Source organism: Gadus macrocephalus, chromosome 1, assembly GCF_031168955.1.
Source record: "Gadus macrocephalus chromosome 1, ASM3116895v1".
NCBI lineage: Eukaryota > Metazoa > Chordata > Actinopteri > Gadiformes > Gadidae > Gadus > Gadus macrocephalus.
The window spans coordinates 16,191,986-16,309,485 of NC_082382.1; the positions used below are offsets into that span (position 1 = coordinate 16,191,986).

The following is a 117,500-nucleotide window of genomic DNA, read 5'->3' on the forward strand; positions in this document are numbered from 1 at the left end:
AGAGAGTGAGAGAGAGAGTGAGAGAGAGAGAGAGAGAGAGAGAGAGAGAGAGAGAGAGAGAGAGAGAGAGAGAGAGATGGTTGTTGAGCAATGAAGGGCAGTAAGCAGAGGTGCTAATGCAGGTCACAGAGAGGCAGCCCTGCAAAGCTTTTTATTAAGTTGTTATTACATTTTATCGCTTTGGACTGAACAATTGAACCTCTGGGTTAGTTATACACTGCAGACTGAATAATCATTCTGTTCTCCTTCATGTCTGCTGGACCAACCCAGTCTCACGGAAATACGTGACACTGTCACGAATGAATGGATTAAATGACGTGACGTGACAGTGTCACGTCACGTCATTTAATCCATTCATTCGTGATCTGGGACACTTAATTCCAAAAATTTCGTGCCAAAAAGCACAAATTTCAAACTCATTCTAAAAAGAAGAGATGAAGCAGCTACCTATTTTTCAGTCGCGGATTGCCTACAGAGCAGCGCACCTGCATTAAATATATCTGACAATTGTCACAATTTCTCAGAATCAAAGGTGAAAGTAGAAACTGGTGGTCAAAAGCTGTCATATTGTTAGAAATTTGTGCTTTTTGGCACGATTTTTTTTTAATTACGTGTCCCAAATCACGAATGAATAGATTAAATGACGTGACAGTATCACGTATTTCCGTTAGACACTGTTGGCTTGGCTGATGCTCGACGATATATCAACCTTAATATATTCTGTAATTTATAAGCGCATTTGAAGGTTATTAGAAAGTTATGAAGATATGTCATTAATTTAGGCAAATAATATTTATTTAGACAATCTTTCTATGTCTCATCGATTAGTTTAATATCAACACTTTTCCTGGTGGAAACAGGCTGATGCTGTCTTATTCGGCAACTATGTTTCATACTCAATTTAGTTTGGTAGATTACGGCGGTCAGCGGTCTGTTATTTCCACCTAGCAGCGAATATCAGACGGATATTCCTTCTCGTCGTTCCCTTTCTCAATGATGGACTTTGCATGTTACTAATTTGGTGCACTTTATATATGTTAAGTCGCATGACGCTACAAATGGCTTTAATTCACAAGAGCAGCCTCCGAGCAGTCGGGAAGCAGATCGTCTCAACAACAGATCTCCAGGTTGGAACAGCTGTAACCATCAGCCCTGGGCCCGGGAGCTGGTGCCGGAGCAGGGGTAAGGATGTGCCGGAACAGGGGTGAGGATGTGCCGGAGCAGGGGTAAGGATGTGCCGGAGCAGGGGTAAGGATGTGCCGGAACAGGGGTAAGGATGTGCCGGAGCAGGGGGAAGGATGTGCCGGAGCAGGGGTAAGGATGTGCCGGAGCAGGGGTGAGGATGTGCCGGAGCAGGGGGAAGGATGTGCCGGAGCAGGGGTAAGGATGTGCCGGAGCAGGGCTAAGGATGTGCCGGAGCAGGGGTAAGGATGTGCCGGAGCAGGGGGAAGGATGTGCCGGAGCAGGGGGAAGGATGTGCCGGAGCAGGGGTAAGGATGTGCCGGAGCAGGGCTAAGGATGTGCCGGAGCAGGGGTAAGGATGTGCCGGAGCAGGGGTGAGGATGTGCCGGAGCAGGGCTAAGGATGTGCCGGAGCAGGGGTGAGGATGTGCCGGAGCAGGGGTGAGGATGTGCCGGAGCAGGGGTGAGGATGTGCCGGAGCAGGGGTGAGGATGTGCCGGAGCAGGGGTGAGGATGTGCCGGAACAGGGGTGAGGATGTGCCGGAACAGGGGTGAGGATGTGCCGGAACAGGGGTAAGGATGTGCCGGAACAGGGGTGAGGATGTGCCAGTTCCTCTGGTGTACTGTGCTGAAACAAAAGTGGGGCTCTTACTATGTTGCAGTGCTGTGGTATGATGCGTCATATGCGTGACACAAAAGGGAATCAATTTCAAGCTGCAAAAGCCCCTACCTGCAACGCCGTGAAGCCACGCAATTCGCTCTCCTTCAGAGAGTCGCACACGCACGTATTCATGCAAGTACACTTACAAACACACACACACACACACACAAACACACACACAGACACACACACACACACACACACACACACACACACACACACACACACACGCACGTACACACGCATACACAAGTACTCAGGCACATACACTAACACACACACACACACACACACACACACACACACACGCACACACACACACACACACACACACACACACACACACACACACACACACACACACACACACACACACACACAAGCAAACACTCACACTCAATGCTCTGATACCGTTTATTTGCATTTCAACCATAAAAAATAAGGACAATTTGCTCGACCAGCTGTGCAATAGCTCATGTAACAATAATTGAAATTTAGGCTTTCCATGCTGGTGTAATTAATTTTCCATTTCAACACCTAGAATTTCACTGACAATTCAGTATGAGATAATTAATCAGCGTTTGTCATAATTAATCTGAAGGCATTTTCAGAGGGAAAATAAAAGTACATCAATTATAAAAATAAAAACTCTTTCTCCTCCAGCACATTAATAATGTACTCCATAAGGACTCAGCGAAGATGAGGTCAATGCCCTCTTCATTCATCTCTGCGTAAACCGTCAGAAGCGCACATGTGCTAGTATGTGAGCCATTGGGAAAGAAATGCAAGACGTAGAGAAACAAATTTTCACAGGTCAGCGGAGCACAATTTTTTTTTACACCGATTCAAAACAAAACAGCAGTGGCAGCAGCAGTGTCTTGAGACTAACTAATGTTACCTGTGATGCTAACCTTCCCGTCTCACCCTCCTAGTTCAGAGGGCTGGGGTGTACTTCAGCCCCTTGGTATCCCTGGCTAATTGGGAACTGAGTTGCCCACTTCCACAGACACATCATCAAATAGCATGGTACGTCCCATAGTGTTGTGTGTGTGGCTGTGTGTGTGTGTGTGTGTGTGTGTGTGTGTGTGTGTGTGTGTGTGTGTGTGTGTGTGTGTGTGTGTGTGTGTGTGTGTGTGTGTGTGTGTGTGTGTGTGTGTGTATGTGTGTGTGTGTGTGTGTGTGTGTGTGTGTGTGTGTGTGTGTGTGTGTGTGTGTGTTTGTGTGCCGCTGCCTCTGGCCAAACACCTCCAGAATGTCAAAGTACTACGGGCTGCTGGGCACACTAAGTAAGCAATGGCACCTTACTATTAAGAAAGGTGCACAATCTTTATTCTCTCTCACACCCACAGACGCACACACACGCACGTACATGAAATAGACGCGAAAACAAATGAATGTAATGCTAAGGGATTTATCTTGCCTACATACACACTTGCACGCACACGTACACATACACACACCAACACAATCAAGGGAGTCTATTTTTGAGATGCACATACATGTGCACATGCATGCACACACACATTCTCACAATCGACTTCCCACAAGGAACTCCTGATAGGCGCAGACAGTAAGCGAGTGCTCTGGCCTCTTTTGTTCTTTTTAAAGCCTCTCTCATTGCACTCGGTCCCTCAGGTCGAAAGAGGCTCCAATACTGTTGTTTCGCCAACAGCTGCTGTGCAGAATATTAACAACAGCTCCTCTTTAGGACAGATGCGTTGACCAAAAGGGAATATCTAAGCAAAGCCAAATAACAGAGCATTAAATAAATGTTGAATACTCATTTATGCTTCCTAATTGTCTCTTTTCATCCGATGATCAAAAGCAACTCGCTACAATGAATGAAAATTGAGAAACTGCACAACAAGATAGCAACACGTGTTTTACAAAGTCAGCCTAATACGATCAATTAAGAAAATAAATTATCCATCCCCTCGGCTCAGACAGGATTCCAGGATTAATAAATTGATCCTAAACTCAACATGTGACTCTTTATCAACTCAGCTCCATTATCAACTCCAGGGAATATGTCCATAATAAAGTGGAGGATCCTGTGGGTTAAATTTAACAAACACTGACAAGACCCGGTGCACGAGAGAGAGAGAGAGAGAGAGAGAGAGAGAGAGAGAGAGAGAGAGAGAGAGAGAGAGAGAGAGAGAGAGAGAGAGAGAGAGAGAGAGAGAGAGAGAGAGAGAGAGAGAGAGAGAGAGAGAGAGGGAGAGAGAGAGATCGTTTCGGAAAGCCACGGTTCAGATTTCATATGGGCTTCGGTGTCTATATTTGTAAATCATTTGATTATGACACACACACACACACACACACACACACACACACACACACACACACACACACACACACACACACACACACACACACACACACACACACACACACACATGACTTTTGTGATGGTGACCAAATGAAACGATTTTAATAGAGCTTGCATTGCTCAGTCAAGTGCGAGTCAAAAATAGGAGGAGCCAGTTTACTACCTCGGGGTAACCACTGGAGTAGCAGTAGGCCTAGGTTGACAACAATAATTATTCATGTGCACGGCACCATTAACAAAAGGGTGTACTACAGCCGCTGTTCTTTGCTTTAGTACAAGTCAAATGAAAAAAAAAAGAATATTAGTGTGCGGAGAAATTAGTGTGTACTGTAAGTAACAGAATAAAATGCGGTCAAAGTCTCTGCGCCTTACGTCAATGTTTAATCTAATACTCAAATTGGATTGCAACTGATAGTACACAACTAAGCATACAGTACGTTCTTGTAAAAGATATGTGACAGTGTTCAGTCCACTGAATAGCAACTTTCCAATACTGTTTAAAAAACGTAATAAATATGTTTCCATTCATCATGCCGGCGGACACATCAATGGCAAATAAATCATAAAGAAACTTAACATGACAGTGACTGGCTTTGAGATTGAGACAAGGGACAGTTTAAGGCAACGAAAATACAATAATAGTCATCAAAACAGAAAACTTGCCACAATCAGCACGCTCCGGATATTTACTACAGCTGTCAAACCCTCTTAAAATCCACCACGTGGAACATACCTAAAGACGATCCCGTTTGCTTTGTTAACCTTTGCTCTGTTCTTCATGGACACAATAATAGAAAACACAATATTCAGAAAAAAATACTTTTCAGATATTCAAGGAGATGAAGTGAATCAAACAAAGATAGGAGGGAGAGAGAGCGCCAGTCGTCTTACCTTGCTGGGAGGTTGCGCCAAAGTCGTCCTGAAAGTGTCTCTCTAGGTTCCGCTCCGGAGCACGACAGCTAGGCATCCTCTCCATAACCACGGCTGGCTGTGCGATCACCAGCGCGGCACCAAAGCATGGCACAGCGCATGCTGCAGAGCAGAGTGTGGTGGTGGCTGTTGTGTTCGTGAAGCCGTCAGCAACTCAGGGTCTCTCTCCTAAACAGTCCCTCCCTCTCTCTCTCTCACACATTCTCTACCTCTCTCCCTCTCAATCTCCAAAACAGTCCCTCCCGCTCTCTCTCACACATACATTCTCTCCCTCTCTCTCTCTCTCCCAAACAGTCCCTCCCTCTCTCTCTCACACACAGTCTCTCCCTCTCTCCCTCTCAATCTCCAAAACAGTCCCTCCCGCTCTCTCTCACACATACATTCTCTCCCTCTCTCTCCCAAACAGTCCCTCCTTCTCTCTCTCATGCACATACAGTCTCTTCCTCTCCCTCTCACACACACATACAGTCCCTCCCTCTCTCCATCTCCTCTGATATACAGTGCGGCTCCAGGAGAGGCAGTGGATGGTGGGCTTGAAGCAGGGCAGAGACCCAGACAGACAAGCCGCTACCTTGTGTTCATAAACTGCTCTATCTCTCTCTCACTCCCTTCTCTCCGTTACCGTTATTCCCATCCCTCTCTGCCACTCTCTCTCCACAGCCCCTCTCACTCATCATCCCTAGTGGTGCCTCTCCTCTCTTCCACACACACACACACACACACACACACACACACACACACACACACACACACACACACACACACACACACACACACTCACAAACATATATAGTAGGGTTCAGTGTGTCCCCTCCTTAAATGCAACATTTATATATTTACGGGCATATCATCATCACCATGGAAGGCACATAATAATAGCCTTTCATGAGGTCTAATTATCCTCGATCACTAAATCATATTACGTAACATTATAAGAGGATCACAAGATAGTTGGAACATCCCCTCAGTAATGTCAATGCTTCTTTGTCTCACTCACACCACCCAACCATCCAATGGATGGCCAATTCAAAAATTAAATTGGCCATCAATTTTTGAATTGACGGGGGGGTGGGGGGGGGGGGGGGGTTGCTGGGGAAGTGTTCTGTCCTGTTAATGTGAGAGAAAGCTAAATGTCAATGCTAATCTTTGAATTTGATACAAACAGTAAATGGCCGGAATTCTATTTCTTGATATATTCACCCTCTGCCTTTGTCATTTTCTAAACCAACAGAGAGGGACCATTTTTGTTTTAAAATCGATGCGTATACATAGACACAAGGTTGTGGGAACAAATTAACAATACTGTAATCAAGAAGTCAGCACCTTAGTCATCTCATCCCCCACACCTTTCTATAATTTCGGCATTCCTTTCCCTTACTGACGCAATGTCTACTATGTGGTACAATGTCTCTCTCTCTAACATCGAGGACAGACAGACAGAGAGGCACGCAGTACTGTAGCGGGCTTCGGTCAGAAGGAAGAACAGCAGAACAGGGGAACCATGATGGAGATCTTATTGAGATGAGAGGGTCAAATGCTAATTCTAGCAAAAAAATTGTAATGCACACCGGAGGGCATATGTTAAATGACTCCTGAAGTACCTTCAGATGTTCATCTCTATCTATCATAGGGATTCTTCAACATGTCTGTCTGGGCAGATGATGTTGGATAAGGGCTGGCGTTCCACGACCAAATGCTACAGAGTGGTAATTCATTGGAAAACGGACTGTCACTTCTGACTTACTTCCACACCATATTTCACAGGAGATAAAACAAACTATCATTACGGCTGTAAACCCATAGCCAAAAGAGTGCATCGCTCAGAGCTGTGAGAACCAGGACCTTTGAACCACAGAGGTTCGAGACATTCAGTCGGGCAGTGGACGAGGCCTGTCTACGTTACCTGATGGTTTGAAGTCATCACCCAGTGGCGGCCTCTGTGGCTCTGCCGTGGATCAGTGTGGGAGGCGCAGTGTGTTCTATGCCACAGGAAGGTGAGGAAAATGCTCTGTTGTTGCGCGAATGGTGGGCGTGGATTACATTGAGGGGACTTCATTATCCAACACATGTATCGACGCGTGACCTTGAAGTTAGATGGAACAGTACATATTGTGTCTTGCATATGCATATAACTTCAAGATTTATGATTTATTTTCATCATTCTCTGCATTCTCAGGCTTCTCCTATGCATTTGTTGGCCCTGGTGGTCCTAGATTGGAAATAAACGGGAGCTGGTGACACTGCCTTACCACCATGCTGCAACACTAATCTGGCTAATTCTAAAGAGATGGACGAGGGTTTTAGCATTGGGTATTGTGTGTGTGTGTGTGTGTGTGTGTGTGTGTATGTGTGCGTGCGTGTGTGTGTGCCTTGGTGTGTGTGTGGGGGTTGTACACTGGGTTTAAAGGGATAAGCATGCCTGACCATAAATGTTCAAAACGATCACTAATAATCTCGAACATCAACACTAACTAATCTAACAGAGAGCCAATGAATGAGTGTGGCACCCTAAATCGTTTAGGGGAGAGATTGACCTTTGGCATATAGAGTGGCAGTGACAGTGATCAAGTCATGCAGAGATAAGGGCATTGGTAAAGAGTACATTGTCTAGGTTGCTGTCGGAGCCACATGCTGAGATGTTTAGTTCGGGCTCCATGTGGAACGCACTGGACGCCATGATGTTCGAAGTTCTGAGTCAAAAGCAACGTGATAAGAAATTGCATAATATCAATAATAACTAGGACTGCAAACGGTTCCCTGAGGTTTCACAGCCTACGCATCGCCTTTCCCAGCGGCCTACCTTTTCAAGTGAATCACAGGTGACGTCAAAATCCCAGACGCATCTATGCCTTCGTCGGGGGCGGGTCTTCGCTCTTCAACTCTTGAGTTTTTTTTCACTCCCAAAAACACACACGAGCACATATGACATACCACATTTGTGCATTACACTTAAGATCAATTACTGAAATTGACACTGTGCCGTTAAGGAATGAGATATCAACAGAAGACCTTTAACAAACGATGAGCTTAGCATTTATTACATTTTTCACTGTGACGTCATTTTCTAAGCTATCGACACACCATTTTTGCACAGGTGTTAAGGAGGGTTACCTCTATCTGCCCCAGTAGTCCAGTCCCTGATCACCTGACCACACAACTTTAATTGTGATTGATTGAATATTATTTTCAATAAATTACGTATTATCACAGATTTTTAGACTCTTTAAAGAATCCATTATAATTCTGAGTACGGCATGTCCATAGAGCATCCGTAACGACATTTAAGCTAATTTAGATTTTTTGTTGATTCTGTGAAAATGTTTTTCCCAAAATATCACTGCACCAAAAAATACCCAGACAGACATTACGGGTGCAAGAGGCAAAAATGTTAAGCTTGCAAAATAATGCATGTAAGTTTCAGCATTTTAAATCCATTGAGGCGGACGTGACGATCGTTTAACTTCGAATGATAGCGCCCATGGGGATTTCGGCACCAACTCATTGGAGACCTGCTCTTCCGGGATGCAGATGCCGGGATATTTTAAAACTTCTTAACATTTCAACCCTGAGATATATATATATATATATACCTAAACCAAATACACTGTGAATACTTAATTATAATGATAATAACAATTTAATGCATTTTTTAAAGTGGCTTCAAGAGAACCAAATTGCTTGTGAGTATGTTTGGTGTTTGTGTGTGTTTGTGTCTGTGTGGGCCTGATACGTCAGTAGACGCAAGACCTTGGACAATCTCTTATGAGAAAATTGAAACTTGGGGGGAGCGGGGTGGACTCGTCATCTTAACAATCTGTGGCATACAAGCCAGAATGGCTGGCTTACCTATTTGCCTGTAAGGAATATTGACCCATTTTCGGGCTACAATCACAGCAAACAATAGAGTGTAAGGTTAATCTACATTGATTGGTCACTATCACCACAATATCTTCTTGACAGAACATTCTAAACACAGTTGTCTATTGATCTACACCCATTGTTAGTGTACGACGCTGGCTGAATTCAACTTTTGACAAACGTCACTTACTTTTTTCTTTTGTCTCTTCCATTTTCCTTCCCACAATGGGACTAATGTAATGTGACGGTGCGATGTAATGGTTGGTTGAGGAATGCAAATCAATATTTTCATATTTCTTAAGCAATTATCTTCCTTATTTCTGTGCAGTGGCGGACTCAGAGTGTTTGAAGGGCAGGGGCGAAAAAATGAAAAGGGCACATTCTGGACAACATGGGGCCCCACCAGCGGACACAGTGGCTTTTCTATCTTGATGGTGTTTTGTTCCCCCAACGGAGCCTTAAAAGCAGCGCTGCCTGGAAGGTCCTATCCCTTGACCTTAGCAAGCGCTGCCTTGAAGGTCCCATTCGGGGCACTTGTTACATCTCCATGTAGCACTTAAAAGAATAGTTGGGCTCATAATTTAAAGGGGGGGTCTGGGGGTCCTCCCCCAGAAAAAATGTTACTTCAAAGACACTGTTTCCCCTTATTCTAGCGACTTTATAAACACCAAAATGAGTTGTTCACATCATTGTGCACTTTCACATTTTAGCCAAAGAAAGGAGGATGCCTTACTGCTTTCATCTTTACTAACATTGAAGTAAAAATTAGACTGGAGACAATTCAATGTGCCGCTACCATACAGCCTTTGACCGCTGACAGCCAGCTACGGAAAAATTTAAGGACGTTTTCCTTCATGTTGAGGTGATAGCTGACCATTATCGTCTCTCTTGCATGAAATGACCTACACTTGAATGATCTTGAACGCTCAAAAAATGTATATACATTTTAAACGGATTATGCAAACTGAAAATATTAAGTTTTTCTAACTTGGCCTCTAATTGCGCTTTTCCACTATGGGTACTGACATACTCTTAATCCGCTTTTTGCTTCGTTATCCAGTGGAGATTTAAGTACCACTCGATGTACCTGTTTGTCATGGCGACGCCACATGAAAGCAAAGCCTCGCATTCCCCGTTCGTCAGCTACCAAAGAGAGGAAAGTCTGTACCTCAATAGCTAACCACCAACATATTTTTTTCGGTTTGCCATATTCTTGCTCCAGAAGGCACATCATCATCATCAGGGGCTACCTAGGGCACTCATTAAATTTTGTTCACGTGTAAAGGGCAGCCAATAAGGCACTTTCTCTAATTTTCACAACCATAGAGGGCACTTTTTCAACCATGCACACTTTTTCAACCATGGGGGCACCAGACGGGCAGAAGGGCACTAGAAGGGCACTATAAGGACCAGACGAGCAGAAGAGCACTATCAGGGCACTAGAAGGGCACTAGAAGGGCATTGGAAGGGCACTGGAAGGGCACTAGAAGGACCAGACGGGCAGAAGGGCACTATCAGGGTACTAGAAGGGCACTAGAAGGGCACTAGAAGGGCACTAGAAGGACCAGACGGGCAGAAGGGCACTATCAGGGTACTAGAAGGGCACTAGAAGGGCACTGGAAGGGCACTAGAAGGACCAGACGGGCAGAAGGTCACTATCAGGGTACTAGAGGGGCACCAGATGGGCAGAAGAGGACTATCAGGGCACTAGAAGGGCTCTAGACGGGCAGAAGGGCACTATCAGGGTACTAAAGGGGGCACTAAAAGGGCACCAGGCGGGCAGAAGGGGACTATAATGGCACTCATTAAGGCACGTCATTGAATTTTCTTGTTCTAGAGGGCACATCATCATAATTTATTGTATGAAGGAGCACCCTAGAGGGCACCTAATCATGTTTTGCACGTGAAAAGGGCAGCCAATAAGGCATTTCCTCTAGTTTTTCGACACTCGGGATGGGAATTGATAAGAATTTCACGATTCCGATTCCGATTCTCTTATCGATTCTCATTGGGTGAGAAAATAAGTATAAATGTGTTTGTTTGCATTACATCTCTTTAATATCTGATCAGAAGTGCTTCTAGCATTAGGAAATTGTACATTTTCAAATCAATTGGTCTAGACGAAAAAATATATGTTTCGCTTTTTAAGCCCAAATGCCATCATTATGTGCCATACAACTAAAAACACAGACTGAAAACAGCCAAGTAAGAGCTTGTGCCTTTTGGAATTCTAACAGTGCTCATTTGCATTCAACTTGTAACAAAATTAAACTGACATAAACAAAATGAAGCATTGATTAGACAGAGATTTATTAGATGGGCCTACCTAATAAACCGTTGGAACACACAAGACCGGAAACCATAGCAATGCCGGTAAACAAACCCAGAGAAGCCCAATCCCTATGAGAGCTCCCCACGCTACGGCCATCCGGAGGCGACAGAGCTGTTGGCCGTGATATTATATATACAATTATAATATAGTATACAATATATTATATACTATTATATATAGAGCTCCGGGAGTCGCAAACTGCAACAATCACTTTCTCCTCCATTCCGCGGTTCACCCGGACTGCACTGCACTGAGTTTGACGGCTGAACGCTGATTGGCTGTTACGTTACACATGTCACTCAGTTATCACGCTGTTGAACGCTGATTGGCTGTCATCACGACAAAAACTCGCCCTTATACGCGTCTCTACGTTCACTTTGTATGGGATCTTGTCGCCCCGTCGCGTTTGGTGTGAACGCACAATGCGATTCTTCCTCGGCGGCGACATGTTTGCTGCGTTCTGAACCAAATCAAAGCAGCGTGTGTGTGACGTCATGACGCATTTGCCGCGACCGGAACCGATAAGCGGAATCGTTAAGCAGGCTTGCTAACGATTCCAAGGAATCGGTTGAATCGGAACCGGTTCTGAACAAGAACCGGTTCTCGATTCCCATCCCTACTCTTGAAGGGCACTTTGGCGCGCTTTTTCAACCATTGAGCCACGAGGGGGAGCGGTCGCCCCCCCTGCCCCCCCCCCCCCTGAGTCCGCCACTGTTTCTGTGTAATAGTGACTCTGACAGACATTGGCTACAGCCAGCCGATACTAATGAAGATACTGAATTTATGCACCAGATAATTGATTACGTTACAGAGCACTTCATTAGAGAGAGCTGTAAAAATGACAAAGAGCAGATATTTATCACAATAGGAATATATTAAAGCTACTTTTTATGGCTGTATTTTAACCTGCACTATATACGATTTAACATTAGCAATCTCTAGTGGTATGACTTGCAGAGTCTTCATTTAGAGGCGTCGATATTTTCAGACGACAGCAACTGTTGTCAAACTGCCAACCATGGACCAGAGTAAAATGATTTATTGGCAAATTCCCTGGATGGATTCACTCGTGAATAGCCTCGTTTTATCCCTGAAAAACTTTCTAGTTCAGATATTTTTTATGGAATAATGGGCTGCAGTAGAAAAGTTACAAAGGGAAAGTTTAGAATCTGTAGATATAGAGTACAGTAGGCATACAAATGTCCGTTAACCATGGCCGTATTCCGTAAAAAGATTTTCCTACTGTGTACTCAAATACAGACTACTTTCAGCCTTTTGGCCCCTGGAGCCTAAGCCTTATCTGTAGTTTGTAATAAAGATAACACAGTACAGAGGGCCCGGTCAGCGCCAGCCCCCAGGGGCTTCCACTCATGCAGGAGGCTTGGCCCTTCCAGCCTGTCATGTGTCATGCAATGAGGGCATGACACAAACTAAACATTTGTGGACCGCTGACAGCTGGATATGATATTATCCTGTCAGTGGTTGAATTGTTGTCACCATTTAAAACAATGATGTGACATTTCTTTGAAGTGGAGTTGAAATACAACTGATACACATAATTTTGTCCCTTGATGGCATATTTTGCTATGATTTAGCTGTGGTGAAAATAAGAAACTCGGTAATGCTCCTGCCAATCACCAATGACATTATGACTCATGTTAAGCAGCCATTTTGTGCATGGGCTAGGATGAGCTTTTGCCTCGACCCCGGGTCAAGACCAGACTGGTCCCATAGGCCGAGTTGCTATCAAGGAGGCTTGATAAGCTGTGTGTGTCGGTTTGAATCAAATCCCTCGGAAACTGGCCTTATCAATTCAGCACTACTGAAACAAATTATTCAAGACTAATTAAGCTCAACAAGTTAGCACAACAAGGACACGTAATGACCTTCAGCTTGAGTAAACAGCTGCAGTACTATATGCAGAGGAGTGGCAAATCTGCTCACAGATTCTATTCCATGAATCTGACATTGTGTGTGTTTTGCGAATGCTTTCATCTATATCAGGCTAATATCTGCTGATTGACTCGTGTTACTCAGAATATCTCCCTTGGGCCTAAGTTAATTCAACCACATGCATCCTACACAGAAAGGAAACAGTTGACATGAGACGATTAACGCAAACTCAAAACAACTAATGAAAGATTATTACATCAAGTGGCCAACCTGCTCATGTCATTCTTCAAGCACTTTATGCGATTCTTACTCAACAAATGAGAAGCAGATGCAGCACCGATGACATGAAGCAATCGAATTTACATTTAATTCAGTTAGAACCAAAGCATAAAGTTAGCTCAAATACACCATCGAATAATACTCATACTACAAAAGAGGAATGGACATATGTTTAGAGAAGAAAGGAAGGAATTTAGTCATTGTGTGTGTGTGTGTGTGTGTGTGTGTGTGTGTGTGTGTGTGTGTGTGTGTGTACATTAATGTGTGTGTGCATGTGCATATGTGTGTTGATTTGTGCAATCAAAGTGGGAGAAACTAAATAGCCAGAAGGCCTCCATTATGATGAACATGATGAACACTTATCTGCCGGATCCGTGATTATCTTTGAAAATGCATTTGAAGCTTTTTATGTCAATGGGTTTTGGTGCAGGAGGCGTGTGAAAGGAGACCGTATCATTCAAATTAGGATGGTTAAACAAGGGACTCAAGATCACTGTTGGTGACATCCGGCATATCTGGGACACTTTATTCCATTGTTTCTGTGGTTGTTACAAATGCAAAAATATGTCCTGGAGATTCACATTGTGCATTTCCTTCTCGATTTCTCTCAAACTGATCTAGATGTGTGTCTGACATAAATGCTGACAGGGACACGTCTTTGTTAAGTGATTCTATTATAATGTCATGGTAGATTCCCATCCCGTCACTAAAACGATTTTTTTGGCCGTTTTGTGGTTCTGTAGAGAAACTGAGAGAACTGTATAAACTGTCCCATTGGCACAATGCATACATCTGTACTCGAGTTTCGATCAAAGGTTGAGGAAGGAACACAATCTAGAAGTAGCACATCATTTAAACTCTGAAACCAAATAGTGAACTAATGGAGAACAACGTCATTGATACAAACATTTGGATACCAACTCATCCAAATGCAGTTTGTTCCATCACAATTTTTAATAGTTAGAATATCCATTTACATAACATTATTGGATTTATATCCTGTATTCATTCATGAACAATGAGTTGCAATAAGTGAATAATATCCACATGCTCTTGCTTAAGTTCGTCTGAGATATATTAAAGAGATACTTTTTTACAGCCAACAATATTCACCCCATGATCTGTGCTATGAGGTGTGTTATGTTACTGAACACAGAAAGTGAAAGTTCATCCATTTACTTGGTCCCATGTGATCATTAGGAACCCTAGGTTCTCCCCTGTGGTAATCCCCTGCGCTTTAGTATGAATAATCCCAACATTGTTTTTATAAATTCAATTCAATTCAATTCAATTCAATTCAATTGTATTTGTATAGCCCTTACTCACCATTACAGTTCAAGCATTATCTCATTATCTCGACCGGTGGGGTTCACACTACATACCTACATGGACGTTGCATGGGCAGACTGTTGTGCTTCAGGACAGAGTTTGAATCCTTCACAGCATAAGTCAATTTCAGTACGAAATTGTACCCAACGCGTCGGTTTCCCCCTCTTCTTTATGGAATCATGGACTTTCACGCTGGAGATTTGGAGGGAATAGACGGATTTACTACATCTGCGGTGGGGTTTCACCAACCACCGCCCCAGCCTCCACCTCCAATATTGATATAGTTTATTGTTATTGAATATGGTAACTAAAATAGAAACCCACATGAATATAATTAAGTTTAGGTTAATAAAAGGTAGAAGTGGTCAGAGTTCACCTAGAATCTGCATAGCGATAAATTCTGCCAAATGTACTTATTGTAAGTCGCTTTGGATAAAAGCGTCTACCCGAAATGTAAACATAAACGCACGCACGCACGCACGCACGCACGCACGCACGCGCACACACACACACACACACACACACACACACACACACACACACACACACACACACACACACACACACACACACACACACACACACACACACACACACACCAGAGAAATGTGATGATAGAGACATTAATAGAGCATTTCTTCACATTAACATAAAGTACTATTATCTACTACTATTATCATGCATTCATTTTTTCTATTCTTTTAAAAAGGGATAATTCAACACTTAGAACAATTACAGACTGGGCTGAATACAGATCATACAATTACAACCAACCTGCACGTGTTTAAGTGCAGTGGGCTTGAGCTGTTCAAAGAAATCTATCGTTAATATTATGCCTTTGGTTGAAACCACTTGTGTGTTATGCTTATAAACAAACCTGAAATTAAATACATTCTCAATCACTTGTTTCTAAAACCTAGCACTGTCTCAGTTTTCTTATTTGATAAAAGTTATGTACTCTGAGGATTCTTGCAATTTCTGGGTTGTATCTTCATGGTGGAATGCATTTCTTGTAATTCGCTTAAGATAAAACTGTAGGCTTAATATGTGTAATGTAGTGAACAAAATAAAGTGATAACTGTAAATAGACATCCGAGTGTTGATTGGAAGACCACTAGCCTACTTTATTATATCAAGGCATAGGACCACCATTTGTTGGTAAGTCGACAGAAAATCAGTGCATATTCCTTACGATTGTGGCTGTCATTTGACAAATCCTGGGTTTGTTCACTGTGCACCGAATGTTCAGTTCCAGTGAAACCCCCCAGGGCTTACGTGGAAGCAAGGCCCCTGCTCAACCCCCCCGTACAGTGTGTGACAACCACGGGCATTCATAACCCTCTCGTAAATGTATGAACTGGGATAATGTGCTTTCAGGCCCTGCACTATTTCCATCCCGATGAAAGCAGCCTGTCTGTTCTACTGTCACTGTTTGTGGCCGCTGATGTGGAAAGAGGTGACAGGGAGCAAAACGGCGGTGTTGGGTAGCGATTTATGTTCTGTTAGCTCATGGCCTGTTTCCCCTCGTGGGATTGTGAGTGGTTATAGGGTTGGGGAAGCACATCCCAGCAGCCAGAGGATTTGGTTGTCAGCTGTGCAAAGTATTATTATTTTTTTTAATAAAATGTAAAAATTGTATTACAGTTTTTTTCAATTGCTTGAACACTATAGACACATGCTTAGACCAAAGCAACACAACTTGAAGTTTTTGTTTCTATACCTTAAACACATGTAACCATTCCTTAAACAAAAGCGCTGCTTTGCACTTTGGTTGCAATTGTGCAACACACTTGCTCCTTTCTGCAACACACTTGCTCCTGCACACTACACAGTATTTCATACATAAAACACTTAATTAAAAAATGACGTCTCATTGTACCATTGGGAAAACACATCTATTCAAAATCCTAAACACAGAATACTTACTTACACACCTTAAAACACTTTCTTCCAAAACTGAACACCAATCAGCCAGCTGCAAAAAGGCCTCAGTTAAGCCATTTTGAGAACTTTGCAAGCATGGATGCAGCAAGAGCAAGAGGCAGAGGTAGAGGAGGAAGAGGAGGAAAGAGACATAGATGAGGACGTGGTGGAAGAGGCCATGCACTGAACATTATTTCCGATGACATAAGAGCAACTTTGGTGGACCATGTCATAAACCATGGCCTGACTATGAGGGAAGCTGGGCAGAGAGTCCACCCTAATCTAAGCCGTTTCACAGTTTAATCCATAATAAGGACATTCCGACTGGAAAACAGGTATGTCTTCAACTCTCTACTTTCTACTCTACTCAGACTGTATCTAGACTATTTGCAGTCCTGTACCATATCACATGAACTGTATTGCAGGGTGGCTAATGCTCCTTTTTGAACGAAAGTGGTAGTTTTGTGATTACCTACATTGAGATGTTTCAGTACTTTCTATGGTATATACAGTAAAGTACAGTATATACAGTACTGTAAAAAAAGAAGCAAACCAATGCAGTAACATTTCGTGATTGCTTTTTTCTATAGAATGACTAGAAGACCTTCTGGGGGCGGACACCAACGCCTGTTCACCCAACAGCAGTGTCATCCATTGGTGTCATTGGTGTCATCCAGTTACAGCTGAATATGTGCCATTGTATCAGTACCACATAGATACATTCAGAGAGGTACCAGGTACCTGTTCGATGGGTGCTGTAGTTGAGTGTTTTGAGTAATGCCATCTAAACTATGTATTGCATGTATTTCGTTTTGTTACAGCGTTTTGTCCATCCATCTTGGAGATGGATGGAGCTACACAGCCTCATGAATTTATTTACATTGATGAGGCTGGATTCAACCTCAGCAAAACAAGACGACGGGGTCGTAACATAATTGGCCAAAGGGCAATTGTGCAAGTCCCGGGGAAGCGGGGGAAATATCTCATTGTGTGCTGCCATAAGCCTTCAAGGGCTACTGCACCATCAAACAAAACTAGGTCCCTTCAATACCGAACATATAATACAATTTCTGGATGCACTTCACGATGCAGCTGTACAGGACAGACCAGAGCAGCCCAGGTTTGTTGTTGTCTGGGATAATGTTAGTTTCCATCGGGCTGCTCTGGTACGAAACTAGTTCACCAACCATCATCAATTTGAAGTCCTACACTTGCCCACTTACACTCCATTTCTGAACCCCATAGAAGAATTATTTTCGGCTTGGAGATGGTGCGTATATGACCGCCAACCTCATGCTCGCATGCCTCTTCTGCAGGCAATGGAACAGGCCTGCGGAGACATCAACATAGGGTCAATCCATGGATGGATTAGGCACACAAGGCAATATTTTCCCCGATGCTTAGCGGAAGAAAATATTGCTTGTGATGTTGATGAGATCCTATGGCAAGACCCCAACAGACGGCAGGATCCATAAGCCCACCCATGCACAATTGCCATGTTTTTCTGTGTTCACAGTACAGGGTTTATTTATTTATTTATTTTTGCTCAAACTGTATTTACTGCACTGTAATGTACAGTACTGCAATGTACAGTATTTAGTATTTATTTTGGTTGCGGTGAAAACGTGCCCTCTGTGGAACTGAATAAAAACAGTAAACATGAAAGACAGCAGTGTTTTATATAAAGTAGACCAGTGTGTTGCTGCTGATCTAAAAGTGTATTCATATGATGCAAGGGTGTTTCATTTTGACATCAGAGTGCCCTTTTTACAAAGAATTGTTAGGTTTCGATAGCCGAGTTTCAATTTGACATAGATGTGAATGGTTTATTTCCCAGTGTTGTTGTCTTATTTGCTTGTGTGTTGAGTTTTGACAAAACGAGCCAAATTTTGCAAAACGTGTTCAAGCACTTGAAAAAAACTGTAAGATAAGATAAGATAAGATAGTCCTTTATTAATCCCCCTTGGGAGAAATTCACAGGTGACCAGCAGTACAGTGGGAAAAGAGAAGTGCGAAAAACAGTATATATACAAAAATTTCAGGCCTGAAAGAAGGGTTCCCCATTAAGGGAAACTTTTCTTTCCCTTCATGTTGTCTGTTATTGAAGGTTTTTTTTCATTATCTGCACTGTATTATTTGTTTAAAAAAAAGAAAAGTGTTTGTGATAAAAATAGAGGCCATGAGCTGATCCGATTATCTGCCATCTGTCTGAATATGTGACTCTCAAGGTGAGGGTAACCAAGATTATTTTGTTCGAATTGCATGTAAGCTTTACAGCAATGATCGGGTTTGGAGCAGGCTGGTTTTCGTTGCTAGTAGCAACAAGGGAAGCATTGAAACGTTTTCTTTTTTTTTGTTGTCCGATATATTTATGATCTATGAAAATAGATAATGAAAATAGATGGTGTACCATCAGTCATGTATCATAATATAGGCTAGTCTTAACCCAATTGATTATTCACGATGTTAGAGTTCATAAATAGCACAGACTGAGTAGCATTCATTAAATGTAAAACTTAGCTCATTCCATTGGATGTCAGTATCCCGACAGCATACCGTGTCTCCACATTTACATCCATCCCATTTTTGGCATTATTACCCAAACAACAATAAATGATTGCCTGCCATAAAATGGAGTTATGAGGGAACAACCTACAACCATATCCTCTTTTGGGAGGAACTGAGAAATCAATCCTGCAGCTACGACCACCCCAGGTGCACCGACCCCTGCCCCACTCTGACTATGAAGGCTTAAAGTTCTTCACTACCTCTGAGAGCAGGGGAGAGAAGAGACAACAGAGGAAATTCCATTGGCGTTCATCCTTATACGTTGCACCTATGAATCTAACCTTGGGTTCTTTTGCAGTGTAAATGTCAAGCAACTGTGAATAAACCTTTGGGAGGCATGGCTTTTAAGCCGATACTTTAAGCGCCACTCGCACAGAGACAGCGGTGTGAACAAACTGCTCTTTATTTCCTTTCCCAACAATCAATCTGGCGAAACAGCCCAGCATGAAATTTGATTCTGAAATCAATATGTCTCGCTCAAGCAAATACATCAAAACAAGACAAATGCCCTCGCTCGGCATAGAGGAGTTACAGGGACTTGCAAAGTGGAAGAGAGCATTTCCTTCTCATCAGAAGAACGTCAGTCAATGCCAACCATCCCCCAATACCATCAATCCCCCTCCCCCCACCTCATCTGCTACATTATTTCCTTAAAGGGGAAATCTTTTAACAGTCTGACATCTCCAGAATTCACTCAATGTGTGTGGTCCCTCATCTCCCTTTATTTGATCATTTAAAAGCGAGGTAGTGTCTGTCAGTGTGTGTGTGTGTGTGTGTGTGTGTGTGTGTGTGTGTGTGTGTGTGTGTGTGTGTGTGTGTGTGTGTGTGTGTGTGTGTGTGTCTGTGTCTGTATCTTTGTCTGTTAACCATTTCTGGGAGTTGTTTATTGTTTCAACTTCTGACTAGGCAATGCCTTAAATAGACTTCAATCCAACCCAAATTGATTTGGCTAAAGGGAGGACTTCATAAACAGACAATTTTTTGTCATATAATTATAACCGTCCCATGTGGTCGATAGACTGGTTTGAGATGCAATCTCAACTAACATTACAAAAAGGTTGTAACTTACAGATGGGGGACCACTAATGATCACATGTGCTTATATTAGCACATATAAAGCACACACATCAAAGCACAACAGTACTTTCACTCTTTCTGCCAATATATTATGAGGATAAAGTTGCCAAGAGCAAAACCTTGCAGATTAAGTGAATAGTAGTTGAACATGCATCGCACCTGGACGACAGAAGAGGGCATTTTAAGGCTGCACTATCAAAGTGCTTCCTTCTCACTGTTGAGTTACAGCAGAAGCTGGTGATGAAATCAAAGGACTAGGATTCAACTGAATGTCCAGTTTGTGTGTGGCTTTGTGTGTGAGAGATAATGTGACAGAGGGAGAGACAGAGAGGGGGGGTTCTGTCTATGTTCTCTCAGTTTGGCTTGAGAAAAACATCTTGAGAGGGCACTCCAAAGCCTATCAATGGATTATATGTTCACAATAGAAAGATGATGGTGTATTACGTTCAATTGTGAAATGACATTCAAATAAAATCCTGGAGTAATCAACATCATTTGATGACACATTTTAAACACATATGAAACGAGTTAGAATATCACAGAAGACGTAAGGCAATTATTATGGTTAAATAATTGTTTTACCATGTCATTTTATCAAATCAATCTCGATTATGTTTTTATCCAAAGCAACTCACAATAAATGCATTCAACCATTAAGATACTACCAATAAATTAAAGGATCATGCAGGTAAAGTAAGTTGATAAAATGATTGTGATTATGTTTTAGAGTTACATGTTTTCAATTTGATTCTTTATGCTGAACCAACCAAATCAATTCAGCAGCAATGCCTCCCAAGTTAAATTATTAGTTTCATTGCCAAAATGTTTCATGCAAAAAATAAAATATTGGGAATATACAAGGCGTGAACAGGTCCAAAAGGGACACCTATAGTACAGCCACACTATTTATTATGTCTGACTTAACTTGAACTTAGATTGACTTGCAACAATAAAAAACACAAATAAAAAATGTAATTGAACATGGGGAGACATTCTTATCAGATATTTCAAACGCTTCTCTGAGGGAACACTCACACTAGGCCATCTGTACCGTGCCCAAGTCCGTTTCACACCCGTGCTCAAGTACGATTGCCCCATAAAGAATATGTTGGCGTTTTGGCACTTGTAATTATTTAGTCGCGTTTGTAGCCTACACTCAGACGTGAACTTATTCTTGCATGAGGGAGTCTTCATTCATAAAAAAATTAAAACATTCAGGAGTGTGCAAATTATTAGGTCTAGACTCCGTGCGCAGCCCCGCCTTCTCCAGTGAACCAAGAAAGCCCGCGCCGTGATGAACGGGGTATTTCTGATCAAAAACTCAACTTTACTATCGCACCAACGTGAACCGTTTGCCGTCATGTTTATTGTTTAATGGGAGAGAAGGGTCGCATGGACTATACGCCATCCAGCTCAGGTTGCGTAGCCGTGCATGTGCGTGTGTTGGCTCATTAGCATCTGTACCGGGGCCTGAGCACACCTCTCCGAAGTGTGCTCAGGCCACTGATTTGAACTGTACTTGAGTGCGGTTGGCGTGCTCAGCCAAACACTAGCCAAACAATCTAGACTTGAGCACAGTACAGGTGTGAAACGGACTTGGGCACGGTACAGATGGACTCGTGTGATTTCGCCCTGACACAGGCTGTTGTCCCATCGTGCTTCAAAGACACCACCATCATACCTGTTGCAGAGAAGCCATCACCATCCACTTTCAATGACTAATGTCCCGTTGCACTGACCCCCATAATCATGAAGTGCTTTGGAAGGCTAGTCATGGCTCACATTAAATCCACCCTCCACGTCACCTTGGACCCCTATCAGTTTGCATACCGAGGTAACAGATCCACCAAGGATGCTATCTCTTCTGCTCTCATGCAGCCCTTGTCCATCTGGACACCAAAAAGGCTTTAGTTCAGCATTCAACACCATCATCCCTCAGCAGCTGATTGACAAACCTGACAAGCCTGTGCAACTGGCCGCCAGACTTCCTCAGCGCGAGGCCTCAGGCTGTGCGGGTCAGCAGCAACACATCCAGAACCACCGTTCTGAGCACGGGGGTCCCCCAATGCTGTGTGCTCAGCCCCCTGATCTTCACGCTGCTGACCCACGACTTCTCTCCTTCCTTCAGTGGCAACTATATTGTGATGTTGGCGGAAGACACAACCGTGGTTGGTCTCAACTACAACAACAAAGAGACCCACATCAGGTAGGAGGTCAGCCAACCGGTCACATAGTGTAGAGACAACAACATCTTCCTGAACATCGAGAAGTTTTTCCGGAGAGCCCCCTCTCCTCAAGAAATATTTGATGGCAGCAAAAAAACACATCTATCAGGAAAGACTGCTTAGTGGGCTAGCTTCATTCTTCGTTTTGTGGCATAACCTTACCTTGACCTTTTGGACATGAAATAACCAGCATCACCAGCTGTGTTCATGGCAATGTCAGGTAATCTTCTTTCAGGGAATGCGTTATTGTGAAATCGTTGTGTGCCACGATGCAACGTTGTGAGGGCAGTTATTATCAACCAATAGGCCAGTTGAATGCCATGGCCCATAATGACCTCGAAGAGTAAAGTTCAAGAGATTTCACAGTATCTATGCTGTCGGTTCCCATAGGATGATGTCCAAGGTGGCTTTTATTAGAGCATCGTTAAACGTCGCCTAGCAATTGGGGTACTTGTACGCCATGAATAGGGAGCGTGGAGCGATCCGATCAATACATTCTGGTGGCAGCCAAGTCATTGGCTGGTCGTGTTACATATAGAGCAGAAGAGCCAGCCGCGGAGGTTGATGTGGAGCAGTGACTTTTACATTGACCTAGGGGGGTAGACAGAAGATGTCACCTGCGTGGACGCACCATATCCACACACCTCAATCATGTACATCAGGTGACTTGTTGATGGCTGACTGACGATTGCCATTATTATAAAAATGTCTGGTAGTACGATGATGCAATGACAACATAGGACGATGATGCAATGACAACATTGTATCATCGTACTAGGAGAGACCACGAAATACCTCATCACGACTAAGCAAAATACTTTTATCCTCACTTGATGGCAATGAAAGTCCTTGAGATGATCTCAGCGATGAATCCAAAGAGAGACACGGAAATTGAGAGAAGCGGCTTGGATTTAGAGTTAATTTTATAGGGCGTTATTTATACATCATTACAAACCAAATGAGATAAAGTACAATTCTTTGGTTTCCATTTGCACTCTCAATTCATGATGTCAACGAATGTCAAGTCTATAATTATACTGAGTGTGAGTGATGCTTTGCAAGCATCACATTTATACTGGAGTTAATTCTCTTTATGTAATACATTCAAAATCCACATACAAATTCCAACGATTAACACCAAGACTTTGCATATGACATACTCACACTTTACTGTCATAAATCATATATGCCTTTTTGGTGCCTTCATGAAAACATTTTTGACCACCAAATGTATGATAATACTATAAGTAAAATAAGGGTATTAGTTAATGCATTAATAAGCCTTTACTAACAATTAACTTAGTTAATTAACAGTTAACTAAGGGCCAATGTCCACATAGCAGGGGGTTTTAGTGCCAGTCTCTTTCCAAGGAAGAGAGAGCATAAATCTAAAGCATGCGACCACCTTGAGAAAAAAAACATGAGTGCCCTGCTTATTCTAAAAAGCGATTCCTGGGCTTTTTGCCATGGAAATATGTATGTTTTTCATGTTTATTTTTAAGCAGAGGTGAAGAAACTGCATCACCTTCCTCCCATGACGCCATGACATCGTTATGGGAAGGGGAGAACCTGAGTTCACAGGCTCTTGGAGACAGTGAATTGGGGCGCACGGTGGTTCACCGGGTAGAGTACCGTTAAGGCTCAGTCCTTTCCGCAGTGACCCAGGTTTTATTCCTGCCCATGGTCCTTTATATTGTATGTCCTCCCCTCTCTCTCTCATACCTTCCTGTCTAACTCTCCATGAATAAGCATAAAATAAATGCAAAAGTAAATCTTAAAAAAATAAATGAACAGTTATTGGTCGCACTCTGCTAGAGAGGAGACTGGTGCGTGCTTACATTAAATCATTATTTTCTTCAACTATTGTGTGCTTGATTTGCATTTAGACGTCTCATCCCTCTAAGACGCAATATCTCATATAGGAATTGCCAGGAGAGCTTCTGGTGGAAAATATAGGAACCTTCCAGAGAGGCGCTGGTGATGTCAATGCCGCTCCTTTCCATGCATCCATGCATAAATCTGACGTGGAGGGACTTGACCCCCTTATGAAAAAGAAAATGGACGAGAAACTGTTGCTTGCCGTGTCAGCCTATTGCCATGTACAGACTTCAGCATAGCATGTAACAATACCACATACTTCTGGCTCTGTGGCTGTCATAGTTATGGTGGACAGCACCATTATTAAGCTCATCCATACAAAGGACTGCTAGAATCCTCTGTTTGCTGCTCACAGTTTAAAAAAACAGCAAATAAAAGTGAACTATGTGACCCTTTATCATACAAAGGTGGTCGGAGCGATGCTATGTTGTCGTAGAAACCAAACCCAGCGGCAGCTTTTTTTTCCCCTCACCGCACAAGATCTTCATCCCAGCACTCCCAGCGCCCTGTCAGTGCTGTTCTACCAGAGAAAAACACTATGTGGACATTGGCCCTTATGGCCTGGTAGTCATTTACTAGGGGTAAATAAGGTTATGGTAATGTTAACTAAGGTTTTCATTCATACATTATTGAGAAAAACCTCTCTCTCCATCGTAACAGTTTTATTTACCAGTCAATAATTCATCTGTCCATTCTGCCATCTTCTATTTCGCCTGGCAGATTGAGTGTCGTAAAGGAAGGAAGATGGGCAGACCCCCTATCGACTGGTGCTTAAGCTTCTCCCAGATCAATGAACTGTGTCACAGGGTAAATCTGTGACACAGAACCGTTTTGCCCCTCCAAAATTGGATGATATTTGGATGTCCACACCACAGCACGGCCTCGAGGGAAATCTTTGAGCATGTGGGAGTGATCCTTGACCGTCTCCAGTCAGCAGGTGTGGTGATCAACCCTTCAAAGTGGGCCTTTTCCAAACAGAGATAGGAACAAGGATCCACAAACAGCATCAGTGGACGGAGGAGGGGGAACTGGCTGTTCATGAAATCAAACAAGAGCTCAGCAGGAACCCTGTCCTGCAAAACCCCAGATTTGAGCAGGGCTTTACAGTGTGTTCTGGTTGATGTTCTCCTCCGGGACGGGTTGTACAGATGACTTTTGTCCGGTCAGCCTGAGGCTTTTCCCTGGGCGGCTCTATATCCCACTGTGGAGAAGCAGTGCCTGGCTAGACTGTGGGTAAATACCACTTCCATTGGAAGGCAGCTCACACTCGAAACAGAACACAAGGCCCTGATGTGGAGGGAACAGATGAAGGAAACCACAGCAGGATTACTCACTGGTACCTCACTGGTACCTTCACAGTGGTATAATGAGCACATGCCACTGACTGAAGTGATCTATTGCTTTTATACAACGGTTACTGTTATGGCGAAACGAAAGTCATAGACACACTACATTTAAAAAGAAACAAAGAAAGTCAAAGTAGCCGTTTTGTTAAAGAATACAAAAAAGTAGTCCCTCCTGGCTGCCGCTATGCATCGACGGTCGCTATGCAACACACTTTAGCGTCCCTCCGAGAGAAGGCTCCGATAGAGCGGTTCGCTGGCAATTTATCCTATGGAGCAGTTCACTCGCTGTGTGCCGAAGCTTTCGTTAGTCTCTCCATCGCCTCTCCATCATCCAACACATGTTTTACTTTGTAACTGTTTCTACTTCCAGGCACGGAGTGATATGCAAACTTTCACAAAATGATCGGGCGTCATAGCAGTTATGTATATGCTCATTATACAACAGTTGGGAACCAATCAGATCGCTGGATTTAGGTCCCCCGTTGTATAAATATATTTATACAACGGGGGACCTAAATCCTTAAATATGTAATACACACAAATCTGGGTCTGTTTCTTTCTGCAAGAAGCTGAATAATGCATGAATGGAAATACGGGGTTACCCTCCTCCCCCCCTATTTATTCATTATTTAGGTAATCCCGAAGCGATGACCTGTTTCTATGCTATGCGGTGCTAAGTGAGGAAGAGACAGATAACAGGCACACATCCCCCGAGTGATATACTCAGGCTTCCAGAAAAGAAGGCAATACGGAGAAGAGGAGCAGGCAACAGAGAGGAGAGAGAGACAAAGATAAAAATACACACACACACACAAAATACACACACGTGTGCGTGTGTGTGTGTGTGTGTGTGTGTGTGTGTGTGTGTGTGTGATGCATCAGGGGGGGGGGGGGGGGGGGGGGGGTGGCTGTGTGGAGGCAATGAGATGAGACAATGTGAACACACATTGACGGGCTGCAGGGTCAAGAACTGTGTAACCTCTCTTTGTGACACCCTGACACCAACGGTGGCTTGTCATCTGCAATGTTCTGGCCGTGCGCTGAATCGCCTCAGCACCTCAGCGCCTTTCTCCGTCTCAACACCTTGAAGATCACGACCAGGCATGGGGTCTGTCCCTTTAGTGTAACTCTGTGATTCCAGACACTATTAACTATGGTTGGTGTTGTTGATGGATGAATCACAATAACCCCTCCGAACACAGACACTAGCGTGTCTACTCTTAACGAGACATCCGGAAATTAACTTAGCGTTTGAACCCGTGTCGGGACTTTTGTCTGAACTAGAATGTGCGTCACTTTGCCAGTGGATCAAATTTGCAGGCGGCAGCAACAGTTCCAGTCAATCAATCAATTATTCTGCCTCCGTTATCCCAGATAATCCCTCTTCTGCAAATTAACTGGGAGATCAAGCACCCTGCATCAGTACTGGACGTTTGAAGTGCAGACCAAGGAGTGCGCTGCCCATCCCCCCCACCCCTGTTTTCCACTGCAGGGGTAAATCTGAAAGACTAATTAAGAAAAGACGAAAAAAATATTTATAATTCATTCTATCTGGTCCCTGCCTAAGAAATGTGTTGCAGTGAAACGGCCCTGTGATATGGGATCTGCTTAGAAAGTTTGCCTCATTGACTGTGGTGTGGTGAGGTTAAAAGTAGTAATAAGCTTAATAGAAGGAGTAGTAGTAGTCAGAATAATATTTGATTAGTCACTAATAGCCTAGAAAGATTTAGCTGCTGTGAGACTAACGGTGATTAATGGCTATACCAATATGAAGTTCACTTGATGTTCAGAGAAAAAAAAGAAAAACACACTAAATAATTAGAATGTTTTATATGTGTCACTTACTGATAATGAATACAAATAAAGCATGAAGCAATTGAGCTAGCTGAGCTCAGGGTTGATGGACGATGCGTGTGCGTGTCATTTTGTGGAAGATGTGTCAGTGTGTGAACAAGACATCCAAAGACCTCATTAGCTCATTTTCACTTTGAATATATGTTTTCTTACAAAAGACACAAATATATACAAGGTTTGTGTTGTATTCATCTTATCTGATATATGTATAGTGTACATATTGATGTATGTGCATTCATGTACATACAGGCATACAGTCCCTGTATGCATAAATACATATAAGATAAGGCTGTGATTGGGGGAGAAGAAGATGGAAAACGGGCTCCCTAGGGCGGTCAGGGGACCATGCACCATCTTCCCGGCCCTGTCCTACTGCTGTCTGATGCAGGCTGCCCTGGGGTGAGGAGGAGCAGAGAGGCTGGCTGCTGCCGGGGCCAAAGGACCCGGATGGCCTCCCTGACACTGATTAACACTGAGAGAGACACAGCCATGCGTCAACACCGCCACAGAGGGAGAATAAGCTGCCGCCCCAGAAGCTGGTTATGTCATTCTAAGGGATGAGAGCTCTTCTTGTACCGCCTCCACTGAAACAGGCAGCAAGCTATTCTTTTTCACACGCAGGCAGGTGCATGTCAACGCACACACTCACACAAACACCCACACATGCGCGCGCGCACGCGCACACACACACACACACACACACACACACACACACACACACACACACACACACACACACACACACACACACACACACACACACACACACACACACACACACACACACACACCCTCCTTTCGGCTTTTATTACCCTTCTCTCCATGTCTCACGGGGGTTTACTTCCACATAATCACCTGCCATCAAATAGATTTATAGGCAATTTATCATCAATATGCATGTGTCTTGACAGACACTTTATATCATCAATATAATATCTGCATCATGTGATTATATATGTGTTCAGTATTTATTGATGTTTTTCCTAATCCTACATTGTCCATTTCCTTGCCATCGTCAGCTGCTGTCTGTGTAAGGCACTCTCGTATCACTGTTAACTCAACCAGAACACGTCTGCAGATATTGGTAAGCTCAGGTTTCTTTGCTTGACAATTACTTCACTTGACATGTTCCCCTGACTCTCTCCTTCCCCTGACTCTCTCCTTCCCATCAGAAGAAGATGTGAACAAAAAAGAAAATACAAAGAAAAATGGGAAATTAGGGAGGAGACCAGAATATGGAGGACGGAGGATTTCCTCTCTCGCACCCTCCAAAAACAGTGGAAGCAACAGCAATAGCTGAAACCGCTAAAGCTATTCACTTTCAACACACTCTCATCATACATCCACCAGCATACTAGGGTATCCAACCTTCCCGATTTGACCGGGAGTCTCCCGGGTATCCAAGCACATGTATCTTTATTTCTAGGTATTACTGAGCAAGAGTATTATCATGCAATGTATTTCCAAAAACGCACGTGTTGGCATTGGTTGAGATGTAATTAGGTGATTTCCACACTGGACACCGCTACAAAGGCCCAGACAACTCAGGGGGAGCAAACCTTCTGCGAACGCCAGTGTTTTGATGAAGAAGAGAACACAAATCTTGAGCTCAATCAAAGCATGAAAGGCTCATAATCCTGAACATAATCAAGGCAGGGAATCATAAATTATGATTAAATTACTTAAGACTGTTGCATCTGTAAAATAATTTATTGGGCAAACTAGGCCTACATGACTGCTATTGCTTGCTTTGCAAGAAACACCCGCCAGCCCCCCGGCGCCCCAAAAAAATAAAAACGCTTGGAATGGAATGATGTCGAGTTAGCAGCCCTCTACACCCGGAGCAGGGCACTTGCCCTCCTCATCAATGTCACTCATTTCCCTGAACTGTCGTACAGTTGAGGCATTTTTTGTTGATATTGTTGTTGATGCTCTCACGCAATGCACACAAGCTAGGCTATAGGTGACCTTGTGTGCAGGCCAGTTGCCACATGTGTGCATGTGCATGTCAGATCTGGTTCCCATGTCAGCAACAGGACCGGGAAGCATTGAGGCAGAAGATAGGATCTGAGCCAGCATGACACTGAATTCTCATGCCCTTCATGCCCATCATTCAGCACTCCCTGTATTGTTCGTCACAATATTCTGTAAGAGTAATAGAAAATACGCTATGGCCAGATATACTATATTTCTGCATTCCTAAATTCCGATAATGCATGTTTTGACGTTCATCAGTTTACTGGTACAAAGTAAACTGAATAGGAATAGAAAAAATTACTAACAAGGAAACAACATCCAAGAATTCTCTCAGCAGATGGGCTTCAGTGTCGTCAAGCAGACCCAGCACCTCTGTGGGGGCATTCGTTCCACACCGCTCATCCATCATAGAAGCTTGGACACACAAACAGGGTTATCTCTGCAACTGCTTGCTCCGGACTGGGGACAGTGTGGAGATGGGTCCTCCCATCTCGGTCAGAGCAATAGGGAGCACTGAAAGAGCAGTGGTGGTGGTGGTGGGAGTTGATGAGGATGGAAGAGCGAATCGGCGACAATGACAGATGTGTTGAGTCCTGTTGCATTGGATTTGTTCCAAGTCGCTCATCAGCATCTCTGAGCAGATGCTGACAGCATCCTGCCAGCGGTTCCCTGCTTGTGCCAAATATTAGTGGTTTGTAAGTTAATACAAAATAAACAATAACCCAGAAGAAAAGAAAAAAAGCACATTTCCAGTGGCAGAATGAGCCGAAAATGCTGCACATCTCCACCGTAAACAAAACAATCTGAACGTCTGTGGCTGGCACTGGCAGTGCAATAACGATTTTGTTATGCCATTTTTGCCACTTGTGGTTGAGGACAAGGCCACATATATGCATCCCATTTAAATACACACCAACATAAAAAGAAAAATAATATGAAAATACTGGTCCAAGTGTTGACAGTCTGTTGAACAAACCCTGGCTTCAAACCTTAACATCAGGGAGTGAGTCACACGCGCATCGCTCCGGACCCATTGTGAGCCTGACAGCGGCGGAGGCTTGGAGGTCCTTGGGCTCAGCTAGACAACAGGCTTTGTCACCAAGCGGAAACGCTCCTGGAGGTCAAGCCGTGCCTTCTCTTCTCCATGATGACTTTTCTCCAGGCAAGAGGCTTTAATGTCTATGAGGGCGCTTGTTTGACCTTGATGCATGCTTTGGACCGCTAAAACCGACCCACTGAAAGAAGACTAGGACAAGGAACCCCCCCACACGGGCCCAGTCAGCCCTTAAGATGGGGTGGTAGCATCGTTCATTAGGCATATGCTGTGGGTGTTACAGATCTGAAGCCTTGCTGAAGAGGACAGCCGCCGACTGTTTATTGTATTCGTAAGATTAATCTGCCTGCCACCGTGGCCAATGAATGAAAACCAAACCGTGGACAACACATTTGAAACAAACAATTGATTTGTTTTGACAGCCGTGTTAAAACTCTGCAGCTGAGCCCTGTGGGGTCTGCTGGTGGATGCTGGGAGAAGTAGCACTAGTCCCCATGGGATGGGGAAGCTGAATGCCGAAGTCCCGGGCCAATTCCAGATCCCGCCAGAGAAGTTGAACTCATTCATTAGAATGATGATACTTTTTCAACACCTTCGACCTAACAATCTGCCCTTCTCCTCCCCCCGACAGGGCCGTGAACTGACTGATGTTCACGAGGGCCTGTGGTACATTGGCTCTCTCCGTAACCCTGCTCCCAGTGTCTGACCATCACTTTGATGCTTTCTCTCTCCCCTTGAAGTCCTCCCCCTCCCTCCTCCGTACTCCTCACACTCAGAATCCATGCAGGCTTGTAGAGCGGTGTTCAGGCAGCCGACGGAAAAAAACGGAAAACATCAGAATTTCCTCATGATCTCTCACTACCTTCACCTCCTCTCAGACTTCACCTGACTGTGTGAGCAGCCTTCTGCCAGAGCAAATTCACCTCTACTGCCTCCTACCCCAGGAAACTGTCTTCCACGTTCTCTTCCCTCCCCCCCCTGCGCCCCTCCCCTTCCCAGCTCCCTCACAGATGACGACTTTGTTGCCTACTTTACCAAGAAGGTGAAGGACATCAGCTCCTCTTTTATCCACACCTCTTTTTATACCCACTTTATCCTCTGAATTTGAACAGAAAAGTCATGTCACACACACACACACACGATGTAACTCCTCACCCCCAGGTCAACTTGACTAAAGCTTACACATATCAATTTAAATGGTTTTGCAAAATGTGTACGGATGCGCATTGCTGTTATTTTTAGCCATCCAACTGTATGGTAATGTATGCATTACCATACAGTTGGTGGGAGGGCAAATGTATGGTAATGAAGGTTAAAAGCTCACACTATGCATGTAAATCTTTTGTTTACATTATAATTAGACCAGACTGGTCTACCAGCACTATCGTGCGAATCGAGACGTATTTGAGGTGACGTGTCTTCCAATGGCTTCCGAAATTGATGTCAAGGAAAAAAAATGCATTCAAAACATAACACTGTTGTCTGAAGAGCAAACAGACGATGTTAAATAATAAAGAAACACGTGTATTTGACATTTGACGGCTCAAAAATGATAAAAGACACAGGGTCACGGCACCAATTCAGTTTTGTGAACCTTTCTTGCACATAAAGAAATGCTAAGTGTGATCTGATATATTGTTCTGAAGTAGCTCTTCGTTATTCACGTCTCCATTCGTCTCTGCTAATCTCCTTTGGCATCCTGACTAAAGCTCCACACCGCTGCCTGGGATGCTGCAGCCGCGGTGCAGGGCTGTATCAAAGCGTTGCATAATGCTAATCTTTTGATTTGCCAAGTCGAAGGTTAGCCATGCCGCTCTCGCTGGTTCTCAGCGTGTTTCCGTATCCCGACTGTTCAGAAATAATCATAATAACAGAGACTGAAAAATCACACACAACTGCCAATTTATTCTTTCGCAGTAATTTAATCATATGCCGCCCCGGGCCAGGAGTTTAAAGCAAACACTCCGAGTGCTGAAACTATTCTATTTGACGGCGTTTGATTGTTTGCAAAGCTGTGTGCAGTATGTTTGCAGTGTGTGTTTGTGTGCTCGCAGTCTGTGTGTGTGTGTGTGTGTGTGTGTGTGTGTTTCCTTTTGGTAGTGGAAAGTTTGTATGTATCTCGTGCTTGGCAACAAACATTTAATTTAAGAGGGACGTGAAGACAATCATGGATTAAATGAGGCCAGAAATCAACCGGTGTCCTTGTCTCATTAAACGCACACCATGCCCGCCACCTCATGAATACGGCCGTCGCACAGCCGTGTCCTGTGTCAGCCGTTACCACACGGACGACAAAACAGCTCTTTCAAGTCTCTGCACGTGGTTTTATATAGATAAGTGTTTATACGTGAAAACTATTCCCATGAGCGCCAATGTTTGCCTCTGGGGTCAGATGGTACCATCATTTCCTCTTTGTCATTCATGTTGAGCGAACAATAGGGTTATTATTCGCTCAGTTTGCCAAGGCAATAGCACATGAGCTTTGAGCGTTGAGCCCAGGAAGACTAGCGAACTGCTATTGCATAAGCTAATGGTGATCCTTTAATAAAACTAAATTAAACAAAACAATCTACATCAGGACCGCTTTTTACATATTGAAACCCTGTGATTTTTTTGGCTCGAATTTGAACCATTAACTTCCCCAGTTTTGTCAGCTGGAAAAAAACATTTTAAGAAATATAAGTTGATATTTTGGGTGTATGATGTAAAACCCCTCTAAGAGCAATATTTCAATGATATGGAGACATAAAAAAAAAAAAAATTAGTGCTGTCAAGCTATTAAAATATTTAATCGCGATTAAAATATTTAATCGCGATTAATCACATTAATGTCATAGCTAACTCACGATTAATCACACATTTTTTTCTATGCTAAATATCCCCTGATTTCTTTGTCCCATTAATTGTTCTCATTTTAATGCTCTTATCAACATGGAGAAGTGCATCGGCTTGCCTTGTGCAAATGTTTTTTTATTGATAACAACATTGGCAGATACTGATCAAAACAGGACGATACAAAAAAAAAAGCCTATAGTGCAATTAAACGATGAACATACAAACATACTGCCTTGAACATAAAAGAAAATAATAATAAATTTGCGTCAATCGCGCGATAAAAAAATTAACGCCGTTAAAATTGGTTTGCGGTAACGCCGCTAATAACGCGTTTAACTGACAGCACTAAAAATAATACAAGAAAAAACCACGCAACGGGTGTTCATCATAACAGAGGCTGTTACTCACATAAGCTCTAGCCTTGCAAGCTTAGAGCGCTCAAAGCGGAATTCTGCTGAGCAACAGGCCATGGCAGTTTGATTTAGTAAGCAACGCATCTGTTACAATTAATCTCAAATCAGCCTGAAGTTGCTGCCTGACAGCTCCGTCAACACCACCTCCGACTGCATTAAATCAAGGTGTAAATCCTTCTGCTGATCACTTTGAAGCCTGACAGTCAGTCTCCCTGCCTCTGGCCACGCACATGACATTATCTGATCTGCCGAGCATGACAGGCAGCAGAAGTAAGTGAAAAGGCTTCTCGCGTGCACTCAAGGCTACGATGCGAAAACATCCTCAAAAGGACATTAAAAATAACCTTTCCTATGCCCTCTCGACAACAGCTAATGTTGCCGAGGCCACTTGTGTTCTTTAAATCCATGCAGAGTTCAAGGCTGAAGTTCCTGTGGCCCGTAGCATGTTTGGCTAACTTCATTACTGCTGGTCTGCCAAATAATAGCCTGTCTCTCCCCTCCAGTCAGAGCCAATGCTATTGCGTTTCGTTTGCCTTTGAATGCACTTGCATTGGTAAGCATGGCGGTGGGGTTAGGGTGTTAGACTGCCAGGCTAAGTAGTGGGATTGATCCGAACTCCCCGCATTTTGCCCTGCAGGTAGACTGCAGGGCAAAATGCATAACTCCGTCCTGATTGACATGTATCTGAATTCAGTGGAAGTCGCTTTGGATTAAACCAGCTGCTAAATTATTCCGTCCCTCAATGTAGGCTGTAGTGGCTGGACGGCAGCGTGAATGTATAAGGGTTTTTTATACAATAGCACCAAATAAATCTCATTAGAATAAACGGTCAGTTGATATGAATCATTTTGTAGCACCACAAACACTTCAACCATAACAATAAGGGCCAATTATTCATGGTGCTCATCTATCAACCTGAACATCATGGTTCCAACAACCCTTCCCTTCACAAACACACACACACACACTCTAATGGTACACATTGCGAGCAGCACACACTCACTTACGCACAATCTCATGCTGTCAAGTGTCATTTGTGCTTTACAAAAGTTAGTACTCCACTCACTGCTCCCTGCCTGTTTCCACTGGCAGCTCCACCAGCATCGCTCTACCCACTAAACAGACCCGGCCAGCCGCTTAGACCGAGGGAGGGAATTCTTGGAAACTGAGGAACTATTATAAGAAATATAATGGATAGAAATGTGTGCCTTGTTGTATTGATAGGCCACTTTTGCATTCCTATCTTCAACTATTGACTATAATAATCCAACCAAACCATGCAATCTATGCCAATGGTATTCACTGTATTCAGAGAATTATAAAGAAAAAGTGATTTCAATGGAGATTCTGCTCCATCAAAACTTAATGGGCAGTCCACCGTATAAAGGATTAAATATGTAACAGTGTCCTGAAGTCAATTCCTAACATGTATTTGACTTCAATCTTTATTTCGGAGCGCAGACCAGAGCTTGCCAGCGACCCTGCTGGAATCTCCTCAGAATTCACTCAGGCAATCAGAGAGAAATCCTTTGATATATCTAAGTATTGTCTCCTCACCTAAGCAGTACATAGATCATTAGAGTCATGTCCGGAAAGTCTGCCATAACAGGATTAAGAATATGTGGGTTTAAGGAATACTTTTATTCCCCGGTTGAGTGATTACGAGACAGAGAGCAAATTAGGGAGAGTCAAAGCTCGGAACATGTGATCCCTTTCCCCAGAACGCAAATCAAAGGCCAACATGCTGTAGGAGACACATGATAATTGCAATTGCAAAACAAAGTTATCTTCACACACACACACACACACACACACACACACACACACACACACACACACACACACACACACACACACACACACACACACACACACACACACAGAAATGTTTTGTGTGTCTCCAATCCTTAATCTATCCAACCGCAATGATTTCTTATCTCCGGGGCCAGGCCCTGGTGTCTTCAGACCACACGCTACGGCTGCACCCCCTGACCGAGACCCCGCTGACGGTAACCGATCTCCACCTCCACAAGCCTCTCTCACGCTTTGGCAAGGAAATTAAAGCCAATAGAACGCTGTTTCGCTCTGCCTGGAGTGTTTTATTTATGTTATACGTTTTGAAAAATGTAGTTATTCAAGGCTCGGGAGCTGGGTAGCAGAGTTCTAACAAGAGAGACATGATGGAGCGCCCACTTCACAACATGTGGGTGGCCTGTTCGATCACTGGTCAGGCTTACTTGTATATCAAATATGTGAATTAAGAGAAAAAGAAAGGATGGATTCATTACAACTGATGAGAGTAACAATAACTGTGTAAAGATAATAATAAATATCCCTGTTGTAGTTATGGCTGTATGTAAACAATTCTGTTACCCCCCCCGATATTCTGGTTGTCAAATCTTGACAACTGCATGCGACGAACGAAACTTGACCAACCCAAATCAATCCTAGGGATTTTGCGCCCTCTGCTGGTTAAATATTCTTACTGTAATAAGACGGTAATAACGCAAACAAAAAAATGGTGGCCATGTAAAAACGATATAGATATCCATTACACATCTATGCGTAATGGATAATACACAAATACTTGGATTTCACAGTGACTTGGTGACTTTAGAGATCCTTTTAGTTTCCTAGTTTCCTTTAGTAATTCAGTTAGATTTTTCATTTTTCATTTTATGTTTTGGGTTTTCTTCTATACTTTCAATATTTTCAAAATGAAGAAGACCATTGGTTGATTATCTGTTGGTATTGACTGGGGAAGGGGCACTCATTAATGAAAAACTCCAGAGTGTATTAAAATCCCAAATGAATCCTCGCTGACCACTTCAGCAACTATAAAAACCCACAACATCATTAAGTGTGCAGACAAACACACTTAAGGGAGGAGATACGTTTAAAGATTCTCCGGGGAAGCTGAAAGTCAAAACAACGCCCGCTCCCATCCAGCTGCTGGACTGAAGCCGAGACTCAGTCGGCAGCACGGCCACGGTTTAGGGACAGAGGCGAGATCTCCCCTGGACTGCCTGCCCCTCGATTGGGGGAACATAAAAGGCATTCAGGGGCTAAAGAGAGAGGCTGGTGCATATCAGTTCAAGGCCTCTCCTCTGGTTGTCAGCGCACGATGACATATGCTCTGACAGCACGTCCGAGTACAAACAAGCTCCCCTTTCATCGGGTAAAAGACCTGACAGTCCCCCAACGACTTGGCAAGCACCAGAAGGATAGATCACACTCTGCTAAGCCCAGGATGAACCCCCCAAGGTCTACTGGAGCTGGATGCCAGACCTTTGGTAGATGCTTGCAGACAAGAGTGTTTATAATTAAGCTAGTATACCATATACAAACACTTTACACTTAACAATAAGAGTATACTAATTAATGATTTCTCATGATTAACAAAGGCATTAATAAGCATTAATGAACAGTTTATTAACAGTTAACCAATGGTCTAGTTTTCATTTAATAATGGTATTCATGTTCACTAAGGTATTCATTCATACATAATTGAATATGGTTAACCCTAACATTACACCTAACCCTATCCCAAGCTAATGCTATAAATAATGCTTGATTCTGAATGAACTCATGTTAGTTAATGGATAATTGCTTTACCCTTTTAGAACAGAGTAACCAAATATTATTAATTACCAGATATAATAATTATATCAAATAGTCTTACTATTTGTATCTCCTTGTCAGCACACATGGGGTTTGGCAGTTGAGGTTGAAAAAAGATTGCAGTAGGTAAATTAGTCAACACCGTTCATTTATTATACAAATCTCTATTATAACTCTGTACTGCTCACGGAGCTCATAAGAAACGATACAAGATCACATAGATAAGAGTGACCAATAAATAGAAAAGATAAATACAGTCAGAAATAAACAATTACTCCCTCACCAATCATTCATTCATTTTGGAATTTCACATTGTTCATTAAAATAAGACAATAATTTCCTGCCACAGACACTTGGGCAGGAAACACAACCTTTCCAGGACACAAGAAGCACACAAATGAATCTGTCCAAAAAAAAAGTATAACATTTTGGTGTACCATAATAGGGTACATGGCGAAAGTGCAACAGGATGTAAGGGTAACCGGGGCGCACCTGGACCCTGGTTACCAGAGCAACCACCTGGTTACCAGAGCAACCACCTGGTTACCAGAGCAACCACCTGGTTACCAGAGCAACCACCTGGTTACCAGAGCAACCACCTGGTTACCAGAGCAACCACCTGGTTACCAGAGCAACCACCTGCTCCCCCTCGATCGGTTACAATGGACTACTCACTTGAATTTCCCGCTCCCAACATGGAAATTAAAGCAAAGCGTTTTATTCCTTTGCCACAATCTTATGAACATGGTTTCAAAGAAAAGAAGTTATGAAACGGGAGAATGTTAGCAGCATTCCCGTATCCTACTTTGATGAACTTCTGAAGATGAACTTCAAAGTGGAATGTAAAAAAAGGACATGCATAGAGTGGAATAGCATAAGAAAGTGTGCAGCAGCGCAAAACATTATGGGAGAGGAGATGCACTAGTATTGCTTATGTGGAGAACATCCCTCTCTGAGGTTCCCCCTCGATTCCATTAAGAACTCTCCTTCGATTTAGTTAAAAAGCAAAAAAATAAACTCAACAATCACAGCGGGTCCATTCTAGAACCATCAACTACAATGTCTAACTGTTTGGGAAAACCAAAAAAATAAAACGCGTAAACGCCCTTTTTCTAATGAAGTAACTCTCCGTCGAGAGTTCAAACTGACCGTTTATCGAGACTCACCGATCACACAACCACCATTTTCTCCCCCCCTTTAGTTCAGATAGACACCCCGTAAATTCCCATTGAACCAAATAAGGCTCACACAGTCGCATATAACCCATTACAGTCCCCTGAAATGTGTGATTTGTGTGTTTTGTGTTACAGTAACTCGGCTTCGTCGTTGTCGTCTTCGGATCCAGAGGGCCCTTGTCTGACCTCCTCGTACCACTTGTTAGTGAGAGTCTTCATCTGGATACGGCCGTGCAACAGATCCTAGGGGACACACACACACACACACACACACACACACACGGTGATGCAGGTGCATGTGGAACACACTCGTACGCGCAGCACCGCGGATTCTGGGTTTATGCAGCTCTAAGAGCCGTAGGGGTTTGAAACTAAAGACCAGGACGTTTATAAAAAGCAGAGTCATTAAAAGCAGAGTCATGCTTCTAACAATAGCTATGGATATTTGAATCAGATCCTATAGGTATAACAGTTGTGATTATTTGAACAATAGGTTGACAAACAAACAATTATTAATTGAAACGTTTTAAAAAGTAAACCAAAATTCCCCTCGCATCTAAGCTTCCCCTCACTGCCTGCTGTGGCAGACAACAAACCAATTTACACTCTTATCTCTCCCCCAATAGCTCCAAGGCCACGCCTCCAGCCCAACCAATGAGCTTCCTTCACCAGAACAGCAAGCAGGGTCCCAGAGGGGGGTTGACCCCAATCTCCACCAATGGCATAGCAGGGGGCTCAACCCCGGGGGGGCGGCTCATTGGAAAGGCCCATTAACAGTATTGTATGGCATTCTCCCCACGTAGACACAGAAGCCCCTACCCACCACCTACTGTATGGCATTCTCCCCACGTAGACACAGAAGCCCCTACCCACCCCCACCACCACCACCTACCTCCTGGGTGAGTCTGCGCGTGAAGAAGGGGTTGAGGTACTTTGCGTCCAGCCACATGAAGCCCTTCAGATCCTGTCTCAGGTAGATGTGCGTCTCGTACTCCTCCTCCGTCAGCTCCGAGATGTGCTCCGACTCCAACGCGTTGCCCTGATTGGACGGGGAGGGAGAGGAGGAAAAACAAAGGAGAGGGGCAATCAGAGAACACGGGGAAAAGAGGAAAAGGCAAGGGATACAGAGGCGGGGCGGGAGAAGAGAGAGGGATAGATGCATGTTTAATGGTGCAATGGTGGGCTTTGAAGATGAAGGAGTTCACACAAAGCGCACTGATAGTAAAGACTACGTGATTAAAGACTGGGCACAGTGTCACTGGCGTTTCATGCGGTTCAATCTGGATCCTTAAGAACCCAAGTAGCTGTGAAGCTCGTAGATGACCAGAGCCTTTCGGTTTTCCTCTAGCGGTTCTGCCTACAGTACCAGTGACATACTTGAGTTTGAAAAGTTTTTGCACTTTGTGCACTGCAGATCTAATAGAACGAGAGTGACCGTCACCCCCCCAGACCCACAAACACCTAATTCAGAACCCTTCACTTCCACTCGGTGTTGTGGATGAGTTGATCGAAGCCGACACGTTCTGGTGGCTTAAGGGCCAAGCCCACAGCACTAGTGTGTGTGTGAGTGAGCATGTGTGTGAGAGTGTGTGTGAGAGTGTGCGTGCGTGCGTGCCTGCGGCTGTGTATGGCTGTGTGCGTGCGTGCGTGCGTGCGTGCGTGCGTGCGCGCCTGCGGCTGGGTGAGCCCCCACATCGCCCACTGAACCTCCGTTCCTCACCATCTTCTCCGTCTTGCTGAGGGTCACGTCCTTCTTGCTCTTCCTGCGTGTCTTGTTCTCCTCGATGTCCATCAAGCGGATAAGAGGCATGGTGCCGCCCCCAAGGATCAGGATGGTGAAGAGGACGATGATGATGGTGGTGGTCCCGATCAACTGGCGCTTCTCCAAAGGCTCCAGGCCCAGGTGGAGGCTCAGGGCGTAAGGGATGGCCCCGCGAAGACCTGCGGTATGAGACGACAATAAGACGAGCGGCCATGGTGGTGCAATGCGCCATTGAAAAGGTTGGAGGCTGACGTCATGTGACAAAGCACGTACAGGGTCCTTCGTCGTGGACCTGTTTAAAGACATGCACAACTCGGGCTGCCCCTTAAATCGCATCTTAATTAAAAAAAATTGATTTCGGGGTGATGCAATTAAGAATCGTGAAGGTCACATTTGCATTTTAAAAAAAAATCGAAAATGGAAAGCAGTTGCTTTGTTCAAATAGTTTTTTTCATAAACCTTCGGCACATAAGAATATTAACTGAATATTACCCCAATGAATAATAAACAGTCACAATAGCGGGGCGAAATAGTCGCCATGATGGTTTTTGTCCTACTGGCTCACCGCTGAACCACATGATGAACATCATCTTAGGACTGATCTTGGTTTCCCTGAAGAAGTTGAGCAGGAAGGACAGAGGGAAGATGTTCACGGCTCGCCCAAGAAGCACCAGGAACTTGGGGAGAGAAGGTTTGGTCTCAGTCACACTCAGGGTCACACAGAGTTAAGGGAACAACGTTTAAGGTGGGGGAATGTAGCATGTGGCGGGGGTCCTCACTATGCACCAGATGACGAAGGAGAATTCAAAGTTATGCGGGAAGCTGAAGATGGAGAGCCCGAGGAACGCGAACACGCACGTCTCTGTAGGCGGGGAGAAAACAAAGACAATTTGGTAGAAAATAAGCATTATTCAGCCATTTTTCTCAAGAAGAGGTACTTGCAAAAGGAAGGATTGCAGAAAACAATCAAACGAATTAGGTAAATCTTCCCAACGAATGACATGTTTCTCACTCAACTAAGTATTTGCATGATCCCTTTAATGTTCAGGTTCCCCCCAGACAGCAGGGGACACCAGGGTGACTCACCACACATGAAGGCCACGGAGCGCAGGGTCTGCTGCATCAGGATCTGGGTGACCGGGGACAGGTTGTGATGCGTGTAGTGAGACATGACGATCCCAGAGAACAGGATGGACATGATGCCTGCGGCCAGGGCAAAAAAGACATGAACAGAGAACCCCAAAAATGCTCAGTTCTCTCAGGAACGGCATCGGTTTAGTCGTTGATCACATGGGTGTTACCCACCCGATAGTTTGATGCCTTCTGCCAGGCCGTAGGGAAGGTAAGCGAAAATTATCATCACGGCAAACTCCAGGGAAGGAGTCTTCCTGAGGTCAAAGTGTTTGAGACACTGGTCCACAAGTTAAGGTGTCAAACCATGGGTGCTGATCACAGCAATTAGACACACAATGATTATCTATCCGTTTCAGGTGCAGTGAAAAGGTTTGAAAATGGTGGGCCGTAATAAATTTTCTAAGCACATAACAATCTTTTTTATAGTATGACTAGATGTCATGGCAAGCACTTTCAGTTGCCTCACTAGTTCAGTTGAGACTTTAATATACAACATTTCTCCTGTAATATTGGAGTTTCTTAATATCTTAAAGACTTGGATGCCAAACCCTCACTCTATATAAAACATCAAGATGACCTGATTTACCATTTGGCAAGGGAAAATCCGCCGCCACCACACACACACACACACACACACACACACACACACACACACACACACACACACACACACACACACACACACACACACACACACACACACACACACACACACACACACACACACACACACACACACACACACACACAGTATGGATACAAAGGCAGAGATGAGTCCTGTCAGAGTGCCCAGGGCAGCGGAACCAAAGAACATCTTGAGGAAGTAGCCCAGCGCCTGCACAAACGTCTGCCAGCCCGAAACCGTGGCGTTGTTGGACTGGGAGAAGAAACCTTCGGCTGTACTGCGAAAAGATAAACACAGGCACACGTAAGGAGAAAAGTGACACCTGAGACGTACAGAGAAAGTGCCTTCATTCACCACGAGGGCACCTTTATGCACTTGTTGCTGCAATACAGTGGTCTGCCTCTAGATGGAGTGGTAGCCGAGGCCTTTGTCCTCGTCCGCTGTGTCAACCCTGTTTCGAGGACAACCGAGCTGACCACATAATCACACAAAGGTTAACCTTTTGTCGGCTAGCCCTGCGCGGATCACGTGACTGACGTGGCCAGGTAAGGAGAGACGTCTTACGGTGAGGCCAGGTGTCCTGGAAGGCCAGTGGAAATTAGGCGATTACAGCTGACAAAGTGCCAGGGTGCATGTGAATGAGCCGGCCTTTTAATAATTCATCTCCGTTTGTCCTTCAGGTGTGGGACACCTGAGGGGTTGATCACATTAGGGCAGGTGTGAAGAAGACAGGGTGGGAGAAAAAACGGACAGGATGACAGGTGACACACAAAAAAACATCAGACCCGCCCGGTCTCTGTCCAAACGTGTTTCTCGGGAGTGTATTGCAATCATGTAGCGAAAATATTTTCTTGATTAAAACCTGTCAAAAGTGCCATGAATGAATGTGCCTAACCCCGTGAAACAGATAGTGGGCCGGTAAGACGGTATGCCGTGTCGCAACACATCGGAACACGGCCTAGGGTCGGACGTGACTAGAGTTCCGGAAAGCAACATCCGAGATAACGACGAGATGCAATCCGATTTGGTGGTGAACATTTAGTGCGGGTGAGGAACGCCTGCTGGTGTCGTCAGCGTCACGCCTGCTGGTGTCGTCAGCGTCACGCGTGATTCATCGCCCGCTCCTCTCCCTTGTAAGACGCTGTCACTCACGGGAATGTGCTAGCGGGAATGATGGAAAGAGAGAAGATGACAAATAAAGACAGAGATACAGGAGACGATAAGCTACATAGAAGAGCGGGAGACAGAAAGAAAGAGGAGAGAAAGAAGGAGAGATAGTTAAATGGCACATTTCCACCGGAGGGCTCCAGACTAACTTTTTCCTTGGGTGCACTGGTGCGCCTACATTTTTAATTTGGGTGCACCTGCACCAGCACGTATTTATGGTGCACCCAAGTTGTGAGTTGTTGAGGGGGGGGGGGGGGGGGGGGTGTGAGGTCCATGGGAACACCCACAAATGGTGACGAAATGATCGGAGGGGCAGGAAGCTGCGCACGCCGATATAAGTAGCCGATCTCCGGGTAGACTCGCTGAAAAGCTGCTCCCGACCAGGTTTGGTTGCGAGCGTAAGTCACCATTGTGATACAGCGACGCTTAAAGAGATCGACTTTCATGGTACAGCTAACCCAGGCTTTCAGCTCAACATACCTCGCTAACCCTCTAATCGAGCTTCGTAGTACAGGCCCCTGGATTGGGCTTCGCAGGTTTGTTTACCGGCGTTGCTATTGTTACCGGTCTTGCGTGTTCCAATGGTTTATTAGGAATCTAATAAATCGCTGTCTAATCAATACTTCATTCACTGCCTCTTCCGTGGTCATTACAATATTATGAATAGACTGCTCTGTAAAAAAAAAATATTATACCAGATACATTTTCAGTCGCACCGGTGCACCCAAATAAAATATTTGGTCGCACTACCCTGAATTCTAGGCGCATGTGCGCCCAAATTAGGCGCACTCTGGAGCCCTGGTGCGGGTCGGTTCAGTCTGCAAAGGTGCGGCACGGATCGCGTTTCCACCGCCAAAAGACTTGGAGACTGAATCGAGTCATTAAAATTATGTGCGTTTTAGGCAGTGGGATAATTCTGAATTCTGATTGCAGGGATAAATTTCAATGAGTCTTGAGGAGAAGGGTCAGAGGGTGTATTTTCGTTTACTGATTTGAAACACAGCAGAAGCATTGACTTGAATTCTTGATTCAGAACAATCTTCCATGGATCACTTTGGAATAAAAATTAAGTGCTCATATTTTTGATGTAAGAATGTACGTAGACGGGATGGTCAACTGAACACAAATTTATCTAAAATAACATTGAACATACAACAGTACTAACTGCTTGCCTCTTACTCTCTGTCTGGGAACGTCAGCATGGGCAGTGGACGGTAAACACTGAATGCAGATATGGGCGCAGCTCCAAACTTGTTTTGGATATTATGGGTGTCAATTCAGGGCCAACTGCCCAATTTCAGAATGCGTAATCAACTCATGTGAGAGTTGAGTTGAACAAATATCAAAGCTCATTTACATCTCGACGTAGACAATGTCGACAAATAACCTGGGGCTTCACAAGTAGAGTAGGTAAAGAAGGGGTAGGAAGAGGAGAAGAAGGTGAAGACGGAGTCAGAAGAGGATGAGGAGGCGTAGGTGAAGAAGGAGGAGGGTGAAGAAGAGGCGTTAAGGTGGAGGAGGGAGAAGAAGGAGGAAAGAGGAGGAGGAGGAAGAAGAGGAGGAAGGTGGAGGAGGAGGAAGGAGGCTGAGGCGAGGCCTACTTGGTGAGGACGATGGACACAGCGTCGTTGAGGATGCTCTCGCCGAACACCAGCATGTTGAGCACTGGGTCCACATTCAGGGCGTTGAAGATGGCGATGGTGGCAACAGGATCCACGGCGGAGATCAGCGACCCGAAGGCAAAGCTACGGCGGACACAGACAAAAGACAGAAGGACTTTGCTGTGGTGTAGGCTTTTAGTGAAACATCAAAGAGACTTGGCAAAAGGATGTACACTATACTCATATGTATATGTATATTTTCTGGATTCAGCAGTCCTACTATGTTATAGCAGAACTACTGGGTGGTGACGAAACTGAAAGGGGCGGAGTGGCCAGTCTACATTGAATTAACTTTTTTCATTTAATATGTGCTCGTCCTGTATGCCAATTTAAAGCACTAACAGATTCTAGCCTTCAGCAACATGATAGGTCAAATATTAATAAAAAAAAGGGAAATAACCCGATTTGAGCCTGTCAGCTACATATATTATTAAATACTAATTAGGAAACTTTCCAGGAACCATCTACCAGCACAATACATGCCAGTAAAGGCCACCGCAGCTTCTCCTACACTGTCTGTTGCAATCCGGAGGACTGGTTATAATTAAACAATTACGTCAGTTGTCGTGATTGGCAGTTTACTTGCTTATGATTCATGAAACATGGGTGCGTCTTCAACATTCAAAAGCCAGTATGGTCATCATGTTGCCCCATAAAAACTCACCTGTCCGTCATGCTCATCTTGTAGATCACGTCGGCCTTGGAGAGAAATTAATGGGGGGGGGGTTGGTTGAGTTCCACATAGACACCATCACAGAGAAGCACAGACACAGCTATGGTGCAAAGACATCTCATAAAGAATTATTCTCAAAGAAAAACAAAACTGCATATCTAAAAGGGCCGATTGACACTGAAACAGACACTGGAAACGCCTGTTAAATCGTTGCTTTGTATTGGGGAAGTGTGTTTCCGCTGCACTGGAGGGGGGCCAGCTGGCCTACGGCGAAATGATCAGACAAAATTTGGAGCTGAGTGAGAGGGTGAGTGGGTGAGAGGGTAGGGTGAGTGAGAGGGTAGGGTGAGTGGGTGAGAGGGATGCCATCTACAAACTTGCTCCATGCTGAACTAGCAGGTGAGTGAGTGACTGTGTTTGAATACGTACGGTAAATGCCTCAGGCAAACGTGACACACAAACAGTGGTAAAAGGAACTTTGGAGGAACGCACCCCGACCTAGTGACACTCCCAGGGGTTAATGCGTGAATCACAACCACGCCTGATGATATCCCACTTCTAAACGATAAAATACATGCTGCCCACACACCTGTCCAAGGAAGTAGATGCCTCCTCCAACAATGAAGGCAGAAATCGCTGTGCCGATCACAGCAAAGAGGCAGATGGAGCCAATGTTCTGAAAGAAGTTGCCCTGGACAAACATGAACGTGTTATCATACATCAAACATTACTAATAACTACTAACACATTACTATTCATATCTTATTATACTAAAAGTTGATCTCTTGGAGCTCTTTTGAAATTAACCAGACAAATGGGGGAATGGATGTTGGAAGTTAGCATGGCACATTTAGATGATCGTTTTTTAATGGCTCCATCAGTATTAATACCACATGTCTTATAAAAACTTGGAAAAACAATGAAATCCAATAAAAGTACTCTACTCCAATCAAAGTGCTCTGTATTTCTATATGAATAGCAAGGCCATGGGTTATCATCTGAACTCATCTGAACATCCGGCCGGCCAGTGAGTGCAGGCCGGAAAAGCACTGCTGGCCTGGCTCTTTCCTGTTAAATAACAAAACTAGGTCTAGCTGCAGAGCAAAGGGTTGTACTATTACTTGCACACTTTATCTGATTTTTTAACCCAGGATTGGACTGAAAGTGTTGTTTCATTAAACTCTGGCTCTATATTCTGGCTGAGTCAGTATTTACAAGGAAGGAACTGGACTGTCCATTTTTAAATGGGTGAACCATTCGGGTGAAGCGCTCACGTCATGTACTCAGAGACACAGAGGAACACTAGTCCGGCTTACAGATACTCGATAAACGCAAGGCAAAATGATAACCCTAGCAACAACAGGAATAAGTGTTCACCGAGGGGGTTCTATGAAAGGAATTCAAATCATGAACAGATGACAGCGATACACAATGAGATGAGCCGTATCTGTGTGTTCCCTTCAGCGGCTCGCTGTGCTCTCAGGTTAAGAACAGGTGGAGTCACTCGGTCGGATGCAAAACTGGTCAATCGAGCTCCATAGGAAATGAAAAAATGGTTTCTGCAGTCGGGGAGACCAGGAAGTAGGTCACGTCAACAAGAGGTCAAAGAAAATTGTTCATAAACGAGTTGTTTTTGAAAAATACAGGAAAAACCCGACTTGCAGCACAGTGCACAAAAGGCTCCAGCGGCTCAGTCAGCGCACCGCCGCACACTGCTAGGAAACAAGATTTAAACACACCTTATGCAAGGAGTATCCCGACTCAAAGATGATTGGCGGCAGGAGCAGGAGGAAGAACATGTTGGGTCTGAACATTTCCTCTTCCTTTTAAAAGACAAAGAGACAAAAGGAGCATGGGGTTAGGCCTGGCACACCTGTACAACAGAACCAGGTGCATCGCACAGTCTGAAAGGACCAAGCTAATGCTTGGGGATGAATGGTCGGACACAAGGGCCATATATATATGTGCTTTAAATATATTTGATTTAAAGCACAATTAATTCCATAACTTTAGGTTGCTCAGGGTTAATGGCATTAAGAGGTCAGAGAACACACCATTATGTTTTAAATTGCCCTTAAAATGAGGAGCACATGTTTCTATTTAAGTGGTTGAACTTATTTTCAATAGATTGTAGTGTAAGAATAACAACTATAAGCACACCATGTTCAGTAGATTAGAAGAAACCTCAAATGACACGCGTGCATGCACACGCACACGCAGCAAATAATGCAATCATTGTTGGTTCTCAGCTAAAGGGACTGGCGTAGGCATCATGTGTCACTGCATTACACTCATGCTGCGAGTGTATCTGTCCATGCAGATGGATCATGTGGTGCGTTACGCCGCAAGTGAAATCTCTTGTGCTTTTTGGACCATTAATGGCGGATGCTAAAATAAATGTGGGTAGGATGCGGGTGTTGATGCGTGACCTCCCCTGTGATGTACTGTGGATGCAAACAGGAGACTCTGTGGGGGCTTCCTCCCATACGGTTTTAGTTCCTTGTTTTGCTGCATGCGTCAGGGCTGGTTGTTCATGTGAATGGGGAAGCAAGGGGGTGTGGCTCCTGCTCTGTCAGCATAGGGGCGTATGGGGATTCAGGGCAGGGCGAAGAACGTCAAAACAGCTTTGTTTCAAATATTTATGTCTTATAATTAATTTTTAACAAAATATGACAGAGAAATATAACATTTTACAATCAAAATCCACATAAAATGTGTTCACAAGGATAGTTCATGAATTATGTCAATTTCTGGCATCAATGTTTTCCTTGTAAAACCAAACGTTACATTGATCGAAGGTATAGCCAGAGTCGCCGATGCCATGAGTAAAGGTAAAGTACACAATGTTGGAAATGCTCAAACTCAAATTAATAATCAGTATCTGCCGGTATCTGCCGGATTTAAACAAAATGTTCTTCCTAAATGCCCTGTTTAGTGTAAGGAAGGAAAACCTCAGGTTGCATGACCATTTAATCGGCTGTGACATTTGATTCACTATTTATGACATGCCAAATAGGTGAGTGCGAGTAAGCAGAATATTGTAGTGATGGGGTTACACAGTTTAACCTTACAACTACAGTATAATGTTTCAGTGTCTTGTAGGAGTTAGGTGCGATTGTTCAGTGTTGTTCACTTGTTGGTTATTATTCCTATTTAGGTTGTTGTGAAGTTAAGCACTGAACCAGAATTGACAGCAATGTTTTGGTTGTCAAGGCCGGTTCATCTTCAGTAAGTCTAAACCTCGCAGTCTTGCTGACGACTCAAAAGACTCTGCACGTACCATTGTGTCTTACCAGGTCGCCATAGCATAATCAGTGGGCATCAAACTAGATTCAAAGCCCATTGTTCTGATAGTTGCACAGATAACGTCAAAGACCACTCGTACTTTCACAGGGTTTTATCTAAACGGTGTCAGGGCAAGGAAGAGTTTTTTTAAATGCCTAAATGAGGTGGACAGACACAAGGTGAAGGATGGAAAACGTTGAGGAAATGAACATTGGCTTTTAACAATTGAAATTTAAAAATTGTCAAATAAGACTAAACAGACTCATAGCCTTAACTGTACGCGGACCACTCATGCTTAGTGTCATGCGAAAAGCCCCGTTCTGAGCCAGGAAAAACACTGCATGAGGGGAAAGTACCCGAGACACTTTTGGGTTATCACTTTCCTACCTGACATTTAGCGCTGAAGCCCTAGGTGAAGTGAAAGGGCAGCGTTGTATATGCACGATGCGCAGAGAGACTGGAGAACAGACGTGGTCGTTAGAGAGCCGGCCATGCATGCAGCACAGCTCTCGACAGACACAGATGCACTCCTGCACGCATCCCTGCACATGTTTAACAGGCACATGCTTAGCAATGTGTATTTGCACCGACACATGAATAAACGCACAGCGTTCGGCCAACAGAAGGGTCGTTTTGAGTGCCTTAAAAGGAGGTCGGAGAAGTGACACGATGTAAAGCAGTGTCGAGTCGATTCATGTTTGAACCCCCGCCTGACTATTCCCTGGCGACGATTATGAATTATTTCATGAGCATGAACATCAGGTATCGCTCCGGGTAACCAGTGAAGACCAACGTAGCACATGAACGAGCAAGGATGCACACAAGGAAAACAATGTGTATAGCTGATGCTGCTCAATACCAGCCAGAATACATAAATAAAACACATTGAAAAAAATGTAATAAAAACCAAAACTACATTGTGTTCACTCAGTTGGGGTTTTATTGTGTGTTTGTTGTTAGGGGGGATGGGACCAAAATGAGGAGAATGCATGTCGGAGAGAAACGTTGATGGAGACAGCCCAGGAGTACAGGCTCCCTGCAGCCCCTGTGCAGCTGCTGACACACAGCAGTGACATAACTGCTTGGGAGAAAGCCCCCTGAAACCACAATTAAAATCACTCTCCCCAGCCCCCCCCTGTTTGTGTGTGTGTGTGTGTGTGTGTGTGTGTGTGTGTGTGTGTGTGTGTGTGTGTGTGTGTGTGTGTGTGTGTGTGTGTGTGTGTGTGTGTGTGTGTGTGTGTGTGTGTGTCTAACTGTTTATTGGGCACAGGGGGATTTTTTAAAAACCTTTCGCTTCTCCGTTGCGCCTGAACAGATACAGGAATACCAGAGGGGTATGATGGGCTCCGCAGAAGCAGTACACAGGCACAAACACACATCTTTAATCAGTCATGAGCACAAAGATGTGTGGGGGGACGGGGACGTATAGCCTATGTTTATGTTTCAGAGAGGTGGGAGTGGAGCCGAGAGAGTGATTTGGCAGCAAATTAGAGTGAAACGGGGCGTTTGGCAGAGAGAGCTCCCTCATGACAGGATGTGGTCGCTGAGGAATTTTGTGTGGACTGTGTGGCTAGCCCTGGAACGTTCTCCACATCTGTAGAGTGGGCCGACCAAAGGCTAGCAGCACCAGATGAAGACCCAAGGATATATACGGGTGGGCGAGAGGCTGAGTGAGAGGGTGAGTGGGTGAGAGGGTAGGGTGAGTGAGAGGGTAGGGTGAGTGGGTGAGAGGGTAGGGTGAGTGAGTGGGTGAGAGGGTAGGGTGAGTGAGAGGGTTGCCATCTACAAACTTGCTCCATGCTGAACTAGCAGGTGAGTGAGTGACTGTGTTTGAGTACGTACGGTAAACGCCTCAGGCAAACGTGACACACAAACAGTGGTAAAAGGGTTTGTGGTGGGAAAGGATAATATTGACAGAATCTCTCTGAACAGTTTACACTCCTCTTTGTTCCCAGGAGCCTTCCAATAACACTATCAGTTTTTGTAGGGGTCGCAATCATGCATAACACTTTGACATGGTTTACACACTGCCAACCGTCACGATTGATATGCATACCGCGATGGGACTGACCCATTTACGGTAAATAAGAGGTGAAATTAATTAGATAAGTGTACGGTTGCGGTGCCAGTTCCCAAGTCAGAGCCAACCATCACTAGAGACACCTGGGCGTAAGTACGCCCCAATAAACCAGCACGTACCCTGGTGGTGGACGGGTAAATCAGGGGGGGGGGGGGGAACCCGACTCTGGTTACTGGGAGAGCTTCCTCCCATGACTCAGCAACAGCCAGGAGCCCCCAGAGCCGCCGGGACAATGGGGCCCCTGTGTGAAGGAAACAACTACATACCCTCCCCATCTCTCTATTGCTCACTTGCCGTCTCGCTGACTGGCAGAGAACAAGGAATGTTAATCAAAGGCTGTGAGAATCAGGAGGGAAAAAAAATAAATAGAGGAGGCCTCACATGCAGAACAAGAAGCGCGCTGGAAGGGTAGACGTTGTTTCACTATGGAGAGGTAAACTATGGACAAAAGCTTGGGGCCCGGGACCAACTATATAAAGTCATGGCTGGATAAACAATGATATTTTGGTAGATTATGATGCTATCCAAACAAGGTTTACAAGGATTTGCAAGCTAAATCTCAATCGAGATATCTAAAACAGGCCCGACCACACCTTATTCTGACCAGGAACTGTGGATTAGGCAAACCACACAGCTCCCCAGAATGAAGCAAAACTAAGTCAGCAAAACTACTAGGGGTGTTGCGATTCACCGATACAAATCGGTAGCCGGTTGGATTAACACAGATGCGACAACATCGATACGTCGGCCTCTGAATCGATTTCAAATGACCAAGAATCGGTTGATGCACAGATTTAAACGTTGCAAATCGGTTGAGTGAAGCTTTAGCCTGATATCAACACAGCACTGTAAACTCAAACACTCCGATTCCATACGGATCCGAAAATTGGAATTCAAGGAAGTGGGCGGATCCGTGTGTGTATTTGTGGATGTTTGCGCGTGCGCCTACGTCTGCGTCTCACAAGCAGGTAACAACCATCCAGAGTTGTGAGAAGGGGAATATTGACAAAAGCTTCGCTACTTGTAATTGGGTAGGACAGCAAGTAGTTCTAAAATGATAAATCTGTATTCCATTTTTTTCCCATGCCATAAAGAAACAAATATAAAAACCTAAGATTCCATGATCCCTATACCATATACATATTTGAAAGTAGGCAATGGCTCTTTTATTCCGAGCGATCTGATTGGTCAAAAAAGTTGATTCACTGGTCGGAAAAGTACATTTTTTTTGAGAGATCGCTCTAAAAAAATAAAATAATCTACCAATCAAAGCGCTCGCAATAATTTGTTATTTTGGACCAATCACATCACTTGCAAAAATTACTTATTTTTCTACCGATCAGATCGATCGACAAAGAAAAGATATTCAGACCAATCAAATAGTTCCATATTAAATTGTATCGTCCCTGAATCGTATTGTAGCGCATGTTTCTAGATATGTATCGGACCGTCCTATAATGGAGAGATGCACACTCTTAAAAACGACCATACCTTCCAATTGGCCAGTTCCTTAAACTCTATTATTTTGATGAAGCCTCCCATTAGGATTCCTAGAAAACAGGAAAGGACAAGAAAAAGGACATTTATTAACATTTATTCAGCTGTAACAAAGCACTCACAATGAACTTCGAATTAATGAATGAGGTGTTATTTACAAGCTACTTTTTATATGCAATAAATTACAATTAAGAACCAAGGTTGTTACAGTTGACTTAACTACATTCAACAACAAGGTATTAACTGCTGTGGGCTAGGTATTAAGCAATCCTTTTACCTAGAACACCATTCTCGATTTACCTAGAAACACTTCCTCAATTTACGTCAAACAAATGGGGTTTAAGACAGGTCACAGAAAACACTCAACAATCTCCCCTGACATTCCAGCGTTATTTAGAAAGAATTTTAACAAAAGAATGGGGTAGAGCCCTATCAACATAGGGGCAGAGCTGAAAGCCCATTGGTGCGTTCGAAACTTCTGGTCGTATTGTCCCTCTAGATTAGGGACCAAATACAGAAGAGCTTTTGTCGCCCCTGGGTTGAAAGCAAGGTATTTAGCTCTATCTCGTTACACAACTCATTAGAAATTAAAATACTTCGAAACGGAGGCTGTTACACACAAGGGGCATGTCATGGGCCTGAAATAAAACACCAGAGAGAACCAATCTGTGTCTTAGAAGGTTCGAAGCTTCACAAGCCCCGCCGACATGGAGGTGGGCTTAGAGAGAATGAGCAGGATGTCAGAGAGAGACAGAGGGAGGTAGACAAGAGGAATGGCGGTCGCTGCTGGATTGTAATAAGCCGTGTGGTTATCTCTCTTTAGCAGTGGTCCTCTCTTCTATGCTGGACGCGAGGAGCCCTGCCTGGGATACATCGTGCCGGACAGGCTGAAGGAAGGGGAAAGGGGGACTGGTGGGGTCAGGGCCAAGGCCTGGCTGTGGGTTCGAGTGATCGTCACTTTTCATGCAGAAGTTGCTCGAAGTTGCTCATAAACAAAGAGGAAACTAAATAAATTACCCCAGAAGACATGGCCATAAGATGACCAAAAGCGAAAGAGGGAGAAACAATGAAAAAGTCAATTTGAATCATGTTAAACACAAGACCTGCATTCTTTTTTTGCCAGCCTATATATTGCGGCGATGGAAGTGCTGGTGGTTTACAGCGGCACGGGCCCAGTTCACAGTCGGCTTCAACACGCGTCTCAAGACTATCGATCTCTCGTGGACAGCCTTAAGTGTGTCAGTTCACACCTGCCATTAGAATGCGTCTCAACATGCATATCGAGGAAGAAGAAGAGGCAGAAGAAGAATAAAAATAAATCATAACAAAACAGACCAAGTCGGTTCATTGGCATATCAAAATTCCCAAGATGGTTGACCCACGGTAATCTATCTCCATGGGCTTTTGAAATGTTTAGACGTGGGGGACAAAGTCGGCTTAAGGATCTGATTATTTGGATTTACTAAATATGACGGTGTTGGCATGCAAATGACCACATACTTCTGTTTAAGCAGCGGCTGTCAGTTGAGCAGGCTGTCTGTCAATGTGGCAACGGGTACATTTGCTTAAACACTGCTAAAATAATGAAATTTGGAAAAAAAAAAAAGCATTTTGTACTTAGAGCTGTCTACTCGTGATCGGCTCACCCAAGATGGGAATAGGGCCATAGGTCGGACCCAAAATGGACCAAATGCTTTTCAACGATAAACAGGGAGGAGGGAAATTAATGTTAAATAAGGGAACTGCTCATACCAGTTCTGTAAGAAAGCACAATGGTCGCAATGTCAACTATATTAAATATGACCCTGTCTCATTGAGAGTTCATCCAAAGTGTATTAATAAGGTCAGTCGGTCAGTGTGTTGTGTGCGTGTGTGTGTGTGCGTGCGTGATGTCAAGATTAATACTTACCAATTGAAACAACGGCCACACTCTCTGGCAGGAAATTTAGCTTGAATTTAATAAGCAGATGCACCAATATGATGCAGATACCTACAAAACAAGAATGCAAACCATTGCATTACGATACTATGAAATGTTAGAAAGCTCTTTTCTGCTTTAGTATCTACTAAGAGCTACACAATGAATGACAATTGTGTTTTGTTTGTTTTCTCCATCGTTACCAGATATCCATGGGTGTCAAGTTGTGAAGACAGCTTGAAATGCAGATGAATAACCTGCATTTAGCTGCATAACCGTACGTCCACACCAGGAGCGACCAAAGCGTCAAAGACGCTTTGGTCGCTCACAAAGTTTCGCTGCGAATATTTCTAGGCTATCTATCTATCTAGACTATTTAATCAAGAATTATTCACCTCAGGCTCCGTGAATAGTGGGGAATAGAGGGATAAAAGACAAGAGATATATTGTCATTTATCCCTCGTCTTGTCGATTAGTTTGTTTATGTGACGATTTCAAAAACTTTTTGGGTTTTGTTTAAAGCATGCTACACGCGATTGGTTGGTTAGATTGGTGGCATGGAAAGCAAATGAAAATGATTCCCGCTTAAATACGAACGTTCTAGATGTATAAATACTCCCGCTTATCATCACTTGGTATCCAAACCACTATGGCGTTTCGATCTCTGAACTGAAAAAGGGTTGGGTCGTAGGCTACAACACCGGGTGCCCAGTTACAGCCGCGATTAATACTTCAGCCGACATTTTGTTCAGTGAGTGAATAAAGGTAGGTAGGAACCAAAGTGCCTGCCGGTGTTCCCTGGGATCCACGCAAGCGAAGAGCGTCTACATTCCGATTGGCGGTCAGTGTTTGGCCGCTGAAGCACGTCATAGTCATTTGCATAAAGTTAAAACGTTTTCAACTTTTTTTTGACGCTCTGGTCGCTCAACTTTGGCCGCTGGTAGCGTTGGTCGCTTTGGTCGCTTTGGTCGCTCTTGCCCATAGAAAGTGAATGACTTCCGCCGATTTGGTCGCTCAATTCGCTTCTGGTGTGGACGTACAGTAAGGGTTCACTCCTCCAAATAAGTACTAGGTTACTATTTAGTAAAACTTAGTATAGTATCATAATAAAGCGAAAGAGTTCAGGCAGTACATTAAAGAGATAGATTAGATTAGGTATAAAGTTAGAAAGGCTGATGGGTTGGCATTATTCTAGGCTGGGCTCGGGATACAAGATTGGTAAAGTTCTGGGTAATTAAACAGGTGTGTGTGGGCAGCCCCTCTTATTCTGCTCTACTTAGTGGCCAGGTGTTAAGGGATATGTTTATTGTGTCTGTTTGGGTTCCTCTCAAACTCGACCTCCGCTGGCACAGCATGGGAGAGTACCTACACCCTAAAACCCCAACAGGCCAAATCAGTCATGTTTGCTCGTATCCCCAACTCTGAACTTGACACTACCCAAAGCTTGTGGTCATATGTGAGGGATGCTGTCGTGTTTATCCACTGGTTAATGGAGAACTCTGTCATGTGGCTCGGCTTCCTCTGCTTTACCACTCTGATGTGTGCGGTGCCATATTAGTGCTCCAGCCTGCCTGAGTGCAGCACCCACAGTAAGCAGTAGTTTTATTGTGGTTTCAAGGGTTTTAAAACGTCACTGTGTCCAGAGAAAATGGTGGTCCTGTTGCTTTGGTAAGCAGGAGTATCATATTCCAATAAAACAGTATGTTGTATTGTATAGTAAGCAAGTAAGTAAGTAAGTAAAGTAATAATGATGAACTCTGCTGACCAAATCAACAGGAGACAAGTGGTTCAATACTATACACAATGTATTGGTTACTTTACTGCACCAAATATTTGGTGGGTCAAGGTGATAAAGTGCACCATGACTTTCAGCTATTGAGTTGACTCTCGCAGAGAGAGTTTAACAATGCATATCAACAACAGCCTGTTCAAGAGGCTTGTATACTACTCACCAATTACCAGCAGACTAAAGAATATAGTCATTCCACTGGACTGTTCCTCCTCTTGGGCCTTCACCCCGGTCTGCACGGGCAACATGTTCTTAGGGGTTGGGGGTCGAGCAGGCGTCGTGGGCCGGGTGGGCAGTGCTTCCAAATGCTGGGTTCCATCGCTGTTATTATATGTGTAATTAGACTTGCTGTAAAGGGGACATGTGTTAGGATTTGTATTGAAGTCACCACCTCCGATGTAAACAGTAGCTGCTAGTTGCTACATGATAACTATTTCTTAAAGATCTGAAAGCAGATCAGACTATCGGCCAATGTTATAAGATACTCGGTTATACATTAGCTATCAATGGTCATGCTGGCTGTTAACGACTATGACAATGGTATTCTATCAGATACGTCAATAGTTAAACTTTCCGTACTGTGGATCGCTTAAATCCTGTATTGTTTCCTCATGGAGAATGTCATTTTCCAGTTCTTCTCTCGTTTCAAGTGTTTCCTGCAGGTCCGAAGGGTCTTCTCTCTGAACTCCATCCAGGAGACATACGCGTGGATTTAGAGACAGTAGCAAAAGCAATACTAAACTATTAAAGTGGGAATCATGCATCCTTAAATTAACGTGTTAAAACAAAATATGTGCTAGTTATATTTTGCATGAGACTTCAAATTCCATTTCGACCAGTCAGTGTAGTCGTGTTTCTTTAGTCAAAACAAATACTTCCTGGTTACGATTTGTGGGGGTTGTAGTCCTACATTATATGAGCCGTATATACAGAATCAATAAATCATATATAAGTGCCCATACAATGATGGTTACAATTATTCATTAACTTACTAACTTTCAGTTAGTAATTATGAATTTAATTCTCGCAACATAGTTACACGTATATTTCGGGGACCCGTAATACCTATTTTAGTGGTTCATTACCCAGAGCTCCCTATAATACCTTCAAATAGACCCATTGCTTTGTGGGTAACGTAGTTTCTAGTTTTCCTTTTAATTGCCCGCAGCAGAGATGTATAGAAAAATGGTTTTCACTGCAAGGGTATTTATTTTGTGGACTACTTTCCACATTTCCACACCTCCATACATAATGATACATGCATCACGTGCATTGTGAAAACATCCCATTCATAAAGCTATGAGACAAAATACGTCAAGTATACAGTAATTTGTGATTTGGATAGAATCTCACAGCTATCTATCTGCTGACCTCAAACACACACACCGACACACCGACACACACACCGACACACACACACACACACACACACACACACACACACACACACACACACACACACACACACACACACACACACACACACACACACACACACACACACACCGACACACACACACACACACACACACACACACACACACACACACACACACACACACACACACACACACACACACACACACACACACACACACACACACAACCCCCTCATAAACACACAATACCTAACCTATACTAGTAATAACCCTAGAATATGAAATATTAGCAACATATTAACAACATATTTATGGCGACGATGGGTTGATGGCAATCACGGTCCTAAACTGGATTCCACGAATTTTAAGATTTGGAAAGCTAATTTAGCCTAATTACCATCACCGATGTGCTGTGGTTAGTTAATGAGTTATTATCAAGGTGCTTGCTATGGAGAGCCTCTGTAAACACACGTTTTTTTTTATTTTTCAACGCCCACTTGCTCTATTATCCGAGATGGGGGGAGGGGGGGGGGGGGCGCTCCATTCAAGGGCTGGACGCGCAGGAGCGGTCGTGTTCCGTCTGCATCGTACTTTAAAAGGCAACGAACGATGAGCTCCCACTGAAGATATCGCGTCAGTTTTAACTGCATTATCGCAGTTAGCTGTTTCAAATGAGAGATATCTTCGACTTTCATTCATACCATATTTCGGAGTGGAATATGAATGTCTCGATGATCGACTGATTGAAGATCCTTCCCAGTGCTCATTCTGCGCTGTACCAGACGGACTTCCTACTCGCTTCGCCACTCATCGTTGCCGCATACCGACCAACTATATTCATCAGATTTCCCTCCTTGATCGGCCGACCACTTTTTATAATTTGGACCAAACAGGGGCTGCTTTGGCTGCTTCGGAACTGCTGCAACGTTATTGTAAATACTCAAACGTGGCTGTGGTTTTTTTTGCTGTATATGATGCCGAAACGTCTGCGATTCCGGAGAAGGTCATTCCTTGGGCTTTTATTCCTCTTCTCACTGTCGACATCCGCATTGTATTTCATCTATTCAGCCCCCGGTATCGGTAAGTTTTGATTCGGTTTCATCATATGCTGAATTAATACAATGCGATGGGATTGCCTGCGTTGGGGTGTGCGTCTCTGTGTGTGTGTGTGTGTGTGTGTGTGTGTGTGTGTGTGTGTGTGTGTGTGTGTGTGTGTGTGTGTGTGTGTGTGTGTGTGTGTGTGTGTGTGTGTGTGTGTGTGTGTGTGTGTGTGTGTGTGCGTGTTTGTGTGTGTTAGTCCATGACAGCTTGACTGTACAGTAACTAAGTCTTTTTTTGACAGCAGAGAGGCAATGCGCCTATTGAGCTATTATTATTTCCCATTCGACGATGTGGACGCTAGCCCATAACCTGCAATAGCACAGCACCTGCCTGCCATTACACCTTGTCACGGATAAGAATCCTGCTTATCACCTTCGGGTTGTTATAATCGTTACAGCGGGCTTACAGAGGGGAACAACAGCAGGCTCATTTGGCTGGGCTGGATAAGGGTACACCATGGGCGTTTTGTGCCCATGGTAACCGAAGTTTGCCAAGTGGATTTGGGTCGAGCAGCAATTCACGGCTCGTCCATCACCAGCCTGTTATAAATCATGTGACTCTCATGAAACGCACAGTCCTCCAGTCGGTGGAGCCGTACATTTGTCTGTTTCAATGGATCACGGCCTTCACATCCAACGGTTGGGAAGAATAAGCGCTATTCAATAAGAGGGGATCTATCATTGGATGCCTGTCGAAGTCACATGCATTTCAGTAGTATCCCATGAGGTGAATCACTCCTAAATCATTTATGCCTCACCCCCGTTCCCGCCTCATTTTATGACTCCTCCTCTAGATCAGTCTGTTTGCCCACCTTAATCTCCCTATCTGTTTGCTCACCTGAGCTTCCATATCGTTACTGTCTTGCCTTTCCATCTGCCCATCCCGTTTCTTAGATGTAGGCCTACATCTACGATGCAGATGGTTTGATTGGTGCTGAATCCATTGATGTCATACAGTTTTGTTGAGAGCATGGTACACCACTCATCCTCTCATCTTACCTTTGTTCCGCATCAAGATGGCGATGACCTGATGGTCTCTCTATCACTGGGTTTGGTTTGCGGTTATCTTGTTGTCAGGGTTTCACAACCCAGATGGGACTTTTACCTGCCATTACTTTGTTATTGGTCTTTGGGCCAAGCAAATACAACATACCTTTGAATTTGAGCAGTTGGCTAATGCTCAACCTTTCGCCTTCAGTGAGTGTGCTCTCTGTCTCTATTGCACAACATCCCGGTGCAAATTTAATTGTTGCCCATGGAGTTGCCCAAGCCCTGACAACAGTTTCAGGAATTAAACATCCGGCAAAACAGGAAGTGTGATGACAGTGTCGTGAGAAACAGTTTCAAAGCCAGATATTATCTTCTTGTCTGGATATCTGTTGTTTTGGCATGAAGAACATTACTACTCTTGAAATGGATATTTGTATAATGTGTAATTTTTTTACTTTAAAAATGTATGGGGAATGTGCATGGATTACTGACTACAACATGACCAGGGAGGTTATTCTTAAAGCGAGGGAAGGCTGTTTGGAAAAACCGGTCAGAGTAAGCTTGATTTTGAAAGTAATTGATTTGCATTTATAAAGAGCTTTTTCTATGTAACCTAAGCGCTTTACATGGTGACACAGTGAGTATGTGTGCCTATGTGCATGTGTGCGTGTGTGTGTGTAACAACCACTTGGGTGACATTACTAGCTCGCTAGCTTTAGAAATAGGTCAGCCTTTTGGAAGATTCTGGTCATACGCAATGATTGCGCGGAAAGAATGCTCGCAGGTAGCCTGCTCCATAGGTATACAGGGAGGTAAGCTTATAATTTTATTTGGCCCAATTAAATTATAGAATGAGTTATAATATGCCTGCGACAGCCACAGATACCCTTTTTTGTCAGTGGATTTATTGATTGCTGTCCAGAGGTAAAGACATTTTCCACAATTATGACTATATTTGCATCTAAAATAAATGGCCTACCCTAACTTGCTTAGCTTCATGTAAGTTAAACACACGTGTGTGTGTGTGTGTGTGTGTGTGTGTGTGTGTGTGTGTGTGTGTGTGTGTGTGTGTGTGTGTGTGTGTGTGTGTGTGTGTGTGTGTGTGTGTGTGTGTGAATCTTAAAACATCCAACTGAAAACTGATCTCACTCCCATCATCAAAATGGGTATTGATCCTCATGCTTTCTACCGCCTCTGACCGACTTAATCAATAATTGAATCAACTCTTATATGGCAGACACATAAACTGACTGGAATAGTTCATGGAGACTGCAATAGAACCAAGCATTGATTCCTCCTAATGGGAATCAGAAAAACACCACAAAAAAAAGCCCAAGAACACACATATAATTTGCTTTGACATGCATGATACATCCCCCCCCCCCCGCCCCAACCACTCACTCACTAACTCCCTCCCCCCCAACTCAAGCAGTTATTGATGGTATCTGCTTTGGGCTTTGGTGTAAGCTGACTCTGCCATGCCCATCCTCCTGGGTGTTAATTGGGAAGGCTTAGAAGCCCCCCTGGTTTGAGGTGGGGTCCTTTCAGAAACGTGACAGTGAGCAGCAGCGTCAGCCCATTAATTATAGATGGGAGGTAGTGCCAGGGTTTCTCCTGCTGCCGTTGTGGAAAGCCACAACGCTTGCTCTTTGCAGACAGCTTGGGCTTGGCTGCAGATGGAGGGTCCATTTAGAAATAGCAAGAGAGGTGAAGAGAGAATGAGACAGAGCTCCCTCAAGGCAACTCAGCAGAAAGAGATGGGGAAGAGAAATTATAGTGCCAGAGGAAAAGGAAACGAGGGGACGATGTGGCATTTAAAAAATGTATTTAATAAAGTCTGTTTGTTGCTAACGCCATTTGAAGGCCCTTTGGAAACCCAACCAACATCATTTAAGATTGTGACGCTTCATCCAGTTGATCCCTCTCCCTCTACACCACCCTGTCTCAACACGCCTGGCACTATATAACCACCTCCCGTATTTATATGAGCTTATGTATTTGATGACGCGGTAACACCTTACAGTTAGGCTAACATAAGCTAATACAGTAGTAAGCATTCTCACCTAGTATTAGCAAAAGGGGTTTGATTTAGGGTATGGGTTAAGGTTACCTGTTCATCCTTACCCTAATCCTATAAAATAAACTATAAATGAATACCTTAGTCAACTTGAATACAATTATTCAATGATTGCTAGACCATTAGTTAGCTGTAAATTAAATAACTTGTTAATGCTTACTACTGCATTGACTAATGGGAAATCATGGTCAAATTAATGTACCCTTTTTTGAAGTGTTACCAATAATGATGATGATGATGATGATGATGATGATGATGATGATGATGATGATGATGATGAGTTGGAGAAGGAGCCAAGCCCCCCAAAGCCAAGACACTGAATGCAGGCTGAGACGGCAGGCCACAGCTGGGCCTGATTGCAGCAGTTTATTTAATTAAAACATGAGAGGATCCCAGTGGAGCGAGCGCTAGGGACGGCACAGGGCCTATTTATAGGAACACAGAGATACTGCTGCACTCACACACACACATTTGTACATACAAATGCTCACACACACACACGCACACGCACACACACACACACACACACACACACACACACACACACACACACACACACACACACACACACACACACACACACACACACACACACACACACATGCACGCATTCAATCCAACTATCAAGGAGAAGGTTGAAGAATAGAAGGGCAGGTGCTCCCTTTATTCCTTTTAGAGACAGTTTTTGTGTGTATGTGACGTGTGTGTGTGTTTGTGTGTGTGTGTTTATTGCATGTGATATATGAGTGAGTGTATCTAATGTCAACTGACACAACACTGGGAATTCTTTTTTTCTGATTAGCGCCATGTTGTACCCCTGCCTGTCTCAGGAAAAAGAATAACATTGTAGACCATGTGTGTTTCAAACCAATGTATTCCAATGATTTTTGGTTGAAAATAGGTGAATACCAGAATGTATCCCTTTTATCTACTGTGAATCATGTAATGCACGTACTTTTATTCAAAATGATTGAGCGTAAACATAATTCCCCGCATAGCATAAATGTGTTACATGGATACTGAATGGAATAGTAGCATTGCATTTAGGGTTGCACTTATACTAATGTGCTCATAGTTTAAGGGCAGTGAGATGTGACATACATTTTGCTTAAGTGCTTTTGAACCACAACCAAATTCTCGCTCTCACCCACAGTCTTTTACACCACCTGCCACTATTCGTCTGAACTAGGTTGCACTAGCTATGCGTATATTCATTATTATGTCTGCGTATTGTCCTTACTAATTCCTCGGTAACCACCAATTAGTAATGAACTAACATGTTCTTAGCCAGCATCCCCCATAATTGTGTGATGAATTTATTTTGCAGATTATATTTTGCAGACTTTGTCAACAAACGCCACCATTTACACATGCTTAGGGTTTTGTTTAAAATCGTAATGCAACGTAAAATCTAGTTTGTCTGGTGCAAACTGTTCTGATTTTTTAATGTGTGGATTTCTACTAGACTACCTATAATTTACACAAAGCCAGGGCAAAGGCTTATCACAATTTACGGTATTCTATGATGTGCACTTTTGCTAGGCTATAGGCAATTTTATTGACAAACATCCCATGACAATGTATGATGTTTAGCACTCAACTACAGCCGTTCTAGAGAAATGCACTATTGTGTAGAAACAGCTTTGCATTTGCCTTGTGATGATTGCCTTAGGGCATGACCTGTGACCTAAAGGATCTTGGGATAACTTCTGAGAGCACACCCTGCATTCTTTGACTGTGTGTTTGCAAGGATATATGTGTGTCTGTATACACTTCCTTCAGAGTCACCTTCTTGGTTTCCTGAGGCTATATGCCTCAGTAAGCCATTTGAATTCTCATTTGGATAAAAACTGGCAAGCACTGTGAACACACACACACAAGCAAAGGGAAAGGCTTGAGTCACCTCCTTTGTACACGCGTTGACCTTGTATTGTTTGTTGTTCGGATTGTTTGCGCATTAGGCCTATACACCAGGTTTACAAGTTTGTTAAAAAAGCGAGGTAAATGGTTTAGTCGGCAACCATGTGTTGTTTGCAGGTTTATTTAGTTATTCATTCCAGGCTAGCCATAATATCTCACTGGCTTTTATGGCGAGTTATTTATGCATGCACTAATTTAGATTAGCGTAGGCCTGGCATCCGTGACAAATCAGTTTATTGGTGGCATTGTCCTTATTTGATCTATATATATATCCAATACTTCAATAGTGATTAAGTGGTATCACTTCCCCTTCTTGTAGACTCCTCCTCCACTCAAAGTGCTCCGTCTCTTTAGATATGCATGAGTCTTAAACCTTGGAGTCTGATGTTTACCCGTGGTTGCCATATAACTAACGATGCGTGAAACAGGCACATATATGTGTCTCCCCACGTTTAGGAAAGAGCTGATAAAAGGTTAAGCATACTGGCTTCTAATTCTTTGCGCCATGGGCAGCGTTGCAGACCTGCATAGAAGACAATGTCAGTAAGTATTCATAGTAGAAGGAAGAAGATCCAAGGGTTTTTTCAGAGAGGGAGGGAGGGAGATGTGCACAATGTGTATTTCATCCATATAAAGTCATATCAGTAGGAGAAGAGATATTCTACTACACAGTGCTTCGATCAGACTGGGTATTTCTAGTGTATTTAGACATGTAGCAAGCAAGCTCAGAACGTAGATCAGAACGTGGATTGGATGTATTGACTACAAACATTCAAGATTATCTATCATTTCTTGTCCCTCTCTTTCCTCTGAATGAGTCCGAGCTACAATGGTGTATTACTAGTTTCTATATTCCTACCATGCATTCACATGAACTCTGTCAGACTCATTATATTTCCGGTTGCCTAGTTCCGCCAATTAAATATGAACTAATTGCCTGGCCACTGTAGTTTTGCAGCATTAGGAGCAGACAGGAAGGCACATCAATAATAAAGTATTTATTGGTTAGATGTATTTATTCTTGGGTCCACAACCTATTTAATAATGCAACACCTGTGCTGATATAATTAATTAAAGAGAAACTGAACAGACACAGAATTCCCAGCAACTGACATTTTAGCTTTGGTTACTATGGTCACTGCAGCGCTCGGCCCCTCCCAGGACATACTCCTCTTTATTGTCACAGCAACCACAGAAAACATACCAGCCTTTTTCCCCTTGATTACTGTTGCTAGGCCAAGATAAATAAACAGGAATTGTGTTTTAAATCCAATGATCCAGGGCCACAATATTTTTTTATTGATTTTGTAAAACCAAAGGAAATGTGAAGTAGTTTGTAATTTGTTGTCCAGAGCAGTCTTTATAGAAAAAAACATACATTTGTTTGTTTGTTCTATCTGAGCTCTGGCCATTTACGTTTTTTGCTTACAGTTTTATTGCTTCTTTGCGTGAGTGTGTGTGCAAGCGTGTGTCAGTTCATGTCTGTGTGAGTGCATGCGTGTAGGTGTGTGCGTGTCTTGGATGATACTAGAACCTTGGGATGGGAAATGCTGAATTAACAATTGAATCCAGTAAATCATTAACGGAGTGAGTTCATTGCACTGCACTTTGTTAGAGCCATTGGCAATCCTCTTAAAGCGTTCGACTATGTACCAACCTTCCGTTCTTTAAACACTTGCTCACACACACACACACACACACACACACACACACACACACACACACACACACACACACACACACACACACACACACACACACACACACACACACACACACACACACACACACACACACACACACACACACACACACACACGTATTCTTTACTCTCACACATCTTCAATCCAAATATAGTGTACTGGAATTTACACCAACAGCAAGCCTTGCCTTGAAAATGTTACGGAATTACGTAACTTTTACCGCCAGTGTAGCATCCAGACTGCCCTTTCCTAGGGCCGCTTTTAAAATACCCCCGTCCTTTCATTTCAGAGAGAGATTTAACACACAATCAACATGACCCTCCAAGTCTTTTGTCTGGGTGTAATGGCAATACCTTGCTTTTGTCACATTCCTATGTGGTAGGGGTCAACCACAGGTATGCATGAGTTCATGCTATCACTGACACAGAGAGAACTTGAACTTTGTTCATAGTGTTGTAGCTACAAATCTTTTGTATGCTTCTGTTTGCAAACTAATGCACGGCACTTTTCTTCTGTATATTGCTCTTAAAAAAAAAGGACTCTGTTGAGGTTAAAGCCGATAGTGATTTTAATAATGTTAGCAATACTAAAACGGATATATTCTACAAATAAAAATGAATGGCCAGCCCGTACCTTTCTCCGTCCCCCTTCTCTCCCCCTCACACCCCTCAGTTCATTTTGGATTTCCAAGGGGCGTTATCAAACGCTGCAGACCCAAAATGCCACTGGACACATTTGGGTAGACCTACAACCAATCAGAAATGTGGGAAATATTATTGACAGCAATCTTGGTTGATTAGGAAAATATCCTCTATGGCTCTCCAATGTGGTGCTCCTCTGTGTTATCGTAATAAACCCGCCCCATATCAGATAAACGCCCGAACCGGGCCAGGTCGGCTGATCCGTCTAAACGGGAGGGGGACCAGACACATATGTTTGTCATAGCAAATCAAACATGAGCTGGCAGATTCATCTGGTTTGCAGGTTACAAAAAAACCTGATTTATACTGGATTTAGCCGTACCAATACCAAACCATAAGCATATCAAATGTTATGCCATCTTGTAACACACATACATGTACATATGTGCGTCACAAAACAGAGTCTCAATCTTGAGCACATGCTACGAAAAATAACGTTATTCTCAGCCTTACACCACACACCTCAGTCAGACTCTATTAAGCAGCCCAGGACCTTCCATTATCAAAGCCGGGGGTTATTAATAACTTAAACATAACTTTTCTCTAGGACATCTGTGTTATCAGAAAAAAAACAACTTCCTGTATAAATCCAACCCTGTAGTCTCGCGTTAGAGGGGTGTCGTCTGTGGGCTTAGCAGTGGCCAACTATATCTGTAACACGCTGATTACATTTTTATTTTTATGTGAGGACTGCACCAGGGGTTGTTGTCATCGATAATGTCAACCGTGTTTTGTGTTTTCATAGCATCCAAAAGGTGGTTACCGTCGGATTAACCAAGGTGGTGGTAACTGGTCAAGTGCCACTGTGATCAACATTTGCATAGATAACCATCCGACACCCATGTCAGCCGGAACAGAATTTGCGTTGGTTATGAATAGACTCAGTCAAATCCATTACAGGGGCATAACAATGTCTCAAAGTACACAAGGGGAAGTACGGGACATTGATAGAAATTAAAAAGGTCAACCGAATGAGTGAGCAGAACTGAATGAATACATACACAAATATCTACATTCCCTCCTTCCTGTATGATTAGATATTATCTTAATACTAAGGCTGGATACCATCTCTTGTGGTTTCCCGTAAGAGAGAAACACATACACACACGCACACACACACACACACATACACACACAAACACACACATTCTAGTACACCACGCTGTAGTGATATTGTCCACTAAGAGTCAATCAGTGGCCTTCTTCATGATGAGTAAACAGACGAAAAATAAAAACAACTAAGCAAGAGGCAGAGCACAGAATCCATGAAAACAAACGATCACTGGAAAGCAAAAAGCTAGAAAGTAGAAACTATATATCTATATATTTTTTGTCATTTCTGCCTATACTGTCCGAACTGAATGAACTTATTGAGCTATATGTATTAATATATATATTGCTGGAGGCTGTTTTACTATTCATACCAATGTTGTGCTCACACCAAATATATGAACCTGTGACACTGTACAGCCAGGAATGTGCTGTGTCTGTCTATATGTCACTCGTATGGCAGCAGTGCCGTGGAGTAGACACTGCCCCAGCCTAAGAGTTCAACGAACAGGGGTAACCCCCAGCTGTGGACAGTCATCGCACTTCTGCAGGGAGTAACAGGCAAATAGGTGTGGGGGTCTGTGTGTGCACGTACGTACGTGTGTGTGTGTGTGTGTGTGTGTGTGTGTGTGTGTGTGTGTGTGTGTGTGTGTGTGTGTGTGTGTGTGTGTGTGTGTGTGTGTGTGTGTGTGTGTGTGTGTGTGTGTGTGTGTGTGTGTGTGTGTGTGTGTGTGTCGTTGCATGTTATCTGATTTTATAACTAGACATGAAATGAATGAACGTGTGTAGACAAGGCAGGCGGATAAACAGGCGTGCAGACAGGTAACCAGTTAAGCCAGAAACCTGCATGAGGAACTTGAGAACAAAGAACACAATAAGTCAGAATACATTATTACAGTTAACTTCAGAGAATTACTGTAATCCTAAGTGGCGGAGAGTTTCACTTCACACACAACCAAGCACATACAGTCAAAGAGGATGAGCGAGACCGGCCAAGGCTACGTTGAAGTGTAGATTGTGAAGTCTGTCACCCGTTGGGCGTGTACGATTGGGGTCCCGGTTCAGATCGGGGTCCAGGTTCTGTGAACAAGGTATCTACGAATGCTCCTTTGGTCTGTAACCCTCTCATTCCACTAAATACTGAAAACTGTGACCTGTGACCCCGGCAGCGCACATCCAACAGCCGCAGGATCCACAATGTAGTTAAGGTGGCCGTCATACACGTTCAACCATGAGATCGGCGGTCTTCCTAGCTCAAGGTAGTGAAGGCATAAGCGAGTAAAGGTTAAACTTTGGAAAAACAATTAATGATGGGGATAATGATCATCTTACCAAAATAGGGACGAGTTACAAAATGTGGAGCGATATGGGATCATGGACGATTAGGGACGGGCAGAGGACAGACAAAACCAGAGTGAGGTTTGGAGGGTGTCTTGTTCCGGGCACAGATAGAGCAGGCAGCCATAAACGACTTAGCCTCATCATCCATGGACGTCGGCCAAAAGTGATTTCGGAGGAATTCAATGGTCCGTTCGACCCCAGAATGACAGCTGAGGTGTGTGAAACAAGCCCACTGGATAACCTGGGAGCGGAAGCACCAGGAACAAACAGGCAATTTGGGGGGCACCGTTACTAGGTCAGGCAAGTGTCCCTTGGCTTGTCTGACCTGACCTCAGACTCCAACTCGAATGAGGGTGGTGACGCAGCAGGTTGACGCTCTGTGGGGCCAAGGCAGGGGAGAGGCTGTCATCAAAATGTCATAAATGTAAACAAAGATAGACCGGTTGAGTTTATCTCAGAGCACATCGATGACCGAGGCTGTAAGCACAGCGGGGGCGTTGGTTAATCCGAAAGGCCTTGCTGGCTAACCAAAGAGTCCAAGGGGAATGTTGAATACCGCGCCCAAACGGACGAAAAACAGACAAAAAGCTATGACTAACAGGAAACAGAGATTGGCTCAGCCTAATTTTGGATACCTTAAATAACCTCATCTTAGAGGAATCAGACCTGCGCAAATCAGTCGTGAGGCTGATCCAATGGTCCGAGTGGCAGTAGATAGCTGATTGTTTACAATTGCTTTCTATATCATGATGCCTGATTAAAATTAAATTAACAAAATGATTAGTGCTTTTTTTTGACACACCCATCAAACCTACACGCTTTTCCTAAACCATTTTTGTTAAACGTTACATTAAAGATGTTCACACAAAAGTCTGTATTTTTCATAAATTCCTTGTAGATAATATATGGAGAAAGGGACTCCCTCCATATACGTACTACAATGATTATATTGCAGTTCCCATTTTTTAGGAACGTGGACACTATATTATCAATGTAGTGTTCAAACTTGATCATGTGTCTGCTTACACATTGTTTCCTCAGAAGAAGCATGCATACATTTATTGATACATATGTATATATATATGCACACTGTATATATTGTTTAACATTGAAAGAAAGCTGCTCTTTTGGCCAGTTATTTCTGTATTGTATTCTCAGAGAAATCCAAGGCTGCCTTTCACTAGCATGCCATTGTAAGTGGAAGCCTAAAATAACCTCATCTTAGAAGAATCAGACCTGCCAAAAAAATTACTTTTTGTCTGATGCTTATGATTGAATGACTAGAACGGATAAATAAGACAGTAGATTGGAATGATTGGCACCCACCCAACTCAAATATGAACCAGATTCCCAAACTGACGCACTGAGTGACTGGAAAGCTGCTACTATGCTGCACTTTGCGGAACCTGTCACTTCCTCTGACCCTGGTTCCTCTCACGCTGTGGCTGACAGCATTTTGTTACCTCTCTTCCCTTCCACCTGTAGCAAGATCTGTGTATGTGCTTTGCTTGTATTTTCTCAGCGTATACACACTGAATATGTGTGCATGTGCATGTGTCTCTGCATGTGTGTGCATATGTGTGTGTGTGCATGTGTGTGTGTGCGTGTGTGTGTGTGTGTGTGTGTGTGTGTGTGTGTGTGTGTGTGTGTGTGTGTGTGTGTGTGTGTGTGTGTGTGTGTGTGTGTGTGTGTGTGTGTGTGTGTGTGTGTGTGTGTGTGTGTGTGTGTGTGTGTGTGTGTGTGTGTGTGTGCGTGCGTGTGTGTGTGTGTGAGTTAGGATTTAACCAGTGATAAAGGGATTATGATCTCAGACAGTGCCATTTAGAAATGAAGGAGGCTCTTCTGAGATGATGAGGGGGATGAGACGTGGGGGGGGGGCCCAGGACAGGAGTCAGCAGGGCGGCCTGCCCGTTGGTGCGAGGGCGGAGCAGGAAAGGTGTTACTTAACATTACTGGAGACTCATGACTTAACAAACTCCAGTTGAGTCTACATTTCTGTCGTTTTAGGTGGGATGGCTCAGAATTGAGTGAATTATTTATGAGCATTCTAGATTTTATTTTTTACCTGTATGAATAAAACAGATATCCTCTCCATGTTATGACCTGTAAACCTGTTAACCACACGGAGAGGAATACAGCGGCGGAGCTAGGGACTGAGAAACCAGAATCAGGCAGATCAAACCAGACATATGATTGGGGCTGCTGGGAGAAAACATGTGCGGTCGGCGTCAACTGTTTCCCATAGAAAAAGGGAACATTCAACCACACACACACACACACACACACACACACACACACACACACACACACACACACACACACACACACACACACACACACACACACACACACACACACACACACACACACACACACACTGCTCGTAGGAAAAAATCTGCAGATATTTATTTCTCTCTATGTGTGTGTGTGTATGTGTGTCTCTTTCTCTCTTTCGCTCTCTCTCTCTCTCTTTTAGTCAGTCTCCTTATTCGTCTAGTGATGCTCTCCCTTTCTCTGATCTGTCGTGGTCTGTCTTTTCTCTGCAGAGCGGAAGCGCCAGGCATTGGGCACCACCGAGTTGTTTATGTAACTCCTGTCTCCCCCGTCTGGTCTTGCATTTCTCGCTCATGTTGTGGCTTGGCTTGGCACACACAAACATTGGCAATGGCCGGGTACAGTCACACACACACACGCATACATATTCAAAATTAAAGTTGGAAAAACAGATGGAGAGGCAGAATGAATTGTATGAGACAATTCTCTTTTTACAATCACAGTTGCTATGTTATGACGCATTGTACCAATTGCACTTTCAGAATAATAGTCTGAAATGTAGTCAATACTGCATTATCTTACAGCATGCCCTCATATACTTATATCCTTTGGAATGCATGGCGAGTTACTGCTGGTATTGCAGCTAGTATGTCTACGGACACACCTCTGTGGGTACGGAGTACATGGCGAGATCAATGCCCGCTTGTACAGAGAAACATACATTGTCCATTGATCAGTGTTATTGATTAACCAGAGACATTCATTAGTGTTACGCCTTTTGTTCAGATGAATCTTCCAACCGACAGTAAGAGAACGACCTCGCCATCAACGGAAAGTCCTTGTGGTTTTAACATCGGTAGAATATAGATATGATGGGTCGTAAATGGGTTCAGTTAAAGCATGGTGGAAATGGTGGTCAAAAGTCCCCAGGATAGTGAACATATTGTGAAACGGTATATGAGCCCTACCCCTCTTTACTGGGACCCCTCTTTACAGTCATGGCCCCATGCGCATGTCCATGGTACAGAGCACATATTTCCTGTGCCAAGTTGACCCATCGGAAGATCCCAGAGTGATACTGACAAGTTACACAACTAAGAACCCACATGGCTTTGAATGGCCGCATTCACACCAATCACCCCTGATTAAAGTTAACCGACTTAGGGTAATTGTATTTGTGGTCTTGAGTATACCACACATGGTGGGCATGGAGCCGTAGTCTACATTACTTGGCAGAGTGCCGGGGACATTTAATTGTGATTTCAAATAGTCTCTTAAATAGATGTCCTCTAATAGAGAGATAAAGATCTTTCTTGTATTGTACAAATGTTAAGTGGTCTAACACTCCTTTGACGAGTTCAAACGTGCACACAGAAGAAATTCCCCATTAGATTTTTTTCTAACTGAGGAGCTCATTTATGTCCCAATTCTGACTCATCGCCTCATTGTGCAATAAGTTCCACCGAGCAAGTAGTCAAGGAACACCCAACAGCGATAGTGTTTCCCAATCCTCGCGTGTGACGTAAAGCGTCTCCTTCCCTCCTTAGGTCATGGCGTATGAGACAGAGAGAGATAAAATATGAAGCGTATGGTGTTATACGACTGGAAGGCTCCGGGGACGTGGGGGCTGATGTGACACGTCACACAAGGGGAGTGCAACAGAGAACCACTTATTTCTGAGAGACATCTGTTCCCAGCAGCATCTGGCTCTTGCTCTCTTCCTCTGTAAGGAGAAATAACTTATCTATCTTGTGTGCTGAGCCTCGAGGGGCCGAGAGATTGTAAAGGGACCCTAGTGGCCCTGATGATGTAAAAGGTGGTGAAACCCTCCTAAATCCTCGCTTGCATTCATTTTTTTACAACTTTGATGCATATAGTCCATGTATGGCATTATAGCCACAGTCCTAGTTTCAATTAGGTTTTCATGCATGTGTGTGCGTTTGTGTGTATGTACATTTGTGTGTGGGTACACTTGCACCTACATGAATCAAAAGCAGCCAAATACAAAGCCTCATGATCCAGTCATGACCTGGCCTCATCATGTGACCAAAGGAAGGCAGACCACTAGCGTCGATGCGATGCGCATGTGACTCCTCTCCCAGTGCATACTCCAAATCTACGTGGGCAACTCCCATCGCTGTGGGCAGGTTCTCATGCCCATCACAGTGTCCGTAGTCAGGTGACTAGGATGAGGGGGAAGAGAGAGGGGGATGGTAGAAATGAGGGAGAAGAGTGGGGTAGCTAGGGGGGGGGTTGGAAGGGAAGAGAGATAACAAAATGCTGTAAGCCACAGCGTGAGAGGAACCAGGGTCAGAGGAAGTGACAGGTTCCGGAAAGCGCAGCATAGTAACAGCTTTCCAGTCACTCAATGCGTCAGTTTGGGAATCTGGTTCATATTTGACTTGAGTGGGTGCAAATCATTCAAATCTACTTACTTATTTATTCATTCTAGTCATTCAGTCATAAGCCGTAGACAAAAAGTTTCCTCTAAGATTCCTCTAAGATGAGGTTATTTTAGGTATCCACTTACGGCATGCTAGTGAAAGGCAGCCTTGGATTTCTCTGAGAAGGATTCTGAATTGCTCCTTCAAGCCATTTTTAGATTAAACAGATAGCAACCAATACAGAAATAACTGGCCAAAAGAGCAATTTTCTATCAATGTTAAACAATATATACAGTGTGCATATATATACATAAATATATTTATGCATGCTTCTTTTGAGGAAACAATGTGTAAGCAGACACAAGTTCAAGTGTGGACACTACATTGATAATAGTGTGTGTGTAAGGGACATGGTCAGACAGGGTTGAATGGTTTCCTCAGAAGACCAGTCATGTAGATCAGCAAAACGTCTGCCGCCTTGAAATGATTCAGAGGTTTGGGGGTGTTCAGCAATCAGGTTTTTTTATTCACATCATTTCTGTTTTTGATATCTTCTTCAATCTCTCTCTTTCCTCCCCTGTGGTTGTGTATGTGAGTCTGTGCTTACGTATGAGTTTCCTGAGTGTGTTTGTGTATGTGTGTGTGTGTGCCTGTGCGTGTGTTTCATGTGTATGTGTTAGGGGTGTGAATCTTTGGCTTCAGACAATTCGATTCGATTAACGATTCAGTAGTTGGCGATTCGATTCAAGGACAATATTTTTTTTTTGGAACGATTCAATTCGATTCTGTAAACCACTATTCGATTCAGTAACTTTGAACCAAAAATCTATATCCATGAAATAAACATGCAAAATGTGACACCCCTTGTCAATTTTACCATTATTCTTTCAAAATGCTTCCACACTTTGGATTTCAAGTCTGCTGGTGCATTAACAATCTCGCTGCCGCTCTCTGCCATGTTTGAAATGCACCAGTAGAGGGTGAGGGAGAAAAAAAACTCTCGTGGGACTTCCTTGCAAGCTGACTAGCTGATGACAGAGTTAAGGATTACCGAGCTGCACTTCACAAAATAAACGTGTAAACTAAGTCTTAAAACATTAATCATCGATTCATACGATTTAAAGCATTTATATCGATTATTGGTGAAGCCAAAGCGATTCATTCTATTTATTTATTTTTTGCAGATCGATTTAGTTGAATCGGTAGGACTGACAATCGATTCATCGATGCATCGCATGAATCGTTACACCCCTAGTATGTGTGTGTGTGTGTGTGTGTGTGTGTGTGTTTGTGTGTGTGTGTGTCTAAATCAGGGACACACAAATGCTAACCGCAAGAAAATTTTCAGTTTAGACTGCACCATAAGCCCCTTGCAGCAAGCAGGTTCTGTTTGGTGTGTGTGTGTGTGTGTGTGTGTGTGTGTGTGTGTGTGTGTGTGTGTGTGTGTGTGTGTGTGTGTGTGTGTGTGTGTGTGTGTGTGTGTGTGTGTGTGTGCGTGTTTACCTGTAACATTGAATCCATATTCTTTTTCTATGTTTGGCCATGGACTGTGGAAGGCACCAAGGTCCATGGGCCCATCCCATGGCTTTGAGTGGGGGTGTTCGATAAACCCGATATATCCGCAAGATCCCTCCGAAAGAGGGGGAGTAGAAATTGGAACCGAGTGAAAAGTGAATACATACGAGGCAGTGGTGGGGAGAGAGAGAGAGAGAGAGGGGGGGAGAGAGGGAGAGAGAGAGATAGAGGGGAGAGAGAGAGAGAGAGAGAGAGAGAGAGAGAGAGAGAGAGAGAGAGAGAGAGAGAGAGAGAGAGAGGGGGAGAGAGAGAGAGAGAGAGATGCTCTGTGAAAGAGGACGCAGGGGAGTGGACTTGGCAGGAGGACTGTGTTTACGGGAAGAGCTGTAGAGGACAAGGACAGTCAAGGTTCCCTGCCACGGATGACGGGTTACAGGGGTGTAATAGAGTCCTCATGTGTGTGTGTGTGTGTGTCTGTATTTATAGTGGGTAAGTGTCTTGATTCATCATGGTATTGGCGTCTATGCCCGCTTGCAGAACTGGGTGGTATGTCTGAGTGCATATTTTACAAGTCGTTTCATTGGTAGAACAAAAGGTTACACTTACTTTTACCGTCCCCTAGTTACTGTGACCCGGTTAATGCATGCTAAAATTAAATATATTATTGGGTGATTACCACTGGTAAATATTAAGTAATTACCGAGAAACTAAAGCTGAAATACTAAGAAAAACCTCCACTATTACCCAGCAACTCAACAAAGTAACATGTAATTGTTACCATTTTTGGTTGATAATAACTGATATTATTGCATACTTCCTAGGAATCAATTCTTAGAAACATCTCCTCTAGTACCCACCATTTCAAGTCGCTATTTAATTTATACAGGGATTTTGTTGGTAACAGCCCAAGTTTATCTATAAATGACTTAACAATAAATCTGTTTATGAAGGGTTATTTATTTCAACTTATAAACTATGGAATTGTTTATCTTATTTCTAAAGGACATCCATACTTACCTTGTTCCAAACCCCCATAGGAAAAAAAGTCCTCTAGGGTTCCTTCTTAAATACTGTGTACGTTCTTGCAGATCATTAACTCCTGCATTTTTTTCATTCACTTTAGATCATTAACTAAACATAACATTCCTCAGTAAACGTGACAATTCACTCAGTAAGTAAGCTGAAACTGAAATTGAAAAGGAAGCAGTGTTTATTTCTGGGGCATAACTAGGCTCTTACCATATGCCTTGAAACTATTCATTTCCTTTTCCATGCATTGAATACGACCTTCGACCACATGTGTTCTGCAACGAATCGAAGTTATACTGCTCTGATCTGAACAAGGAAGCCTTTTACAGTACAGTTGGTCTGTCTAACTATACCTTTAAAAAAGCTGTGTTATGCGTTAAAGTGCATAGGTCACAGAACTTCTAATGGCCCATAAGCCTTGATAAGCCCGGGGTAATGCGCAAGGAAATGGTTTTCAGGACAAAGTTTTGTCTCTGGGAAGGCCTGTGAGTCTATCTTTGCCTGTGGTCTGATATCTTTGAGTCAAGGTAATGAATATTGTCCTCTGTGTGGAGAAACTGGAGAACTGCTAGTTTGACACAGTCTTCCAGGACCATTAGAACGAGCCACAATGGTTCACTTTCTGGCACTTTGGAACCGACCATGAAAGGTAGCAGATGCAACAAAGACCAGTTCTCCTGAGTTGGATGGGACAGCATGTGGGCGGTCAGTTCTGTCCGTCCACTTGTAAGGGACCTCTGTGATCAGCTTGTTCAGTTCAAAAAGAGTAACATAACCCTTTCTTATCATAACATTAAGGCATTAAGCCTTAAGGCATGTCTGGTGTGTCTGTGATAACATGGCAATACCTTCATTTATTTGTCAATGCACACTTCCTTTTCCCACGTAGCAGTGTTTAAGAGTTGAACTTCCAAAAAACATTTGTAACATGCCGAACATGTTCCTGTTTTGTTCTTGTTGCATAACCTCAGCTTCTCAGTTCTCACCTTTTTTTCATTGAACTCAGAGAGCTGTCCTAAAGTAAATCTGCAGACATGAGTTCAAGAAAGAATGTCTATGAAGCCAACAATTGAAGGGGCTCTCAAGTTGTCACCTCCTCAACTGATACTGTACCATTGATGTTTGTTCCAAATAAATGGATGAAAGGCCCTTCCTCTTGTAGTTGAATAGAGTTGAAAAGCAGTCCAAAATAATGTATGAGCATGTATGTATTACTGCCACCCACTCCAATTGAAATGCAGAGCTTGCGTTAAGTAGGACAAGTGACGTGATGGACCGACAACTTGATCCGTGATTTACAATATAAAAACTTATTTGAATTTCGGCTACAATAAAACTCTAAAAATATTTTAAGAATATATATATGTATTACAGTGGTTCAGTTCAACTGAAGACATGCAGACTCTTACAATATGCCTCGTAATAATATTTTCCCTTATCCAAATAATGAAGGATATTTTCCACAATATTACAAGGTAAAACTGGACAATTCACTCATTAAATGTTGCAGAACATATATGGTATTGATGTAATGTTTCAACTTAAATAAAAACATTTGTATAGTTAGGAACATTTTATAAAACCTTTAGAAATGGATGGAGCCATGACCAATTACTATGGAGGTACTTTAATAGAAAGTACTCTCTTCATTGATATTACTTAATTAAACTTGGGCTGTAGCTAACATAAACCTGGGATAACTACAATTGTCACTTGAATTGATTGCCTACATTCCTTGGAAGTATGCAATTATACATGATTTATTAGTAACCTAAAACGTTCACAATACACAAACTTAATTTAGTTGATGTGTAGCAGTGGAGCATTTTGTTAGTATTTCAGCAGTAGTTTCTCTGTATTTACCTCTTATTTGGCAGTGGTATATTATAAATAACCATATATTTCCCAGGTTTATACTTAGTAATTAGGGGATTGTAAAAGGAGTGGCTACTGAAAGACGCGCGTCTGTGTCTGTGTGCAAAGCCAAGTGCCCAAGCCCATGTGACCGTTGCTACGTGTTTGATCCTAGGCTGTTACCCACCTCAACTGCACATCCTGTCTACTCTGCATCTCTAGATGTCTGCAAGCGTTTTAACTATCGTAACCTGAGTTCCACAGGCACACACACACACACACATAGATATACATATAGATACTACGCATTTTTTTTCAGATTCCTTATTTATATCGACCAGTATTAGGCACTGTTCACAGGCTAGCCTGCTTCAGTCAGAATGCTGCTTATGTTATCACAGGAGTCTTGTGGTTTGAGTGAGTCTCTACGACCTGCTGAACACGTTGTTCAATGAGTGAAGTAGTGAATCATACACAAAAATCACTGACAGACTACCGGCATGTCACCATATTGCCTCACAACAAGTCCCTGGGTAGTCGATGAAAATAGCTACCTCGCGTCTGCCACCTCCCTTATTTATGCACCGAAAAATCACTCTCCCCTCTTCTTCCCCTTTTGCTTGTGAAATATCCAGTGTCTGGTGTGTATGTGTATGAGAAATAGAACACAATCTGGCTTTATTGCCAGTGTAACCCAGGCCCTAGCAATCAGTTCCTAGTGTGGATGTCGACGGTCTCAAGTGTACAGCAAGAGAGACGATGAACAAGGTTCAGGCCAACCACTTTCCCTATTCAATTTCTGCTGCTGGTTGAGCTGGCTAACTAGCTTCTTAGTGGTGTCCGTGCCTAGCCTCCCAGACTCTCGTACTTCATTTAATTTGCACAGGGAGTCTGGAGCAACTCAATTGACAAACGTTAACTCACTTGAATGCAGGTGTCTGTTGAAGTTTACAACTATTGGATCTGGCCAGTGCCACTCTGGATCTGCCATAACCAATCGCTAACATTTGGCCGGGAATCACGTTGCGCGCAGGCTGTTAACAAAACCAAACACAGTGTGCGTGAAGATGTCCGTCCACGAGAGCTGACTTTAACTTCATTGTTCTCAGCCACTACCTCTGTTTGCCGATTTGACGCAGAAAATTTGAACGTAGAAAACCCACTAACATACCGCAGACCCAGACGTAGTACTGAAGGGAAATTCTAATTGAGAATAAATAGGCGGGTGGAGCCAGGCTAGTCCGTGCCCTGATCTCCACTTAATTCACTTTGACTTCGTTTGGACACGAGGCCTAGATTGTCGTGGTGGATTTTGGACGCGTCAGCGTTCAGCGCTGTGGACGGTGGTTGTAATGAAAGTGTTTCGAAGGGGTGGTTTTCTCAGAAATTATAGACAATACAAAAAGTCTCAGCCTCAGCTCAAATGGAGTCTAAGGTTAGGGTTACTGTAGAGTAGGGTATAATAGTAATGCTCTGAAGGGTTATACCTTCATTTGTGGCCAATGAGGCTTTCTTTGTATATTGGTGTGGATTAGATGACTCACGTCCATGTGGTTGATGTAGTGGAGCTGGGACGGGGCTGCTGGCCGCCCTTGTTTTCAGTCCAAAAGCCTCTTGGCTCTTTTCCTATCAGATGGCGCAGGCGCTACACATGGGCCACAACCCGGCGGGGATTTGTAACACATAGATGTAAATTATGCGTATTTTAGTAAATGAAACCAATCCTGGTTGAATAAAACTCTGGATTGCTTCATGAACCACATGAAGAATACAGAAGAAAAAAAAACTATTTTTTTCCTCCAATTCTCGGAATTTTAAATTCCGAGAATTGAATCAACGAAGTGAGTCTTTGGACCACATGGGATCTGTTTACTCCATATGATTGCTTCCGCATGGTCCTCATGCTGTGGGTTGTAAACCAACAACTTATTTTACTTCATTGCTGGCTCCAGGCCTTTCAGAAACCGAGAGCCTACATTCTAAATAGACATTGTTGGTCTTTGACCCATTTTTCTTTTGACAGCAATACCTTTGTGAACCAGGTGATAGAGGCAGACAGATAATAATAATAATAATAATAATGATACATAGGTTTTATATAGCGCTTTTCTCGGTACCCAAAGACACTTTACAAAAACACAAAACAAAAAAGCTACAAATGGACAGTACAGTACATACATGCATACTTACAAATACTCCAAAACAACAATACAGAGAAAGATAGGACAATGAGAAAGAGAGAGGGTGAAAAAAGATTCAGGTGGTTATGAAGCAGGCAGGCATACAAGCAATATAGCAGGGAATAAGCATCACATTTTAAGAATTGTTATGTTTACGATTGGGTGCCCCTACTGTTTCCATGTGCAATTCACTTTTACACCAATGTTGTAAAACTGTCATGGACAGCTAATCACATGCATCTCTTGATAAGCTCAAGGATTTGCGACTGCCCATTTCTTCCTAAGCCCCTTCATCTACCCCATGATGTCCGTACTGGTGTTCTTTTTGAGATATTTTTTTCCAGTATACACATATCGAAAATCGTTTTCATCTTTTTAATAGATGTATTCACACCGGAGCTCCACTGGCAGCACACCTTTTACAAGTGGGATATACTTCTAAGCAGCGTATCCGTTTGAAGGGCATATAAATTAGGCTATCGTTTTGGCCAGGGTTCTTAATTTGCCGATGGCTATACAGAGTAGACAGTGTCTTCGAAAGGTATGCAACCCTACACAGACTTTCACCTGAGCAGCCTTTAGTTCCTCCTTCCTTTCTTTTGATGTTAGGATGTTCCTGGCGGCCGGCGGGGGGGGCATTATTGTAAATTTGTAAAACAATATTCAACCGAAATTTTAAAGATAAAGATACTTAATATCAACATATTATCTAATGTATTTATAAGAGGCTGGACCAGTACTCATCTACTCAAATACACTTTCACAGCCCAAGTCCATACTGAGAATAATGAGCCAGCCTATAATGAGCTGCCCCAATATTTTATGTCTGGCTGATTTCACATTTCATGAACAAAGTAAAATAAAATACTTTTATTTCAGTATAAATGCTTTACGTGTGAATTAACCATATCAATAACTTTGTTATAATAAGTTATCACTACTTCTCTCCAGGTTTTAGTTTCACACTGATGAAGGCGCTTTCGTATCCATATATCTCTGTCCCTTCCTCACTTTCTTTCTCTCTCGCTTGTTCGATAGATTACAATCCTCTGGGTAAGCAGCTTTTGTAGAGATGCCTTTTTTATTTTAAATGTAGCGATGAAACCCCTTGCTCATGAAGTAGCAAAGACAGGAAATCAATGGAGACCGCAACCAGCTGGAAAGCAGAACCCAACCACGGAATAGACCTCATGCCTTCTTTTCTTCAATGCTTATCTTGCTTTAACATGGATGACCCCCCTTTGTTCTCTACGAGAGAGAGAGCGAGAGAGAGCGAGGGAGAGAGGGAGAGAGAGTGAGGAGGAATCAGCCATCATACCATCATCTCTATGATGGCACGCACTTTGGCTTGTAGCTCTAACTGCACACATGCACGAACACAGTTTGAATGAGATAAGAGGCTTTTTTGCTGTGTTATATGAAAATATGAAAGGTAAATTACACTTTTTAGACAACTTGGAAATCATCTCGTGACCCCTCAAAATCGTGACCCCAAAAACATCTTTCAGCCCCCGATTTGAGGGTGACAGAATAGGATGAACACACTATTTACATGCTATTATAAGGAATGCAAGAAGCACGTTAGTGGGCATGAGCAAAAAATAAAAGGATTAACGTTCCCTCCTCTGTGTGTGCTTGTTTTCCACAGTCAACGAGTATGTTTTCATGGTCCAGGCACGGGGAATACAGATCAGGGAAAACGTAAAGAACATCGGAGCCCAGGTTCTGGAGCAGGTCGTGAGAGGAGCGCACAGCAACAACGGCACTGGTGAGGACACACACACACACACACACACACACACACACACACACACACACACACACACACACACACACACACACACACACACACACACACACACACACACACACACACACACACACACACATTCAACTACAAACATACACAGAATTATCCATGCCAACACAAGCGCACATCCGCACTCACACACACACCACGCATACTCACACACACACACACACACACACACACACACACACACACACACACACACACACACACACACACACACACACACACACACACACACACACACACACACACACACACACACACCAACTAACATAACAGACCTAAAGCCCTCACAAGTAGGAGTCTAAAGGGGTCGAGGGGTGTTTAGGAGTGCAGTGGGTGATACATGAGCAGAATAGTATTGCAGCAAACTCTTGGAAGCCTTCTAAAGTATGCACCACGCACATCCAGTCACAATGAGCAAAAAACAGCCAGCCGAAAGAGAGAGCTATAGGATGGGTTGAGTTACAAAGTTTTCAGGCACACATGAATCTTCTATTTAATGCATGTGGAGATGGGATGGCTGAGTTGTTGAGCCTTACTCTGGGAACAGATGGCCGGTATGTAAGCTAAACTACATTGCAGTTGCGCTGCCGTAAAACACGGTGCTTTTAAATATTGATGTGAGCGTGTGTGTGTGTGTGTCTGTGTGTGGGATCCTCAGACTATGCCTATGACTTCAACTCGAGCGAGAGTGAGGCCCCGCCCACCACATATCTGCCAGAAGACTTCAACTACCTGCCGTCCCAGGTGTGCCCGGAGAGGCTGCCCACCATGAGTAAGACTACACTCTCCTAACTTCACGAATCAGGGGTTCAATCGAGGTGAACAGGGCGGTTTGTTTATTTTTGCTTCATGTCGGGAAAACGAGGCGTAACTCCGCCCCCTTCAGTGTTTGGTTTCTGTTCCTGGCTCTGTGCCGTCTCCCCACCAGAAGATCTACTGACACATAGTAGGACTGCTGGAGCCCATCATTACTTCCGAAATGACTTTGCCGACTTCAGCAGATGCTTTCCTCCAAATCAACCATGGAGTGGGGCTGACAACAAACAAAGTACACTCTCCAGAAATTGCCCTAATGACCAAAAATAAGAGAGCACAACAAAAAAAAAACGACCTCACACACAGTGCAGATGTACTTTGGGAGTAGAAAAGTCGGCCATGCTGCAATGGTTTTAGTTTAATCTTTGAAGGGGTATTTCACAGATTCAACAGAATCCATCTTGTCCTTCTGATCTCATATTATCAATTATCTTTTTTTAATGGCTTTTAATGCAAGCAAAGGATTTAAAGACCCATTCAAAAACAGTGAACCCTTGTTATTCCCACTAGTCCTCCTCTGTACTGCTCACTTTGCCCAGGCCTTTCCTTATCGTTTGCTTTTCCTTATCACTATTTGTTTATTACCTTCTCCCATGTCTCTGTTCAAATATCTATTCTAAACCATTAAAAACATGTTTTATCCTTTCCCAACTTTCTCACCCCTTCCTACCTTCCCCTCTCTATGTCTCTCCCACTCTCTCTTAATCTCTCTCTCTCTCTCTCTCCCCCCCCCCTCTCAGAGGGCAGGTTGGAGGTGAACATGACTGAGATACTTCTGGATGAGGTGGAACACTCCTTGTTGAGAGCAGATCCTAGTCTAGCCCCAGGCGGCTACTGGACGCCTACAGACTGTCAACCTCGCTGGAAGGTACTAAAAGTGTCTGTGTTATGTGTGTGTGTGTGTGTGTGTGTGTGTGTGTGTGTGTGTGTGTGTGTGTGTGTGTGTGTGTGTGTGTGTGTGTGTGTGTGTGTGTGTGTGTGTGTGTGCTTACGTACGTGGGCAGGATGTGTTAACTGCAAAAAAAAGTGCAGAACTTGAAATCTCTACACAAAAATTATAAAGAAATCCCCTCTCAACTTGTATAGAGATTTTGGCGGCTGTGTTTACTGAATGAACCACATCTATAAAAAAAGAAACCTGCACAGATCTGCAGATCACTTTGCATAGACCTTAGAAGTCCATTGCGGTCTATGTACATGCTGAGGAATGCTTAGTTGCCCATGCATGTTGTATGATGTATTTCAACGTATCCCAAATCATCCCAAATTCCCAAGAACTCAATTCTTGCCTGTGGTTGTTCTGGGGGAGGGGTTGCAAGATGGGTGCAATATGATTGGGTAATCACGTCATTCACATTGCAAGGTTTCATGTTCCATGTTTGACAGAAGCACCTTATGAAAAACGTTCTTTTAAAAAAGCTTTGATTGCTCGGCAAACTAAAGGCGCTGATGTAGGCTGAACCGGAGCAAATAGAGGAACAAACCCATGTTTGGAATCCTGCCCGCCATTTCCTCTAGACAGGAAACGAAAAGAAAGAAAGGGACATAATGAGATGCACCCAACGCAAAAGCACCACCAGGCATGTTGTGCCTCACCACTGTGCTGTTAGTCAGCGCAGTGTTAATAGTATTCATAGTAGCCAGGAGCCGGGGGCTAGGTAGGCCTACGAGGGCCATTAGGCTCTACACTGGAAGCAGGACGTCAGCACACATCCAGCCAGGAAGTCAACACCCGTTTAGTCCTTGTTGTGGTTGGTCAGTAGCAGCGGTGTGTGTGTGTGTGTGTGTGTGTGTGTGTGTGTGTGCGTGTGTGCGTGTGTGTGTACGTGTGTGTGTGTGTGTGTACGTGTGTGTGTGTCTGTGTGTATGTGTATGTGTGTGTGGGGGGGGGGGGGTTGTATGTGTGTCTGTGTGTGCGTGTGTTGTTTGTGTGGTATGTGTGGGTTTGGGAGTAAGAGTATGAGTACAAAGAGAATGTGGCACAGAGGGGTCTGAAAGAAAATGGGGAAGAGCGGGGCGAAGAGACCAAAAGAGAGAGAGGGGGCGAAAGACAGAAATAGCGAGAGAGGGTGGGTCATACAAAGCAGTTATCTATAATTGAACGACTACAATGAAAAAACACATGCAAAGTTGTTGGCAGGTGATCAAAGAAACCAGCCGAAGGCACTATCTTTGTGTTTATGTTCATTGCCTAAACAGCATTGCCTGCCAGTCCACAGTCCACTGCACGAGCATTTTCCAACCTCGCTCTCGTCTGGCCCTCATTCCCAATCCTTTATGATGTTTATCAGCGTTGCCCTGCCTGCTATCTCTCTCTCTCGCACTTGTTTACTCAGTTGGACAGAATGGGATCTGACAATGCACCTTTATCTCCCATGGTTTGAAATGTCCCTTTGTGTATGTCCATTTCTCCCTCTCCCTTTCTTTTTTTCCCACTTTTTGTTTAGCTTGAATACATACTTAAATACAAACCAAAATAACTAATAATAATAATTTGGTTTTCCAAGGTGACATTAAACCGCTCTGATTGGTCAATACTTGGTACCTCCGATAATGAAAGGGAGATAGAGCCATTAGTGTGTTTCTGTGTGTGCTTGCCTCTGTGAGCATGCTGGTGCGTGGTGTGCCATACAGTGGCAGCATAGCCTTTTAACACATGGCACTAATCCGATTGCTCTCTACCGCCTGGGATCCACCAATTAAACGATGTGCTGCGGTGTGTTCTCCTGCTAGGTGGCCATCCTCATCCCCTTCCGGAACCGACACGAACACTTGCCCATCCTCCTCAGGCACCTGGTGCCGGTGCTGCAGAGACAGAGGCTTCAGTTCGCCTTCTATGTCATAGAGCAGGTACGTTCACACACACATACAGAAACAGATACACACACACAGACACACACACACACACACACACACACACACACACACACGCACGCACGCACGCACGCACGCACGCACAAGCTTTAATCCCAAGCAAACACACCACACTAAGCACATCACGTCATCTCGCAAGTACACTAGGAGGGAACAATAGATGGTGCATGTGCACAGCTCAGAGGTTAAAGGTGTAGCTGTACAACCCTGTAATGTTGAAGCTCCTATATTTTCTGTCGACAAATTGGCATTTCTTTTCCAATGTTTCACCAAATCCATACACAACCAGTATCCAAATCCTCAACCACTGCTGTTTTCCCTCCCTTTTTTCTTGTCCTGCCCCCAGACGGGAACGGAGCCGTTCAACCGAGCCATGTTGTTCAACGTGGGCTTCAAAGAGGCCATGAAGGACCTGGACTGGAACTGTCTGGTGTTCCATGACGTGGACCACCTCATGGAGAACGACAGGAACTACTATGGCTGCAACGACATGCCACGCCACTTTGCCGTCAAACTCAACAAATACTCCTACATGTGGGTCCCACGGCCGAGACCGTAGTGGAGAACTGTTAGGCGGGTCAGCACATGATGAGACACAGAATAGCAGTTTAACACTTTGTTGCACAGAAAACATATCTTTAGCTTAAGAGATAAGAAAAAAAGCCTTCTGCATTTAAATTCCGCTGGTTTCTGAATGACAAAGAAAGCTGTTATCTGATTGGATGTTTAACCAGGGATCAGTGTCGACTGGGTCAAGGTTTAAATTGTTTTAACTTTCAGCTCAGCGACAAGGTTGAGAATCCAAAAGGGGCTTCAACTTGGTGTCGCTGACGATGAATTCTCATCTTGTGTTGACCAGTTTATAATCTCACACCCTGAGAATATAGAGTTAATTAAATGCTCATTATGGTTTCTGATGTGTTTTCCTCCAGGCTTCCCTATAATGAGTTCTTCGGGGGCGTCAGCGGCCTCACTGTGGAGCAGTACAAGAAGATCAATGGATTTCCCAATGCATTCTGGGGCTGGGGAGGAGAGGATGATGACCTCTGGAACAGGTGAGGGCAAATAAACACACACACACACACACACACTCACACACGTTCCACACACTCATCCTCGGACACACACACACACACACACACACACACACACAGACACGTTGCACACACTCATTCATGCACACACTCACTCACACATTTATGCTAGCACACACACACACACGCAAACACACGCACGCAAACACACAAACACAAAACACACATGGCCTCTGTGATATAGCTGTCATTGTCCTTTGCTGGGTTTGCTCAGAACGATGAGTCATCTCTTCTGTGTTTGCCTTACACTACCATGTCCTACAGTACAGTCGCCCCCAGGTAGCTTTTCATGCGCTGCCCCTCCTCTCCATTATCTCTGATCTAAGTGAGTGGGTTCCATGCCTCTTTCCAGAGATAAAAGCCTCATTGTGTATTCCCTCACAAGAATTTGCCCAACGCCTATTGATTCGGTCTGTCAATTGAATTTGTCTCTTCACCACGCATGTACAGTATGTCCCGAACATTGGGCAACAACACCGTTTTTGTCGCAGAGGTTGGCTATTGGGAAGGCCAGCGTTCGGGTCTCTTTTCTAATGGTACTTTGATTTGCAGGGTGCAGCTCGCCAACTACACAGTGAGTCGCCCATCAGGAGAGCTTGGCCGCTACATGTCCATTCCTCATCACCATCATGGGGAAGCTCAGTTTCTGGGCAGGTCAGTGTTTACACACCATACAATACCCATGCATTTCAAGAACAACGCACACACACAAACACCCACACACATACACACACAAACACAGACGTGAACGCACGCACACACACAGACACACGTGAACACACACACACACACACAAACACACACACCCACACACACATACAAACACCCACATACACACACAGACGTGAACGCACACACACTTGAAAGCACACACACAGACGTGAACGCACGCACACACACAGACACACGTGAACACACACACAAACACACAGACAAAAACACACACACACACATGCAAACACCCACATACACACACAGACGTGAACGCACACACACGTGAAAGCACACACACAGACGTGAACGCATACACACACACGTGTGAACACACACACAAACACACACACACACACAGACGTGAACGCATACACACACGCGTGTGAACACACACACACAAACACACACACATACAAACACCCACACACATACACAGACGTGAACACAAACACACGTGAAAGCACACACACAGACGTGAACGCACACACATAAAAACACACACACACACACACACACAGACGTGAACACAAACACACACACGCACACACATACAAACACCCACATACACACACAGACGTGAAAGCACACACACAGACGTGAACGCATACACACACACGTGTGAACACACACACAAACACACTCACACACACAGACGTGAACGCATACACACACGCGTGTGAACACACACACAAACACACACACACACACACATACATACAAACACCCACACACATACACAGACGTGAACACAAACACACGTGAAAGCACACACACAGACGTGAACGCACACACATAAAAACACACACACACACACACACACACACACACACACACACACACACACACACACACACACACACACACACACACAGACGTGGACGAACACACGCGTGTCAGGATTTGGTTGAATCGTGAGAGTTGATCATTGGAATGTGGCTTAAGCAAATGTGATGTAAGCCAGTCACATGGGAAGGGAGAGTAGTGACTTAGAGGGAATTTCATTCCTGGTAAAGACTTTTCATGTGACTTATATTGGGGCTGTAATTCAATAGCGTTCTTGTTGCTTGTGATTGTCACTCCTTCTGTACACAAACACGCCATTCTCTTCCAAAGTACTAACTAAAAAAGATTCTGAATTATCGCATCACATAAACTGCATATGGATAATGTCAAGTTCACACCATTGGAAACACATCCTGTTCCTCTTGTTAAATCGTGTACTCCTAAAGACCACTCCTATCCACTAACGTGATGCTACTAGCATAGCCACTGGCTCATGTCATCGTGTCTCATATCCTTTCTACGTTCTGCCCGGAAGGTACACTCTGTTACGCCACTCCAAGGAACGGCAGGGGCTGGACGGCCTCAGCAACCTCAACTACTCCCCCCTAGTGTCCAGGAGGCACCTCTACACCAACATATCAGTCAGCCTCACCAGGAACCTGGCCCCCATCGCCGACTACTGAGCCACCAGCCGCCAGATCACAGAACCCATGCGATAGCCACCGTCCGCTGGGATTTCAAACCTATGTTCCCAGACGCAGCCCTGCTTAAGAACCTTCTTTTTTTTTTTTCAATTCAATATTTTTCTGTTTGTTTTTTTGTTTTCGGCCTTTGTGTGTTTTCGTCCGGGGGGGTTACGCAGTGTCACACGGGGAGAGTAAAGAAGGGTCAATGCGGCACTTTGTGCCACATTCCATCACTCCTCTCATCCGTGGACCTGGTCTCCACCATGCCTTTCGCACCATTTTGGCCTTCAACCTTCCCCCTCATACCCTGATTGGTTAAATTAGCGCTTAATCCGGGAATCAGGAGCTGGCTGCTTCACTTATCTGGTCCGCACACTAAGACTCAACTGTGTGGATGTGGTTTCTGAGGCTTTCAATTGAGTTTATCTTATATATATGTATATATATGTATATATATATATATATATATATATATATATATATATATATATATATATATATATGTATAATCATGTGGCATTTACACCCGTAAGTCATTCACATGCAAACCAACAGTGGATTCTTGCAGCTGGTTCTGCAAAATGTATGCCAAAACTTTTAAGTGAAGTGGGACATATATAAAGACAGAGATATATAAAAGTGATTTAATGAAAGTGAGAGTTTTTACAGTTCCTAAAAGTTCCTTAGTTAGGAAGTTCACTGTATAATAATAGTGTACAGACACATAACGAATATCAACCGCTTTTTTGGAGGAACTCCAGATCACATCACCATTTTCAGAAAAGGCCTCAACGTTTGTCAAAAAATGGCGCATCTGTTGTTTTTTTGGCTGCTTGGGGAATGGCTTTTTATATGTGTGAGTGCAAAAGATTCATTGATTAGCAATAAGCTGCCAGAGCTCACAGCAGAACTTAGAAACTGACTCAATATAAAGATGCTTTAGCGCGGCTGCTGACACACGGAGAACACGAATAGTGCGGAGAGCCTGCTCTGTATGCAAACCTCCCCGACGGACACACCTCCGCCTACACAAACAATCCACCCGGTCAACACCGGGTGGCCCGGTGGGGCCCTGGGCCTCTGTGTGTTTAAGTTATTGAAAGTTATGCAAATAGCCACGTGGAGAGATCCTGTTCGCCGGATCTGTAGATGGACGTCGGCCGCGAAGGTCAGCCTTTGAAGGACGAAAATAAGTTGTTTTTTTAATGTCGTTGTTAACGCCACACGCACACACACACTTGCGCACACACACACACACACACACACACACACACACACACACACACACACACACACACACACACACACACACACACACACACACACACACACACACACACAGAGAGTTGAAGAGAATCAGACGTAGAAGCGCGCACGCTGGCTTCCACTCTCATTTATGTTTACAGTGTGATTTCATTTTCTTGTCCTGATTGGTGGAACACCCCCCCTCCCCACCCTGGTATCGTATGCTGTATGAGTGTCTCACGTTTTGATCGGAGGCTGCCTTTATGTTTATATGACACTGTATGTACACGTCCCCCTTAAGGTCCCAAAGCGAGGCACTGTTGATGTCGTTGGAGACGAGTCTGCCGTAATCGATGACTAGTGAAGACTGTAGGAGGTCATTCAGAGGTAAAGGCAGTGTGCTTTGGCCCTACAACAAGTATGACGATTTAGAGAGCACCACAAAGAGACAAAAGCACCCCGTTGTTCTCCCCAGTGTGTGTTTGAATATGAGTGTGTGCATACGTTTGTGTGTGTGTTCTGGACAGTGTTGATGGATACTTAAGGTTCTTCCCTTCTCTTGACATTGTCTATTTTATAATTACACAGCTACTTCATTTCACATAAATCGCCTTTTTTGGAATACTGTGGGTTGTAGATTAACTGATGTGTTACCCTGGTAATATATAAAAAAAATCAATTTGAGGCTGGACCTCAAAGTATTTATTTGATCTTGTACGGATTGTGTTCTGTGATTGTTATGATTTTTTTTGAGTTGAGTCGGTAGACGATACAGATGCACTGAAGCGGATTGTGTTTATTTGATTGGGATTTGTGAGGTTCCCGTTTGAGTGATACATGTGCTGTTCCATGTTGTTCAATTCAACATATGAATGAAATGGGATTGACAATGGTCTTGAGATGATTGGAGTTGGAAGTTGTGGTTAAAGGGGTCTCATTTAAATTGGAATGGGATCCCCAATGCTGATGCATTGTGTATTATTCTGCTGAACAGTCAATCGCCGGAGGAAACCATTTAGTTTGAAAGCCACAGGAAGAGAGTTATCAGGAAGTGCCGGTCGTCACCTGCCTCCACTAAGCACCTTCAATATTGTAACCACCAGATGGAAAATAAACCACTAGCCGACATAAAGAATGTGTGTGTGTGTGTGTGTGTGTGTGTGTGTGTGTGTGTGTGTGTGTGTGTGTGTGTGTGTGTGTGTGTGTGTGTGTGTGTGTGCGCGTGTGCGTGTGCGTGTGTGGTGGTTCTGGATGTATGGTTGCCTGCAGTGGGTGCTCAGTCCTGCCTGGAGCATATCAGTCTCAATGATTTTCATCAGTCAGGAGCATTTGTTTGCCTCCCAGAGAAGCATGCTGAGGGTGCTTAGTGAGAGACATGAACCACGGCAGCCGGGTGGTTTTCCTATCCACGTGTGTTTGAGTGAGATGGTGGATCCCGTTGACCTACAGTCCTAACCAGACAAATTCCAGCATTTTTTTTTTTCTGTTTCCGCACTGATTTTCATTTTTGATTTTTGATGTTAGATCGCTGACCTGTCAGAAAAAGAAACCCTAAAAACACACAGGTCCTGATTTAGAAATAACATTTTTTTTTGAAGTGGACGTATATTATGCATTATTTCATATTTTTTACCATTCAATGAACATGTGAGGATAATTGAATATGAGAGACGGACTATCGTATGTGTGATGACACCCCTCTGACTGGCCTATTTATATTTTACAGCGTATGGACTATAATTGTTTCCGGTGTTCAAACACTGCAAGTGAAACACAGAGCCTGTGTCAACTGCATCTACAGACAGGGAAAAGCAGTCAACCATTGCCATTGCTGTGATCCAACCTGTCAAATGGCCTTTAGTTTGTGTTTTTGTTGTTTTGTTTTTTGGAGTCATGAAAAAGAGTTTAAAAGGTGCACGGTTGTGTGAAGCGCCAAATTCCAGGCTCAGGCAATGCCTGCTCTTACAGAGACGTGCTCAATAGCCACATACTCTCACGCCCTGTCCTGCTCCATCCTGCGCCTGTCTGAATGACGGTTACCCGCGAGTAACCTGACGAGACAGGCAGCCTTAATGCTTTGTTAATTTATTTCAGTGTTTTTAACTCTAGTTTTTTATTTTTTTATAAGCAAAAAATCTATTTAAACTGAAAAAAATGTTATTCATATTGAGACAATGACCGTTGTAAATAGTGTTGTGTGTGTAGCGAATTACAAGTTCTAGAGGAATTAAAAATCACCACAGATGCTAGCTTAACGAACAAGGCTTTGGAGTGGTTTGGCCGGCTGTATATCTGGTGCCATTCAAGTGCTAGTGAAGCTTGCATCGCTACATCAACGCTTTTATATCATGGCTTAGCCAGCATAGCCTTTTTAATGAGCGTACTACTTCACGAGTCTGAACATTCTGGAAGCCTTCCTCCTTCCTCCAACCCTTACTTAAAAAATGCTGTAACCGTGGAGGGCTTATGAGTGGGATGTGAGTTATCGATCGACAGATGAGATAGCCTAGTTCATGCTTATTAAGATAATGACAGCTGTCCTTTGATAAGGACAGCTGTTGGGTCAAAGGTAAGGCACTGTAGGATGTTAACAATTCTATGTCAGCCAAAATCACCATATGCTTACGAAGCTTAGAATGCAACACTGGCACACTAACTAGCAACACAACCCACTCCAAAATCTACACCAACAAATAGATTTCAATTTTTTGGTTTTTCATTAAAGCTTACAAAAGAAAAATGTAGAAGCTGAAGTTGAAATATATCTTCTCTGATTGTAAGGAGCCACCTTCTCCTTGAATTGAAGCCATTCTAAGCCACTTGTTAAAAAAAAACTTGATGTCAGCCTTATGTGTATCTGTGTATTGACATATTATCTTTTGATTATTGAAATTTGTATGATGGAGATTTTCTTTTATAACATCATTGTTATTGTCAAAGTACACCAATAAAACAAAACTTGAAATTATATTTTTCTATCTGCTTCTGTTGTGCTTATGTCATTCCATTGGCTACATGCCATTCATACATTTAAATAAAACAAAATATGAAACATTTAAATGAAATATTAGCTTTAGAATTTATATTACCGGCAAACCCATTTGATTATCTTAAAATGATGGTAATGATAAGATATGATCATATTTATTTGTAGTGTTCCTGTATTGAACTCAAATCATGGCAAAAGGGATAGTGAAGTTTGGAATACAGTCCAAACATATGGAGCAAACATAGGCTACCCAAGGGTCTGGGTCAAAATAGTTGACTCCGTTTAAACTGAAAACTTAAAGGCCTTGTTGCAGGGTTTGTTTTCCAACGAATTTGTGCAATTTGCTTGTTGGTATTTAAGATTTAAACTGTTATTTATTGTATTTAATGTTGTTAGGTGTCACAAAACGGAGTGTTATAAGAAAAAATAGGTACTATTTTACCAGTTTGCTATTGATTCTCATTTCCCCCAGAATGCATTGCATGACGTCACGTTGGGGAGACACGGACCAAAGCCGCATTGAGACCCTTGGGAGTAGAGACTAGTAAGAGAGTGTTCAGCAGATTATACAGATACATAGATAAATACATAGATATTATGCAAGGGATAATGTATAGAACGCCGGTCATTATCGAGAAAATAAGCCCCTACAGGGCGAACAGGACACCGACGCGCAGCGGAGGTGTCTTGCTTCGCCATGAAGGCGCTTATTTTACGATAATGACCGGCAAAGTTCTATACATTATCCCGCTTATTACACGGCTACTTGCCAAAACGAAACATTTTATTTACAATTTATTTGTTACCAGCATTCATAGTGTTGATCAGCAGAGAAATAGTCCGCCCAAGACGTTGACGTCGTCGCTTACCAACCGACATCGCTTGGGTTGATACATATCCCGCTTATTACATTGACTAGTTACCGGACTACGTGCAGAGTGTTACCAAAGGCAAAAAGTAATTTTGTTTACCTTGACAGCAGTCATTATTCATCCGTTGCCAATGAATTATCCAAAAATAATTGACCGCCGGAAGTTGTGAAGTGCCCATGCAAGTGAACGGAACGTTGAAAAGACCTATGTAATAAGTAAGGGATAATGTATAGAATGCCGGTCATTATCGAGAAAATAAGCCCCGACAGGGCGAACAGGACACCGACGCGCAGCGGAGGTGTCTTGCTTCGCCATGAAGGGGCTTATTTTACGATAATGACCGGCAAAGTTCTATACATTATCCCGCTTATTACACGGCTACTTCCCAAATCGAAACAATTTATTTACAATGTATTTGTTACCAGCATTCATAGTGTTGATCAGCAGAGAAATAGTCCACCCAAGACGTTGACGTCGTCGCTTAGCAACCGACACCGCTTGGGTTGATACATATCCAAATGGGTGCTACATATTGGTGGTGGTTAGTGAGGTCCCCCCTTCACTTTAGGCGTCTTTGAGTGTTATTAATTATTATTATTATTCATGTTTAACCTCTGTTTTCCTTTTATTCCTAGTCTGTTTTACATAGTTTTGAATGATGACTATATGCTCTGTAAGGTGACCTTGGGTGTCTTGAAAGGCGCCTCTAAATTAAATGTATTATTATTATTATTATTACCGGTATATCCCGCTTATTACATTGACGAGTTACCGGACTGCGTGCGGAGTGATACCAAAGGCAAAAACTATTTTTGTTTACCTTGACCGCGGTCATTATTCATACGTTGCCAATTAATTATCAAAAACATCTTCAGCATCTTCAACATCTTCAGATAAAACTCGCTAAAAAAAAGTCAGTTTTGAACCTTAGCTCTCTCCAAAGTGCCTCTGTGGTACGAGCACAGCAGCTCGTGGGCGAGCTTTTTCTGTACGCGCGCTTCCTTCGCCCTTCGGGTAATTTCGGACGGGGGCGGGGACTAGGGGAAACACATCTCGACAGGGAAACAGATCTCGACACAACATCACTAGATATAAAGTAAACGTCGACTTTCACTCGGTGCTATTCACTGACTAAATGAAATAAATAAAAGTGTTGTTGTATGCACCGCTTTTCATTGAATAGCTCCAGCGCTTGTTGCTGGTTGCTAAATGATTGCAACTCTCCACTCATTCTCCTCTGACTGGGATCTATGATATACTGTGCAGGTTTTATAGACGAAGACACTCGTGTTGCCGGTGTAGCCTTGGTTACTTTATTACATGCTTGTTTACGTTACAGTTGTTCACCCTTAAACCTTCCCCAACCTCCTTACAGGTTCCTACGCATATAACTACATCTCCCCCTTTTAGTGAAGTACCAGTATTTCTTTTGTTTTCTTTGAGTATTAATAATTAACAATAAACATACTCTTGATTAACAATGAACATACTCTTAATTAACAATAAACATACTCTCCAGTATAACATTTATCTTCAACACTATAAACCTGAGACAAACCCACTTGTGTGTGACGTGTTATATCCTTTAACCAAAACCAAGAACACTGAACATATAATTATTATTATTATCATTCTGTCTAGGGGTCAGGGTGGACTACCTTATACCCCGGAGCTGTGCAGGGATTATTCTGCCCTGTGTAACCAAGCTCCCTAACTGTATAAGACTGGTGATTACAAGTCCAAGTTGGGTTTCTTATGACCCGCCCTGATCTTGTCAAGGTAGGAGTCTCTGGAATGACCCTGATGTGGAGTTTGTTTCTTCGTAGACTTCCAGAGGGTAGGTCAACGTTGTAAGATCTTGGTGTTGGAGCTGGGCCACTGACTTGGCTTGTGTTTTTTCACCTCTTTGTCTGCGTGAAACACACACACACACATGCCTCTCACTGTCTGAGGTCTTGTCTATCTTTTGTACAGTGTCTTTTATTGAACCAGAAGGTTTGTTTCTCCTCCATGCCTTGATCCTTCTTTTTGAAAGCCTGGAGGTCAGGCCACTTAGGCTGTAGTTTGTCCTGGCGAAGGGGCAAAGGTGGTCTGATATGCCGACCCATCAACAGCTGTGCTGGGGATGATCCATGTGACAACGGGGTAGCCCTGTAAGCCATGAGGGCCTTGTGTGGATCCTCTCCCTTCCCCATGAGAGATTTCACCGTCTGCACAGCTCTTTCAGCTTCCCCGTTGCTTTGCGGATAACGGGGGCTGCTGGTCACATGGCTGAAGTCATATTCTTTAGCGAAGTCCGTGATCTCAGTTGCTGAGAATTGGGGGCCGTTGTCTGTGACGACAGTCTCCGGGACTCCATGGTGTGTGAATATGACATTCAACTTCTCCTTGACATGGCCTGTGGTGGTGGAGGTGAGGTTGGCTACTTCAATGTAGCGTGAGAAGTCAATTACCACAAGGTACATTGCGCTCTTCCACTGAAAAATATCTGCTGCAACGCGCTGCCATGGTCTATCAGGTACTGGCGTCGTCAGCAGTGGTTCTGGTGCATTGTGAACTTCTTTTGCCCAGATTACACCGTTTTCCACTTTCTGCTTTATGTGTTTGGTCAGACCTGGCCACCATACAGACTGCTGTGCTCTGGCGATGCATTTTGTCATGCCCTGGTGACCTTCATGAATTTTGTCGAGCATCTCCTCTTGCATAGTACCTGGGATGACGAGTCTTTTGCCCTTAATTAGCAGTCCGTCTGCTACTAGCAGATCCTGGCGATACTGCCAGTACTGTTGAAGTTCTGGTTGGAGAGCCTTTCTGTTTGGCAATCCTGTCTGCACCATGTTTTTGAGTCTTTTGCAGACATCATCCGTGTCCTTTGTGGCTCTGATCTGAACCAGTCTCCCCTCTGATGCAGATAATTGTTCCAGTATGTTGTTGTTGTACAACCTGACCTCTGTTTCTGCTTTTCCTCCTCTGTAGGCGCGGTTTGGATTGGAGCCCTGGAAAGTGCGTCTGCTGTTACTAGATTTTTCCCCGGCACGTGTTCAATTCTGTATGTGAAGCGGAGTAGTCGCAGTCTGCATCTCAGAACGCGTGGGGGCAAATCATCAAGGCCTCTGCTGCTCAGTAGGGTGATGAGGGGTTTGTGGTCTGTCTGTATGAGAAAGTCCATCCCCACTAGATAAGACTGAAAACGCTCACAAGCCCATGTCAACGCCAGCGCCTCTTTTTCAATCTGGGCGTGTCTACGCTCTGCCTCTGTCATGCTGCGTGAGATGAAGGCAACTGGACGCCAGTCCTCTGACGGTTGCTTCTGAGACAGAATCCCTCCGAGCCCAAATGAGGAAGCATCTGCCGCAACTTTTGTGTCTCTGTTCGGACAGTACTGTGCAAGGACAGCGGGTGAGCTCAGTTCTCGACGCAACTCCTTGAATGCCCGCTGCTGCACGCTCCCCCAGGCCCAGTCATTGGGCCTGGGGGGATGATACTGCTGTGGGCCATCATACATGTTATTTGTGGTTCTTGCCACCTTTTAGACGCCATAGTTCTAGTACTAGGCTGAGGCTACTTCCACCACGTCTCCCCAACGTGACGTCATCGCCGAATGGCGTTAGAAAACACCCGTTACTGCCAAAAACGCCAAAAACTGGACTTTAACACTATTTGAGACATTTTATAAATGATATAGTGCTTTATGTACTCATTAATCAAAACTTCCGGTTAACCTGCACGTAGGCCTTTAAGTCATATAAAAGTACAAAAGTAAAAATAACAATGTAATCATATTTGCAGCTATATTTTATTTGTAGTAATTATAATTGTAAAAAAAGCACATAACATGTATCAGACTATATTCTGATACGTCTAACTGTGTGACTGTTGTCTTGAACCTCTCTGCTGAATTGGCAGGGTTCTGTGCAGGCATATTCTAGCAGCGCTGTTGGAAATATGTAGCGTGAAAACATGAAGACAGAACAGTGACCAAGGTGGAGGCTCATCCAGACTGTGTGTGTGATAAAAAACAGACGCACATATCTGATCCTTTCACTTTCAGTAAGAGATCCAATGAAAAAAAGAAAGAAATTCAATAAAAGAAAAGACAGGAATAAACACCACTGGGATTATTTATACTGGGAAATGTTTTTACATTCGCTTGAAAACGGATATAAAAAACGTAGAACATATCTTGTTAATAGGGGAAGAAAAGAGAGAATCTGAAGAGTGTGCAAAGGAACAAAGCATAGGGACCTCTGGGTTAATGGTAAAATACCTTTTGAGCAGAGACAGTGAAAAAGCATTAAAGGCATTCTATGGGGATCACATCATTCGCACTAGTGCACAGGGAGTTCAGAGGGCCAAATATAGATTAGCACTTGACCTTCCAGTGCATTAAAAGTCATTAGCACAATGCAGAAATCAATTTAACAATTGGTGACCATTAACAGAACGCCACGATATAAGTGTTTTTCGCTGATGTGTTTTTTCTTTTCACTTCTTAAATAAAGATAAATAGTTTGATTTGAATATGCAATTATACTGCAATTATATTGTAGACAGTGTCGATTGCCTCACTGGAGATAAACAAACCAAAAAGTCATGCATACAAATAAATGCATTCAAGTCATTAGTTCATTATGTGTTGTGCCGTCTATTTCTAGCTCATGTTTTAGGAGATAATTGAACTGCACCCGCATGTGTTTTAGCTTGGACTGCTTCCACATTGTACCTCGGTATTAGCTCCATCTGCCCAGATAAGAGGTAGACAGATAGCTCTGTGTCCCCTTTTAAACACTTAACCCCAACAGAGCCCTCATTGTCCAGCCCCCTCAGGCGAGCTGAATGATGGCCGGCTGGGGAACATCCACTCAGATATTCACAGTCGCCAAGTCACAACTTCTGCACAATGTTCTTTCCCTCTAAAGATCTTCAGGAAATCAAAAGTGTGTGTGTGTGTGTGTGTGTGTGTGTGTGTGTGTGTGTGTGTGTGTGTGTGTGTGTGTGTGTGTGTGTGTGTGTGTGTGTGTGTGTGTGTGTGTGTGTGTGTGTGTGTGCGTGCGTGCGTGCGTGCGTGCGTGCGTGCGTGCGTGCGTGCGTGCGTGCGTGCGTGCGTGCGTGCGTGCGTGCGTGCGTGCGTGCGTGCGTGCGTGCGTGCGTGCGTGCGTGCGTGCGTGCGTGCGTGCGTGCGTGCGCGTGTGTGTGTGCGTGAGACTGGGACAAAGATGCAGCTTGTTTGGATGTTCCTCCATTCTTCCATGGAAATTGCAGCTTGAGTGCGTACACAGGAAGAGGTACTGAACCCGGTCTCCTCCCATGCCCTTTGGCACGATTACTCATCACAGCTGGTTAACAGAACCGTCTGCAGACACATTTAATTCAAAGCTAATATCAGACGAAAGTTTAGCTCGCTAAATCGTCCCTGCAGATACTTCCACTTCTCTTGCCTATGGAGCACTGGCTAGGCCATATGTGCGTAATATGTTTTTTTGTGCGTGTGTGTAAGTGTGCTCAAGTGTTCAGGAAAGGGGGAAGGAAGTGCAGAAAGGCAGAGGGAGAGAAAGCGGCGGAAAGAGAGAGATTCTTGGCAGAGGCACAGAGCAGAATCCCAGTTGGAGTTGCCGCTCCTTAATGGAGCCAGTGAAACACAAGGCTTTGGTATGCTAACACTACTGTCGCTTAGCCGCCAGACGCGCGCGCACACACACACACACACACACACACACACACACACACACACACACACACACACACACACACACACACACACACACACACACACACACACACACACACACACACACACACACACACACACACACACACACACAGTTCTCGTGTCCGCCCTTTTATTAATTAATCGACATCCCCAACCCTGAGTGCTCTGAGGCTTTGATGCTCACACCAGCGGCACCAGTGCTGTGTGTGCACACCAGTGCTGTGTGTGCACAGCACTGGTGGGCCCGGAGCCCTCATATAAAAACTCCATCCCACACTAAGTTGTTTGTCCATTTTTGTCCTTATCCATCAAGTTTACTCAATCGTGTGTGTGTGTGATGTTTGAAGCATTTGTTCAGTGGTCCCCGACGTTGGGGTCTCGACCCCACTTGGGACTACTCTGATATGTAAATGACGTTGCAGGAGAATGCTGACATAAGTTATAGATATTTAATGATCCATTTTATTCCTGTACACACAAAAGGACTGCCTCATCATTCATAGCCATGAGCAAATGCGTGAGTACAGCAATTTGATTACGTTCACAAGGATATTGCTATACGGCATATGTTGATTGGGTAAAAGCTATTTGTGTGCAAGCATAAAAGTCGGGGGATGGGGTCGCAAGCATTTTCAGAGCTAGAAATTAGGTCTAGGGCAAAAAAGGATCCATTTCATTGGACAGTCTGTATGTGAATATTAAGTGTTCTAATTTGAGACCCGAACACATTTTTCATTACAAAAACAAAAAACATTACGATTCTGAATAGCTAACAAAAAACGCTAATTTTAAACTGGGCTTTGACAACAAACTACAAATTGTGGTTTACAATTGATTTAGCCCACAATTTCAAGAAGGCCTCATCTTTTTTCTGCTGCCTGATTTGCCAAGTCTCCCTGCGCCCAAGATATGCATCACTACCAACTAATGCTTAAAAAATATAACGACATCGGTTTTGCCTTTCAGTGAGTTTGCATCCATGACTATATGAAAATGAGTGCTGAGCATTCCGCACCATACTGTGGGTTGAAGGAAGGAAGGAAACCATTACACAAGCTTTCATACATAATGTCTCTTCAGCCTCCTGTATATTTGTGAAAATATCTCTATGTTGTAATAGAATTATCTTATAAAAAATGATTGGCTTACCCAACTGTGCCTACCAATTAATACATGTGTATAAAAAAGAGTGCATAACTGTTTCCTTTACCCATGCCTATAGCATATTGGACTATTACTGAGCCTTTCAATGTGCTGAAGGTAGGATATAAGATCTATAATCTGTGGGTTGTTTGTTATCTGCACCTGCTGCTGTATGAGCCAATTTCCCGGCTCCTCTCTGAATGCTCAATGACATGTTTTACACATGGCATTATCATCACTCCTCCACCGGTGCAGGAATGCAACATTCCTCAATGGTGGAGTAATTTCAGGGGGGGAGTAAAGAGGAAGGGAGCAGGGAGGAAGGGAGAAGGGAGGGAGGAAGGGGCTGTTTCTTTGGGACCATTTATCTTCAAAATATTCCTCTCTTTGCGACTCTCAAATCTTACCTGCAGCAGCTTTGAAATCCCTGGTCTGCTAAATCCAAACAGGGAAATGTGTTGATCAATTTAAAGTTGATTATTTGTATCAAAGCTTTATCAAAGATTGATTAAAAGGAACTCAGTTTACTTTGATAAAAATGTTGTTTAACCATGGCTCTATTTGGTCATCAGATATTTTCCCTGTCTTGACTGGGCGTGGCAGTAGGACTATATGGTATGTGCGGTTTAATAGACATCAACTGTTTCTAACTGCTGGGCAAGCCTGTGTCATCCCTGATAATATTAAAAATGTATAATTGAATTGCGCGCTCAAAGCAGGCCACCTTATGACACCTAATAAACAAAGCTGTCTGAATGAGTTGGAACATTCCAGAAGGAGACGCAACAATTTGTGCTGCCAGGTGTTGCTCATAACACTAATTATGACACGTAGAAGCAGAGGATAGCTATTAATTATGGTTTCTCCTACAACAAACACAGGTGTCACTCAATGGTTATATCTATCTATAACAAAATCTATGTCGATATCTATATATATATTATATCTTAACATGGTATGGGGTTGACACATGTAAAAGGCAAAACACATGACCAATTGTGCAGCTGGAGGGAGTGAAACGGTGCTGTGGCAAACACATGTAGACTTTCTGGGCCTCGGTGCACAGGCGTACCTCGTTTTCCTGATGACGCCCACAACAGCAAAGACATGCTGGCGGGCGGGGCGTGACAGCGTTGCGTTTCATATGTTTCTACCGTGGCCAAGAACTTCAAGAACTTCAAGAACTTGGCTGCATGCCCTGCAAGCCATCAAGCACATACAACCCCACCACCCCACGCACACACGCACGCACGCACGCACACACACACACACACACACACACACACACACACACACACACACACACACACACACACACACACACACACACACACACACACACACACACACACACACACACACACACACACACACACACACACACACACACACACACCCCCCTCACCGCGTCCGAACCACATCTCTGCCTCAGCCCACTTTCAGCCCCGCCCCCACCGTCCTTTGTCTCTGCTCATCTTTTTTTCTCTTTGATGACTTCTCTTCCTGATCCACTTCTTGTTTGTCGTTTCAGCAGTTTTCCTGTTATCTTCCCCTCAGCCCGCATACTGACGGATAGTTTGTCCCATTCTGCCCCTCACTCTCCAACACCCCCCACCCCCACACCCCCTGCCTTGCTGTATTAACATCCTTCTCCCCATTGTCCCCAAGCTGACCATTCAGCAATAATGGGCTGCACTACAGTCTGTTGTTGTTTTGAGTTGAAAAGAATAGGGTAATATATATTCTATTTATTTTCGTAAATTGTAATTTAGGTTGCTTACATTACAGCGTATGTCGGTATAAGATTCTAGAGTTGTAATGAGATGGATGAGAAATGTTTCATTTGCATATCTGCGACTGACAGGCATGATGGATTCTCCGAACCAATCGGGGTAGAGATGCCCTGATTGGTCAGAAATCGATATGAACTCAGGTAGACACAGAGAACTTGAAACAGTCACAGCACATTTCACTTAATAATAGCCTGTGTGGTTGAATATGTACTATTTCTAGTTAGACAAAACTGTTGAAATATTGTAAAGGCAAAAAGCGTAAAACTATTAGCATCAAAATATAATAATGTACCAACAGTAAAAGTATTCATTAAGCAGAATGGCCCATTTCAGAACAATATATATTATATTATTGAATTATATACTATTACTATTTATGCATTAATGTGTTCATCACTTTAATGCTGTAAGTGTCACAGGTGGAGCTAATTAATCGTCGCTACGTGGTCCCATTGAGCCAGACTTTATTTGTATATAGTCATATAAACTTGATTATTTTACCTGAAGGTAAAGAATCACCTGAAGGAGTATGCTTCCCCTAGCTGCCACTAAACTAAACCTAACACTAACCCTAACCCTAACACACCTATAACTATAGCATCTTAAACAGGGCTCTTATATATACACCCTTAATGATTCACCCCCTTATCAAAGATTTCCCTTATTCTTCACAAAGGAAAAATTCCCTTCACGTAATCATTAGCTTATAGATAACTCAAAGTCAGAATTCTGAGTCAGAATGGCTTTCAGATCTGATATTTCCCCATTCTCAGCACTAACTCCATGTGATCATTAACTCACCCATCCAGTCTACTGTACTCTCTGTAGGGTTTCGACAATCCCGGGCTCTATGATTAACTGTCAGACACTTCTAATCAAAGAGGGATGCTCCCACTGCAAACTATATGCTGATGCTCTGGGAATTCTGCAGCGTCTGCTTCCCGATTATGACAGCATTGGCCATCAGTCGTAAATCACGTTTACGCCTTTTCAGATCGACCATGGATGAGTCTAAACCAAGATACTTATGTGCAGTGAATACAAACAAGCATTAGTTAGCATCTTTTAAGTAGTACGTGCATCATTATTCAACCACAGTCCTTATGAAATGTTGGATTTATTCATCATGCCGACAATGGATATCAGAACTCAAAGTCTTTGTTTTGACCATTTAGTGACGTTAAAGTGTCTACTTCCATGTCTATTGTCATGTCTGCACGGGTGCAACATCATACATTCAAGTCAAAAATAATGCACAGCACTCCAGCTTGTTGGATTACAATACAATTGCCTCCTACCATGCAAATGTGTTTCCACTGTCCCCTGTTGGTGAGTTTGGAAACTAACAAATAAAAAATATGCCTTTGCATGAATGACACAATATGTCAACAGAGCAATAATTTTTCAATTTCATACAAGTGGTAAACAAAGATTTATAAAAATGCATAGCACCAAGTTGACATACAGTATGTTTAAAGGATTGAGTGTGCTTGCCAGTACAAACCCATAGCAGCTTATTAGTTCCATAGCATTCGTGCTGTTGTGTTATTTCAAACGTCTTTAATAGAAACAGTTTAACATTTTAACATAGCATTTGCTTCACATAAGTTAAAATAAAAGTTGAAAACAAATAACGAATGAAAACAAAACATAGACGATCAAAGGAAAACATGACAAATGCCCTATTGAATAAAAACTCCAGTAAAAGCTATACACCCAGCTATACAACCATAGGGTGTCTCTCCCAAATCTGTTTGTGTCTGCCTTCCATTGTCTTCCCCCTCCTATCAATTCACTGAACTGAAACCCAAGACAGCTGGGCAATCTAGGCCAGGGGGCTTATAGGCATTGGCTTTCACTGGCCCGGCTGATTTGTATCTATGCAGACAGGGTGGAAGAGAGTTGAAGAAAGGCCGTTGAATTCTCTCGAGCCGAAAGAGAAGAAACATGTTTTTTTTGTCCCGCAACAAAGATGCTACTTGTCTCCGTTCTGATTGGACGCCACGTTAGCCGCACAGTCTTTGATCTCGCCCTTTAGCTCGGCGAGCTGTTCCGAGTGGTCGGACAGAGTGCCGCTCACCTGGGCCAGGTAGGAGTCCGAGTGTCTCTCCAGCTCCGCCCGGATCTTCTCCAGGTGCTCCGCCAGCTCTCCCAGGCTGGAACACTGGCCCTCCACCTGGCTCACCCGGCTGTCTACGTCCTTCACCTCTTTCTGAACACCCAACGTTGAGCTCCTGCACCCCTGGAGCTCCCCGGACAGCCTCCTCCTCAGGGCCACGAGCTCCCCCTTCAGCTGGGCGAGTCGCCTCTCCCCCGCCCCGAAGGCGGTGGCCTGGTGGCCGACCAGCCGGGCGATGCCGAGCATTTGGTTGGACAGCTGGTTCTCCCTCTGCTCCCAGGTCGTGTTGGCGTGACCCACTTCCTTCGCGATGTAGCTCACCGAGTCTCTCAGGCCCTTGAGGGTGCGGTTCACAGAGTTGATGTTGACCTTGAGCAGGGTGATCTCCCCCTGGACCGAGCCCTCCGTCTCCTCCTGGGCGATGCGGAGCAGCAGGTTCCGCAGGGTGCCGTTCAGGCGGTCCAGCTGGTCAGAGTGCGTGTCCAGGCGGCCGCTCACCTTCTTCTCCAGCTCCCCGCACTCCTCCTCCGCCTGGGCCCCGCTCACGCCCGCCGCCACCGGGCTGGAGGGCGAGCAGGAGGAAGTGCAGAGGAGCTCCAGGTCTATCAGCTGCTTCTGGAGGCCGTCCAGGTCCCCCTCCACCCTGCGTCGCACCGACTCGATCTCCGTCTCCAGCGCCGGCACCACGTGGCCCTCCAGCAGGGCGGGCGCGGTGGCGTTGCTGAGCTCCTCCACGGCCACAAACACCCTCTCCTCCAGGGTCTTCAGCTTCTCCTCCAGCATGGTCTTGAAGCCGTCCAGACCCCCGGGGACCGCGGCCAGGCCGTCCAGCCCGCCGTCGGTGGCGTTCAGGCGGCCCTCCATGTCCACCAGGCGCGCCTCGATGAGGGTCTCCACGTGGACGCTGTGGTCACTGAGGGCCGTCTGCAGCTGCCTCTGGGACTCGGTCAGACCCTTGACCGACTCCTCCAGGAGGAGCACGCGACGGGACAGGCTGTTCACCTGCAGGGATAGTTCAGGTCCATATCAATCGGCTTCATCACGGCAGCATACTTCGATGGCTCATTTAAACATAGCCATTATCGATGCTCGATTACTGCATTTATAATCACTAGTTAGGTTCAACGGTTGAATCTAATGACCTTTATCTCCCTAAAATTAAAAAACATGGGTGACCTGTCATTTCATACAAATGTTTCCATTGCAGCTTTCCCGAATAATAACAAACAAATGGCAATTTCAAGAATCATGTCTACACATGTATGCCCCCGGTGGATCTGAGCGGCGTAGCTACCTGTCCGCAGCAGCTCTCGGTGAGAGTGAGACCCTGGATCTGAGCCTGCAGGGTGCCCAGCTCCTCCCTGATGCCCGTCTCCCTGCCGTCCAGGGACTGCTGCATCTGCTCCTGGCCATCCACGTGCTCCCTCTGGCACTGCCTCTGCACCGCCACGATCCTCTCGTCGCAGTGGCTCTCCAGTCCCGTGAGTCGCCTCTCGAAGCCGTCCAGGATGTCGGCGCGCACACCCGCCAACTTGGCGTCCAGGATTTCCTCCAGGAGGACGGAGGCCCTGGACCCCGGGACGGGCCTCCCGCTCGCCGCTTCCATCAGACTCTTGAGCTGGCCGTCGTGTCCGAGAACCATTCCCTGTGGAGGCACGGGAGGAGATCAAACACGGCTCAATCAGCCATGGGAGTTCATTGGTTCCGGTCCGTGTTCTCAACTTTTACAAAATTCATCAGCTTTTTCCAACTTAAATTTAAAGACTTATCAAGGTCATTTTTTAACTTGTAGATCCCAGTAATGAAATAAATAAATTGACTGAATAATATAAAGGTTAAATAAATGTTCAACGTTCATGGTAAATGTATTGAAAAGGATTCTAACATTTCAAAAAGGCAAAAAGGCTATTAGTTTTATTGTTCACGCTGTTCACAACCAATCAACTGTCTCTATTAGTTTATTCATACCCTAATAAATCATCACACTATCCATTCATGATCTACAAGCCCACAGACCTTTTGAACTAGGTTGAATGAAAAGGATTGATTGATAGAGCCAAAACATAGACATCATTAAACGATCATTACACGATAGCATTACCCCAGTACACAGGCAGCATGTCGCCATACCTGGATCTCCTCCAGGACGTGCGCCTTGGCCCGCAGCTCATTCTTCACCTCCGTGACCCGGCCCTCCAGGTCTCCCAGGCCGGCGAAGCCCTCCACCCCGTCCAGCCGGCCCCCCGTCCCCTCGGGGAACACCCCTAAGCCCACGGAGGAGTCCACCAGCCGGGGGGAGTTGGCGAGGAGGGTGCTGAGGATCTTGGTGGTGTCCTCCCTGAGGGAGGTCCGCATGCGGTCCTCCAGGCTCACCACCATCCCGTTCAGGGTGTCCAGACCCTGGGTCAGGCGCCGCAGGTTGTCCTCCATGCGGTCCAGCCTCTCGCCGCTCACCCCGGACCCCCCAAACCTGCTGCCTGCACAGAGGACACATACAGAAACAGAGGTCAAAGACAGAGACAGAGGTCAAAGACAGAGACAGAGGTCAGAGACCGAGACTGAGTTCAAAGATAGAGACAGAGGTCAAAGACCGAGGTCAAAGACAGAGACAGAGGTCAAAGACAGAGACAGAGGTCAGAGACCGAGACTGAGTTCAAAGATAGAGACAGAGGTCAAAGACCGAGGTCAAAGACAGAGACAGAGGTCAAAGACAGAGACAGAGGTCAAAGACAGAGACAGAGGTCAAAGACAGTGAAAGAGTTCAAACACAGAGACCGAGGTCAATGACGGAGACAGAGGTCAAAGACAGAGACAGAGGTCAAATACTGAGACAGGGGTCAAATACAGAAACAGAGGCCAGAGATAGAGACAATGGTCAAAGAAAGAGGCCGAGGTCATGACGGAAACAGAGAACAAAAGGTGAGATGGTGGGCGTTTATTTGGAACGTAGTGACAAGGGTCTAAAATCCAAGCCAAAAGTTGTTGGGTTCAATCACCATTGTCCGCAGCCGACTTGTAGGCATCCCTGGGCAGGATGCATCTTTAAAAAAGGCTTTGCTAAATTGTAAAACTGTAGGAACTTATTACACTGCTATTTCATCAAAATACATTAATGCCCTCCTCCCAGCCAATCAGAATCAGGCATTCTTAAACGAAATAGAATAAATACATTATTATATTGCTACAAAGTAGTTTGTAAGTAATAGGACTGTTTTGAAAGCATCCCTATGTCCTCACCTTGGTTTGGTTTCCCATTGCCATGTATGCTGGGGATGGGCCTGCCTGGCTCTATCTGGCCCTCTCCAGGTTTGTGGTCCTCGGTTGGTCTTGGACCATGGGGGTAGCCCCTCAGACCTGGTCGGTGAGGGGGAACAGCTCCCTTGGATGGGGGCAATGTGCCGTCAGGCAGGGGTGTGGAGCCATCGTGACAGTTTTCACCTGAGAATCCCGGACAACACCTCCACTCTAGCTCAGTAATGGTCTTGTGGCCGACCTTGTATGTGGGCTTGTAAAAGGTCCGGTACCTGCAGAGCACATGGAGAAGGCAACCAGTTAGCCTAAACACACATTAAGTTTGTATTCATAGTCGTAGCTCTGAAGTTTTGTGCATTTATATGGATTCAATAAGAGCTCTGATCCAGGGAGAATAAGTAAAGATGCAATGGGTAGATCCCATTACTGCAGTTAATCCATTGGATTAACTGTAGATTGGAGGGAGATAAAGACACCAAATTCAAACTAGATTTTATATTAAATTAGATAGAAAATCTTCAATTATATAGAAAGTATTTTGGCTTGTGGCTGCGTATCTATCTTGCTTTAGTTATTTTAAACAACAATCAGGTCACAATTCAAACATGCATATTTCAATACTTGTCCATTTATTCATAGAAAGAAAAAAATAGCAGGGATGAAAATGATAAAAGTTGTTTGTGTAGGCCCATAGCTTTTACAGGGATAGCAATACAGCAATGCATTAACGCTGACTCTCCCAGGTTTCACTCTGTTGATAATCACCACCGATAATCACAGATGTTTCCGCAGGGCAAAATCTTTTCCAAAGTAAACACCGTGGACACTAGAGGGCAGCAAATATGCATTGCTTCTTTTTTAAACGCGTAATGAGCTTGGGTTGAAAGGCGCGTACAACATGGTAAGGTAAATCATTGACTCAGAAATGTGTTTCTTAAAAAATGATATCTTAAATGAATTCTGCACAATGAAGTCTTTCTCAATTTAATATACATTTGTATTCAGACATTAGGGTTTTTTCTTCACTCTTACATGACCACCGGACACTTCTGACCCCAGATGCACTTGGTGGTGTATTCTGCCTTCACGTAGGTGGCGACTCCGTCCTGCATGGTGCACGTGATGTTCCTCTGGACCACGTAGGCACAGTGGTTTCTGGAGGGAACACGAAGAGCAAAGGCACTGTTAGGTATTTTTTTCTGTGGGACATATTAGCTAAAAGAAAACAATGAAAGGTAATTAAATATATCCACCAAACCCTATTAGGCGTAAAACTGCCTGGACAAATGATCTCAAACTCAATTGGAAACTCAATGGGCAAACACTTGTGTTCACTCTTCCGCCTGCGTTTAAGATAAAGTACTTGCCCCCCACCACAAAAAAAAGTAAATATATTTATGAAGGCAGTATAATAAAGATCAAGACGTTCCAAATTGACATGGTTGGATGGAAAAGCCGAAAACAACAATACCGGGCATTTGTTCAGTGAATAATCAGTGTGAAGCTAATCAGGCTTGATTAGCTGCAGGTGGAGCATCATGACCTCTGGCACCACTGTGTTGTCTGTGGTTAAAACGTGACTTATTTTGCGGCCTTGGTGTTTGTGCCTTTGATTCTCTTGCTTGTCTCTCTCCTCCCTTCATTATTTTCAACGTTTGCACTACTAATGTTGTGTTTGTCGACTTAGTACAAGTACCATCCTTGTGGTTGAATCATTCTGGTTACAGGCCGCTGTAATCGCGCCGTAAGTAACCCAATAAAGGATCTGAGGCCGATCCAACAGCGGTTTGCAATCTGGAAGCGTGAGCTTGTGTGAGCTTGTGCAAAGCCACATAAAGCGTCCCCATTATAACTATTACAGCTCTGTTGTTGCGTCAGACTGGATGGGTGTGTGATGGTGTGTGAGTGCGTGTGTGTTTTTGTGCATGTACGTATTTTTGTGTGTGTTTCTATATCTAAGTGTGTACGTGTGTGTGTGCAAGCGTGCATGCATGTTGTGTGTGTGTGTGTGTGTGTGTGTGTGTGTGTGTGTGTGTGTGTGTGTGTGTGTGTGTGTGTGTGTGTGTGTGTGTGTGCATGCATGTGTGTGTGTGCGTTTGTTCTTTGTGGATTTGGGTGTGCGGTGTATGCGCATGCCCCTGTGTCTCTTTCACACATGTTCTCCCTTCTTTTGCCAGTGCAGTCATAGCAACTGGTAAATGTTCCGTGGCCCTGTGTGCAGCCCAGGGAACGCACTGCGCTGTGCTCTTTAGACTTACATGTGAAGCATTTCTCCCATTCGGAGGGGAGGGTCCCCTAACACATTCAGCACTGAGCAGTACTCCACAGCTGTTACAGCACAAACAGGAGTGTTTCAATAGAGGAGTGTGGGGTGGGGGGCGGCCAATATGCCAACTCAACAGGTTCTAAGGGCTAGGAGATAGGGCAGTCTGTCTGTGTGTGTGTGTATGTGTATGTGTGTGTGTGTGTGTGTGTGTGTGTGGGCAGGCATGTGATCTTATTTGTGTGTGTGCGTGTGTGTGTGTGTGTGTGTGTGTGTGTGTGTGTGTGTGTGTGTGTGTGTGTGTGTGTGTGTGTGTGTGTGTGTGTGTGTGTGTGTAGGAAGGCATATGATCTTATTTGTGTGTGTTTGTGGGGGTGTGTGTGTGTGTCTGAGTGCAAGTCTGTGCCCGTGTGTGTGTGTGTGTGTGTGTGTGTGTGTGTGTGTGTGTGTGTGTGTGTGTGTGTGTGTGTGTGTGTGTGTGTGTGTGCATCAGTGTGCGTGCATCTGTGTGCATGCATGTGTGTGTCTGCGCGTGCATGTTTGTGTGCATGTGTGTACGCAGGTTGTTGACACATGTTAATACGGGCTGGAAGAAGCGGCAGCGGTCGGTCTGACTGAACTCTTTCATACCAGACTGACAACCTGTTGCCAAATCATGTGCTCGTAAGTGGTAAGCCAGAATGTGGTGACTTGATGTGGTATTATTGGATGTTTTTAAAGTACTCAAGCATGACACATGTCACGTTTTGGTGAAGTGAACTTCACTTGAAAAATAAACACCACACAGAAGGGCCTGGGGGGTGGGGGGTGGGGGGGGGGGGCTCTTGGGGTGGCAAAGGGCGAAGGTTAACTCAATGTTATTCAGCGAATATCTTCATTCCTGTGAAGCGTTGGTCGACGAGCGTCTAGTGAATCTAGATTTAATAGCTTCTTTCCAAAGCATAAAACACAGGTAGTGGCTCAATGTGTTTGCACCGTGCGACTACCAGACCAGACACATTCAGGCACCTGTCTGACAGCTGATGGAGAGCAGACTGTGTGTGTGTCTGACACTGACTTGACCAGCAGAGTCAAAACTGATCACTTTTGTTTGACAGGTGCACATCTGGGAAGAGCTTTTGACCTTCAGACCAACAGAATGCCACGCATTCATGCACGCACAAACACACACATGCACTTGCACGCACACACACACACACACATAGACACACACATACCAGAAGCAGACAGCATGGTGTGCAGGAATCCAGATGTACCAAAAAAAAATGCTCCTCTCCCACTCTTAATATTTCTACATTTCTTCCTTTCACTCCCTTTTGCACCTAGACACTTAATGCTCCACTCCATCATGCTATTTTAGCACGCTTTTATCACTCAAACCTGGGGGAACAGGTTTGTTTCACTTTCCTTTTGCTTCATATTTGCTTACACCAATCGTGTTGCTGGAGGAGGGGATCTATAAGGGACTAATCGACAATCAGAAACTCTGTCAGCAATAGTTATCTGTCTGTAAAGGTATTAAATCAACACTGACAGTATCGACCGGTCACTGTAACTAATAAAATGCTGTGGCATTATTAAAGTCCACTTGAGAAAGCTTCATCCACTTGCACGAATGAGTTTTCATCAGTAGAAAGGAAACAAATAACAAAGCGTAATTCCGCCCCTTGCAGTTTCTGGCTTCGGGTCCAGGCTCTGTGTCGTCTCTGACCACAAGTTCTGCTATAACATATTAGGAGTGCTGGAGCTGAGATTAAGCACACAGAGCCCTTGCTGCTTTAGCAGTGAGAGTGTTTTGATGAACCCTCTCTCTCTGTATGCTACAGACTGGGGTCTGGGGCTGCCAGGGGTCAGGTGCTGTGCACTGGCAGAATAGGAGTCTATGAGAACTGAATGAGACACAGACATACTTGGATGGTTGTGATGAGCTTTAGGCAAGGCGCAACCTATGGCTGAATTGTGTGGCCTTTTAGATGCATTCACATGTGTACTCAGTATGCATGCACCCACAAGCATGCACAACTGAGTACACGTACACACAGACTCACACAGACAAACACACACAAACAAGCATGTTTACATGCACAAACACACATTCACAAACACACACAAATGCATTCTGACACACACTGCTTTCACATTTGAAACAGATTGTTTTGAATGCTTTGAAATATGATTTTTATAGTGATAAGCATTTCCACATGCGAGTTTGATCACTCCAGCAGCACAGCTGCACACTATGAGGGTTGTGGAAACCAACACCAAAGTACAGCTTCTAGCTTGAATTAGCGCAATGATGGAGGACACACACAGAAAATATTTCCAGGAGCACGTGGGCCTCACTGACAGAGATCCCACCGCATCAGAGGTCAGCTTCACAGCATGGCAAGGGCAGACATCTGAAACTATCTGTAAGGGCATTAAGTGGTCACATGCAACCAAGAGAAAGGAACAGAGACATTAATAACAGTTGCTTAGGTGTTCTTTCTCTCCCTGTCTCTCTCTGCCTCACTTGTGCTGTGTGTGTGTGTGTGTGTGTGTGTTTGTGAATGTGCAAGTGTGTGCGTATCTGAACATTTTGCATAGGTATTCTTTCTCTCCCTGTCTCTCTCTGCCTCACTTGTGCTGTGTGTGTGTGTGTGTGTGTGTGTGTGTGTGTGTGTGTGTGTGTGTGTGTGTGTGTGTGTGTGTGTGTGTGTGTGTGTGTGTGTGTGTGTGTGTGTGTGTGTTTGTGTATGTGCAAATGTGTGCGTATCTGAACATTTACGTTATTGTAAACAATAATGTATGCATGTGAGGGCAGATGTTAAGGTCTTGGCGTGCACGTAACCGGATTACTCATCGTTCTTTCTGTTATTGGGTTGTGCTGTATATCCACAGTGGGGGCTTATGGTGAGGTCACCTGTGGCTAGCCTGGCGCTCCCTAGCTAGCCTGCGATGGAAGGTGCTCATGGTAACCCCTAAAGGAATATAGATGATTGATGGTCACGTTCCTGCACTGACACCCGTCTTCACCGGTGATATTTCATTCCATTCCGGTGATATTCAACACGCCGGCGGGAAATGAAAAAATAAAAGGCAGGGAAATGTAGTTTTTATGCGTTAGTCACACCTCATCTGTCAAGATGCAACTGGTTTAGGTTAGGTCTGTTGGGGTAGGGTGTTGCTCATCTCTCAGATCGGGTCTGTAGCTCGGGTTGTGACGAAACCACAGAGAACAGCCCAGTTCCAGTACAATCAAGATAGATAAAGGTACATTCAATCAATGAATACATCAACATATATATTAATTTTTGTATTCGTTCCTAGCCTGTGTCATCAGTCATTTATAATCTGCTTTTCATAATCTGGTGCTCTGAGATTGGAATTAAACTTGTTTTTGGGTATCAGAAAGCCACTAAACAAACTTTAGTAGTCTTTCAACAACCGTTAATATTATTTGTACAATGCACTTGAAAAAAAATAAACGGCTGAGCAAAACATGAGCCCACCCTAGCCTCCCGGCAACGCCCACCTTTGTCACCCATCAAGGTAAATAAACTCAGTCCTTGTTCAGAGTGAGTAATGCCACCCCCCCCTTTATAACACTAGGGCTCTCCATGCCAGAAGCCTGTCTCCAGTCCAGACCGTGTCATTTTTTAACTTCAGGTCTGGTCCCTCTGTAAATATTTCCAGTATAAAGTTTCACTTCAGAAATCCCAGCACAGGGTTCCCTCCTGGGAACAGCAGCATTCCCATCTCAAGATGCTCACATGGAGCGCTTTAGCACATAATATTGTTGCTTCTGGACCCGCCCTGTGCTGCTAGTGTCCAAACCAAATGCCCCACTCTCTCGTAGCGTCGGACCATCCTGTTGTATTTGTCTTATGTAAGTTGTTTGGATCCTTATCTCATTTCATGGCCTTTCTTACACGTGTTCATGATGTTTCTGTCGTCACAATTTGCTCCCTGATAGTACTGCTTTGTCCTGCGTTGCGATTGGTGCTTTTGACGCTCCGGACCATGAAGCCCCGCCCCCCTTCACTCCTGCCCAGCTGGTCACCTGCGAGTTCCAGACTGTTTGATCCCAGACCCGATACCGCCGGCCCGGACAGATTTATGACCGGGGGGGCGTCCCTTAAGGTGGACCGTGGAATCCATAACAGGTCATTTGACATAGCAACGTCATTTCTGTGGGCTAATAAATCTCCCAGGAGGCTCGCCGTTTCCTTCTATGGGTTTTTAATGAAACTCTATTTCTCTCCAACTGGCAGGTCTCACGAGTCCCGGGGTGCGAGGTTGATTGACACTGTTGTTACTGCTAATTAACTGGGCAGTGATACTCCCAGCCCTAGGACCCAGGACCCAGAGGGATCATTCTGACAGGTGGAGGCACGAGGTCAACTTAGAGCCAGCCACGGCTATAGCTATAGGCTTTAAGGTTGAACACCATATTTTGGGATTGAAACACCTGATGATGAAACTAGATCACTTGGATAGGAAACCCTGCCCTGTTGTGAGAGGAATAGAGTAGATCAGACGTTGAATCTGTCGTTCAGCCGATATAGTCATGTCCATGCTCTGTCGTCATGTTTTCTTCGGTAGTATGCTAAGAAGCTAAACCGCCAGTAGTAAAACCCTTCCAATAACTTTGTTATGATCCTCTGGCATTTCCTGAGGTAAGAAATCTGCTCCGGGTAAGAAGTTCTGAAGGATTTTTTAAGAAACTGTAATACCAGTATTAAGTCAAGGAAATGCCATGCTACTTATAATCGGGATCCGTTTAGCCGTCCTACTTGATTACTCTTCAGTCTGATTTGGAGGCTGATAACTGACTTTCAAAAAAATTCGACTGTCAGTTCCATTTAGCTGTTTTCACCAACTAAATGAGTGAGGTTTAAAACTCGTGAAACCAAACTCAGAGTCAAAGGCCGGATACTTTGAAGTAGGATCCAAAAGAGAAGTAAGGGCTAAGAGAGGGGAGCAAGAGCCTTGGATCTGGAACAGAAGAGCCTGTCGTGACCCTGAGCAGGAGATCGGCTGCCTGCTCTCCTTCCATCACACGCCCAACACAAACGTACAGCACCGACCCATGACCCACGACCCTTGATCTCCGCCAACCCCGTCACCTTTACCCCCCCTTGACCTGTGTCCAATTCATCAAGCCGTGGAAGCCGTTCAGGAAATGTTTTGTTTTGGCTAGGAGCATCAATATATTGGGTCGCAGGAAAACAAACCGAATATACTAAGAATACAAACAAAAACAGCACAAGTAAAATGATGAGATGTCACGGTGGCTGAATGCAACATTGAACTTGACTTGACTGTGACTACAATATGCCATATGCCATCGCTGAATATCAGACAAAACAATAATAGACAAATGTTGAGAGTAACACAACACAACAGCTGTGGAATTGTAAATAGACAGGGTGGATAAAGAGTGGGTGGCTTGTTATTTCCACTGACACTGTGTGATCGGTATGTCATCGTTAGGTTTCACACGCTTGTAAATGAGTGCAAACACACACACATAAACACACACACATACACAAACACACACACACACACAGACACACACACACAAACACACAGACACAAACACACAGATCATCAAGAAACACAACTGGGAGTGCACAAAGTAAAAGTAGCGAGTCATGCACACCCCTCAACACACATGCACACCCAGAAAGAGAACTGAAAAACCCAGAGCCAGCGAGTGCACATGCAAGCAAAGCACAAAAACAAACACACTCTCCTCCACACGTTTTGGCACACGTGCGATCGTGCGCTTTCTATTTCCACTGAGCAGGCAGACCAACAACTGAGCTCATGTGTCGTGCACTGCTGTGTGTGAACAGACCTTCCCCCCCCCTTAGGGGCTAGCTATGTCCAGCACGGGTCAAGTCACCTCACACAAACACTACTGTGGGGGTGACCTCAAACATGATGTCTCATGGAAGAATGTTATGACTAACCCCCCCCCCCCCCAAACACACACACACACACACACACACACACACACACACACACACACACACACACACACACACACACACACACACACACACTGTCCACAAACTCCTATTCCCTCTCTCTCCTCTCCCCTCTCTAAATATGAAAGAATATGTTTTACTATAGATGGTTGAAGCCAGCTGGTTGCCGACATGGAATAGAGAGTAACCCTAGAAGATGGACTGCATGGGGGCTGCTTTGACCTTAGGGGATCGTCTGAGAGGTAGCCATTAAGGCACATAGGTGTATTGGGGTGTGTGTGTGTGTGTGTGTGTGTGTGTGTGTGTGTGTGTGTGTGTGTGTGTGTGTGTGTGTGTGTGTGTATTTCTGTGTGTATATGTGTCAATTTGTGTGTGTGTGTGTGTAAACACAAACTTGTGTGTGTGTGTGTGTGTGTGTGTGTTTGTATTTGTGTGAGTGTGTGTGTGTGTGTGTGTGTGTGTGTGTGTGTGTGTGTGTGTGTCTGTATGTGTATGTATTTGTGTGTGTGTGTTCGTGTGTGTGTGTCTCTGTGTGTGTATATTTGTATCTATTTGTGTGTGTGTGTGTGTTTGTGTGTGCGTGTGTGTGTGTGGTGTTCTGGTATTAATAGATGTGTTGGCGCCAATGTCGCCAAGGTAAACAGTCTCGTGCCAGACTGTCACATGCTGCCCACATACATTCATCTTCATGCGACACGTAGCATCCACATTAACACCTCTAAGGGAGGAATATAAGTCTATATATATAGCGCTTAAGACGCAGAGTGATAAACGGTGATGACTGAGTATGCAAAAGTGAATGAGGGGGGATCAGAGAAGAATAGTTATAATGTTAGTTCAGGTCATAGATATTTAGGAAATGTTTCCATGAAGGACTTCGCTTTAAATCAAAGAGTGTTGTGGTGATGTATAGAGGATGTTAACAATTACAACAATAGTAAAATGTGATTGAGAAATTGGTAAAGAAATTGGCTTTGGGCGATCTGGCTGATAAAACTATTATTCAAACATTGAGTTGACATTTTTATCATTTTTCATGAATGAGTCGGTAGGGGTTAGGCATCTTGCTGAATGATGGACCTCAAACATTAGGGATTTAACCCAGAACCATTGGGTAGGAGTAGATGTCTCTCTAACATCACAGGTCTGGGGTCCTACTATCACAGGTCTGGGGGTCGTACCACTACAGGTCTGGGGTCATACCACTACAGGTCTAGGGGTCGTACCACTACAGGTCTGGGGGTCGTACCACTACAAGTCTGGGGTTCCATCACTACAGGTCTGGGGGTCGTACCACTACAGGTCTGGGGTTCTACCAATACAGGTCTTAGGTCCGAGCATTACAGATCTGAGGTCCTACATGCAAGGCTGAGCTGGGTCGTGGAGAGTCTGCGACCCAGCAGACCAAAGCCATTCTCTGGTGGGGGAGGGCAAGCAAAGAGAGTCATGGGATGCAAAAGTGACATGAATCGACGGCTCTGATGGGCCAAATATCACTCACCACCCTCAGGGCAAAAATAATCTCTG

General features: G+C 44.1%; 4 protein-coding genes across 8 annotated transcripts in view; 1 reads left to right on the forward strand and 3 right to left on the reverse strand.

Annotated features, from left to right (window-relative positions):
* The window catches only part of opn7b (opsin 7, group member b), a 37,585-nt gene extending 31,461 nt beyond the window's left edge, over positions 1-6,124 (reverse strand). The window contains exons 1-2 of one of the 2 annotated variants that reach the window (XM_060049463.1): positions 5,063-6,124; positions 4,905-4,945 (exon numbers count right to left, since the gene is read on the reverse strand). The gene's annotated coding sequence lies outside the window, so the exon portion shown is untranslated. The remainder of the gene's footprint in view (positions 1-4,904; positions 4,946-5,062) is intronic. The other variant, XM_060049454.1, reaches the window with a different exon arrangement.
* Positions 6,125-37,690: 31,566 nt separating this feature from the next.
* slc9a8 (solute carrier family 9 member 8) lies at positions 37,691-57,218 on the reverse strand. 4 transcript variants are annotated; one of them, XR_009525301.1, is made up of 17 exons: positions 56,909-57,218; positions 56,493-56,677; positions 54,532-54,612; positions 52,617-52,675; positions 47,500-47,583; positions 46,350-46,451; positions 45,752-45,786; positions 45,028-45,171; positions 42,395-42,536; positions 41,806-41,911; positions 41,587-41,703; positions 41,280-41,362; positions 41,066-41,177; positions 40,459-40,679; positions 39,631-39,777; positions 38,163-38,981; positions 37,691-38,062 (listed from the first exon to the last, which is right to left on the reverse strand). XR_009525301.1 is itself a non-coding variant. In XM_060049471.1 (16 exons), the coding sequence occupies exons 1-16, from the start codon at positions 57,091-57,093 to the stop codon at positions 38,868-38,870; spliced, it is 1,917 nt and encodes a 638-aa protein (XP_059905454.1). In that variant the 5' UTR covers positions 57,094-57,218; the 3' UTR covers positions 37,691-38,867. The 4 variants fall into 4 exon arrangements, 1 of the variants encoding a protein (XP_059905454.1); XR_009525303.1 differs by having other exon boundaries at positions 38,143-38,981; XR_009525302.1 differs by having other exon boundaries at positions 38,123-38,981.
* A 1,027-nt stretch (positions 57,219-58,245) lies between these two features.
* Positions 58,246-92,825, forward strand: b4galt5 (UDP-Gal:betaGlcNAc beta 1,4- galactosyltransferase, polypeptide 5). The gene is made up of 9 exons (XM_060049492.1): positions 58,246-58,788; positions 81,475-81,594; positions 82,304-82,417; positions 83,202-83,329; positions 85,195-85,311; positions 85,682-85,869; positions 86,268-86,390; positions 86,982-87,083; positions 88,462-92,825. The coding sequence occupies exons 1-9, from the start codon at positions 58,680-58,682 to the stop codon at positions 88,607-88,609; spliced, it is 1,149 nt and encodes a 382-aa protein (XP_059905475.1). The 5' UTR covers positions 58,246-58,679; the 3' UTR covers positions 88,610-92,825.
* Positions 92,826-103,415: 10,590 nt separating this feature from the next.
* LOC132455608 (EMILIN-3) overlaps positions 103,416-117,500 on the reverse strand; it is a 16,464-nt gene continuing 2,379 nt past the window's right edge. The window contains exons 3-7 of the mRNA XM_060049504.1: positions 108,768-108,890; positions 107,721-108,007; positions 106,614-106,960; positions 105,778-106,128; positions 103,416-105,485 (exon numbers count right to left, since the gene is read on the reverse strand). Of these exons, the coding sequence (XP_059905487.1) occupies positions 104,340-105,485; positions 105,778-106,128; positions 106,614-106,960; positions 107,721-108,007; positions 108,768-108,890 (2,254 nt within the window). The 3' untranslated portion in view covers positions 103,416-104,339. The remainder of the gene's footprint in view (positions 105,486-105,777; positions 106,129-106,613; positions 106,961-107,720; positions 108,008-108,767; positions 108,891-117,500) is intronic.

What these genes read in the sequence shown, in the direction of transcription:
- slc9a8 (XM_060049471.1), bottom strand. Translation starts at nt 57,093, where the DNA reads ATGCATGATTCCCACTTTAATAGTTTAGTATTGCTTTTGCTACTGTCT. An exon ending in CAGGATTTAAGCGATCCACA is followed by an intron (nt 56,678 to 56,908) that starts GTACGGAAAGTT and finishes TCCCCTTTACAG; the next exon opens with CAAGTCTAATTACACATATA. An exon ending in TCAGCAAGACGGAGAAGATG is followed by an intron (nt 39,778 to 40,458) that starts GTGAGGAACGGA and finishes CCGTCCAATCAG; the next exon opens with GGCAACGCGTTGGAGTCGGA.
- b4galt5 (XM_060049492.1), top strand. Translation starts at nt 58,680, where the DNA reads ATGATGCCGAAACGTCTGCGATTCCGGAGAAGGTCATTCCTTGGGCTT. An exon ending in GATGATGACCTCTGGAACAG is followed by an intron (nt 86,391 to 86,981) that starts GTGAGGGCAAAT and finishes TTTGATTTGCAG; the next exon opens with GGTGCAGCTCGCCAACTACA. An exon ending in GAAGCTCAGTTTCTGGGCAG is followed by an intron (nt 87,084 to 88,461) that starts GTCAGTGTTTAC and finishes TCTGCCCGGAAG; the next exon opens with GTACACTCTGTTACGCCACT.